The sequence below is a fragment of the Xiphophorus maculatus genome, chromosome 4 (assembly GCF_002775205.1).
Source record: "Xiphophorus maculatus strain JP 163 A chromosome 4, X_maculatus-5.0-male, whole genome shotgun sequence".
In the NCBI taxonomy this organism is placed as follows: Eukaryota; Metazoa; Chordata; class Actinopteri; order Cyprinodontiformes; family Poeciliidae; genus Xiphophorus; species Xiphophorus maculatus.
In genome coordinates, this window is record NC_036446.1 from 6,947,459 (window position 1) to 7,060,586 (window position 113,128).

At 37.8% G+C, this 113,128-nt stretch overlaps 7 protein-coding genes and 1 pseudogene across 19 annotated transcripts; 7 read left to right on the forward strand and 1 right to left on the reverse strand.

The window, feature by feature from the left end:
• Window positions 1–11,395: 11,395 nt before the first annotated feature.
• Window positions 11,396–14,510, forward strand: LOC102230393 (annotated as a pseudogene).
• Window positions 14,511–18,144: 3,634 nt separating this feature from the next.
• LOC102230657 (trans-1,2-dihydrobenzene-1,2-diol dehydrogenase-like) lies at window positions 18,145–27,053 on the forward strand. 2 transcript variants are annotated; one of them, XM_023333007.1, is made up of 14 exons: window positions 18,145–18,311; window positions 18,977–19,088; window positions 19,271–19,434; window positions 19,547–19,784; window positions 20,482–20,606; window positions 20,743–20,893; window positions 22,370–22,475; window positions 22,565–22,661; window positions 23,213–23,324; window positions 23,507–23,670; window positions 23,783–24,035; window positions 24,835–24,959; window positions 25,095–25,245; window positions 26,604–27,053. In XM_023333007.1, the coding sequence occupies exons 1-14, from the start codon at window positions 18,222–18,224 to the stop codon at window positions 26,711–26,713; spliced, it is 1,998 nt and encodes a 665-aa protein (XP_023188775.1). In that variant the 5' UTR covers window positions 18,145–18,221; the 3' UTR covers window positions 26,714–27,053. The 2 variants fall into 2 exon arrangements, with proteins under 2 accessions (XP_023188775.1, XP_023188776.1); XM_023333008.1 differs by having other exon boundaries at window positions 22,568–22,661.
• Window positions 27,054–28,463: 1,410 nt separating this feature from the next.
• Window positions 28,464–29,263, forward strand: LOC111608474 (trans-1,2-dihydrobenzene-1,2-diol dehydrogenase-like). The gene is made up of 2 exons (XM_023333013.1): window positions 28,464–28,636; window positions 29,012–29,263. The coding sequence occupies exons 1-2, from the start codon at window positions 28,498–28,500 to the stop codon at window positions 29,158–29,160; spliced, it is 288 nt and encodes a 95-aa protein (XP_023188781.1). The 5' UTR covers window positions 28,464–28,497; the 3' UTR covers window positions 29,161–29,263.
• A 361-nt stretch (window positions 29,264–29,624) lies between these two features.
• LOC102231180 (trans-1,2-dihydrobenzene-1,2-diol dehydrogenase-like) lies at window positions 29,625–33,813 on the forward strand. The gene is made up of 7 exons (XM_023333012.1): window positions 29,625–29,741; window positions 30,733–30,844; window positions 31,027–31,190; window positions 31,303–31,555; window positions 32,228–32,352; window positions 32,489–32,639; window positions 33,347–33,813. The coding sequence occupies exons 1-7, from the start codon at window positions 29,652–29,654 to the stop codon at window positions 33,454–33,456; spliced, it is 1,005 nt and encodes a 334-aa protein (XP_023188780.1). The 5' UTR covers window positions 29,625–29,651; the 3' UTR covers window positions 33,457–33,813.
• Window positions 33,814–33,968: 155 nt separating this feature from the next.
• Window positions 33,969–39,449, forward strand: LOC102231435 (trans-1,2-dihydrobenzene-1,2-diol dehydrogenase-like). Of its 4 annotated transcripts, XM_023333010.1 has the most exons (9): window positions 33,969–34,419; window positions 34,709–34,858; window positions 35,018–35,094; window positions 36,986–37,097; window positions 37,230–37,393; window positions 37,961–38,213; window positions 38,280–38,404; window positions 38,495–38,645; window positions 38,809–39,449. In XM_023333010.1, exons 2-9 carry the CDS (start codon window positions 34,816–34,818, stop codon window positions 38,916–38,918), a joined length of 1,035 nt encoding a protein of 344 aa, XP_023188778.1. In that variant the 5' UTR covers window positions 33,969–34,419; window positions 34,709–34,815; the 3' UTR covers window positions 38,919–39,449. The 4 variants fall into 4 exon arrangements, with proteins under 4 accessions (XP_023188778.1, XP_023188777.1, XP_023188779.1 ...); XM_023333009.1 differs by having other exon boundaries at window positions 33,969–34,858; XM_023333011.1 differs by lacking the exon at window positions 33,969–34,419 and having other exon boundaries at window positions 34,838–34,858; window positions 35,018–36,429.
• LOC102225638 (pyruvate kinase PKM) lies at window positions 39,161–56,504 on the reverse strand. 2 transcript variants are annotated; one of them, XM_005805548.2, is made up of 11 exons: window positions 56,399–56,504; window positions 50,814–50,992; window positions 50,496–50,587; window positions 47,169–47,300; window positions 46,899–47,085; window positions 46,540–46,810; window positions 46,280–46,430; window positions 45,264–45,416; window positions 42,469–42,635; window positions 40,405–40,586; window positions 39,161–40,296 (listed from the first exon to the last, which is right to left on the reverse strand). In XM_005805548.2, exons 2-11 carry the CDS (start codon window positions 50,962–50,964, stop codon window positions 40,190–40,192), a joined length of 1,593 nt encoding a protein of 530 aa, XP_005805605.1. In that variant the 5' UTR covers window positions 50,965–50,992; window positions 56,399–56,504; the 3' UTR covers window positions 39,161–40,189. The 2 variants fall into 2 exon arrangements, with proteins under 2 accessions (XP_005805605.1, XP_005805604.1); XM_005805547.2 differs by lacking the exon at window positions 42,469–42,635 and adding an exon at window positions 43,006–43,172.
• A 5,257-nt stretch (window positions 56,505–61,761) lies between these two features.
• Window positions 61,762–62,937, forward strand: LOC102231698 (gap junction delta-2 protein-like). The gene is made up of 3 exons (XM_005805569.1): window positions 61,762–62,090; window positions 62,142–62,225; window positions 62,313–62,937. The coding sequence occupies exons 1-3, from the start codon at window positions 61,762–61,764 to the stop codon at window positions 62,935–62,937; spliced, it is 1,038 nt and encodes a 345-aa protein (XP_005805626.1).
• A 1,856-nt stretch (window positions 62,938–64,793) lies between these two features.
• parp6 (poly(ADP-ribose) polymerase family member 6) lies at window positions 64,794–89,627 on the forward strand. 8 transcript variants are annotated; one of them, XM_005805549.3, is made up of 23 exons: window positions 64,794–65,099; window positions 67,977–68,138; window positions 68,588–68,665; window positions 71,624–71,733; window positions 71,946–72,006; window positions 72,196–72,286; window positions 72,468–72,534; window positions 73,208–73,357; window positions 77,196–77,346; window positions 77,587–77,718; window positions 79,314–79,409; window positions 79,625–79,717; window positions 79,906–80,031; window positions 80,223–80,288; window positions 80,430–80,497; window positions 80,771–80,819; window positions 80,934–81,046; window positions 82,478–82,550; window positions 84,457–84,526; window positions 85,210–85,289; window positions 85,507–85,570; window positions 86,035–86,119; window positions 86,523–89,627. In XM_005805549.3, exons 2-23 carry the CDS (start codon window positions 68,136–68,138, stop codon window positions 86,623–86,625), a joined length of 1,929 nt encoding a protein of 642 aa, XP_005805606.1. In that variant the 5' UTR covers window positions 64,794–65,099; window positions 67,977–68,135; the 3' UTR covers window positions 86,626–89,627. The 8 variants fall into 8 exon arrangements, with proteins under 8 accessions (XP_005805606.1, XP_023188439.1, XP_023188438.1 ...); XM_023332671.1 differs by lacking the exon at window positions 64,794–65,099 and adding an exon at window positions 65,112–65,222; XM_023332670.1 differs by lacking the exon at window positions 64,794–65,099 and adding an exon at window positions 65,279–65,410.
• The last annotated feature ends 23,501 nt before the right edge of the window (window positions 89,628–113,128 follow it).

Below are 113,128 nucleotides of genomic sequence, written 5' to 3' on the forward strand. Positions count from 1 at the left end.
TTTGCTTAATGACTCACAGATATTATTTTCCAGAAGAACTATTGTTGAGCTGATTTTCATGGTGGGGAGTACATAAGAGGGGCAGGTAGCCAGCCGATCCTCTGAATTTCACAAAGGCCCAAGAGGCCTCCATGCTTCACATCACCAGAAAATGAATGCCATACCTACCTGTAGAGAGGGAGTGGAAGTAAAAAAAGTCAATGAATTCCAAGACACACAAAAAAAAAAAAATATATATATATACATATATCAAAATAAAAATGTTTTGTGAAACACTAATTGTTTTTTTTTTTTATTAATCAGGTTTTTTGATTTTTTGTATTTTAAAACAAATTAAATTCTGCTTAAAATTAGAACTGGGAGCACCCAAGTCCGCATTTACTAGATTTAATAAACTTGACTAAATGCATAAGGCATTTTTAAAAAAAAAACTGTGACCCAAATTCCATTTTATTCCTGACAACAGACATGTTTTCTGAGAAAATCAAAAGCACAAATAATAGCAATAATTTAATCACAAAAATTAGTCCACTTTGTTTATTTTTGCTAAAATATTGCAAGTTTACTTGTTGAACAGGTAAAAAACAATGTTCAGAAAACAATTCTTCATTTTTATTGAAAAAAAGAACTCATAATTCTGTGACTTATGAACACTTGCAACATGATCATTTTGGCCCATATAACAAACATTTTGGACACCACTGGTTTAGACCATCCCAGACTTTTCCTCTTTAATTAGTGTCAGATAAATAGAAAGCTTTCTTTCACACATTGGCTGCTTTTCACTCATGTTCGGTCCACTTCTTGTATCTAGCAATGACAGCTCGCAATTATCAGCAAAAATATTCACACTTCAATTATGTAGGCAACACAGACAATGTGTGGATAAAAAGAGTTCTTGTTTAAATGAGACCAGAATGGAACTGGTCAATATGTAAAATGTTTTGTATTTTTTTTTAAAAAAAACACTAACACACTATCACCTTAAACACATTATCCCCATGATAGCATAAGGTGTTGGCAACATTATTTTGTGGGGAGACTTTTTTTTAGTTGAAATAGTAGAACTAGAGAGAATGTTGCAAATTTCAGATTTCATTGAAAACCATCTATCCCTTTCCTACCTCTTCACAATTATTGACAACTTTCTTATCAAACTCAATGAAAATTGTTGCTTGACAAAATAAGAAAAGGTTAATAGGGTGGGAGGATAGTTTTGAAAGGCACTGTGTGTATTTAACTAATGGAGGCCAAAAAAAAGACAGGCTCTGAAGTGTGTTTTTTTGTTGTTGTTGTAGTTTCTTTTGTATTTTTCAAAGATTCACCTTGTATAAAGAAACTGTGTCTTTTTGAATGATTGCTAGCAACAAATGGCCTAAAGATCCTGGTTTAGTTTGGTTCTTTTTAAAGGTTCTTCCTATATGTAGATACCACACTGGTTTATTTGTGGAATCAATAATCTTTCTTCCTGAAGGACTCATAGTCTTGATCTTAGTGGCCTACACAACCAATTTAAAGAAAAAAAATGTTTTAAAGTGAAAATGTTCAGGTACTGGACTGGAAATGCAAGAGAAATTTAGAAAAAACCAAGAAAAGTATAGCAACATATGCAGAAATCAGATATTAGTCAGTACTTTTGCACAGTGCTTTACTGAATGACTGAAGATTCACAAATATGTGCCCATATTTTGCATATTCAGATTTGCAAACTTTTTTTCTAGTTCATCCATATAACAGATGGAAAGCACATGGCGAGAGTCAAACCTAGCTCTGCCACATTCCTCCTTATGTCAAGTGGCCTATAATGTTGGGACATTTATCCCAGGAGAGCTACATGTAGCAGCTCAGGGTAAAATCAGAATCAGTCATGACTGTTAGACCTCTGCAATGAAATCCTAAAAGGGCTTCCACAGCATTTTACTATGTAACATACAACTTCTCATTTACCAACCACTTCTACTGTGTTAAGTGTTAGAAACAGGTTTCATCATAAGGCAAGAGGACTGCTGGGCAATCAGCAGCACATTCAAAAAAAAGAGGCACCCAGAGAAGAGGAAGCAAAGAGGAGAATAATGAGCCCTGAGCCAAAAGGGAAACCTTGAGCAAATATAATTAAGTTGAACATAATAACTACATAGTGTAAATTGTAGAATACCTATGTGCTGATTGACATTCTGTACGGACTGCGTTTGGTCTTCCGCTAACTGACGTTTGCGACAAGCACTTTCAAATGATTTCTGTGCTTTTTCCAATATGACTTCACAGAGAATCAAATCACTTTCTGCTTGGGGAGATGCACAAATCACTCAGGCATTTGGTGATTCTCTCCCTCTGCTTGTCAGTTTTGCAACGTTGTACCATTTATGTCAGACTCTTGTCTCTTTCCTGCACTGTATTAAATCAGCACTGGGAAGATGGAGCAGTTTCCGATCCTACATGAGTTTGCTCACTTAAACCATAAAAAGTGACATGTTAGGGTACCAGCAATGGCCGTGATCATTATTATTCTGTCACTTGCAGGCAGTAGAAACAAGTCAAGTTCATCAGTACAATAATAGTGTAACATTTAGATTGTGTGCTAAATTAAATGTGATCGTTTTTATATTTTTAGAAAAACTAAAACACAAAGGCCTAAAAATTGATGTGAGCTACAACATGAGATGAAAAAGAGGTAATAAAGTTAGAGAAAACCCCACTGGGCAACTAAGAAACAGGTTTCATAAAAGCTAAGATAAAAAAATGGTCTCAGCAGAACATAAAGGCAGCACATTGTGCATAAATGAAGGAGAGTTGGTTTGCATTAGGAGGAATGAAACCTTCGGAGTATCTTTGATGTTTTTACCCTAGGTGTTTCAAGGCAAATTGTGTTTATGTGCAAAGTCTGCAAGACTCTTGTTGTATGTAACCGTCTGTGTCAGCAAGTAGTCACGGAGCTCATGGGAGGGAACTCAGTTCCTACAACACACAGTCAACATCTCTAAAGCTAAAAAAAGAGAAAAGATGGCGACTTGAGGAAACTGAGCATGAATTGTGCTTGACAGCATATAGAGCCACATTTCTATCCATTTGAATCACATCAACAAGTTCATTTATATCCAGGCAATTCAGTACAAAAAGTGAAGCCAATATATTTACAAATTCATAACTGACATAGTGAAATGCTTCCTGGTTTGTTTTGGTCAATTTTGCTATAGATATAACTCTAAAATCTGTAATTTTTGTGCCTTTTCTAATGCATGTTTTCCTTCCACTCATCTTTCTGTTAATATGCTTTGGTACTGAAGTCTGCGAGCGGTCAGTTTCATTTGTAGCTTCATTGACCTTTTGTGGCTAGACCTCCTTGTTGTCAGTGACTGCTGGTGGACAACTGTCAAGACTTAATCTTGAGCAAAATGTTATGCATTAGAACATTTTCCAAGAAGCTGAATTTTGGGTTTTTATGAGCCATAATCATTCATCATATAATGAGTCTGAGTTTTATTTAAAATTAGTTCTCTTGAAATAAAAACATTTTTATTTGTGAAGATCCGTTTTGTCCTATTCCACATGGTTTCGTATTGGGTTTACCTTGCAGTAGGAGGGATGAAGGAGCGAACCCTGAACAGAGATGGTTTATAACAGAGGAGGAAAGGAAACCAAAAACGGTGAGGTTTACAGTGATTAATGGAGTGTTTCTGTAAACAGAGCAAGCATACTGTGCCTGTATGCCAAACAGATGAAGAGACAAAAACATGACATTCTTTTTAATATCCACTTATCTGATCACTTCATACTGTATCATTTCAGACTAAGGGAGGCAGGCTAATATTGATGTTTTCATTTTACATGCCATTTAATGATTTCCTCTTTCTATGATAATTACACTGTACAATTGAATGTTGTTTGTTGTCCACTGATCAAAAATTGATCATTTTGTTTGATCTGCTTACTGTTCACTTTATTTGAGTGAGTGCTTGCTATAATGATACTTATTTTCCACTGGAAACACTTTACTCTTCACTACAATGGTAATACATATATGAGCCCTTTCGGCATTGGGAGTAAAACTTAATGTGCCAATTAGCTAACATGTCTCTCACATAAAACCATCTTTGAGCTAAAAATCTACAGTAGGAATAATAAGCAATTGTCCAAATATGGTAAAACTGGTATAACCTACTGTGTTCAAATGTAGTTTGACAAAGTTAAAGGTTATGCAAAACATAATCTAAGGATATAAGTCATATATATATAAATACTGCATTAAAACTTGTAACAATGTATATTATTGAAAATGCAGTCAGGCTTATTTGAGATCAAGAGCATATCATCATTTCATTTCCTGCAATTTCACCACTTACAACCTCCTTCTGCTTTATCAGCTCGACTGAGCTAATTAAATTCAGTCACTGGATAAAATGCAGCTGCAGCTGACTTTGTAAATGATTGAGTTTTAGCTGCCTTGTCTGAAAGCACTGATCTTCTCAGAAGCTTTCAGAAACACCAAAGTCAGTCACAGTTTGGAACCCCAACTATTTTCCTCAATCTCTGCTTCCCCTTTGAGACAGTGTGACTAAATGGCTGTATCCAATCACTGTGCTGAATTACGAGTGAAGGGAGCTGCAAAGTGAATTTTTATAATTCCCCACATAAGACGGAGCTTGGACTGAAAGCGCGATCCCAGCAAGGTGAAATCCACCTTCTAATCCCTTGCCAAAATCTCAGCTGGGAAAATAAGAGAGCTGTTCTTCCCTTGGTTTTATGTTGGTGGGTAGTGTGAAAACTAAAACTGCAATAAGAATCCTCTATTTCTTCAGCTCCCCCACTGATACTTCTTCCCTTTAGCTACTGCCAAACTCCAAATTCGCTCTGGCTGTGGACAAGCATACAGTTAATAAATCTAACCACCAGCAGGGACGAGCTTGCAATATAGTGTGTTGTTTGTAAAAGTATCTCTATGTGTGAAAGGAACCGATAGTGACTAATAAAAGTAGCCATGTAATAGATGAAAACAAAGTCGCCCATAACTGCAAAGCGGTGAAAAATGATATATAGTTTTCAAAATGTTCTACATGTCTATAAAAGATGAATAAAGTTGGTGGCTATGAATAAAGATAAAAATAAAATCGGGTAAAACTAATTGCCCTCAGATGTCTCTTTAGAGACTTGTTTTTGTCAAAACTTCAGTACAAACACAGTTATTCAGTGAACCCCTCAAAGGATTGTGACAAATGGCATTATAACAGAAAAAAAACACAGATCAGGAATAAAGCCAATCCCCCATGTACAATAAGCATGGGGGATTGGTCTAATCAAAGTCTAGACTCAAATCCAATTGAGAATATTTGGCAAAACTTAAAATATGGTGTTTATAAATGCTCTCTAATCAACCTGGCTGAGTTTAAAGTCATTCTGTAAGAAGAATGGTAAAAAGGTTTTGCCTTTCAATGCATGAGTCTGGCTAAGGTGCAAAAGAAAAAAGTGTGAGTCTAACTAATAACATCCCAGTAATTTATACACAAGTTGTTGGTGGTTTTAACATGACAAAACATATGAGGATTCAGTTAATTTCTTACCTCTTTTGTTAAACTGAAACCCTTGCCTTTGAATTTATTCAGTGGACTGAAACATATTTCCACTGTGTGATGAAAAGCAGCAAAAAAAAAGTTTCAAAGTGCAGGGTACATTATTCATTATCACATGACAAACTGATGACGAGGCATCAAAGCCATTCCGTATTTAGGTATGGATGTTCTTTGCCATGTCACGGCTGAAAGGAAGGGTCATATAAATTGATATGCAGGTGCACGGAGGCACAGGGTTCCCTGCAGCATGCAGGCAGCTCTCTTGTCAGAGGTCTACTGAGGCATGACATGTAAAGCCACACACACCCGTGCACGCCCACGAACACACACGCATCTTCCCTCTCGGCAGCCATCTACCGCATGACGACTGATAAAAATATCACAGGCCCTATCAGGCAATTAAACAGGGAGACACAGCAGAGTGTGCTGGCTGCTTAATGGCTTCAACTTCCCCGCAGAGAAGTCACTGTGACTGGCCGTCTGGGGGGATTCAGACTACTGATGGAGTGGGAATCAGAAGGAGGGAGAAGCCCTTCCACTGGTCACAGTGAACAATTTTTCTGTCATGTGCTGGAAGTTTCTTTGGACAGAGGCCTAAACTAAAGGTGGAGTTGTTTTATTCTTTTAGCAATATATAAATGTTGCCCCTCAGTGTTTTATATAATTATAAATGAATTGTTTGAGCATCAATAGCATAAAGAAGGACAAAAAAGTAAAAGTTTGAACTCAATCATAAAAATGTAGATTTTCATCCTATGAGCAAACAATGAAAAATATAAAACAAAAATGTATTTCCAGCATATGAACCATAACTGAAAGTTTGAGACCGGGGGGGAAGAAGTGTGCAAGTTTGAATTGCATTGGTTGGGAATTCCCTTATTAATTCTATTAAAAACTGTAATTGTTGTTGTATCAAACTAAGTTTTATAGATTCAACCAAAGAAATTATATTTTTAAGTACTTAAAATAAAATAATGTATTCTCTTTTTCCACTTCACATTTGTACACTGCTTTCAGTTGGTCTATTACATGATATCTCAATGAAGTAGACTATGGTTTGTGTCTATAATTAAAATAACATTGTGACAAAATTGAAAAAAGAAAAACATTTTGTACCTTTAGCTTATCCTGTAAATGGTAAAGTGCAACATGCTTTTTTCTCAATTAATTCTAGCATTTCTTATGACCTTTTCAATTCAAATACATTGATTTATAATGTTTATATATTTTATACTGACATAAAAATAAGGAAACGTGAATCAGACCAGCTATTGCTGATCAGATTTCAGACACCATCTCCTTTGTTGAGACACCCCCACTCTGATTTTTGGGCTTCGTAATCAATGAACAGCTCAGCTTTGTGTCCCAATCACTACCAAAATTGGTTTCGCTGTGATAAACAACTCTCAATCACCTCCACAACATTCCTGGAAATGTGGAAACATTCTGACTCTGGAAGCCAGCCTGCCTGCACATGTGCAACATCACATAGGTGACATATCTACACTCCATAATGGACATTCTTGGATGCCAAATGGACATTATCAGCAGGCTGAATGAAGTTGGTATCAGCTCCATGTCTCAGCCCTTGCCATGACCACCACTCTCACCTCAGCAGGGATTCTTTGATGAACTCCATATCACCTCACACAATCACAGTGATACAAGGTGGCACCGTCCTGGACATGGACAGAGACATGGCTTTGTGTGGAGTTTGTGTGCAGCCGATACCGTTGTGTACTTGAGAGAGAGAGAAAGAGAGGCAGAAAATAAATCAAATAGATACCACAAGAAAAAAAAACAAGTGAACGTGTGTGTTCAATGTTCCCTTGGTTTGGGCTTCAGCTAATGGACAGAGATAGTATGTTCTCCATTACAGAGCAGCATTGCCAATGACCAAAATGGACACACCATGGAGGCGGAGAGTGTATTGAGGAGGGAATGTTTTGGAAAAACCTCTCAACTGATATATGAGCAATACAGAAACAGTGGAATATTGAACTTGTGAAACCATAAATTCTGACATGGATAAAGCCTTGTGAATTAAACAGGAAGGTTTTCAATCAGAGATGAAAAAATTAAAACATCACAATCCTAAACTAAACTAAAGCTTACCTACAGTTCTTCATATGTTGACTAATCTGAAAAATGAGGAGGTGGATTAGAGGTGAATTTGTATTTATATCCTGGAACATTTTTGCATATTCATTTCATTTATTTTATGTGGATTTCAGGTGAAATTGCAACAAAAAGCAGTACGTAATTGGAAAGTGGAACAAAAACAACATAGTTTGGAAATTAGTAAATGTCATAAACGTGTGACATGCAAATGCTTCCAACTTGCTCTCCTGTAATACCCGTAAATGAAGCTCAATCAGATTCATTACAGCACAAGAAGCAGCAATTTTCAAGACTTGCCACATATTCTCAATGTGATCAGATGAATACCCTTTTATATGCTTAAGAACTTTGATCTGCTGAAAGGTGAACTTCACCCTGATTATTTTTGCAATCTTTAAACAGCCTTTCCAAAAGGTTAATTTTGTACTTATTGCCCTGTCCATGCCTTGTGGCAAACTTTAAAGGCCCTCTTTCTGACTTTCTTTCACCACTGGCTTTCTTCTTGCTATTCTTCCATATATTTGTGATATGTAAAACTAATAGTTTTCCTTTCAACTGCTTAAAAGACCTAAGCTTTGGATCTCCACAGCTGTTTTGAAGTTACTATGTTAAACACTGTCCAGGCGTGGTATGTTTGAAGTTATGCCACACTCTGTCTGTTTTCAAAATATGCATAATTTTTCTTAATGCGACGTATGAAATGCATAGTGTCCGTTGATTGTGTCAAACTTGTCTGGGGCATACTGGGAGATGTCACTTCATCAGTATAGATGTCAATTATAATAAAAGACAGATAAAGGCAAATATAACACACAGAATGAGAATCAAAATGGGGAAAATTCTGTTTACATAATAGTATAGTATCTGCTTTCCTCTAGCAATAACATCTAGAGGAAAAGAGCCGCCAAAGTCAGTTGTGGCCCTGCCTGCGCTTCTTCCACAGCTCAGCCTCCCTGTGTGTGTGTGCTGCAGACAAAGATATGGCTCTCAAAGGGGCCTGTACAGAGCGGCTCAAAGGCTCCCATTTCTGCTTGCTCCTCTCAGTTTCCCTCAATCACATTTTTTGATGGAAAAAAAATCCAGTGTACACATTTCAACATGGTGTAGCACTGACAAAATGACTCATTACGCCTTGCTTTACACTTCCCTCTCCCCCTCCCAGGATTTTTCAAAATGGCTAGCACCTCCTTGTGCTGGTTTTAGTCCGTCACCCTGCCTTTGCAGTGACCTTGAGACGGAAATGAAGGCAGGATGTTGCTCCCGTAACCGCTGCAATACAGTTTCTCTCCCCCATTTGATTAACACCCACAGATCAAAAATGTATCTCATTTACAGTGACAGCCAGGGGGAGGGTGGAAAACACCCTCTTCATAACTACTATCAATCACAATAGGATTAGAATGCCTCTCTCTGGTCCTTTTTATTTCTCATTAACTTAAAGTTGTTAATGAAACAGAGCTGATTCATGACAACAGAGACTTTTTATAGCATCTACCATGATTATTTCAGCAAAGAACAAGTGTATAAAAAAACATATTTTAAAATCTCTAACTCCCCATTATGTTCCCTCTGTTTCATTAAAAAAATAGTAAAATTTTTCATTGTTACAGCGGTACATGGCCATTGCTAATAACAAAGAATGTTTCTGGCAGCAAGATGCTCAGATTAAAGGATGTGACAATGTGTGACACAAAACTGTCTGTTGTGATCAACCACTTCTGATGGCAAAAAGATCCACACCCCCTTGTGAAGAAACTTGACACTGACCATGTGATCCAGAAGGAACGCCATTCTTCCAAGTCTCGGTGGAATGAAGACGCAGACCCAGAAATAAATTAATCAATACATAAATGTGAAGCTGTAAAAGTGGAAGGCAATCGTACTGTCTGAGCTGAATTAATGAGGTGCTTTCTTCCATCCACATCTCAAGGTTTTTAAAGCTCATCAACCATCTTTGCCATCCACTAATATCCTCAGGCTGAGCAGAGGAAGCTGAAGGAAAAAAAAAAAATCAAATGCCAGTCACTTTTTAATAGAAATTAAAATCAGTTGAGCTTAAAGCGCCTTATATTCAGTGGCTACTCGTGGCTCAGCTGAGGATGAGGGTGAAATCAGGGGATCCCAGGGCGGAGAGGTCGGACCCCATCCAAATTCTGTCCCACTCTGACCACCTGAGCCTCTGCTTTCAGTGTTCTCTTTACTGGCACCTGATTCGGGCAGCACAGAACCAATTTGTTGCTTCACACCAATTCAAGGCGCACTTACCCTGCTGGGTAAGTGCTCCTCTCACCTATAGGTTTTGTTTTTGTTGTTGTTGTTTTTTTCAGTACCTGAGGCGATTACACGGAAATACAGCAAAAATAACTTTACAGTTTGCTCAAACTAAAAAAAAAAAACAAAGTACATTGCATAGAGTAATTGGCGATCCCTATGGTTAACAGGACTTGTGGTATAGGCAGCATTATCAGGACAGGCCCAATGCCATTTGCATACAAATTGGCCAGATGGTACCTTGTTGTTATGACAACGGCACACAGCTCTCAGAATTCATTTGGAAGTGAACTATAAAAGGGGAGCAGGCACCAAGAACCACTGTTATTGATGAAATTCCCTTTGCTTTTATATAAAGAAAGATGTTACTGAACCTTTTTACACACCTGAAGCTAGTCACAATACAAGAGTCGATACGTAGATACACTGACCATGATACATTGGCCTCTGTATTAAGTGGTGAACAAACTATTTCAAACCCTCAGAAGACAATATCCGAAACAACAGCCAAGTGTTTGAATATAAAGTTATCCTGCCGTAATGCTCCAATTTCAGGGTTCTTGTTTTATAAATCATTAGTAATTTACATCCAAGAGACTTTTTATAGAGCATTGTCCTCTTTCAGGGTTCCCTTGATTTTGTAAAAATGTGGGCAATTCCTTGCTATGAGTCATGTCAAATCCTGAGAGCCAGGGAGAGAAAGCTAACTCTGCTGACGACACAGTGTCCTCTACTGGCAGAGTGTGGCAGGCAGTTTACACAACTGCTCGCCTGGCTGGACAGATAATATTTAGCTCAAGGGCAAGTGAACTGATGCTTTTCCTAAGTCATTGTGGCTCAGTTTACTGGTCAGGTAAACTGCGTTGCGTTGGACTCCATGAGAATTCTGTTAACCCAGCATATTTATTTATTTCATAAACCCCCACAAGATGTTGGTTTAATCATTGGCCTCAGTGCAACAGTCAATCCATCACAGGAAACTGTTTGTAGCCCACAGAGGAAACAGCTTCTGATTTGTGATGGGTTTTGGTTTGACCCCTCACCTGATGTATGAAACACATGTTACTTTTTCCTCCATGGTGTGTGAAATATGATACTTCAATGACTGTCCTGCTACAGATTGTCAGAGTCAACTGGCTAAACTACCTCAGCCTGGACTGAAACACCTGTATCAGCAGCAATACAACACAGAGGGTGTATTTGTATGTGCATGCATGTATTACATCTCAACCTGTGAGGGTGGGAGCTAAAGGAAGGTGACACATTGTGCCTCTCTAGCATATAAATGGGCCCCTCTGCCCTCTGGTGCAGCGGCATGACAGTTTTGTAAGATTCTCCTCCACAAACGTGCAACATTTCTCAAGGTCACAACTTGCCTGCAGCACGGATTCTTACCAAAGCAGCATCATACTAATTTGTCACTTACCATCCAATTCAACATGGCAATTCGATGGGGACTCTGCGGAACAGGGAAGATAAGCCATGACTTCAGTGTGGCCATGAAGACTCTGTCGGCTGAAGATCATCAGGTAACAGAAGCAAGAAAGCTCATTCTAATGTCAATATTCAGCTGTGTGTTGTACTCAGAATAGAAGCATAAACATGTACTTTGTTCATTTTGCAGATAGCAGCCATTGCATCACAGAGCAGTGACAGTGCCAAGGAGTTTGCAAAGAAGCCCAGAATACCAAAAGTTTATGGAAGTTATGAGGAGCTGGCCAGAGACCCAGATATTGATGAGCTAGAAGTTCAGAACAAGTAAGCTGTGCAGATAGATAATGTTTTTTTGCTGTCAACTTAAGATAAAACATCTGTGTCCTTCGACATTGTCTACCTGGGAGGGCTACACACAGAGCATTTTAAAGTTGGTCTGCTGTTCCTACAGGCTGGGAAGAATGTCCTGTGTGAGAAACCCTTTGCAATGAACTCCAGACAGGTCAGTGACCTGCTGAAGGCTGCCAGGTAAACCAATGTGTTCCTGAGGGAGGTAAGGTAGATTTCTGTCCATCATGAATTTTTGTATAATTTACATTACACCCCTTAACACTATTATGTATCGACCTATCATTTTAACAGTAGAATATCATAAAACAGTAACACTCCCACATTGCCTTCCTTCATTTAACACAGTAGCATACAGTACATTTGATCAATTCAAAAACTAACCAGTAACTGATGTTTTCTAGACAAGTCATGTCATGTCATTTCCAGCTGGTCAATTTATCCTTTTGTAGGAAGAAAAATTAAACAAATTGGTGTTGTCCCCAAAAACTAACTTAACCAGTCATGATACTGCCGAACTTTGAACCTCCAGGTCTCTTTATGCACACAACATTCAGAACAGGCCATGGATCAGATCAGCGACTTGATTTCCCCACCTTTTGAACCAATGCAACATGTTTTTTCAGAAAGTCAGTCTTTATGGGAAGTTAGGAAAAAGTGACATCAGCTTAAAATTCACCATAGAGTTAAAAGATGTATTTTCTGCACAACCTTTTCATAATGACAAGCTGATGTCTATCAAGCAGTTGGAGGTCTTAATTGACTAGACAAATTGCTTTGCACGTAAAACCAGTCTCAACAAGACAGACTATGTTAAGAATTATAGTAGCAATTTGCAACATCAGCAATAGTTGGGTTCTGCTGCTGTAGTGCTGGGTTGACTATTTTGTCCCCTTTCAGGCCACCTGGTCCCGCTGTTTTCCAGTGTATGCCGAGGTGCATAAGCTGTTGGCTGAAGAGGCAGTAGGTGAGGTGAAGCTGGTGAAGGCCTACTTCGGCTCCCCTCAGCTCCACATCCCTCGCTAAGTTGAGAAGGAGCTCGGAGGTGGAGCTCTGCTGGATATTGCCTACAATATCTGCCTACACTTTTACTGATGGTGTTTAACAGCGAGAGGCCAGAGTCTATCCAGGCCTCGGGTGTGCTTCTTGACTCTGGTAATTTTCAGCATGCAGGACTTGCAGGAGGGCGTGGGCTGTACTTTATTATTATTAACCAAAGAGCGTGAATCAGTTAATCGCAAACTGAGCAAGACTGAAGTGGGAGTGAAAAATCCCTGAGTGACACATAAAAGTTACTTACACATAAACTTCAGAGTAAACACCCCAGGGTGTAATTGTTTTAACTGAGAATTCAAGATTTATTATCATTATGAAAATGTCAAACTAATCCAAATGCCCACACGAGAACATTTATACTGTGTATCTGGGAGGAAAGACTTTAGACTTTCTGATTATTAAAAGAAATATTATATTTAACCACAAAAATTTAAGCTGAATTAATTAATGCATCCATATTATTATTATTTTTATTATTCTGTTGTCATTGCTGTTTTCATTTGTATTTCCTCTTTTCTCTTCTAGTCTGTTATTTTCAATCTACTGCTTAAACCAAATATGGTTTGACTTTGTTAAAGTCAACTTTGAACTAGGAGGATTTTCCAATTTCAACCCTTTTTAGAGCTAATCTGCCATTTACATTGATTGCAATCAGTCTCAACATGACAAGAAATTTGAAAATAAATTACAATAATGTGAGAATTGTCCACTGAACGCATTGTAATGCTTTTGTATGTCACTAAAAGTATATACATTTGTTTTTATATTTTTGGCGGGAGTGGATGAGTCTGTGGTTGTGGTTATGAAATTCTCCAGAAAGAGGATGGCTCTCTGTGCCTTTTCAATAGCTGCTCATTTTTCAAATGATGCCGTCATCAGTGGCACCAAGGGTTCTATTAGGGTACGTTTCACCAACACTGGGCAGAGCCATTTAACTTAATTAAGAAATAATGCATATGCAAAGACAAATTCAAAATAACTCTCTTGAAAAATCAAGTAGAAGATTTGAGACAAATATCTGATAACTTAGTTAAGTATGGACTGTTAAAAAAGCACCTTGTCTGTTCCCTTTAGGGGCTTGGGCCAATGCACTGCCCTTCCACACTGGTGCTGAATGACAAGAAGACAGAGTACCCTCTGCCTGAACCGTGCCTTCCTCTGAACTTCACCAACAGCACTGGGCTTCGATACTTGATGGAGGAAGTGAGGCAGTGCCTGTTAAAAGGTAGGTCAGGATGAAAGGGAAGGTGTGCATTTGTCTTCAAAAGATTACAAGGTTTGAACGGCTCAAACCACTGTTTCAAAGAACACTGCAATTCAGTGAAATAGTTGCATTTTTGGTGGCTCCTGAAGAAACTTAAGATGAAAAATCATACACGATGTTATCTATCTTTCTGGATCAGTTTGATTTCTTCTTTCTGTCCTTAGAGTGTCCTCTACAGTATATTATTATTAGATGCTTGTTTTTTATCCCTTCCTCCCATTTGCATAATCTTTTTATCCCTGCTTTACCACACTCTTCGCTTCATTATGAATATGTACATGAATTTTGCTGTGTTTCTGTTACACTTTCTGATCGTCCTGCTTTGCTCGTCTGTTTGTGCAGGACTTAAGGAGAGGGTACGGATGCCTCTGGCTGACTCCATCCTACTGACAGAAATCATGGATGAAATCAGGGAACAGGTGGGAGTTGTCTTCAGCCAGGACAGAAAATGACATCAGTCCATAGAAGTAAATTCTTCCTTTCCTGCAGTGAACCTGTTCAGAAAGGGCAGAGAGAGAGTTGCTTGAGGCAGAGTTTGGATTGTTGAACTAAACAGATCACACATAAGCCTGAACACAGTATTTTTTTTTTAGATTTACTACCACAATCAATAGATGAATAAATGTCTGAATTCTTTATAAATAATTTTGTTGCCTCTGGATTGTCACAAACATTATTTTGGCATGACATATTAGAATATTGACATATTGGAGTATATGTGAACACATGAATGATTTATTAAAACATAGATAAAAGCACATATTTAATCAGGAAAATCCCATCATAAACAAATAGACCAACTGTGTTGAGCTCCAGCATCATTTAATTCATATTTGTGTCCTTTCCAGATAAACAAAGCATTCACTGTAAGATCCCAGATAACACAATATGAGTGAAACAACATTGAAACTATGTCAGGCAGAGACACTGAATCTATGTTAAAGCCTGGCATTGAAACGGAATTGAAAGTGGTCGGTGACTTGCATGCTGAATCAACGTTAGGGTTTCAACCATAACTGACACTATACAAGTGTTGATTCAACCATCATCTGTATATCAATTTGTGTGAATATTTGTGTTGATTTTACATTGAATCAGTGCTGATTCAACCATCATCTGACTGTGTATCTGCGTGCACATATGAGTTTATTTTATATTGAATGAAAGCTAAGGATTTTTGTGCAATTTTGGTCTGATAGGTCTACATCATAACATACCACTAAAAGTTACAGTACTTCACTGGTGTTAAACAGACTATTTTATTGGCAGATGATGGGTATATGTCGTTCAAAATTATCTTACTTTAACATATTTCCTAAAATGTGTGTACAAAATGTTGAAAATGGCAACATGGCATTAATATAACATTTTATTTAAGAAAAAGAGGGATAGATCTTTAAACATATTTGACTCCTTTTTCACTGTCAGACCCACAGTCTATAATCCATGAAAGAACAGCATCCATGAGGTTAAGCTTTGTACTGTATGAACCAGGAAAACGGTACAAGTTGGGGTAACCCAAGTTTGACTCTGGTTGGCGTCACTTTGGTTCCTTGCGATGCCTTCCTCCCGTTCTGACACATAATGAAGCCACTTCTCTACAGTTTCGCTGCAGTCCACAACAGTCAGCTTTAGGTCAAACTGCTGAGAAGTAGCTGAAAAACACAAAAATAAGACTGAGAAAGGCATCGGTCAGAAAGATGATAAACATTTGAAAAGTCTGAAAGACACTGAAATATTAAATAGTGTACTGGTTATAGGTCTGTGAACAAACACAAAGCATACAATTCCCCATGTTCACTCACCGTTAAATGAATAAGGACATGCTAATGAATATTCATTAATATTTATCTTAATGTTAGTTGAAATATACAATTACATTTACCTATCAAGCTGCAGCGTAGTGTAGCATTTATGATTATGCACTCATGTTAAAATGAGGGAATCAATATTTAAAATAAAGGGCTGTTTATCAGAAAACCTAAAGATAAAACTCAGGGAGGATCAGGGTTGATTCAACAGAGACAGAATAGAGCAAAAAGTGATTGTACTGTAGTTGGAAAAAATGTTTACAATTTATACAGGATAAACTTACATCCATCAAGTAACTGGTTCAATCTTCCATTAACCACAAACATTTCCAAATAATTTGATGATTAAATTAATTCAAAAATGTCCATAAGCTGATAAAGACAAGTAGTAATAGTCCAGTTCAGTTTAACCAGTTACCAATCAAGACTGAATCAGTCATTAGCAGCTTTAGATCAGGTGTCTTCTTCTTCTTGAAATTTATTGGCAGTTACCGCCACCACCTGGTAAGGAGTGTTATATCAGTGGTCCACCTGCCTTAGTGTTTTAGGTGTTTCCCTTCTGCCACACCTGGATTGAATCTGTAAACGATCAACAGCCTTCTGCAGTTCTTGATGGCTGCAGATTATGCAGTCATCTAACTTAGTTGTTCTGGCATAGAGGCACATTTAAGCATATCAGTATGCGCATCATAATAAATAATGAAAAACAAGTGATTAGAAATTATTTAAAGCCCACCTGCAGCAGCCAGGCTTACACTTCCTTGTCCACCACAGGCTCTCCCAGACCAAACAATAAGGCCAGCCCTATTTTTAAAAATACAAGTCCCACAAAATCTTGCAGGATTTCATACTTGGGCCTACAGTGGTGGGCAGGATAAAAAAAGGAGACATGACCTCAATTATTAAAAATATCTGGTTTGTCCCAAAATAACCAAGATTACTATAGGCACAAAACAATGCAGTTATTTTTCAATAAACACATTTAAGATAACAGTAATATAACCAAACTTATCATAAAAGTGCTCAGAGTAAAATTCAATTCAGAAGCCAGTAGCAAAGTGGCTGTTAGGTCGGACAAACCACTGGAGTAAAAACGGGGATGCGGACCGATCCACTCCTTGTAGTGACTTGTAGATGTTTTTGGGTCAACATGTTATCCACAGCCAGTAATAAATTGTACAGAAAGGAATCACAATCCACTGTTCTCAACATGTAGTGCTTAATTTGAAACATGATTAACTCCCACCTAGTAATAAAATGTTCTGATCCAGAGCTCAAGAAGGGGGGAGGGACAGGAGGAATAAAGAGGGGAAAGTTGGGGGGTCAGGGGTGAGAGAGGGGGGCATAAATAGGGGAAGGCTGGGAGGACTGGGGGGAGATGAAGAGGAGGTGAGGAGGGGTGCAACAAACAGCATACTTGGATTCAAAACTGATTAGACACTGGTCCTCAAGGCAAGCTGACCTGCATGTTTTCAATTCAGCAAAACCCTGTCAATCAGCCATCAATTAAAATCATGTATGCTGAATTAGGTAAATATCTCAAACTTGCAAGGCAGTATGCAGTATGGACCAGTGTTGAAAAACACTGGATTATACATTGGCATTTCAATCAACAGAGTTTGACCAGAAAACAACTTTGATTCAATGACATATTTTCAACATTAGTTAATTGGCTAGAATTGGATGATTGTTTGATGGTTGGTCCACCAAAAATCAACCATTCTGACTATAAACAACATTGAATTATCATCGTGTGCTATCTGGGATGTGTGACTGATGAATCTAATAAAGAACTGATTGCAAAGGTTTGCTTTCAAATAGCATCATTTGTAGAGAAATATGGAGATATCTCTGTTTTTCAGTGTGTCAACATCAACTGCATTAAAATACATGTACTTCACAAAATTATTTAAAAAAACATCACGTTTGTAATAAAACAATGCATCATGATATAAGTGTTTTTAAGGCCGGAGAAATACTTTTGACACAAGCTCATGTATTATTGTTGTAATTTTTACTTTTTTCTCTTGATTTTAAGACCCTTATACGGACAAACATTGCAAATTAGCGATGGCTATGCTAATGTTTAAACATATTAATTGTTTCTACTTGTCCATATTAAATAAATGAATGGTTTCCAAGCATCCACGCATTCATGATGTTCACATATTAAATGCACGTGCAAGTCAATATTTGAAAATTAGTGTGACGTTACTAGAAAACCGACCACATAAAAGGAAAATTGGAGCTCTCTCGCCACCTGGTGACAGTGAACGCCTACTACCGCGTCCTTCAGTCCTTCAGTCGGCGCTACCTTGTGAGGGCAGCGACAGCTGAGGACCTTGATTCAACATGGCAATCAGGTGGGGAATCTGCAGCGCAGGGAGGATCAGTCATGAGTTTACTGTGGCTCTGAAAACTCGTCCTGCAGAAGAACATCAGGTGGGTTTGTTAAGCTGCAGTGAAAATCACACACACTTCCGGCGCCTTTCGGTGCAAAGCGTTATGTCGGGACCTCTCGGCAATTGTTCTGAGTGAAAGTTCTGCAAAAAAAAAAGAAAAAACACATTCAGTTTCTGCTTCCGAGCTGAACGGATAGGCTTAAAATTTGCATGCACTAGATGTTAGCGAGTTGTAAGTTGCAAATTACAGGCCGTGGTCGACATGTATTTGAACTAACAGTAGGAGCTATTACCCTTTCACAGTAAAGTATGCAATATAGGGGCGTCTAGATGTTTCTCCATTATTTTTAAATATCCACTTCAAAAATCATCTTACGGAAGAAAGTCGTTTGAGGATTATTTTTTGTATTCTAGAGTACACTGTAAAAGAAATGTGCTGTGCATCCACTGCATATTTATGCCCCATGTTGTGTTAATATAGAAATTTTCAATAAAATGGCTCAACATTTATTGTTGTAACATGATAAATTGTGACAGAGGTCAAGTATGCTGTTGCAATGTGCTGTTAAAGTAACAAAAGAACATTTTGTTAGAAAATATTGTCAGTCATGTCAAAATGTCAGATTTCAATGGAACTTAATATTTTTACAATGTGTACTGAGATCCTCAGGAAGGTGGTTGTACTGTAACTGACTGTATTTACAGATTGTGGCTGTTGCAGCTCGTAGATTGGAGGACGCTGAGGAATTTTCCAGAAAACACAACATCTCTAAGGCTTACGGCGGCTACGAGGACTTGGCCGCAGATCCAGACATAGGTCAGTGTCCATCTCCCAGATCTCTTTCAGTTTATCTTTAATTTTGAAACTTTACAATACCTCCTGCTCTATATTAAATGTTTTCTTATATCCAGTTGTTTTAATTTTCTCTATATTTCATACTGTTATTTCTAAAAAAGCTTGGAGAGTATCAGTCAGAGTTGTGTTTGACCTGTGTGTAGATGTTGTGTATGTTGGAGTCATCCACCCGTACCATCTGGAGGCCTGTAAACTTTTCACAAATGCTAAAAAGAACGTTCTGTGTGAGAAGCCGCTGATCATGAACGCCAAGGAAGTGAAAGAGATTCTGGACTCTGCCAAAAAGAATGATGTCCTCCTCATGGAGGTAAGCATGTAGCAAAGCAGGAAGAAAAAAATAATTTCTCTGTATACAGTTTACTATTGCACACTTGAAGACCTTGAAAATTTAAACAGTTTAAAACATGTTTTCTCTCCAGGCTGTGTGGACCCGTTTTTTCCAGGCCTCTGTGGAGATCAGAAGGCTGCTGACTCAGCAGTACATAGGGGCGGTGAAGATGGTCCGTGCGGACTATGGTGTGCCGCTGTTGAACTTGCTGAGGGACCCTGATGGGGCATTATTAGATCTTGGTATCTATTGCCTTCAAGTAATAAATGTGGTGTACAACGGAGAGAAGCCGGAGAGTATCCATGTCAGCGGGGTCTGCATGGAGACGGGTAAGGAGTTAACAGGATGAGGTATTCATGTAACCTCAGAAGCTGTGCCAACTCGGTGACATTATGAGAGATGCACATAATGTCTAATGTTTTTTTTTTTAATTTTGACTTGAGACTCACTGATCAACTTGTCAGAAAATGTTTACTTAATTGTTTCTGATTTGTTTAGTCAAATTCTAAAACATGCATCTCCCTCTTCACCCCCCTACCCTGTTAAATGTTTCAAAAGTAAGAACCAAAATAATAGGAGTTTGGTTTCTAATAGGAAAAGTTGGATTGATGGATCTTCAGCTTTCACACAAACTTTGAGCTTTTTAAAAAAAATTTCAGTCTTTGTTACAGTAAATAATTCCCTACCATATTTGCTTATCTTTACAACTTTCTCTGCTCTGAAATGCCAGAAAACTAACAATGTAAAAAAGTCCTTATTTTAAAGTAAAGAAAATGTAAATTAACCATCACACATTAAAATAAGTACATCAGGTCAAACTTAGAACATGGATCATTTCATACCTTACAAATCTGATATAAAAGAAATGTAATCTAATTAAAATGTTCCCAAAACTATTTTCACCTTCTGATAGATCTTGTAGAAATTGTAAATTGGCTTACAACTCTTTATTTTCAGCTTTTGTGGCTGTAATTTGAGTTTTAGCATCTTTTCTCTACCCTGTGTTGTATGTTCTCATCCTTGTAGGAGTGGATGAGACTGTGACTGTGATTCTTAAGTATTCTAGAAACAGAATGGCGACATTCACCTGCTCTGTTGTGGTCAAGCTGCGCAATGATGCCATTATTGTTGGGACAGAAGGCAAACTCGAGGTAGGTTACCAAGGATGGCATGGCAAGAATTCATAAAGACCATTGAGTATGTTTTGTAGTTTGAGGATTTTATGTAGAAGAAATGTGAAGTGTCTTGAATCACTGGTTTGACATTAATCCGATTCACATGCTCCAGGTCCTTTCACCTATGTGGTGCCCCACAAAAATGCTTGTTCTTAGGAAGATGAGCCAGAATCCGGAACCTGAATGCTTCTATACTATCAACCTTACCCACATCCCAGGGAATCGTTGCGAGGCAGATGAGGTCCGCTACTGTCTGCTCAATGGTAATGAGACATCAGCATTTTGCACTCTGTAGGTCTGGTACCATTAGCTGCCTCTAAGATCCCAGAACCCCCTGCCCTCCAGGACCATCATAGAAGATAATGTTGTGCTTGAAGCTACCGTTTCTGTGTAAACAAAACTGAAGAGTTGTGATTTGTGGGGATGGCTTCAGTCAAAACATTTTCATAAATGTATAAATGCAAGCAGACAAGATTCAGCAGAGTTAATTCACTGTTCAATATGGTGGTGGCTATACAAACACCCAGTGTATCGTACATAAATAGAAACATAACTTATAATGGAAATACTTAATATTTTGCAATGGTTTGGAAGATCTACCAGTCAATTATCAATCAGCATGTTTTTAAATAAAGTAGAGCATGTTTCACCACTTAACCTTGTAAACAATTTTATGCCTAATTTAATATAAAGTGTTTCAAAATATACAGGCATAGAGAGCCTAAGACAGGTGTTTCAAACTCCAGTCCAGAGGCCCGGTGTCCTGCAACTTTTAGATGTGCCTCTGCTGCACCACACCTGAATAGAATAATTAGGTCATTAGCAAGGCTCTGGAGAACTGATCTACACAAGGAGGAGGTAATTAAGCCATTTCTTTCCAGTGTTTTGTACCTGTAGCACATCTAAAAACTGCAGGACAGCGGCCCTCAAGGACTGGAGTTTGAGACCCCTGGCCTAAGGCATGTTGCTTGGTAGCTAATAATTGTTGCAACCCCGACAGCTCATGGCGATACTGTGAATTATTGGTATTTGAGGGGTTTGTGACCCAAACTGGCCACAAATGGCTAAAATCCATGAATTCTTGGGCTCTCATCAAAAATCTAGTATAACTGCCTATTGTAATAGTTCAAACACCAAATCAGTGACGTGCAGACTATTAAAAACCATGGAAATCATGGGAAAATAATAATGCTAAAATCATTTATTTCTATTTTCACCCTGTGGTTTGTTCTTTAAAGTACCTATTTTTCATTTAGATTAACCAATTCTGATTGGATTTTTGCATTTTCCCATTCAAATGCTCAAAAGCAAAGCGGGTGAGGCAGCAGCGAGCTGAGCCTCACCTGGGATTGCGCAACCTTTCTCCAATTGCGCTGGCTGCCATTCTGCTCCTCCTGTCTGTATGTTGCCAATAAAATGGCTATAAAACATTTAATATGAACTGATTTTCCATTTAGCATATGTATGTAATGTACAGCATTTTTTTTGTCACCAACTGTGTGTAACGTGTTTCGTGTGCTGAGGAGCGATCATAAATGGCGAAGAACAAATAAGTGGTGTGGGTGTCTGTGTTAAAAAAGGAAAAATATGAGGTATTGACAAAAAGTTGTACAAGAACATAATTAAAAAGGTGAACAATTAACATCTTGCATCTAAAACTGCATAAGCTCCTCCATCTCTGAACTTCTGTGGAACATTTGTCTGTAGCAGCTGACTCATCAGTATGTTTCTCTTTGCAGGACTGAAGGAGAGTCCAGTCATACCCCTTGCTTACACTCTGCTGCTGGCTGAAATAGAGGAAGAGATCCGCCGACAGTTGGAAGTGGCGTACAGCCAGGACTGCCAGTAAAAGTTCAACTTATTCATGCTGTGATTAAATACAACCGGTTTACAATGGAGACTAACTTACTCTTCTGTTCCTGACAATCATTTTGGAGCAACATGGCAACCAGGTGGGGAATCTGCAGCGTGGGGAAGATCAGTCATGACTTTGCTGTGGCTCTGAAAACTCTTCCTGCAAAAGACCATCAGGTTAGTGTGCCTGCTGCAACAGACAAAAATCCCATGTGTGATTTAAAACGTGCCTCCGTATGTGTCTTAGTAACATTATTCCGGGTACTTGACTGCCTCCTAGTACTTTTTGTAAGATAAATGTTTCATAAATTAAGCGTGCAGGATGTTAAGCAGTGTCTAAATGAAGCAAACAGTCAATGATTTTGTAAAATGTTTCCATTTTGATTAGCTGCTAAACTTTCTACCGTATACCACAGAACAGGACGCATGTAGTTCTTTCTGGAAAATGAGTCTGGCAGTAACGAAGAACTGGAAATGAACAATTAAATTGAACAGTCTCAGTCATGCATTTTTACCAGTCAGGCAAATGTTACTTCCCCAAACTACAAAACAAAGTGAGTTTATATGAACGATCCCCTCTGCTGGATGACAAGTGAGATTGATAAAAAGATGTAAACAGATTACTTGTGCAGGATTTTTTAATCGTATGGAATGGCTGACTTCATTAAAAAATAACAATTTACCTCTAAAGTATTTAGAATTATTGTATATCATCTGTGACTTTACAGGTTGTGGCTGTTGCAGCTCGTAACTTGGAGGACGCTGAGGAGTTTTCCAGAAAATACGACATCGCTAAGGCTTACGGCAGCTGCAAGGAGTTGGCCAGAGATCCAGACATAGGTCAGTGTCCATCTGTCAGAGGGTTTTCAGTTTATTTTTAATTTTGAAACTTTACAATACCTCCTGCTCTATATTAAATGGTTTCTTATATCCAGTTGTTTTAATTTTCTCTATATTTCATACTTTTATTTCTAAAAATGATTGAAGAGTATCAGTCAGAGTTGTGTTTGACCTGTGTGTAGATGTTGTGTATGTTGGAGTCATCCACCCGTTCCATCTGAAGGCCTGTAAACTTTTCACAAGTGCTAAAAAGAACGTTCTGTGTGAGAAGCCGTTGGCCATGAACACCAAGGAAGTGAAAGAGATTCTGGACTCTGCCCAAAAGAATGACGTCTTCCTCATGGAGGTAAGCATGTAGCAAACCAGGAAGAAAGAAAATATTTCTCTGTATACAGTTTACTATTGCACACTTGAAGACCTAGAAAAGTTAAACAGTTTAAAACATGTTTTCTCTCCAGGCTGTGTGGACCCGTTTTTTCCCGGTCTCTGTGGAGATCAGAAAGCTGCTGGCTCAGGAGTACATAGGGGAGGTGAAGATGGTCCGTGCGGACTTTGGTGTGCCGGTGTTGCACGTGCCAAAATCGTTTCAGAAGGAACTCGGTGGAGGAGCATTACTAGATCTTGGTATCCATTGCCTTCAATTCATAAATATGGTGTACAACAGAGAGAAGCCGGAAAGTATCCAAGCCAGCGGGGTCTGCCTGGAGACAGGTAAGGAGTTAACAGGATGAGGTATTCATGTAACCTCAGAAGCTGTGCCAATTCGGTGACATTATGTGAGATGCTACTTTACACTCAAGTGAGTTAAGATTTTTATAATTGTGTGCAGATTCCTCCTGGGATGAATATTGAAAAGAAAAGCTGCTTTTTATTAAATTTTGTCTTGATACTCACTGATCAACTTGTCAAGTATTGAAATCAGAAAATGTTTACTTAATTGTCTCTGATTTGTTTAGTCAAATTCTAAAACATGCGTTTCCCCCCATCCCGTCTTTTAAATGTTTCAAAAGTAAAAACTAAAATACAATTTTTTTTTTTATTTTTTTTTTTAGGAGTTTGGTTTTTAATAGGAAAAGTTGAATTGATGGATATTCAGCTTTCACACAAACTTTGAGCTGTGTATACATTTTTTTTCAGTAATTTAAATTAAAATTCAGTAAATTTTACAGTAAATTCCCTACCATTGTTTATCTTTTACAACTTTCTCTGCTCATAGAAGCTCTGAAATGCCAGAAAACAATGTAAAAGTGCTTCTTATAAAATAAAGAAAATGTAAATTAACCATCACACTGATAAGTACATCAGGTCAGACTTAGAAAATGGATAATTTCATACCTTACAAATCTGATATAAAAGAAATGTAATCTAATTAAAATGTTCCCAAAACTATTTTCACCTCCTGATAGAAATTGTAAATTGGCTTACAACTCTTTATTTTCAGCTTTTGTGGCTGTATTTTGAGTTTTAGCATCTTTTCTCTACCCTGTGTTGTATGTTCTCATCCTTGTAGGAGTGGACGAGACTGTGACTGTGATTCTTAAGTATTCTAGAAACAGAATGGCGACATTCACCTGCTCTGCTCTGGTCCAGCTGCATAATGATGCCATTATTGTTGGGACAAAAGGGATAATCCAGGTAGGCTACCAAGGATGGCATGGCAACAATTCAAAAAGACCATTGAATATGTTTAGTAGTTTGAGGGTTTTATGTAGAAATATTAGAAATGTCTTGAATCACTGGTTTGACATTAATCCGATGCACATGCTCCAGGTCCCACCTCCTATGTGGTGCCCCACATCACTGGTTGTTAATGGGATGGAGACCCAGTATCCGGTACCTGAATCCTACTTGCCTCTCAACTTTACCAACAGCACAGGGATGCGTTACGAAGCAGAGGAGGTCCGTCAATGTCTGCTCAAGGGTAATGAGACATCAGCATTTTGCACTCTGTAGGTCTGGTACCATTAGCTGCCTCTAAGATTCCAGAACCCCCTGCCCTCCAGGACCATCACAGAAGATAATGTCGTGCTTAAAGATACAGTTCCTGTGTAATCAGAACAAACAAAACTGAAGAGTTGTGATTTGTGGGGATGGCTTCAGTCAAAACATTTTCATAAATGCAAGCAGACAAGATTCAGCAGAGTTAAATCACTGTTCAATATGGTGGTGGCTATACAAACACCCAGTGTATCGTACATAAATAGAAACATAATTTATAATGGAAATACTTAATATTTTGCAATGGTCTGGAAGATCTACCAGTCAATTATCAATCAGCATTTTTTTAAAATAAAGTAGAGCATGTTTGTAAACAATTTTATGCCTAATTTAATATAAAATGTTTTGAAATATACAGGCATAGAGAGCCTAAGGCATGTTGCTTGGTAGCTAATAAGTATTGCAACCCAGACAGCTCTTGGCGATATTGTACAATCTTAGTATTTGAGGCGCTTGTGACCCAAACTGTCCACAAATGGCTAAAATCCGCAAATTCCTGGGCTCCCCTCCAAAAGCAAGTATAACTGCCTATTGTAATGGTTTAAACACCAAATATATCTTTATAGAAACTGTGTTGGCACTTGTAACTGAAGCTAACATCTACAGCCTTCCTTATTTTGTTGGGGGTGAACTGGATTGACTGCTTTGTAAACACCAGCTAATGGCAACAAGTATTTCTGCTAATATCTATTGATAAACAATAGAGAAAAAGCAATAATATTTCTGATAATACAGTCAGTTTTTAATGAAGTTGCTAAATCTAAATTCTTGTCATGAGACATTTTTCATGATTATACGATAAATTCCCACTGCTATTACAGAAACATGCTGATGGAGAGCAGCAATTTCCACTGCTTTTCTATTGGAAACTCTAGTGTAAAACTTGTAGTAGCTCCAAGGGTCAGAAGACCCTTAGCTTTGTTGGATTTACCCACATAAATAGTTTTTGTTAATTATTGGATGTCGTAAATAACAACCATGAGTTCAGGTCTTTGTGTGAACCTACTTTATGTTACAAACATCATATAGATGAGGCATTAAAAAAAGCCACTTCAGGAATAGTCATGAAATGTGGGATGCTTGGGGTTCAATGCAGCAGGAGGGTGTATGTCAAAAAAGGAAAAAATGGGAGGTATTGACAAGAACATAACTAAAGAGGTGAACAACTAACATCTTGTAAAACGGGGTTTAAAAGTCAACTGCATTAGCTCCTCCCATCTCTGAACTTCTGTGGCGCATTTGTCTGTAACAGCTGACTCATCAGTATGCTTCTCTTTGCAGGGCTGAAGGAGAGTAAAGTCATGCCCCATGCTGACTCTCTGCTGCTGGCTGAAATAGAGGATGAAATCCGCCGGCAGGTTGGAGTGGTGTACAGCCAGGACAGCCAGTAAAAATTCGACTTATTCATGTTGTGATTAAATACAACCAGTTTACAATGGAGACTAACTTACTGTTTACTTCAAGAATAGTTAATTTCATGTGATTTAATTTATAATTTTGTAGGAAAACACTGCTTGACCTCCAACTATGATTAACTTCTTATTATTTTTTGAAATATAAACCACTCAAGATGACCTCTCAACCACATGTTAGGTTAGGAAGCTGTTGTCTTTTCATATTTACATGTTGTACACCAGCTTTGGATACAGATGTATTGAAACTCACTGAGCACCTTCAACAATGAAATGTAAAATCTTTGACAATCTGTGAAATAAATATTCTAGCCAATTTCTAAAAAAAAAACAAGGCAAATCTGTTTCTTTAACCCAATTTTTTAATAAGTTTGTTCAGCAACATATATATATACAGTTCATATTGAATGCGTTAAAATTTATGTAAAAGTGGAGTATAGAGACTTTTTTGTTTCGTGTGAATTAAATTGACAAGTTATCATTTCTGAAAATTTGCAGTGTTCTTTAACTTGGCAATTAAGATAAAATATAAATAAACCAACCTGGTCTTGTGTTTATAAAAAAAAAAAAAAAAGGTTGTGCCACAGGTGGTTGCAGAACATGACAATGAGTCTTTACATCACTAGACTTTGCAGAGTTAAAGATGTGGCTCTCAAAGGGACCTGCACAGAGCAGCTCAGAGGCTCCCAATTCTGCTTGCTCCTCTCAGGTTCCCTTGATCACATTTGTTGATTGGAAAGAAATCCAGTGTACACATTTCAACATGGTGTAGCACTGACAAAATGACTCATTACGCCTTGCTTTACACTTCCCTCTCCCCCTCCCAGGATTTTTCAAAATGGCTAGCACCTCCTTGTGCTGGTTTTAGTCCGTCACCCTGCCTTTGCAGTGACCTTGAAATGGAAATGAAGGCAGGATGTTGCTCCCGTAACTGCTGCAATACAGTTTCTCCCCCCCATTTGATTAACACCCACAGAACAAAAATGTGTCTCATTTACAGTGACAGCCAGGGGGAGGGTGGAAAACACCCTGTTCATAACTATCAAATACAATAGGATTAAAATGCCTTTCTCTAGTCCTTTTAATTCTCATTAACTTAAAGTTGTTAATGAAACAGAGCTGATTCATGACAACAGAGACTTTTTTATAGCATCTACTGTGATTATTCCAGCAAAGAACAAGTGTATAAAAAAAAACATATTAAAATCTCTAACTCTGCTAACGACACAGTGTCGGCTACTGCCAGACTGTGGCAGGCAGTTTACACAACTACTCACCTGGTTGAACTTATGTTTAACTCAAGGGAAAGTGAACTGATGCTTTTCCTAAGTCACTGTGGCTCATCTTAGTGGTCAGGTGCTTTGCATTGGACTCCATGAGAATGCTGTTAACCCAGCATATTTATTTCATAAACCCCCACAAGAAATTGGTTTAATCATTGGCCTAAATGCAACAGTCAAACTATCAGGGGAAACTGTAGCCCACAGAGGAAGCAGCTTCTGATTTGTGCTGGGTTCTGGTTTGACCCCTCAGCTGATTTATGAAACGCGTTACTTTCAGTGGCATCAAGGGTTCTATTAGGGTACGTTTCACCAACACTGGGCAGAGCCATTTAACTTAAGAAATAATGCATATGCAAAGACAAATTTAAAATGACTTTCTTGAAAAATCAAGTAGAAGATTTGAGACAAATTTCTGATAACTTAGTTAAGTATGGACTGTTAAAAAAGCACCTTGTCTGTTCCCTTTAGGGGCTTGGGCCAATGCACTGCCCTTCCACACTGGTGCTGAATGACAAGAAGACAGAGTACCCTCTGCCTGAACCGTGCCTTCCTCTGAACTTCACCAACAGCACTGGGCTTCGATACGAGATGGAGGAAGTGAGGCAGTGCCTGTTAAAAGGTAGGTCAGGATGAAAGGGAAGGTGTGCATTTGTCTTCAAAAGATTACAAGGTTTGAACGGCTCAAACCACTGTTTCAAAGAACACTGCAATTCAGTGAAATAGTTGCATTTTTGGTGGCTCCTGAAGAAACTTAAGATGAAAAATCATACACGATGTTATCTATCTTTCTGGATCAGTTTGATTTCCTCTTTCTGTCCGTAGAGTGTCCACTACAGTATATTATTAGATGCTTGTTTTTTATCCCTTCTTCCCATTTGCATCTTTTTATCCCTGCTTTACCACACTCTTCGCTTCATGTATGTACATACTGTAAATTTTGCTGTGTTTCTGTCTCGCTTTCTGATCGTCCTGCATTGCTCATCTGTTTGTGCAGGACTTAAGGAGAGGCTACGGATGCCTCTGGCTGACTCCATCCTACTGACAGAAATCATGGATGAAATCAGGAAACAGGTGGGAGTTGTCTTCAGAAAATTCTTCAGACAGAAAATGACATCAGTCCATAGAAGTAAATTCTTCCTCTAATCTTTAAAGTAAGTTTGTTCAGCAACATCTACATATATGTGTATATATATGTGTGTGTGTGTGTGTATATGGTAGTTCATCTCCTTGAATGTGTTGAAATTGGTTTGTGTAAAAGCAGACTATAGAGACTGTTTTGCTTTTGTTTTATATGAATTATATCAGCAGCAAGTTATCATTTCTGAAAAAATTGCAGTTCTCTTTAAATTGGTAATTAAGAGAAAATATCCATATGCAAATAAAATATAAATAAATAAACCAACCTGGTCTTAAGTTTTTTTTTTTTAATGGTCATGCCACAGGTGCTTGCAGAACATGACAATGAGTCTTTACATCACTAGGCTTTGCAGAGTTGTTTCATTAAACCATAATAAAGGTGTAAATCGGTGTGTAATCGTCTAAAATGGCCTCAAATTAAAAATCTTAAATGAGCGCTTTGTCGCCCCCGTGTGGCAGAAAACAGTAAACGTTCCTGACAGTCATTTTGGAACAACATGGCAACCAGGTGGGGAATCTGCAGCGCGGGGAAGATCAGTCATGACTTTACTGTGGCTCTGAAAACTCTTCCTGCAGAAGACCATCAGGTTAGTGTGCCTGCTGCAACAGAGACATAAATCCCACGTGTGATTTAGATGAAACACGCCTCCTTATGTGTCATAGTAACATTCTTCCGGGTACTTAACTCCCTCCTAGTACTTTTTGTAAGATAAATGTTTTATAAATTAAGCACGCATGGTGTTGAGCCGTGTCTAAATGAAGCCGTTGACCGGTGTTATAGATTAACTGGTGGCTAAATTTACTCATCGAAAGTCACGCGCACCGCAGATGTTTCTAAATTGTAGGTGGCTGTGTTGATGCCTGTTGAAAAATGCTACTTGTTTGCAAAACTTTACTATAAATCACATTTGAAGCAAATATGTTTAATGTTGCATGTGAAAAATATGTTTCAAAACAAGTTTCTACAGAGCAGCGTTCAGTGCGCTTCGAAAACACCTCATTTGAGCATGTTTCTAATTAGTTATTCCTGAGATCTTAATGGGTGTCTTATTGAATCAAATTGTATTTTTGCAATTGTTTTTTATTTTTTAAGCTTATCGCATTATTTACTCTTGGTTCGGTAAAGGGGTCCTAAAAAGTCATGCCCACAGAAACATCTGTCTCTCCCAGACGCCGCCACCAGTTAATCTATAACATGTCAATGATTTTGTAAAATGTTTCCATTTTGATTAGCTGCCCAACTTTCTACCGTATACCACAGAATAGGACGCATGTAGTTCTTTCTGGAAAATGAGTCTGGCAGTAACGAAGAACTGGAAATGAACAATTAAATTGAACAGTCTCAGTCATGCATTTTTACCAGTCAGGCAAATGTTACTTTTTTCCAACTACAAAACAAAGTGAGTTTATATGAACAAGCCCCTCTGCTGGATGACAAGTGAGATTGCCAAAAGATGTAAGGCCTAAAAACAGATTACTTGTGCAGGATTTTTAATCAAATGGAATGGAAAAAACAACAAAAAAACAATTTACCTCTAAAGTATTTAGAATTATTGTATACCATCTGTGACTTTACAGGTTGTGGCTGTTGCAGCTCGTAAATTGGAGGACGCTGAGGAATTTTCCAGAAAACACAACATCTCTAAAGCTTACGGCGGCTACGAGGAGTTGGCCAGAGATCCAGACATAGGTCAGTGTCCATCTGTCAGAGGGTTTTCAGTTTATTTTTAATTTTGAAATTTTACAATACCTCCTGTTCTATATTAAATGTTTTCTTATATCCAGTTGTTTTAATTTTCTCTATATTTCATACTGTTATTTCTGAAAAAGCCTGAAGAGCATCAGTCAGAGATGTGTTTGACCTGTGTGTAGATGTTGTGTATGTTGGAGTCATCCACCCGTACCATCTGGAGGCCTGTAAACTTTTCACAAATGCTAAAAAGAACGTTCTGTGTGAGAAGCCGTTGGCCATGAACTCCAAGGAAGTGAAAGAGATTCTGGACTCTGCCCAAAAGAATGACGTCTTCCTCATGGAGGTAAGCATGTAGCAAACCAGGAAGAAAGAAAATATTTCTCTGTATACAGTTTACTATTGCACACTTGAAGACCTAGAAAAGTTAAACGGTTTAAAACATGTTTTCTCTCCAGGCTGTGTGGACCCGTTTTTTCCCGGTCTCTGTGGAGATCAGAAAGCTGCTGGCTCAGGAGTACATAGGGGAGGTGAAGATGGTCCGTGCGGACTTTGGTGTGCCACTGTTGAACGTACCAAGATCGGTTCAGAAGGAACTCGGTGGAGGAGCATTACTAGATCTTGGTATCTATTGCCTTCAATTCATAAATATGGTGTACAACGGAGAGAAGCCGGAGAGTATCCAAGCCAGCGGGATCTGCCTGGAGACAGGTAAGGAGTTAACAGGATGAGGTATTCATGTAACCTCAGAAGCTGTGCCAATTCGGTGACATTATGTGAGATGCTACTTTACACTCAAGTGAATTAAGATTTTTATAATTGTTTGCAGATTCCTCCTGGGATGAATATTGAAAAGAAAAGCTGCTTACTTTTTACTTTTTTTATTTTGACTTGAAACTCACTGATCAACTTGTCAAGTATTGAAATCAGAAAATGTTTACTTAATTGTCTCTGGTTTGATTGGTCAAATTCCAAAACATGCGTTTCCCGCATGTTAAATGTTTCAAAAGTAAGAACCAAACTACCATTTTTGGTAGGAGTTTAGTTTTCAGTAGGAAAAGTCAGATTGGTGCATCTTCAGCTTTCACACAAACCTTGAGCTGTCTATAAACTTTTTGAAAATGTAGATTAACCATCACAAATTAAAATTAATAAGTATGTCAGGTCAGACTTAGAAAATGTATTATCTCATACCTTACAAATCTGATATAAAAGAAATGTAATCTAATTAGAATGTTCCCAAAACTATTTTCACCTCCTGACAGACCTCGAAGAAACTCTAAATCAGCTTACAACTCTTACAACAATTTTCAGCTTTTGCGGCTGTATTTTGAGGTTTAGCATCTTTTCTCTACACTGTGTTGTATATCCTCCTCCTTGTAGGAGTGGATGAGACTGTGGCTGTGAATCTTAAGTATTCTGAAAACAGACTGGCAACATTCACCTGCTCTGCTGGGGTCCAGCTGCATAATGATGCCATTATTGGTGGGACAAAAGGCACAATCCAGGTAGGTTACCAAGGATGGCATGGCAACAATTCAAAAATACCATTGAATATGTTTAGTAGTTTGAAGGTTTTATGTAGAAGAAATTAGAAGTGTCTTCAGTCACTGGTTTGACATTAATCCGATGCACATGCTCCAGGTCCCACCTCCTATGTGGTGCCCCACATCACTGGTTGTTAATGGGATGGAGACCCAGTATCCGGTACCTGAACCCTACTTGCCTCTCAACTTTATCAACAGCACAGGGATGCGTTACGAAGCAGAGGAGGTCCGTCAATGTCTGCTCAAGGGTAATGAGACATCAGCATTTTGCACTCTGTAGGTCTGGTACCATTAGCTGCAGGGCTAAAATCCACTAATTCCTGCTCCCGTCCAAAAGCACTTATAGCTACTGCCTATTTTAATAGTTAAAACACCAAATATATCTGTATAGAAACTGTCTTGGCACTTGTACTGAAGCTAACATCTACAGCCTTCCTTATTTTTGTTGGGGGTGAACAGCTCCAAGAAAAATCAATGAGTTTCCTGGATTAACTGCTTTGTTAACACCAGCTAATAACATCAAGTAGCTCTTATAATATCTATTGATAAACAATAGAGAAAAAAGCAATAATAACATTTCTGATAATACGGTCAGTTTTTTAATGAAGTTGCTAAATCTAAATTCTTATCATGAGACAAATAACAACCATGAGTTCAGGTCTTTGTGTGAACTCATGTACTTTATGTTACAAACATCATATAAATGAGGCATTAAAAAAAGCCACTTCCGGAATAGTCATGAAATGTGGGATGCTTGGGGTTCAATGCAGCAGGAGGGTGTATGTCAAAAAAGGAAAAAATGGGAGGTATTGACAAGAACATAACTAAAGAGGTGAACAACTAACATCTTGTAAAACGGGGTTTAAAAGTCAACTGCATAAGCTCCTCCCATCTCTGAACTTCTGTGGCGCATTTGTCTGTAACAGCTGACTCATCAGTATGCTTCTCTTTGCAGGGCTGAAGGAGAGTAAAGTCATGCCCCATGCTGACTCTCTGCTGCTGGCTGAAATAGAGGATGAAATCCGCCGGCAGGTTGGAGTGGTGTACAGCCAGGACAGCCAGTAAAAGCTTGACTTATTCATGCTGTGATTAAATACAACCAGTTTACAATGGAGACTAACTTACTGTTTACTTCAAGAATAGTTAATTTCATGTGATTTAATTTATAATTTTGTAGGAAAACACTGCTTGACCTCCAACTTTGATTAACTTCTTATTATTTTTTGAAATATAAACCACTCAAGATGACCTCTCAACTACATGAGAGAGGTTAGGAAGCTGTTATCTTTTCATATTTACATGTTACACACCAGCTTTGGATACAGATGTATTGAAACTCACTGAGCACCTTCAACAATGAAATGAAATGTAAAATCTTTGACAATCTGTGAAATAAATATTCTAGCCAATTTCTAAAAAATGGCAAGTCTATTTTTCTTTAACCCATCTTATTTATATATTATATTATCTATATATTATCTTATATATATATATGTACATATATATATATATCTTTTTTTTTATGCTACGAGGTCCTCTCATTGAATGTGTTTATATTTGTGTAAAAGTGGACTATAGAGAATTTTTTTTCTTGCTTTTGTTTTATATGAATTATATCAGCAGCAAGGTATCATTTCTGAAAAATTGCAGTTTTTTTAAAATTTGTAATTAAGAGAAAATATAAATATATGAATAAACCAATGTGGTCGCTGGTCGTACTTTGAAAAAAATGGTCATGCCACAGGTGGTTGCAGAACATGACAATGAGTGTTTACATCACTAGACTTTGCAGAGTTATTTCTTTAAACCATAATAAAGGTTTTTTGATCTTGTGTAATCGTCTAAAATGGCCTCAAATTAAAAATCTTAAATGAGTGCTTTGTCGCCCCCGTGTGGCAGAAATCCGGGAACTGTTCCTGACAGTCATTTTGGAACAACATGGCAACCAGGTGTGGAATCTGCAGCGCGGGGAAGATCAGTCATGACTTTACTGTGGCTCTGAAAACTCTTCCTGCAGAAGACCATCAGGTTGGTGTGTCTGCTGCAACAGAGACATAAATCCCACGTGTGATTTAGATGTGCTCTCACAATTACAAGGGTTGATGTAACTGTAATTGTTACTCTGAAGTTTTCTGAGAATGGCAGTGTTTATTTACTGTTTGAGTATGAAGCTTCCCAATGCTGCCATTATTGTTGGAACCAAGGGCACAATTCAGGTAAATCATCAAGGTCGGGTTAGGTTAAGTCCACAATTAAATGCAATATAAATGGGAGATTTTATGGTATTTTGTGTATTGTCGTTTTTTATATTTTTGAGAACCCTTCCTGGATGTGGTGCCCCACATCTTTAATTGTGAATGGAAAGGAGACCCAGTACCCTTACCAGAACCCTGTTTGCCTCTGAACTTCCACAACGGCACAGGAATGCGTTATGAAGCAGAAGTGGTCCGACAGTGTTTGCTCAAAGGTAAGTAGAAATTTAGTATGTCTACACCAATAAATCTCTCTGCATAATAAAATATTGCAGACTCCTTAGTCCAGGCAGCTAGTGACTAAGAAGTAATGCAAATAATAATTAGTTGACACCTGAAACACAATGTGACTGTGCCTTTATTTGTCCCTGCAGGGCTGAAGGAGAGTCCAGTCATGTCTCACTCTGACTCTCTACTGCTGATTGAACTGGAAGATGAGATCCATAGGCAGGTGGGCGTGGTGCACAGCCAACACTGTCAGTAAATGTTTTACACTCGGTATCCACACTTTGACTGAAGAATACTTTATAACTGAAAATGACTTGATTACTGTGATCCAGCTGCACTTTGTACTCACACACTACAGCAATGTTCCCATTTTTTGATGACCTCACATGTTCTGTGTTAAATAAGAAATACCTCACTCATAGGTGTATGCTAATCCCTCCTTATATTGGCTCAGGATTTTGTGAACTTTGCTACATGTATAAGAATCAACACTATCTGTAAAAGGCACTGAAACAATCAAAACCTCAATGAATGTTCCATGACTATAATCTGAAGCACTTCTGATCATGTCTAAATGAAGACTTCTAATAAACGTTTCTATAATATGACAGTGTAAAATGTTTCACTTGGGATTGATTACGATTTTCACTGTATATCCTTGAAAGAAAATATGGTTTTAATGTTCACAACAAAATTGCACAAATACAACAGAAACAGATATTTGTACTGCTGCTTACTTAATAGAATGCATTGATTATGATTATAGCATTTATGTTGAATGTAATATTGATTTAATTAAAAATACACAGGTGTCTCAGAGTAATATTTTTAAAGATCTAGTTCTGTGATTGCGTTACTCGTATCACAGATTTATAAACTTTTATTGCTGTGAGGTGTTAAGTCTAGATTGCCTTCTGCCTATCTCAAGATTTTATATCTCATATTTCACTTGGCCATGTTCCACAGCTTCTATGTGGGTGTAGGTCTGACTAGTTTGTGGAACAACAAGGTACCGATACTTTTGACAGTATGGGCAGGTCATAGTGCTGCTGGAAAATGACATCAGAATCTCCATAACATTCATCAGCTGAGGGAAGCATGTAGTCCTCTTTCCCTGCAAGGTAACTATGTTGATTTTGTAGTTGCCAAAACACAAAAATAATCAGAAATTGGAAACTTTATCCTGGGCCTCAAGCAACATGCATTCTGTGCTTCACTCTTCATCCAGACCACAATTTCCAAATATATTGCAAAATTTACTTTTATTATGAAAAAGATGTCCAGTCCTTTTTTCTTCCTACACACTTCTGAATCAAATTCATTAGTATTAGTGCCTCATACACAGTTCTGTAATAGCCTGGAGCCATAAGCTGATGATTACAAAATAAAATCTTAAATGAGTGCTTTGTCGCCACCCTTTGGCAGAGAACAGTGAAAGTTTGTTTCTGACAAACAACTTTTGAGCAACATGGCAACCAGGTGGGGAATATGCAGCGCTGGGAAGATCAGTCATGACTTTGCTGTTGCTTTAAAAACTCTTCCTGCTGAAGACCATCAGGTCAGTATGTTTTCTGAAATAGACACTCAAATTCAGCATGTAATTTAAATGCAACTCTCCTTTTGTGTCTTCCTGGGGCTTCTATTTCTGCGTTCTTAACTGCCTCTTACCTGTTTGCTGGATATGTTTTTTAAAAAAAGTCAAGTAAACATGGTGTTGAGAATATGTGTCTAAAAGCAGCACGCTCTGGTCAATGAGCTTGTAATACGTTTACATTTTGACTAAACTGTCAAGTTGCCAAACTATTACCGTAAACCACAGAATAGAAAGGAAATAGTTTTTGGTACAGTCTGGGAATAATGAATTTTAGTTTTAAAAATCAGTCAGTTAGTCATAGAGTCAGTAACAATTAAGGTTCAACATGTTTTTCTTAAGCTATAAAGATGAACCTATGTGAGTGATGACCTCCACAGGATGAGGAATGAAACTGCCAACAGAACAGATTTGTGCAAAAAAAAAATTATAAAAATGAAATGACTTATTAAAAATGTTGCAGAAAAAGGTTGCTTCTCGGAATTAGGGAATTATTGTAGTCATTTTCTGACTGCATTTACAGGTTGTGGCTATTGCAGCTCGTAAGTTGGAGGATGCTGAAGAGTTTGCCAGGAAACAGAGCATCTCTAAGGCTTACGGCAGCTACGAGGAGCTGGCCAGAGATCCAAATGTAGGTCAGTATCCATCTGTCAGAGATTGCTCTGTTTGCTGCTGTACATAATGCACTTCAAAGTGAATGTTATGACAAATTGAATAGTCCATCCTCTAGAATTCTATCTGGCTTTCATCATCAAATGTTTGCATAGATGTGGTGTATGTTGGGAACATCCACCCATACCATCTGAAGGCCTGTCTGCTTTTCATGAACGCCAAGAAGAATGTTCTGTGTGAGAAACCGCTGGCCATAAACACCAAAGAAGTGAAAGAGATTCTGGACTCTACCAAAAGGAATCAAGTCTTCTTCATGGAGGTAAACTAGCAGCCGTTAAGTTGAATAAGGATAAGCTAATATTTTCAGATCAAGATCAGAATCTATCAAATTCCCTTAATCAGCAATCTGTCGCACACCTTAGAAAAAGCCTGGTTTGTGCAGTTCTTTATGGAATTTTGTGTTCTCTCTCTTTTGTATATGTGCCGCTAAGCATGAAAATAATTCCATGAAACAACCTAAAACTTCAAAACAAACATGAGACGATACACAAAAATGCCTAAAATATTTCTAATACCATTTGGTTCATATTTATTTCATCTCAGGTCATTGCAACAGAGCACTATTTGCAAGGCCCAGCAACCACAGAAATTTTCGAGTCTCACGTTGTTTCTCTAATGAACACAATGGATCTTACAGCCACACTGGTCAGCTGCCTTATTGTGGTACAAAAAAAAAAGCATATTTTCACTATTTTAATGTAAAAATACATTACAAAATACATTGAGCATACATGTGAGCTTGAGAAATCAAATTCAAATTCCTTGTTTGTGCACACAAATTTGGCAAATTAAGCCAGTTCTGATTTTGTCTGCTGTTTGTCTCCAGGCCGTGTGGACCCGTTTCTTCCCAGTTTCTGTGGAGGTTAGGAAGATGCTGGCGCAGGGGGAAATAGGAGAGGTGAAAATGGTTCGGTCGAAGTTTGGAGTCCCTGTTTTGCACAACCGAAGAGTAGTAGAGAAGGAGTTGGGAGGAGGAGCGTTGTTGAACATTGGCATGTACTGCCTGCAGTTTGTGTGTATGGTGTACAATGGAGAGAGGCCAGAGAGCATCCAGGCAACCGGGGTCTGCCTGGACACAGGTAGGAGCTAACCAGAGGATGGGTCTATTTTTATGCAAATCATTTTATCTAGTCATTCAATTACAGGGGTGGATGAAACTGTGGTTGTAACTCTGAAGTTTTCAGAGAAGAGAATGGCAGTGTTTACTTACTCTTCCAGTATACAGCTTCCTAATGATGCCATTATTGTTGGAACCAAGGGCACCATCCAGGTATGGTAGTTTAAAAGGCAGATAAGTTAACAGATAAATGCAATGAGGCTGGAGCATTTTGGTAGCGCTTATTTATTTTCAATATTTGAGATCCCTGCCAGAATGTGGTGCCCCACATCGCTAATTGTGAATGGGAAGGAGACCCAGTATCCCTTGCCTGAACCGCATTTCCCTTTGAACTTCCTCAACACCACAGGGATGCGTTATGAAGCAGAGGAAGTCCGACAGTGTTTGATCAAAGGTAACCAAAGGTTTTGTACATCTTAGTTTGTTTCTATATCAATGTCTCTGAAAGTAACAAAAGCATTGATTTGCAGTTAATTATTCAGGCAATTGATGGAAGGAGAAATTCAAATATTAGTTGGCATCAGAAAATGTGCTTATGCTTCCATTTCTCCCCATAGGGCTGAAGGAGAGTCCAGTCATGTCTCACTCAGACTCTCTTCTGCTGGCAGAACTGGAGGATGAAATCCGTAGGCAGGTGGGCGTGGTGTACAGCCAAGACTGCCAGTAAATGTTCTGCAGTCACTACAAAAATGAAACAATTACTCAAAATGGACTATTAAGGAGATCCAGCAGGACTTTGTGTTCCATCACTGCTGCTACTGTGTTATTTCTTCATGTTTTGAGAGGCCTGACAGAGATCATACCTAAAGATCAGTAAAAGTTCTGAATCCAAACTTTGTAAATCTTCCTTTGAGTTTACTTTCAGTTCTGTTCCTATTAAGTTATTCCAAAAACAAAAGGCCAGATAACTTCTGATAGGTGCTCACTTTATTGATAGAACTTCAGTCTTATGAGACATCTCACTACACCAGCTAAACATCATAATCCCCCTTTACATAGTTAGTTCTTAGTCTCTAGCATTACAATCAAAAGCATGTTAGAGGAGCAGGACAGCTACAGTGGATCACCAACAGAGAAGACGATGAGAGAGCTCTGAAACATGAGTTCTGATCTCTTGATCCAAATCAAATGTTTACAATTTTCCCCCTCGGATATTATCTGAATGCAAAGAAATGTAAAGGCTTTGTGACACATCTAACAACACAGAACATTAACTCCTCTGGATTGGACACTCAAAACTTTTTATCTCTCTTGTCAGAAAAAATATAAGCAGAATTGAATGTCCCAAAAACAACAACAAAATAAAGAAGTTTACCTTTCACAAAAGTCAAGTACAATTTAGAATGTAACAGTGTCTGGAGAAGGTAAGGAGTGCAACACTAACAGATACACTGAAACAAAGCTGGTTTATAAGAGAGGACACTTCATACTGAGAGCACTACACAAACGTCTGTTTAGGGGAGTCATGGAGTCGAGACCTTTGTTTGCCATTAGTTTGTTCTTTACAGTTCAACAAGGTGCTCTTTAAGATTAGTCGGCTCCAAACCATCAACACCCAAACAGGAGGCAGACATGCATGCACACACACACACACACCGATGCTTCCACTCATAGGCTTTCATATTTAATATTACAAGTGTCGGAGTGAATAAATATAGCTGTTTTTGCTTGGGGTGTAATAATCTGTAGTCCTGACAACTGGTTTGACAAAAAAAGATAAATCTGTTCAAGGAATGATAACATAATTTGGAATTGTCTGGAAGAAAACTGCTCCCACCCAAGCAGCTGCTCGGTCATAAGGGTCGTCTTCTGATTAATTATTTGCATGAGAACCTAAAAACTAAACATCTGAGTGTTTATAGGGGTGAGGCATTGGGATGGTGAAAATGAAAGACAGAAAAACGTAAAGGGTCAGTGCAGTGCAGCTGCGTTGGCTGCTCAAGCCACCAGGACCACACGCATGGTGTTGGTGTAACCGGAGCCGGGACGCCAGCCAGTCAGGATGATGACAACGTCACCGTCTTTGAAGAATCCTCTGGCCTTGCCTGAAGAAAAAAAAAATTATATCAAAACATTTTTAGTAAAAGAATGGAAACAAATTCAGATATGCTGCTCAATTTAATTAAGTTGGAACATTAAAAGTAGCTGCTCACCCATTTCCATTGCGAAGTTGACGCGCATGTCAACATCCTCTGCCCACACATCGTGAGGGGGGTTGGTGTAGAGGACAGGGAAGATCCCGCGGTACAGATGGGCCTGACGAGCCGTCTGGGCGTTACGGGTCACAGCGAGGATGGGAGCACGAGGCCTGTACCTGGAGAGCAGGTGAGCAGACCTGCAGACACACATGCACACATGGGAAGCTGAGAACTGAGGAAGAAAAAAAACAAACATAATTTACAATAACTGAAGCAGATTTGCACTGATTATGCTAATTTTTCCATACAAAACATCTGATGCAACAAAAAGTTGACCCCCTCGCCTTGGAGAGCCTATGTAAATTGAGTAGTCTGCGCAATTATGAGACCAGATTATGAAACTGAAACTTTACGATACTACATGTTAATAGCAACAACATGGACATAGGATGCAAATTAAATTAAATATTTGGCGCTCATGGAGAAAAAAGTAGGTATGAAACTATTTCAGTTGCCGGATCATCAACTATAAAAGGATGTTGGTAAAAAAAAAAAAAAAAAAAAAACTAATTTTGGCGAAGTTTTGCAACAAAAGGATTTTTTTGCATTACTGCACAATTTGAACGTCAATGAAATCTGTAGTCTGTAGTAGACATTAAGAATTTTGTTTGGCCCATTTGAAGTTTTATTCTAAATGAAAAGGGACAATTAGTCTTGGTCATATATTTGAAGATCTAAATTTAGACCATGTAGGTTTACACACATCTTTGTCAACACACATATTGAACACACAAACACTGCAAATATTAAAAGAAATACTCAATATGTTGAAAACCACAAAGTAAAACAGTGCCATCACCTATTCTGGTAGATTCTGACTCACACAAAGAGCAGACAAAACTACAGTTTTCAATTCAATAAACCTCAGACAATTGGAACATTATAGAATATCATTTTCAACATGCAGTTACAAAATCTCTCAGCAAAAAGTCTGGAAAAGTCAAGGCAGCCAAAATAGGTGATACGTCTGATGCACCATGGGAGTACAAGGGCTCCAGGTCACAATAATTAGTCCAATTGATGTTTACATGTCTTGGTAAAAATACTTTTTACATGTCTTGGTAAAAAGTAAATATACTTCAAAAACAAAAGATTTACATAAAAACTTAATTACGTGCAAAAAAATTCTAGATTAACACTAAGGATCTGAGTGACCCAATCTCCCACGTCTTAGGAATTTCTTCAGGTCATTCACGTTTGCATGAATTTATGCATGAAAAGTACAGTTAGTTTCTCACTACATTTCAATTGGAATGGGTAACATCTCTATGTTTCTTCCATTATGTTGCACGATTTGATTCTGTGCCATTAGTCATTCTGTTTCATGATTTTATTCTAGAAAAGCTTCAGCTAAAAGTAAGGTTTCATATTTCATAACACTTTGACCAAGAGTTGATAGTTGACTCAACGTATATAGCAAGGTGGCATGATTTTTTACAGCCAAAATCAGCCTTCCTCCTTCACAGCAGTTGTATCCAGGTGTTAATGTTGAGTGTTTAAATGTTGACTTTACTCTTAGGGATCTGAAAACACTTATAAACAAGCTGTAAGAATATGTTCTATATAAGAATGGATTGTCCTCACAATGAAATGGTAGACTTATGTTTATAATATTGCTATTTGGGAACCATCTTGTGGAACCTCTGAATATCAAATAGAATTGGTTATATTTGCTTTTTACTATGACACAGAGCTCACATATTGGACATAACATTTTCTAGATAGGCATTTCAGAATTTTATCAAATTTTAGTTTTGCATTCACTTATAAGATTTGGTGAGATGATTAACTTGCATTCTGAGCCAGTACATCCATTTGTGAATGATAAACAGACAAGACCCCTCGATTTGGCTAATGTCATTCCCGCTCTCACTCTTATTCTCTGCCCTTCATACTCGCACATCACCACACACATTCAAAATTAAAGATTTGCAATATTATGTGTTGGAGAATTAGGAGCCTGGGTAATTAGACCTTACCTTCAGGAACATTTTCAGACTGCATCCCTCACTTTCTTACCTTCCAGTGTTAGTGAGAATAATGATGGCACTAGCACAGCATTTGAAGGATGCTTCAACAGCTCCGACTGCTACAGCCTCTGAGGGGTCTCTGGTCAGGCGGGAACTTCTCCTCAGCTCCTCAAACAGCTGTCTGTGGAAGGTGGCTGCTTCTGCCTCTCGTGCTATCTAAGCCCCGAATGGAAGGTTACTCTCAAACACACTCCACTACAAACACATCAAGGCACTCACACCACTGAACGACTGGCAAAAACAGGACTAGACTATGCTGAATAAGGATAGTTGTAGAAAATAAATTAGGGAAGTTTCAAAAAAACATCACAATTTTGGGAAATACATTAAATGTGGGAACATTTAGCTCCTAATAGCAGAACTTTGACATTAAAGTATAGCTGATGAGATAATACACAGTCTAGTTGAGTTTTTGCCAAGTCTCCCAGTTACTTCATCAATGCCTGCCTCTCCCTACTCTCCCTCTCTGTCTGTTCAAGTTTCCATCAGACATCCAGAGGATGTCGGCGCCAGATAACCGGCCTACCTTCCAGAGCCCGTGAGCACAATGATCGCAGAGGCTAAGCTCTTAAAGGCGGCCTCGACAGCACCGATTGCAATGGCCTCAGCGGGGTCGTTGCAGTGCGGCGTAGAACGGCGCAGGTCCTCGAACACCTGCCGGTGGAACATGGCTGCCTCGGCTTCACGAGCAATCTGGCACAAGGGCAAGATGCATCGAGTAAAGGCATTCCCACACCAGTCGCGCAAACAGATGGAAAAAGAAATGAGGGGGGAAAAAAGGGAGATAAGAGATGGGAAACAGATTGACAAGGTTAAGAGGACATAAAAAAGGAGTAGGAATGGACAGAAGAAATCAAGATAGTTAACAAGAGAGTTTAGGGGTGCAGTTAGTGTGGGGGAGGAGACACAGGAACATACTGTTAAAACTGTGTCAGATTATATTAAATGTGATGTTTAAGATCCTCACACAGCTAAAATAGTAGATATAAATGAAAACAATTAAATGTCAAATGACACATTAGTGAATTATTAATTTCTAAAATAGATAGCTTGACACAAAGATCCAAAATAAAACTAAGGCACTTTAAAAATCAACCAGGAAAACATCAGAAGACTTTGACACAGGCATTTAGAGGTTAGTCTAAATTAGTTTGTGTAGCTACTGATAAGGATGGGTGTTTACTCCAGATTCAGAGACATTCAATACACTCTCAGTGCAACGGGGTCTACAACAGGAGCACTGCATCTGCTGAGTCACAAAGACATCTGCACTGTAGCTAGGAATAGCAGCAGCTAGCCAAGAAGGCATCAGGAGTGAAGGACAGGCAAGATGGGATCAATGCTTCGTCACTCGTCACAACTGATAAACTGGAATATTTCGAAATTACCATTGATGGTATGGTATTTGAATCTTCTTTTTTTTATCTCTCCCTAACTGAGAAACAGAAAATGCAACTTTGAAGCAACAACATCAGATAAATTCAGAGTCCTGACACTTATGATCCTTTGACCTTGTGATGCAGTCAGGTACAAGTAATTTTTTTAAGAAAAATCATCAATTTGGAAACTTGACTGCAGAGAAATAAGTAGTACAGAATATAAGGTGCAGTGAATTTGTTAGATAAAGAGGTGCAGCAGCTGCCATTCATTGTGGCTTTGAGGAAAAAAAAAGCCTCCAACATGCTATTTAAGTAATTAATAACCACATGCACATTGTGAAGATCATGCAGCGGTCCATGTGCTTACAGCTCCTAAACACCCTTAAGATTACTGTATAGATTTAAAAAAATATAGAATGTGTAAATTGAAAGTCAATGTTTCAGTAGATGATCACAGAAACTAAAGTTGCAAGTATGTACACTGGCTGCCCCAAAAAATACACACACCATTTCATTGGACATTCTTTAGCCTTGGTTACAGCACTTCTGTAGTTTTCAATATTCTGCAATATCACCTTCATAGGCATCCAGATTTGCATAAACATTTTTTGCCGGTATCTTGTAAAGATGATGGGAGTCTGGCTGCTGCATGATACTCAATAGTGTCATGATCTGGACTTGGTGATGGCCAATCCATGCGAGAACATGATGTATGCTGCTTCAGTGTCCCCAACACAAGCTGAGTCAGAATAATTCTGACAGTCATCTTGGAATATACCCGTGCGATTAAATTTAATTGACAAAATAACCTGGTTATTTGATATATGCAGGTTATAACCTGACATCATTCTTAGAGCAACAACCCCAGATCATAACACTTCCCCAAAAGGTTTAAAGACTTTATGCATCTCTCTTACACTGATGCAACTCTCTTTCTGGAACAGGGTAAATCTGAGTCCAGTCTTTATCCTTCCAAGAAAAATGTAGCTTTTTTTAACTGATGAGCCTGAGTGATTTTCTTAAAGTTGCGCTGCTATTTTGCTCCAATCACTTGAGTTGTTTTTGCATTGTACGTGTTGTAATGTTGCTAGTCGACTTCAATACGGTTGTTTAAGAAATGAGAAGCGACTACAGCAGTTATGGTTAAATAACTTAATAATCAATGCAGTAATTGCCTACTTGTTAAATCCAAGTAGTGTTTTTTTTTGAACAGGCAGTGTACATGCTGACATAAAAAGGCAAAACATACAGACAAAAGTTGATTCTTGGAGAAGCAGCTGATTCGTAGCACTTTTATTTTTAATTAAATTTCACAATTACAAGTTTTGAACGCTTTTGGAATAATTAATGATTATATGCTCATAAGGTTTGAAGATTCTGCTTTTTTAAGTGTAGCTGGACTCACCATGTGCTGTGTGCGCACTGCCTCAATGGGGTAATCTCCCTTGGCAGTCTCTCCGCTCAGCATGATACAATCGGCTCCGTCCAGGACGGCGTTGGCAACGTCGCTGCCCTCAGCGCGGGTCGGTCTAGGCTTCTTGATCATGCTCTCCAACATCTAAATGGTTTAGCGAGATTCAACTCAGCATAGTGCCACACATTTACACCTGAAAATATCTTCCTTAAACCTAGAGGTCAAACCTTTAAATGAAACCTTCTTCGGTTTTTGTTGTATTTTCTTTAAGACAAAAGCTACTCATCCTACCTTTCACACATATATGCCTCTGGTGATTTAAGACAATTTATCAAAGTTCTGTGGAGTTTATCAATTTACAACAAGGACTTAAAATAAAAAATAATTGTAAATTTAAAATCCATCATAATTGTCCATCATACTACAACGGTGATGCAGAAACTGAAGAATGACCTCCTGCCACTATCAAAGCAATCCAGTTTGAAAACCAGATTTATGGTACTCCACAAAGACTGGGAAAGACAAAACATTTATACAATTTTACACAATGAGGACTTGACGAATTAATACTAAGTTTAGCAGTTCTTTATTAAAATATTTTGCTCAAGTCTATAATGAAAAGCTATGAATAACCAGTGTGAGAATATTTTAGCAGTAGAATAGGTCATTCTGTTTTGAATAAGAACAATTACATTATGTCACTTTTTTGAGGAAATACTATGATCTTAAAATATGGGATTTGTACTTGAGGTTAAAATCTGAGAAACTCACACTGACATGTGCCTACATGCAATATTTATTAATACCAGTGGATCAGTGCAAATTTTATGCTGATGTCATTGACCAATATGCAGATAAAATCTGTATGCAAGTGTATTTTAGATCTGTCTTGAGCCGAATATCATTTTGTGAAATCCTGCAATACATTACTGTAGGAATACCCTTGTTGAAGAAATCCATCACCTTCAGTTTTCATAAGAATCAGCCTTCCTGCTCTATAAACTAACCTGAGTTGCGCATGTGATGGGCTTGCCAGCTCTGTTGCAGCGACCGATCATCATCTTTTGAGCTAAAAAGACCTTTTCTGTGGGGATCTCAATACCCAGGTCACCACGTGCAACCATGATGCCATCGCTAGCCTCCATGATCTCATCAAATCTGTAAAAACGTGCAACATATAATCAAAGATCTCAATCAAACATGGAACATGACCAAGCCCATCATCCATAAAAAGAACCTGCAGTTAGCTTGTCAGTACCATACACACCTGCGTACACCCTCATGGTTCTCCAGTTTGCTGATGATCTTGATGTTTTTGCCCCTCTCTCCAAGCACAGCTCTGACAGCATGCACATCATCTGCTTTGCGGATGAACGAGGCAAACACCATGTCGACTCCCTGCTCCACACCAAACTGCAGATCCTTGATGTCTTTCTCTGAAACGGCGGGCAAGTCGACGGCAGCGCCAGGAAGGTTCACCCCCTTCTTGCTGCCCAGAGTGCCTCCGTTTTCAATCTCACACATGAGGTAATCATTGCCTGGAGAATAAAAATGGACATAGCAGCAGTTTTAACTTCCTTAAGAACTCACAAAAGAAACCTTAATGTGTGACACTGGTCTACTCACCAATCTCCTTGACCTGCAGAGAGATGAGCCCATCGTCGATGTAGACCTTGCTGCCAACTTCCACCACTTTGGTGATGTTCTTATAGTCCAGCCAGAGGACCTCATCACTGCAGTTGTCCTGGTAGGCATCGTCTAAGGTAACCTTGATCATGTTGCCCTTCTTCAGCTCAACCTCAGCTGTGCCACTCTGTCACAAAAAATTGCATTTACTTCATATCAAATTGGAGTACAATATAAATGTTATGGTTTGAGGATTAATGCTAAACTCACTCCTTTAATTAGGCCGGTCCTGATCTCAGGGCCCTTGGTGTCCAGGGCAACACCGATGGGTCTGTAATGGATACTGCCTGGCTCGAAGCTCTCGCACGCCTCCCGCACATTCTTGATAGTGCCTGCGTGGTACTATAGCAACAAAAAGCCATTTGTAAATTGTTTGCAGAAAACAAAATAAAAACAACTATCCTACGAACTGTTGCATTTCCCATCCAAACTTTGACCACATTACTCAATATCATCACATCGCTTTCATTTTTAAGTATGGGTGAATTTATATTAATTACATTAACTAAAAACTCAGCTAGGTTTTTTCTCTTAATTCTGATGTTCATTGTGAAAGCTTCAAGACATGAACTGAATTCAATGTTAAATTTATGTATGCAGCACAAAAAAACCCCCGGTAAGACCAAAGTGCTTCACAATTACACTTATAAAAGAAACCATAGAATACAACAGTACCCAAAGTAAAAACTTCAACAAGTTTTAACAATCAATCCAAAACTGAAGTTAAAAAAGGGATTTTATGACTAGATGCATGTTCATACTTCTTTGTAGCAGTAAAAAATATGAGTTGCGGTGCCTTGAACCATTTGTAAACGCTACGTGAATGATTGTTCTAACCCAGCATATAAAGAATTACAATAGGAAACATGAGAGGTAATAAAATCATGAATAACTTTCTCAAGGTCTATGAAAGGGAAGATATGGCTTTCCTTTGACAATGAGTTGTACTTGGAAAAAGCTCAACTTGAGTTGATGTTTCAAGAGCCAGCATACACAGACGTATAAAAGACATTCTTGCTTTAAGGGTCTCCCAAAATTAAGACAAGGTCAGTAGGATCTTGCCCACACTGACAAGAAAAAGCATAGGACAGTTTCTCAGTGGCATAAATTCTCTTCCAGATTCAAATATTTATCACTTATTTGGGAATCCATGTCACAGCATCTGAAGGTAGAGTAGAGAGGCAGACAATCCAAGTTGTTTGAGTAAACTTTGAAAAGTAAGAGTGAGAACTCTATACATTATTTACTATTCAAATTTTCATTTTAGAACTCTTATTTGCTTTGTGTAATTTTTTTGTTTCTTTTAAACAGAAAGCGCAATCAAGACAAATTAACTGAAAAGCATGATATGAATAGAATACTCTATTTAACAAATGGTAATATAATATTTCTTAATGCAGAAGCTATGAGTTTCACTTTAATTAAATTACTGAATAAATTGCCTGAAGATTTTCTAATTTACCTAGATGGACCTGTACTGCTACTAGCTGTCATTTTAACTGATAAAAAAAGCACGCCAGGGCAATTAAAGTACAAGGTGTGTTTGACAACTCACACAACCATAAAGTAACTCAGTAATGGCAGCACTGCAATGATCAGAGTTTTTCTTCATGTGACATAAGAATATTTAAAAACAAACATTCTAGAAACCTTAGCAAAGCACCACAAATATGTGTAATACCTCTGCATTTATTAAATGTTGAAATTGCTGGGTATAAGAAGTTAAATCAAACAGTGAATGTCTTGATCAGCAGCTGTTCTTGACCACAACTGAATTTTATGACATAATTACCATTTTCAGGGCCAGACCTGCTGCCTCGTGTCTTTATTTAGTAGGACATTTGAAGAAGTCTGGCCTTTTGTAAAAAATAATATTCTGAAAATTCACAAATTAGACAGCACATATTCTAGTGGTGTTTTATTTTATTTTAAAAAGACTTTGCAAACAATCCAAAAATCACACTGGTGTATAAAATGTTGTTGCAGTTAGAATAACACCCACTGTGACTCTCAACCAAGCTGTGGGAAAGTGGGAAGGAAAGAGACACGGTAGTTGTGTTTTGCAAACATTAGGGCAGGGGTCTCAAACTCCAGTCCTCGAGGGCCACAGTCCTGCAGTTGCACCACAGGTACAAAACACTGGAATGAAATGGCTTAATTACCTCCTCCTTGTGTAGATCAGTTTTTCAGAGCCTTAATGACCTAATTATTCTGTTCAGGTGTGGTGCAGCAGAGGCACATCTAAAAGTTGCAGGACTGCGGCCCTCGAGGACTGGAGTTTGAGACCCCTGCATTAGGGGGGATTAATTAACAGATAGAATGTTTATGGCTTTAAAGACAGTTGTCTACTGTCTACCTCTGTAACCTGAGCTTTCAGTAACAATGCAACTGGCAAATAATTACATTTGAGATCATTTTTCTTGGTCTTTTCCATTTGAGCTTAAATAACATTTCTTGTGATTACAAATAATGCTGAGCACTACCATAAATGAACTTCCTGCCTAGAGCCTGAAACCATTCTTTAGCTTTATTGGCACAATTTAGTTGCTTTTTGTCATTGCCAATGTGTTCATTAGCTGCATTGAAATAAAATTTTAGATTTATTCAAGAAAACTTTGGCATGAACCATCATTCTCTAAATAAAGTTTAATGTGTACAGACATTTTCCCTTTAAAGCTAATTGAAGTTTGAGACTTTGGTAAAAACTTCATAGCTCAAAACACTAAGTGTGGCCTTGCCTGTTACCACAAGGCCTGTAGTTAGACAAGAGAATTAAAAAGAGGGGGAAAAAGGCCAAAAAAGCAGTTGCTTCAAATAACAAGGAATGTGTGCATAACAAAAGTGTTACTTTTAGTTGGTAAAGAGCAAACAAAGTATTTCATCAATGGTTTAAAAACAGATTAAACATAATGCCTTCTGGGTAAGATTCTTCAAGTACCCTCCGAAGAAAGGGAAATGGGGAGCAAATTGTGTACGAGGTTATGTTTATGTCAACTGACTGTTTTGTTACCAAGAAGAAGCTTGGGGTAATCAGTTCTTCTCTAAATCAATTTGATTCAGGTTTGCTGGTCATGTTTCATCATTATTTGTTGCATCAAGTTAATTTCAAAATGTCTTTGTTCCTGTAATCAAGAAAATTGAAGCCTTTGGTAAGGTCATGTGTCCCTTTGTGTCTAAAATAGAGGCACATAATTCAGCTACAATTTTTGAAATCTCCCCATCACTTAAGACAGACATTTTAAATTATTAATAAAGTATTGAAATAAAAGTGTGGGATTACTTAGCAATAACATAAACTATTTCTTCTGTTCATTAAATAATTTTGTAATTGCTTAGTAGGATCCCAGTCTAGAACAGTTTATTACACAATACGTGCCAATTCACTGTCAGAGAAAGATTTCACAATAGCAGGAAACTACAAATGATGACAAATATTACCTCGAAGCTCTATTTACCAGTTTAGATAAAGCACAGAACTGTGTGTGATTAGATTTATAAAGTAAATTAAGCCACATTTTTTAAAATAAAAGGACCAACCTCATGTGTACCATGGGAAAAGTTCAAACGAGCAATGTTCATTCCTGACTTGATCATCTCCTTTAGCATATCTACAGATCGGGATGCTGGTCCTGCAAAACGAAAATAATTTTTTTACACATTGAACATTTAAAATCTTGAGCTTTATTGCAATTTCTTATCACTGAGTTTTTCAAATTTTATACTTCCATGAGCACATCAGGAAGAAGCCAAACACAGATTTAGTCTATAGCCATTTTGTATCACCATAATATTTTAACAGGAAACAAACTATTAAAATTTGATTTAAGGAAATGCAACTGGAAAGAATCGACTAACCGATGGTGCAGATGATGCCAGTGTTGCGGGCTGTGGTGGGTTCGGAGTCGATGTCCAACAGGCACATGTGTTCCAGGAAGGTGTCGGCCATGGCAGCGTTGAGCTGCTGTGTCTGGATGAAGGCAGAGCCCATGTCTTTTGGCAGAGGCATGGCGATCCCTTTTACAGTTGGACAAGTACTGCATGCAGAAAGGAAAAAAAAAAAGGGAAGAAAGATTTTCAAACATAGCATTGATCATGGTGAGTGTGGTAAAAGGTTACCACGCTTCACCCTTTTTAAACTTTTACAAAGTAGAAAGTTTCTGAGCAAATTACCAGCCACTTATTAGATGGAAAAAAAATCAAAATTTTCTGTGTTCTTGTTAATGTGCTGATGTGCAACTCAACCACTCATGCCATTAATGCAGGTAGAACCTGATTTTCTTGCTGTGTGTTCTACTATTACTTATAGGTCAGGAGAATTTTGGAAACTACCAATTGGCTTATACTTCTTTTATGCACCCAACAAACAGAAAGCAACCATTTCAGGAAAAAATAAAACCTAGACACAATGAAAGTCCTAAACTCCCAAAGAAGCAATTTTATTGTCAATATTCTGTTATCTCAGTCGTGAAAGTTGAAGGAAAAAAAAGTGGAAATTTAAGATTAGACTTATGAAATGCATACAGTGCAATTCTGTGCAAATACATTTTACTGTGAACACAGGTTTTTACGCAAGACTGTTTTTTCTTAAGTTCCTCTTAGTTTTTGGGTTGCACAAGCAGAGAACAAAATGAACAGTAGATAACCTCCCAACTATTTCTGGACTGCTCTGTTGATCTCTGAAATGCCAAAACTAACACCCCAAACATATTCCACATAAAACAGTACACTGGTCCTCTGCACCACATTGTAGAGCTTGTCCACACCCACCCACCAACCCTTCTGAGTCATCTGTGGCAATGAACAAGAGTCAAAAAGCTACAACTGTGGAATTTCCTAGTTTCAAGAATGATACTTAATGCAGCCCAGAAATTAGGTTATATAAAACCCCAAATTGCCCACAACCGCCACCCCCTTCAATCTGTTAGAGACATTCTAATGAGCCTTCTGAATCCATCTCATAAAGACTAATTTCTTCTTTTTTTCATTTAAAGAAAAAAAAAAAGAAAGAGGGAAAAATGAGACAAATTTAAACTAACAGCCAAGGTCTATTTAAGCAGAGTGCAATAGAATTGTATGTGAATGAGGAATGCATTCCCCCTCCACATGTGGTTACATGCTGAACAGCTCACTAGTTCAGATTTGCTTCACTAACCAGCCAGTGTTAGGGTGACAACCATATCATGAATCACTTCACTCACCATGAGGAAGACTTTCCTAAACCAAATGTCATTCTAAAAAAACAAGTATTGTACTTGAGGCCATGTGAATCTGTACTGTGTCATATTTTAGGAAATAAAATAGTTACAATATGCCATTAATTTATATGAAGACTGTCTTATGAAAAGTCAGTGGATTAGAGTAGAAAAATAAAATGAAAATCCAGCATTTGTAAAATTCATTACCTTCTTAAAACAATATTCTCTCTACATAGCTACTTGAATACAACATTTAACAACATAATGGAAATTGTAAAATTTTAGGTATACACATCACCAATATCATCTTTAGTGTGTCCCTGATGCCAATTTTCCCTTCACCCTCTATAGCAGCTAATGGAAAGCTTGAATTTCTTCATTACTAAGTTATGCGTGCAATCCACTCTCAGTTGGTGAACAACAAATAGAAAAACTGATTCTTTAGGCAACAATCCCTTCATTTGGTTTTTAATGGTCCTCATAATCAGAACCTGTTCTTCCATCAGATCAACACCAGATGGTAAGTGGCATCCATCAACATGTGCCACAGAGAGAAAATGGCTTCCTTTTACAATGTCAACCAGTAAAATGAAACTATAAATTAGTTTTACTCAGTAACTTACCTACCTCAACACAACTGTATGCAAAAGTGGTATATAGAACCTAGAAGTCACTTTTTAGGAGGTAGTGCAAAAGCAAACAAAGCCCTAAAATCTTAAACATTAATCAGGCACACCAGAGGTTTAACTCCCTCTTACTCATCACATCCTAACTACAGATGAATCAAGACAGGGGATTCCAGACAGAGGTGCTATACCAACACTACTGGCTTGTGATGTGACATTTCCATCAATGGCTCAGACAAAGGCAGTACGTGAGAGCAGTCACATCCCCCTACAATCCCGGACAACCTCTGTGACTGGGTAAAACCACAACCTCAAAAAGAGGGGGGCAGACATCTGTTAAAAGAAAAAGCAGCACTCCACCATGTGCTTTTTGTGGTAGCCATTTTCATGACCCACTGCAGTTTAGTTTAGCCTACATTTATCAGATATTCACTTGGAGCATTTTAAGTTATTGATCATAGCAAATTTAACTGATCGGTATGAAGTGATAGGAGTTGTCTGGTACATTTTCATGTTTGTGATATAATTTCACTGTTTCATATAATTACAAAGAAAATACAGACAAAATGAGTTCCAATGCTGTATCCCAAAACAACGTAAGCAAGTTTGAGACATCTTGTACACAGTGATCTACGAATTAAACAGCTGCAACATAAAAGCTACAAATTTGATAAAAAAGCTCTCAAACGTGCTCCTCTGAAGCTATGAAATGACTAACCAAAGGTACTAGTCTCCACAGTTTTAGAGAGACACTAATTAATAGATTAGGGATTGACATTTGCCCATTTATCATTGATCAGCTCTGACTGGTGATTACAAAAACAATCTGAAATTTTGTCATATTCAAAACCAAGAAATCCCACTTTTTCTGTCGATAAGTGCATCAATCTACAGCATGTACTTATGCAGTTTCTTTGAGTTTAGTGGAAAGAAAGAAAAAAGCTTAAAATATTGTTACCTCATTTAAAGAACCTTGAACATATGCCTTTGTGAATATCACTCATAACCTTATAGTACCTTGGAAAAAAAATCAATGGAAACCACCCTGATAGTTCTTCCTGTCTAACTCAGCTTACTAATACCAGTTTTGAAAAAAAATAAAAAGGTCTGTGACCCCAGCACAACCTGTAGGCATCACAATAGGCCAGCACTGCAGTAGTAGGACAACTTCAGAAGTTGGCTACCTAATAATCCCTTCCAATCCCTTTCCAACACATCAACCATAAAAATAGTGTCACCATCTCATGCTTTTAAGATAACAAATCTCATATCTTGGTCATTTAGATGTGAAGTATAACTATATAGTAATCAGCAGCAACAGAAGCATGGCTGTCAGTGCGATGTGACATTCCCCATCATTCATTATGGATGTGATGTAACCTGAGGCTAATCCAAGTTAGCTCTCAAGGGCAGCACCGTCTTCAATTGTTCACCCTCCCTAAACCTAGGTAGCGTGTATAGTTTGCACTACATACCCCCTGTAGAGCCTCTGGTATCTCCTGGGGACAACCAAGCCCTTTACAAGCAAGGACCTCCAGAGCTCCCCCAGTGTGCTGGAAAGTCCAATGCCAGTGAGCAAGCCGTGCCTCACAAAAGCAGAGTTGACCGCTGCAGTGTGTGTGCATGCGTGTGACACTTTTAGGAGCTCAGGTTTAAATCCATTCAATGAGGATAAAGAACACGAAGAGCACCTGCTGCAACTGGGCAATCGCCCTAAACTGAACCAGCGGACGGACACGAGAATCCCACCAGAGCACATCAGAACAGTGTCTAACTAATGCTAATGCTACCGTGGGTCATACAGACCCTAGGCTAAAAACAGAATGTGGGCTAATTATAACACACAGCCTAGAAAGCTGGTGTGTGGAAATATTAAACTCCATAGTACATTCACTCTGATGATTGTAAGCTATGCCTGTACCGTCTCTCACCTCTCAGGAATGCTATGGGTTCCATGAACCTGTACCTAAAGTGGATTGCAAAAATAAAAGTTAAGTTCTCTGAAACCTCAGAATGAGAGTGGTCTGAAGAGGTATAGGAATACCCACAAGTTGTAGAGTGAAGTGGTATTGAAGATAAAATGCCTGCACATGGGAGCAGGACCAGCTGTGATATGCCTGACCTTCTACACTGACTGTCAGATCTGCTGCAGCTAAAACATTTTACCAAAACAGTACATCATAAAGACTTTGCTAAAACTATTTTTTTTAATCACTGCAATTCACAAAATCTTCATTCAGTGTTACCTTATTTTGTTGAACTCAAATGTGCAAAGCATATGCTGCTGTTTGAAAACTGTGGGAGTTCATAACTTTAATGTAGTTAATGAAAAGGTGATTTCTGGAAACTACCAGTAATGGTGCATGAATAGTGTTATCTGATGCATCTGTTTTTATGCAATCACTTCTGAAAGAGGTCATGAATTTCTGACAACCCAGACATTTTGACTCACCTTGGCCTTTTGAAAGTAAAGACAACATTTTGTCAACATAATGTTTTAAACAGGACAAAACCTGCTTGTGTTTGCATGCAATATTATTTCTTGCAACATACCAAAACACATGCGAGTAGTTTCTGCCATTTTGGATACATCTGATCAGGGGTCCATATAAATTAAGCTTTAAATTGGGGTTCATATAAATTAAGCTAGTAATTTTGTCTGGTTCTGTCTGGAGCAGATCACATTCTAAGGATGACAGTCCAGGCCTACACAGGCAAGGTGAGACCTGCCCTCACTGATCTGTATTCAATGTCAATAATTCCCTTTTTCACTATTCACTACATAAAGCTACTGCAGCACAATTGCGGCAAAAAAGGCACATTTCATACTATATTTATATGCCAGCATTTTCCCCTATACTAGTTTCATGGTTCTAGACAAGTAGGAAAATTGTCTAAACAAAAGAATAAAGTGTTCAGGGACTAAAACCCTTCAGAACTAAGGACTGATTAAGCTTCATTTTTCTACATTTATATACAGAACACACAGTACCTCAGTGTAAAATGGAGCTTTTGCTAAATTACAGACGATGCGGCAAAGGTCACGTTCTCCCATCCTGCGTCACATTTTCCTGATCTGCAGACATCACTCTAACTGACCAATGGGAGGTGAAGAAACCGGAGAAGCCACGCCCACAGCAGGAGGCAACAGGAAGCGATTCTACCACGGCTAAGACTTGACGCATCACGTTAAATTACTGTTTTAAAAATTTCTATACAAAACTACGGAAGAATATAGCATAAGTTCAAAACATAAAAGAGATAGCAAGTGGCCAAATATAAAGAGCTGCAGAGTATTCGAGGGGGGAAATGCCGTCTTTTTTTTGTCCATACACTGAATTTTAATATTCAATACTGACATAGTTGGACTAAAAACTCGTATCTAATTTGAGATACTGCTTTTATGACTCTTTCAGATGTACTGTATCGCATTACATGAGGCAACAGAGTAAAAATACTGACATCAATTACTGACCTAAACGTGACAAAATTTATCAGCAAGACATATAAAGCTACTGAAAAAAACGAGAAGCTAAATGATTAAAAGAAGCTTTCAAATGTCAAAACTATTTAAAAGACAAGAACTTAAGACAAGACAAGCCCTGCTGAAAGTACCCACCTGAACTCTGGTAGAGGATGTCTGCTGCGATGCGACTGCTGGCAGTCTGAGACCAGCTTCAAGGTGATCTACCCTGCTATTTCCTCACTGCATGGAACTACTTTCTAGGGATGCTCATATCCATCCGACAAACCGTAAATGGAAAAAAAGGAGAAGCAAAAGCGGGCGATCTCTTTAGGGAACCTTACCACCGGCAATCATTAAGGAAACCAAAGCAGAGAAATGCTTATTTATGTAAATACTGACTCTTATGGTAAGATGGGTATTTATAAAACGCAAAGAACGTGGCGGAAGGATATGCTAATACATGATAGGAGTGATTAGTAAAGTTAGAGAGCCAATGGGAAAGCGTGAAAGCATCACAAGAGCATAAAGTAGAGCATGTGACCGCATTCAGGAAGGCAGTCAGACTGTGTCGTTCGGGTTAGTATGCAACGTGGGTGTCCAATGCCTTTAATGGCATTTTCCCTTTAATTATTAGTGCTCAGGATGTACGCAATATCGGTAGGTAAAACCATTAAAAGACATCCAATTTTGACATGCTGCAGTATCCTGTAGCTGTTTTGGAGTTTTCTAACCATTCCCCCTCCTGCATTTAGTTTCTAAACCATGGAAAAAGATATTTACTAATTGTTAACTATAAGTCCCATCTCCTCTGATTCACAATCAGTGAAGAGATGAAGGGGTAAATTACTGGTTGCTTCAATGTGGTGGAGTGTCGCCATCTACCGATGGATAATTATACGACATGACTGGAATTTCACTAATGATTTTGTATTCCAAGTTTGGGTGGAATCTTTTGCTCATTAAATCTTTGATAATTTAGCTGACCAGATTTTGTGCTGAATGGAAAACATTATATACAAGTGCACAAAATAATAATGCTAATATTAAATTCATCATCACTTATCTAATTGTAAACAAATAAAAAAATATGCATATTTCTATTATAAATGTAAAATACTTTTTGTGGCTATATTCCCAGGGTGTTTAATTATCTTGCCTCTTAATCAGCTTTGCTGCCAAATAAATAGATGGCACAATGAAAGTAAATCTCTGCCACATGCCTACCCATTCCATCTATACAAAAATAATCAGCTGAATCAATGTCAAAACTACTTAGCAACGGTGCTTGGCAAATGTCACACTTACCTTCAAATTGATAAAACAGTGAATTTATATTTTCTAAACTGACAAAGTTTAGTAAAGGACCTACTATGTCCCTCTCGATCTATTTGGCTTAGTTCCTACCTGTTAGCAGATGCACTGGTAGTGCTGCTACTCCCGCTGCCCATGTTGTTAACTAACTGCCTGCTGACAGCCTCTGAGTGTATGAACAACACTACAGTGTTGAAGGGAGTGGACACACCTTCACAGGTGAGGGGAAAAAAAAATCTGCAGTCTACTCTGTATGTCCACTGGTGAAGCTCCTGCCTGTCAATCAGCATTTAGTGTTGCTAACTCCTGGGCCACAGGATACAGAGAGACACTCTATAGAGATAAATCTGTTGAGCAGTTAGGATACCCAATGCTTCTAAATTTATTATGGTCTTACTGTACAAGAGCTACTAACGATAAATGAATAAATAAACTGAAACCGCAAAGCCAAATAAAGAAACTGTAACAAAAAGGAACAGAAACACTCAAACAGGCAGGGACACAATAACACTCAAGGAAAATGTAAAATCATAATTTAATACACTTAGGCAGTGGAGTGGACTTCATGTGGTGAAAAACCCATGAGAGCATACAAATTGTACACTGAAAGTCCTCAGTCTAAGTTTGAACTGTGAACCTTTATTCAGGGATAATCACATACCCTATGCATTTTATAAAAAAAAAAAATAAAGGTAAATATATGTTCCCATGAAAACAAATGTTTTAAAGATTTTTCTGTTTAACTTTGATTAGCTAATTCAGTCAAAAATAAAGTTGGGTTTTAAGCTTTGAGTTAAAGGAACTCAGTGTTTGAACTGTTTTACAGTTTTCTTGAAGTTGGTTCCATATTTGTGATGCATAGAAGCTGAATGCTGCTTCTCCATATTTGGTTCTGGGGATCAAAAGCAGACCAGAACCAGAACACCTGTATAGTCTGGAAGGTTGATACAACCTTTGTTGATGTGATACTAAATCGCATATACAAATATCGCTACTTTTTCTTTCTTTTCTTAAATGCAAACTAAGGGAAAGGTTGCTGTTTTGACACTCACATTGTTCTAAACCTGGAAAACAGAAATTTCTTCAGCTGAAAATCAGACAACTTTATTTGTAATGAAATTTGGGTGTCTCTATTGACAGGTACCACTTCTTTTTCAAAAGTACATTTCAGAGAAGCATTTACATTTGACTATACAGTCAAACACACTGAGTGGACAGTTGGCCTAACACCTGTTCATTAATCTGTCAGCTCATAAATAGATACCTAGAGACAATGAGGGTAAAGACTGATTAGCTCAGAAGCTCAGTGACCATCATTTCATACAGGCACACAGTGACACACTGTCATGGATAATATAAAAGAGAGTTTTGCAGCATTATATTAGGTATTTAGTATGTTCATGTTTTCCTCAACTTTCTCCTAGTACTAGTTGTCAGTTATGATTTATCTACAATCATCTGTGACTATAACTTCATGTGCTCTCTGTTTTATGTCTCCATAAAAGTTAATTCAGAGATGCCATTCTTCTTAGCTGTGACACCTTGCTTGAAAGGTAGCATTGACAGAGCTATTGCTGCCAATACCTTCATGTTGTCTTTGTAAGTATGATACACTTGGCTATCTTTCTGTACTTATTGACCTCTCTTTCTTAGACTCCAACTAAAAGTGCTGTTTAGACTAATTTTGTTATGTACACAAATAGCTCTTTGGGGTACAGCCCTGCTGACTCACGGCTTACAACAGTGTTTATCTCCTAGATCAGTGGTGCCCATAGTCAATACTCGAGGGCCGGCATCCTGCATGTTTTAGTTCTCTCCCTGGTTTAACGCACCTGGATCAAATGATGGCTCATTAGAAGGCCTAAGAAAAACACTGACATGCTGAAAAGGTTGTTACTACCTTTTCAGCATGAAAAGGTAGTAAGAGAGTTACTAAGTTACTAAGAGAGTTACTAAGAGTTACTAAGAGAGTTTCATGAGAGAGTTTGTTCTCTCATGAAACTCAAAGGCCCAAAGTCGGCTCTTGAGGACCGACTTTGGGCACCACTGTCCTAGATGAGGCTGCTAAAGAAGTTACTGCTACTACTTACTCTTTACTTCAATATAAAAGCACTCCTAGATTAGTGCTTCTATGTTTTTGCATGTCTGCTCTGTCTTCTCAACCCCTTAGTTGCCCCCTGAAGATGGCAGGGGGCGACTGCCACTGATACAGATTCTGCTGGAGGTGTATTTCTGAAAAAAGGGAGTTGTCCTCTCCTCCGTTTCTATGCATGCTCAGTATTTGGAATTGCTGCAGAGTGAACAACATCATGCAATTGGCTGTATATTGTAAATGCATACCTGAAGTATTTTGTGAGGGTTGCTTTGGAAATATTGGGTATCTGGGTGGCTTTTAAAGGCTATCCAATCCATTTATTCCCAAAGCCAAAGCTTTGTCCGCATTCTCAGCACAAAGTCAAGACTTTTCCCAATGTGCACTGGACTCCGTCATGGCTGTCCCTTGTTAGTCATCCTGTTTCTGGTGTTTATGGAGGCTGTAATCATGGAGGCTAGAGTGTCTGGTTTGGGAACCAGACACTCTAGTCTCATCTTTTCTTTTTACACATGGCGTGGCTATTTAGGCTTCTTCTGGCCACAACTTCCAGTGTGCACAGAAATTGTTTGCTTCTGAGTGTGAAGCAGCCTTAAATAGAGTCAGCTCATCTAAGTCTGAGGTCATGGTCCATGATGGGAAAAAGGTGAAATGTCTGGGTTGAGGCTAGTCTTTGCCCCAAGCAGAGGGTTTTTAGTATATTTGTGTCTTCTTTGCAACCTATAGTTGGATGGAATGGCAGACAGATTGATTGGGGCTTCATCTGCATTAATGGTTGCACTGCTCCTGTTGTGGTGGATAAAGAGCTGAGCAAAAAAGCAAAGCTCTTGATTTACCTTTCCGTCCATGGTCTGACGTTCACTTACAGTCGAAATGAGCTTCTTTGGCACGGTGGCTTGACTCAGCGTAAGAGATAGGATCAGGACCTCCCTCATCTAGGGTACGGTCTATGTAGTGCTACTACTTTTCCAAATCAAAGAGTCAGTTGAGGTAGTTCATACATGTGATTTGGAGGCCCCTTGGGTTTCTTAATTTGGAGGTTTTCTGGGCTTGTCCCACTGGAAGAAGACTTTCAGAAAGACCTAGAACTCACTGGAGGAATCATCTATCCCACCTAGTCTGGCCATGGAATCTGCCACAATGAGCTGGAGGATGTCAATAGGGAGAGAGATGGCAGTGGTTCCCTCTTGGACCTATTACCCCTGTGACACAATCTGGAATCAGCGCAAGACAATAGACATAAATTATGTTATTAATGTAAAAAACACAACACAAACTTAGTCTTGAGACAGTGATATAACTTGCCTGAGTGTTTTTATCTTGGAGCATATTTAGCCAAGCAGATCTTTCAGTTGACTTTTTTTTAAAACACAGATAACAGGACTGGTAAGTGGATTGAAACCTTTCTTAAACAGAAAAGCCTACCAGACACCAATACTATCTCCCATGAGAGCATTTTTTAATCAACCAATTTCTTTCCCTCAGTAGTAGAAGCATATTATTTATGGTTTTTGCCTTTAATTGTCTTGCAAGTGAATACCTATGCTATAAATTGCGCAGATTGAACATTCGTTGGAATGTACATCAATGTATAAGAAGAGCTCCTTTGCTTTTAGAGAACTAATCAGTGAAGAATGCTCTGTTACAGCATTATCAGTAGCTGCTCTTAGAAAGGAATGGGGATGTCACTTGGTTTTAAAATGGATCCTCACTACAAGAGAGATGTGAGTGCGCCAAGTGACTCATGTCAAGTGGATTTTCTTATCTATGAAAGATGGGTGGTTCTAATACAGAGGCTCCACTGTGCACAGGGCAGCCAGGAGGGCTGGCAAACATTAGGGGACAGAAGAGGCTTTCTCCAGACATGAGGTGCTTGAGGTTAGAGGAACTAATCAAGGACTAAACAGATGTAGTTTCTAGAAACAACAAAAGCTAAAAAGATCTACATAAAAGAAAAGCTCCAATAGATTAGGTGGACCAGCGGGGAAAAAATTCTTCCACCAGGAATTTTACATTATCAGCAACTCTAAACGAGAGGTGGAATATTTTAATTTTGACTGCTCTATTCCTGGCAGCTCTTCCTTTACCAAAGCAACTAGCAGTCACAGGAATCATGACAGAGTGGACTTTGCTCAAACGTCTCCTGGATGCTGTCCATCATCACTCCACTATGATCGGACGCCTATGGCTCACAGTCATGGTTATCTTCAGGCTGCTCATTGTTGCTGTTGCTACAGAGGATGTGTATACGGATGAACAAGAAATGTTTGTTTGCAACACATTACAGCCAGGATGTTCAACTGTGTGCTACGACACATTTGCACCCATCTCACAGCCTCGGTTCTGGGTGTTTCACATAATCAGTGTATCCACTCCGTCGCTTTGCTTTATCATTTACACATGGCATAACCTGTCCAAGCAACCACAGAATAGCTCTCAGATGCTGCGAAAACGACCCAGGCATGAAGCCATTGATGTAAAGCAAGAGGGAAGACAAGAGACCTTCGACTGCAGCTGTGACTCGGACAGTTGCTCAATCCATTCCCATAAGCATCTAGGTCACAGCCTAGCAGATGTGCTGGAGGACCTCACTACCCAGAACATTCAGAAAAAGGACCTAAACAATACAGTGAACTTGATCCATCCTCAAACCTGCACCTTCAGAGAGGGCACCGAGGTAGCTCAAGTTGTTTCTCGTGGAGTTCTGTCCAAATGTTACATTTTCCATGTTTGTCTGAGGGCTGTCTTGGAGATTGGCTTTGTCTTGGCCCAGTGGAAGCTGTATGGCTTCCATGTACCTGTCCAATTTCTTTGCACTTCTTCCCCATGCAGGCAACCGGTGGACTGCTACATATCCAGGCCCACAGAGAAGACTATCTTCCTCCTCTTTATGTTCTGTGTAGGAATTTTCTGCATTATGTTGAACCTCCTGGAGTTAAATCATCTGGGTTGGAAAAAGATTCGTCATGCATTGAGGTTAAGAGAGAAAAAGTCTTGGGGTGGCTGTCCAGGTATCCAGGGTGGATATAAACCTTTTCCACCTGATAGCCCTTCACTCAGATCTTCTTTTGGATTTAGGGATGTGACCAGTACTACCTCTCTACCCACTCTGGACCTGGTGGTGGGTCATCAGCCTGATTGGAGCTGTGCACTTAGCCGTGAAGTTGTGGAAGTAGAAGTCAGGCCTGGACAAGTAAAGAGATCTGACTCACATAAATACGAGAGGCAGCTTCTGAAGAGCAAGGAGATTGAAAGGTGCAAACAGAGGAGTGCTGAAGTCTGGATATAGACAAAAATGGTCAAAAATGCCTGCTGCTGTGGAATGTGAGAAAGCTCATTTACAACAGTTAACTTACAGTTAGAATGTACAGTTTATGACACTTGTTATGGTAGCTTTTACAGTTTGAAATGACAACTAAATGACATGGCTCAATGTAATGTGAGGCAAATTTCATTAAGCATAACCTTTCAGTGAAGTGTTTGGTACTAGTGTTTTATGAGTCCTTGTGCTTATAAACCCAGGAGGGACCATCCACAGGTTTTTCAATATTTGTGAGCAGAGGGACTGATAATGATATCCCAACAGCTTTAATGTTGTCTTCTTTTAAGTAGTTGATATCTTAATTTCAGATGAGTTTGGGATCATGTCCTTGTATTTTGAACAACACAACTAATTATATAAAAATATTATAGCCTTGATCATTGGGATTAATATTTGTATTTTCTCTCCATCGGTGTTGTTTTCAGGCTGGAATATTATTTTCCATTTAATAAAATATTTTTTGTGAAACTTAGCATTTCTAGTATTCCTGCAGTCACTATTATTTTTGATGCTTGTTTCTAATTATCAGAGATTTAACTTTGAATTTCCATGTATTTCACAGAGCCATGAAAATATTTTGTTTGTCTTCTGTCTGGAGAAAATTAGAAATATATGATTTGTATAAAAATATCAGAGGGTAATTATTTGTAGCCTAATAATACCTTTAAAAAGTAACCGAGACATTGTCTGAAGTTATACTGCAAGTTTTTAAGTTCATCACACTTACTAGGAACTTCTAGTAGTAAAGAATTACCTTCTGTTCCTCATTTTGTACCCATTTATTTCTTCTTATTTCCTTTACGCTAAATCACGATCTGAATGAAAACATTTTTTGCTCAAAATACTGGAAAAAATTACTCCATACTGTTGTAAAAGTATCCAGTTTTCACAAAAGCTTTTCACAAACCAAGGGGGATGGATACAAGTGGTTAGTTCTAAGGAACATTTTTTCAAATTATTTTTTACATAGAACGAAGTTGGTTTAAAGGACAAAACAGATGTTTTCAATAATTAAAATCAAAATTTAAAAAACAGATTGTATTAAACATTGTGGTGAATTAGAAGCTGCAAATCTTAGTTTAGTGCAGTGTGTTGCCATGTTTTCTTAAGAGTGTATATAGTGTGGGTGACCCATCTACATTGACTTGATGTGGAGTTTGAGGTGCAATTAATAGTCAGCAGTGCATGCCAACCCCACATCTACCCTGGATAGGGATCCACATGGTCCATCTCTGTCCTACACTCTAGAAAAAAAAACTGTAGCGTGAGCTCAAGAAAAAAAGAGTTTAAGGGACCCTTGAAGATCTAGAGGAATTTGAGTATAGAGGACTGGTGAAAAATCAATTTACAGTTTGCCCCAACCTTGTGGAATGCTGTCGAAGTATAAAGTAATGGACTAATGTCAGTAGGGGGCTGAAAGTATAGAAAGCAAATGTATCAACAATTCTAGGACTGATGATAAAGAAGATTCCAGTACTAAATAAATGAGCACAAGCTAAAGGAAGAATTTTGTAAGTATTTGTTGTGAGCGTATGCTTTTTAATCAAGATTAATTCATTTTAAGGCTTTTTACTCCACTGAGTACCCATAAATCTAGTCAACATATCAACTAAAATCTGCACCCAGAGCACCAATTAGCTTTAATAGATACTGGCTTATGCAACTTCACGCATTACTCACACACCACACAAATACAACATCAGAAGCACATACAGATCCAAACATTTTTTCTCTTCAATTTCTCAGCAGCAGTGCAGTCAGCTGCAAGTCACATGACTGGCTTGCCTCGTCTCACTGAGCATGCCCAGACCCCCGTTAGTGTTGTTAGGCAAAATATAAGAGAGCAGTAGGAGAGATCTGCAATAGATAAACACTTGCACACGCACCAGCTGGCGCGCTTGCAGACACGCACAACACGCATTTAGGAACACAGTCCAGAGCTGTGATTGCTGCGTTCTTGTATTTTTTTTTAAATGGTTCTCTTGTCATCTGTCATTTCAGTGGAAAACAGCCACTGACAGAGGGAGAGATAGAGAGAGAGACACACACAGAGAGAAGCAGGTGCGCCCTTAAAGAGGAAAGAAGCATCTGAGGCAAGGACAGCATCCCAGTCTCCATTCTCTGTGGAGGTAAGTGTGGATGGATGTGAGGGGAGTCCGAAGCGTAGGGGGAGGGGGGCAACCCGCCTGAGCGCATCTGTGTTTGGGCTAAACTGCTATCTAAAGAGAAGGAGGAATAGTGGAACGATCGAGGTGAATATATGTGTGTGTATCTTTTTGTACGTGCGCACTGGCAGAGGGTGGGTGGGCTCATTTTTTTCTGTGACTCTATTGGTATGTGAGACGACAGAGGCCAAGGAAATGGCAGGGAGTGCGGGGGTGAGTGGGATCGAGAAGTAAATGCGAGGAGCGGGCTTGAGGACGCAGAAAATGGATAGGAGGTGAGACTGGAGATGAGCAGGGTTCTGCAGGGTTAGAAAGAAAATATCAGATTAGTGCGATCTATCAAAGCAAGAGCATTTAAGCTCTTTTTTGGTCAGTGAAATATTAAGGAACAGAAAAAGGCACCTTCTTGACTGTCATTAAGCTAAATATGTATAGCTTGGCTGTTTTTCTGTGATATGTTAACACCATCATCTGCAGTGCAAATCTGTGTTGCTGTACAGCTTTTGTTATACCGATTTATTGTGCCTTACATTTAATGAACTGAAATGTGTGTTGTGATGCTCCGTGGTTGATTTAAAAGGATATGGGACCCTGGAGTCATGCTAGTTTTGGTGCTATTCCCAAAGAAATATCTAAATTGCAGTAGATTGATAAATAGGTAGACGTCAACTTCAAGCCTTATGGGGCTTGTCTACATGAATATAGAGTATTTCTGAAATTAAATATTATTTCATAGTTTCTACACAATTCCTTTATATATAAACAAGCATCCTTTAGGCTTGCAGCATGTGCTTATACCTTTGTCATTTTATAGGCCTACCCTTGGTTGTTTGGTATCCATCTTATTTGGGTACAAAGTGGAACAGTCTGCCTCAGGTGATTTTGTTTAAATCATGCATCAGAGCATAGCTGATAAAGAGGCATTTCTCACCTGCTTTTGCGACCAACATTTTAAAGTCATTTTCTATGTTCTAATGATAATCTACTGCAGTGGTCCCCAATCCCTGGGCCTGGACCGGTACCGGTCCGTGGACCAATTGGTATATATATATATATATATATATATATATATATATATATATATATATATATATATATAAACCTTTAAATAAATTGACACAAAATAGTTTGATATTTTATGGTATTATTATGATAAAAATGAAAGTGATAATAAAATGATTTACTGAGATTTTCAGGTAACCGTGACTGGATGGTCCTGCAGTTATAGCTCAGTAAGCACAAATCCAGCTCTTGGGAAACATATCCATTTGTAATATGCTTCTTAAGGACTCCAGTCACATTTTGTAGTGTGATTTGTATTACTAAAATTTTAACTTAAACTGCATCTAGTCATGTTTTCAAATTTATTGATATTTATTTATGCACATTTATTGATTCAACAGTGGAAAAAAATAGAACAATCCCAGCTGTATCTGTTGTAGGGATTTGTAAACATTAATTAGAATTTATCATGACAACGGTAAATAGAAATCTTATCATGATAAGAAATGTATCATGCTAAATGATACGATAAATGCCCAACCCTAGTAGGAAGCAACAATATTGCAATGTGTAGGTAAACAAATTGGCCAGGAGCTGGTAGAAGTTTGTGGTTTTTTTATATTCTTGGGGCTAAGAATTGGTTGGGGATGACAACGTCCATTTTTTTAATAGTTCAAGCAGCGAACTGCACAAAAATCCACCTGTCCAAAAATTTATACTTGTTTTTGGCACCTCATAAAATATGTTGTTTGCAAAACATCCATTCATTAAAGTACGGTACATAATTATTTGAGGGACTGAAACTTCAGTTTCCTGGGCTAATGCCCTGCCTGGGTGATGCTTATTATTTGAACCATTAAAGCTAATTATTGTTTACATGTGTTATATGAATGAAATATTAACCTCCAATTTGTATATTGGCATATGGACTTAAAACTTTATCACAATATTTAATGGTATTTATTGCAATTTAAAAAATATTTACAATTGATGTAACTTTAATCCATCACTGTCATGGCCCCACAAAAGCAAGTGCTCTTCTAAAAATAAAACCTCACCTTTTGTTGAATAGTTCAATTTTGTATTACTCCCTGATAAACAGTAACAGTCAATTGTATTTAGTCATATTTTGAAGTGTAAATGCAGAATTTATTGATAAACTTATTGAAGAATATAGTTCAAAATCAAGAAAAATTACAACCCTAGTTTTGTTTTTTTGTAGTTTCCACATAACATAAATTAGAATCTGTTGTTATTAACAGATGACAAATAATTGTTCAGTTAATAACATTTTATTAACCAATGCACATATTTGCCCAACCTCAATAGACAATGTGCTTTTGACATTGTGCATATCATTGATTTTGTTTACAAAAATATTGTAGACATTTTAATATTTTACCAGTATTCATTGATAGATATTCATGCCAAAAAGCCATAGAAACAATGGGTTCTTTTTATGCCATGGTTTTTGTGGTTACATCAGTGCTGTCTTTCTTCTGCACTTCTAAGGAAAAAAATACAGTAACCTCTTGTTCTTTGGTATTAATAGACTAGAATCCTGAAAAAATATCTAAACAAAGAAGTGAAGACATCTAGGGTACTGAACGTACAGCACAAATCTCCCACACACTTTCTCTCAACAGTGATTAATGCCACTCTGAAAAGAGGCAGAGATGGTTGTTGCTAGGATACATGGCAAGGTGAAGTGCAGGCGATTTAAACAAAAAAGGGAGGAGGGCACCGTTGACTAAGAATGGCATCACTAGCAGTAGCCTGTGTTGCATGTTTTCTTCCTCTGCTGATTTTCTTTATTTTATTTTTTTCAATTTTTCCAAGGCTGTGGAATTCAGAGGAGTGTAAAAAGGAACGGACGGTCACACAAAGCTCTTCATTTTTTTTGTGCTCTTGCTCCTTTCACCTGGAGGTAGGCTGCAATGGTTGGCACTAATCAGAGGCCTAAACCTGTTTGAGAGAGCTCTATGAACAGCCGATCCAATGGTAAGACAGCTGGGATCCTATTGGTGTGTGTAATCAGTGAGTTTGATGAAACTGTGTCACATAATTGTTGCTTTATTTAAGATTTAGATAATTGTGAAGGACATTTAATAATGTTACAGGGTCGCATGTAGAATGACTGATATTTTTTTGGCATTCAGATTATTTTAGCTTTATTTAAAAATAAATGTCCTGGTCTGTTGAGCTGAAACTGTCATGCTTTGACATGTCTTTTTTCACATTTTAAAAGTCACCCTTGTCATTCTCAGTTAGGTATTCTTATGAGGGAAGATGTCAGAGGATGTTCTGTGTCTCCTTTTTGAGATGCTATATAAAACCTTGTTTGAAGCCCTTGAACGTGAGGCTAAATAGGGAGATGAAAGGGTGCAACAGAGAGGCTGTATTTTCTTTCCTCTACTATAATGGTGTTTTCACAATGCGTGGGCCCACAGGACATCAAAGGCCAGTGTTGGACCGACGAGGAGTCAGATGGGGAGAACGAATCTGAACAGTTCCTTTATGGAATCCAGGTAGAGAAGACATTATTACTTCACTGTCAAAGCAGTTTTGCTAACATGTTACGCATTTTGTTTTTTCATTAAATTTCTGTCATTGCTATGTAATCAATGTATTTTTTAAATGACATTGAAGTAAAAATTTAAATTACCTCAAAATCTGACTATCCTTCGTGCCACCTTGAGCCAGTTACCTATATGTTTGAAATAATGTTGTCAGTCTTTTACCAGGCTTTCTGTTGGCCTTTCAAAGTTGTTCTTTGAAATTTGGATTCATTATCGATTTTCATTCAGTCTTTGTCCCTGATTATGTAAAAAACAAAAAAAAACAAAAGTAGTGTTTTTTAGTCCTGGGCCAGTATGAGATTCTCACAATTTAAAAACCTTGAGTAAAAGTATAATACTTTCTCTGTACTTGCACCAAAAAACAAAGTGAAAATGCATAACATGGCCTGACAGCTTTAATTAAGAACACAAAAATGACTCTTACTGCTGCTTACATAAAATAAATTATTGATTTGAACAGCTTCATGTTGTATATGGTTGCATACAAGTATTACTATAATTGGTATGGATATCACAGGTTCTGATATTATCCATTATATTAATTGTTATTGTATTTGATACATAGCCTAAGAAGAGATACAGAATAAACACACACCAACTCTAGTTGTTTTAAGTGCTTATTATGCAGAATTTTGCAAAAAATAAACTTTAAAACAAGATATTGGCACTTTATCTCTATCTATCGCACTATGTATAAAAAGCAGTCTATATCCTAAAGAAAGCAGAGAAAAATCTTCATAAAACCAAAAGAAAGACAATAATAGTGTTTATTTAGAAAATAAGTGTGTTTTCCACCTCATATAAACTAAGAAATGTCAATGTTATATGTTGGCAGAACATTTTTTATTATTTTAATTTAAAACCACTGCAGCTCAGTAAAGTAGAATATCATCATAAAAAAATTTGTTTCAGCAATTCTGTTCAAAGGTGAAATTCATATGCTTTCTAAATCAATTCACACAGTAATATATATCAAATGTATTTTCTGCTATTTTTGATGATTATGGATTAAAGCTAACAAAAACAGTAAACTCAGTTTCCAGAAAATCTTAATTTTACATAAGGAGAAAAAAAAAACATTTCAATGCACGTATATTAATATTATGGCCATGTTATGCCCTACACAATCAAGAGGAAGGCTGCTGAATTGTCATTGACACCTTCCACCAGGTGGGCAAGCCACCAATATTCATTCCTAAAGCCGTTAGTTATTCAAACAAGTATTTTCCATCGAAGCATATGTCAAATTTACATATGGAGTCAGGACTTCAGGAGCCACAAGCTCATTACTGTTTTAAACCACTCTTGAACTAAAGAAAAGAGTTCGAAAGTTATATGCGCGTAAATTTAGCATGGTATTTGGAAATAAAGGCTCCATATTTTTATTAGTTAGCAACAATTGCATTCATTGTTTAACAAGCACACAGAACTCCTTTTTGTGACTGTTATTTTAGAAGTGTTAGTTGGGGTAAGCTGCCTCTTTAAATATTTACATATGGTAAATATTTCCATCATAAAGTTCCACTGAGCAGGGAGAAAATTTTAAATAGCTTCCAACATGCTGCTTGATATCTAAAACTTTATATTCTGTTTAATAATAAATTAATGCAAAATCTATTATTTGCAGCATATTTTAGTCACTGGCAAATCAATCTCCAAGACCATCAGGAGATTCATCATCTTTATCTCATAAAGTTGATAGCTCTTCTTCCACCTAAGATTTTAATCTGAGTTATCCCTTTTTTACTGTTATCTTCCAAGTCTTTTGATTGAAATGTAAATCCAGTAAAGCTCATTTCAGCGAAGTCAAAGTACATGAAAGCAGTGCAGCTATGATAAGGATGGAACTGTACTGCACACTGAGCTCAGAAGATAAAAGTTTGACACTAGAGACCAGACACAAGCATGACAGACTTTTTATACCATAAAATGATCAAGAACCAAATCTTCCAGTGGTAACCAGAAATAATAAAAATGACTTATCTAAATACTTTGAAAGAAGTCCAAAAATCAGTATTGAGAAACTTCCTCTAGTAATTGAAATTCAAAAACGTATTTAAAGTAATGCATGCAGTCAGTGTTTAGTAATTTAAGTTTGTAATGTGTGTTACAATATTCAGTTTTACATTAAATAAGCAGTCTGGATCTTGTTGGGTGTTTGAATCTACATTGTTTTTCAAAGCTATTTTTATCCCTTCAACTTTTCATCATTTTGTTCAATTATAATCATTATCAGAAATAAAAATAACATAATAACCAATGTACTTTCCATATATAGTTTTAGGATTTTATGTGATAGAGCAATTTAAATTAATACATCAACACATTATTTTCTACTTTTTGTATGGTGTGCACTTGCATTCAGTCCTCAGATTTGACATTTGTGGAACAATCTTTTTACAGCTGCATAGTGTTTCTACCAGCTTCGCACATTTAGGACCTGACTTGATTTTAAATTTTTGTAAAGTAGATCAAACTCAGTCATGTTGAATGTAGAATAAGTGAACAGCAATTCCCAAGTCCTATAACACCTTTTCTCGCCTGAGGCATATTCTACATGGGCCTCTTTAACAGATAAATGTCCTTTGATCCAAACTATTCTGTATACTTAGGGTGGTTAACCTGCTAAACAATTAACACCCACATCAACCTTATGTCTTTAGCAGCCTCTAAAAATATTTCTTCCAGGATTGTACATCATGTAGCTCCATCCATGTACATGTTTTGTGGATGATGGGAACCCAAGTGCAAACAGAACATTGGCAAAGGCATGAGGCATGTTGCAGTTCAACAAAATGTGAAAAAGCTGAAGGGGTAGGAATAGTGCTGGTACTGTGGGATGTTTGGGTGTGTGTGAAAATAGTCGGTAACCATTGAGAATTCATTCATTGCTATAACTGTGACCAGTGCTGCTTGTTGCAGGGGAGCTGTGCTGCTGACCTGTACCGCCACCCTCAACTAGATGCAGATATTGAAGCTGTGAAAGACATCTACACCGACAGTGCCATCTCTGTCAGGTACAGGACAAAATCATGTCCTAAAATCTTTAAAGGTGTCACGCTAGCTGTAATGAAATAAAAATTCCCTCTTGATTTTTAACCTAAATAAGAAAGGAGAGCATAACCTTAATTCATCTCTCACTGACTGTAATCAGTAGAAATGGTCAGAATCTAATGATTCACATTAGTTTTGACAGATTTACTGTATCTGTTGCTGCATCTCTGCGCAGGGAGTACGGAACCATTGATGATGTGGACATCGATCTTCATATTAACATCAGCTTCTTAGATGTGAGTCAGCACTCTTCTCACTGCAAACACCTCTTCCGACTTTTCCCATTACTATTCTAACGTTGACATTTTGCAAAGTAACACATCATTTATAATGCATCTGGTGCTCATAAGATATTTATGCATTGAGAAATGGCCCTAATTAGGCTGCTAATGGTGTGTATTTGTGTGTGTGTGTGCCTGATTCAGGAGGAGGTTGCAACAGCCTGGAAAGTTATAAGAACAGAGCCCATTATTCTGAGACTGCGCTTTTCGCTTTCTCAGTACCTTGATGGACCCGGTGAGTAAAGATGCAATGTGTGTGTGTGTTGGTTTTCTAGAAGGGACATTAGGTATTTATGCCCCTCACTGAGTGTGGGAAGTGAGTACAACATGTGTCACACACGTGGGAGACTGGAAAAAAAAACTTGAGTGTCTTTCTGTCGACTCTGTAATGATGTTAGTCATCTTTATTTATTCAGAGCCGTCAGTAGATGTGTTTCAGCCTTCGAATAAAGAAGGCTTCAGTCTGGGCCTGCAACTCAAAAAGTAAGTGAGGCGATCATTTATAATGTATCTGTGAAAGTATTTATGTCCCTTGAAGTTTTTCACATTTTGTCACATTACAACCAAAAACTGCAATGAATGTAATATATATTTTATCTCATAGTTTTAAAAAAGTGGAGAATAATTATGAAGTGGAAAGAAGGAAAGATGTATGGGCAACAGTATTAACATCTGAAAAGTGTGATATGAACTTGTATTCATTTTTTAGAACCAATTTTCACCTCAATAATGAATGCAAGTCTTTTGGGTGATGTCTCTAGATTTGAACATCTATACTAAAAGTTTTGCGCATCTTTCTTTGTAAGTAGCTCAAGCTCACCTGAGTGAGCTTGAGCTACTCAGATGCAGAGCTTAAGCCTTTCTGTGCCCTAGGCAAGATTATGGTTTCACTCCTAAATTAGTTAAAATTATTATTAAATCACGACCTATGTGGTATATCCCGTAGACTTTATGATGGTGTTTGTTCACTAATGCTTTTTAACAAACAAATGCCTACATGTTAGATTATGGTTGTAACATGACAAAATGCAAAAAGGTTAAAGCTTATGAATGATTAAGAATGTCATTTTTTAAACTGATTTTCCTTTACAGCTTACATTAGATGTATGATTCAGCACAGCCCAGATTCACTCTAGTGATGTTTTTAATGTGGCAGGATCCTGAGCACATTCACCTCACAGCAGTGGAAGCATCTCAGCAATGAGTTCCTCAAGGCCCAACAGGAAAAGAGGCATAGCTGGTTCAAAGCTGGAGGGACCATCAAGAAATTCCGTGCTGGGCTCAGCATTTTCTCCCCAATTCCCAAGTAGGTAGAGCTATTTATCATCTGACAAAGCAATGAACAACTGAGCTATTGAACAAATGTTCTCTTTTTTTTATTCTTATCTGATAATGTAAAATTTCTCTAAAGTTTTATAATTCGGTCACCACAAATATGCAGTATAACGTCTATAAAATAATAATATTTTTTACATATTTGTTAAAACTGTCACTGTGTCGTGACAGATAATCTGTGAAAAGATTGAGCTCCTCTCTCCCTGAGCTACTATTGCTGTCTGAAAACATGCATCACTCCCACTCAAAAACAGTCAGTCTAACAACTAACTGTAGCAAATATGACAAGAGGGAGAAGAAAAAGCCAACACAGCATCTTGAACCCCGACTTAAATTCAAAAGCTGACAAAAGTTCCTGAGGGATGGAAGCACTCCTCTCACTACCTCTCTAAGTTTGACAGGTATGAGTGCACAGGGATTGAATACTGACCCACTTGATGGTGGCCAACTCCACTAACTAGACTGCCCTGACATTCTAATGACTGGATAGCAGTCTCATGTCAAGGGGCTACTTGGATAAGGTACTGAGAGCAATGGCAGACATTAACACTGGTCCTTGTATCTAACAGTTAGTAACTAGAGTTACTGTCTAAACCGATTTCAGTTGGCTGTCTTGTGTCTACTTTTAGTGTAGACTGAGAGACAAGAGCAGAAAAATGCCTCCAGAAACCCACCAAGAACATAGTTGAGTTATTTTATAGGAAAAGTCAAGTACCTTCAAACCTGCAAACTTTCTGCTCTAAATCTAAACCCTTCTAGTACACCTTAGAATATCATCACAAAGTGAATGTATTTCAGTGATTTAATTTAAAAATTGAATCCAGTCTATTGTATACAGTAGCTTCACTATACACAAAATAATTATATTGCACATACTTACTGTATTTCTGTACATTTTGACAATTGTGGCTTAAAGAAAATAAAAATTTTAATTTTAGTTTCTCAGAAAATTTGTCATTAACATAAGTTATTATTGACACTGCATAAGATAAATACAAAGGATTTTCTTAAACATAGAAATGTTATATGCTGCAAAGGAATTTAGCCTGGGGAGGCAATGACTTATTTTGGGGGGATACAGTAAAATGGCTTTTTTAAATATGTATATATGAATAAACCCATATGTATATTCATCATGCAACATTTCAAATGCAATACCTATGTTGTTAATTAATACAAAATAAATAATTATAACATTAGCAGTGACATGTACAAAAAGCTGAGCAATTATGCTCAGAATAGCATAAACATTAGCTTGTATAGCTGAAATCTAAGAAACTAATCTAATCCACTCTCTGAAGTTTATTTCTTTATATGCTGAATCAGAAAATGATGTGTGAGAAAAAATCTTTCTGGAACAGAAACAGTACACTGCATTTGCTAGTTACAATACAGACATTAATAGTTTGGAGTGTGAGTGAGTGATTCAGTAATATCAGTAAAAAGCCTGTCCTGATACCTCTGTGGTTTCTCCCTGTAGCAGATATCTTTTCCTCAGCTAGTTATAATCTCTCCTTATCTGCGAAGATCCTGCATCATCGTCCATGGTGCTGGCCTCTGATCTAATGTCTCCTCCCTGACTTTTCTATTATGACAATAAAGATTTATTTTAAACATGTGAAAAACAATAGTGAGTACGTCTGCACAGAAATGAAAGAGGATTGGGATTATTCCTAGAAAAATAACCAGCAAGGGATATAACATAGGCAGAGATGGGTACAGTAGCAAGTAAAAAGTAAAAGTAGCACTACTTCAACATAGTTTTGCTCAAGTAAAAGTAGAAAGTGTCCATCCAAAAAATTACTCATAAGACAAAAAAAAAATTGATAAAAAGGCTTCTCAAATACTGAGTAACTGATCATAAAATACAATTTAATATTTTAAAATGAAGTGTTCAGACAGACGAAATAAAAGTCAATATAATGGACCTTACCAAGCTCCGCCCACAACCAACCCACGTGACTGCAAGTTAATTACTAGCTGTACTTGGTGCTAGAGCGGCTAACACGAGTAACAGTTTAGTCCAAAGCCTTTTCTGCTCAAATAAAATCGTTAGTGTATGTCAGATACAGTACACATTGCATATTGATCTGTTTAGCTAACGTAAGACTGTGTAGCAGACAGGCTTCAAGGTGTAGAAGTTGTATCAGTTCTGCCATTATGCTGTACTTAGCTAACGGGAAGCTAAGTGTGTTTGTGAGACAGCCGCGCACGTGACCACGTAGAATGGGCATCAGCCAATGAAAAGCGGCCCCTCTGGTAAGGTCCATACATTTTACTTACTGTATTGAATTACTCAAATAAATACATTTTTAATAGTATTCTAGTTTATTAAATATCACTGTTCTTTTTCAATTGAAGTTACTTGTGGTGGATAGATATGCTAGAGTATCCAGAAATTTTACTCAAGTCAGAGTAGCAAAGTTCAAAATATTACAACAGTCAAAGTAGAAGGCACAGTGCAGTAAAACTACTCCTAGCACATTGCTTTCCAAAAAGTTACTTAAGTAACTCGTTACTACCCATCTGAACTTTAAAGTTTAACATGATATATTTTTCATGGACAAACTAGTCATAATTTAGCTAACATTATCTGCAACAATCAGCATTACTCTACTTAACCCAGTTTGTCTGGGGAAAGAATTGCACAAGGTTCTCTGCCTTTTACTGATTTGCTGTGTGTGCAGCTCTGCCCAGTAGCATTTCTACTGTCGCTGATCCACAGGTGAAAAAACTGGCGCTAGCATATTAAAATATGTTAACGACGGATTAAACAATTGTAAGAGCTGAAAGAATGCGGGAGACACGGGGCGTAGATATTGGAGGCGCGGGAGGTCCTACTTTATCAAATCGAGATAGGAATAAAAACTTAGCCACTCCGAAGTAAAGCAATAAATAAATGAAGAAGAAATAGACAGCTTCCAGTCCAGGTCAGGAACGGCAGACTTTGTGGGTGGGCACTGCCTCCCAATGCCCGCTCATGCCGCAGAGTCTGAGCTAGTATCTGCTAGTTGGGCAAAATTCAGTCATTTGGACGCTTTTCTTCGTACAGAGGTGTGAAGCGAGATTTGAATCGAACGGAATAGCAAAGGCAATGTCCAGGTTAAGTGCCTACACAATCATGAAGCAGACGCTTCACAGTTGGCCAGCAGACAGTCATTGATAGACACCACTAAGGGTAAGGAGAAAAAGGCTTAACTGCAGCATTTCCAAAAACAGTGAATTGGTGCAGCGCACCAGTGAATGGATTCCCCATGTAAATCTTTTGACCTGCCCCATTGGCTGCACTAGATTTATTTTATTTTTGAAGAGACAAAAGAAGGAACTTTCATGAGTTACAATATTTGTTTGTTTGTGATTTGCAACACACCTAAAACTCGTCCCTCTGTCTCTGGTTTTGCTGTGCCATTCCAGGATTAGTGGCCCCCATTGGCCACTATTTACAAAATATTTTGGAAGCACCCCTTGGTCAAAGTTCTTTGCAAAATACTGTAAACCTTGCATTTTATTAATAGAAATCAAATATTTGTCACATTTAGTCTAATTTTCTGAGAAACTGAATTTTCGATTAGTTTTAAGACGTAGCCATCACACTTGAACGAAGTAGACACTTGAACTATCACTCCATTTGTAGTTATTCTATATAATATAAATTTAACTTATTGAATTTAATTAATAAGTAACATAACTCTGATATTGTAACTTAATGAGATGCACCTGTATGTGTGAGAGACACACATAGCATTTAGACTAAACCATTAGTCATTAGCAGGATGGTTTAGTCTAAATAATCTTTTTGATCTTTTCAGGTCTCCAAGTTTCCCTCTGATCCAAGACACAGTTCTAAAAGGGAAGCTGAGTGTCCCTGAGCTGAGAGTGACCCGCCTGATGAACCGCTCTATCTCCTGTACAATGAAGAACCCTAAAGGGGAACTCTTTAGCTATCCACCAAACAGCCAGGTTAGGGTCATTTTGGTCCTTTCACCTCCCAGACTTCTGTTATTGTGAAATTTACTTTTCAGTTAATTTAAGTTTTACTGTGTGGTGTTATTGCTCCATTTATTCTTTTCAGTTTAAACTACACCCTTGTCTTTGTCCACCTGTCACCTGCATTGTTTCACCTGAGCCTTCCCTCACTCTTACCAAAACATAGCTGGTGTGCCCTTTCCCATAATGCTTTGTCTTCACTTCACCCATCAGACTGTAGCTGTCCCGGCGGCCAGGGCCCCAGCGCAGATTACCACGAGGCAGCTGATTGAATTGTTTTTTTCATCCCAGGCGGGCGGCCACTGCAAGAACATCCCTACTTTGGAGTACGGCTTCTTAGTGCAGGTTAGATCCTAAGAAAATATATCCTCACAGTCAAAAACATTTGTACTCCCTGTTTCAGTTGTTATGTATTGTTTAGAACACAAGCCTGTGGAGCTTGGTTAGTTTCTAACCCAACATGAGTTTTCAGCTAAATAATGCAGACAGTATAATTCTATTTGATTTTATCTGATAGACCAATATGTGGTAATAAATAATTGTTAAATAGAAAGAAAGAAGGTCGATTGTTTTCTTTTTTTTTATCTTAAAACTGTGGCATATGTATTGGCTCCCCCTTAGTTAGTACCTTGTACAACCACCTTTTGTTGCAATTGCAAAGTCTTTTAGTGTTTGTCTCTACAAGCTTTGCACAACAGAAGACTGAATTTTTCACTTTGCAAAACAGCTTAAGCTCATTAAGACTGAATGAGGAGTGTCTGTGAAAAGAAATTTTCAAACCTTGCTGTTACTATTAATAATGAGTTAGATTATTAGTAGGTCTTAGTTTTGATTGACCAATTTGAAAAATGATTTGAAAACATTCGGTTGTAGCTCTGGCTGTATGTTTATGGTTGTGCTGCTGAAAGGTGAAACAGAGCAACAGTTTCAGCTTTAAAACCTCTATGAGATTTTATTCCAGTATTGTCCTGCATCTAACTCCATCTATATTCCAATCAACTCCAACTGATGAATACCAACCAGTAAAATGATGCAGCTTTCCTTGCTGGAAAAGTTGCGTCGCGATGTTGCCAACATAAGTGGAGTTCACTTTTTGAGAACTTTGAAATAATCGAGCTGTTTTTGCACAGTGAACTTGAAGTGGTTGGATCTCATCCTGACATCATTTAGCAGTGCTTTATTCAAGATTGAGTTATGCTGTTATTCAAGGACAAACTCTGAATATTTTATGCAAAAAGGAGCTGCAACATTTTCCCTGAAAATGAGGTTGACGTGTCTAAAAATGGTTCATGTAGCTTTTAAACATAAGTATGTTAACTGAAGTCTCATAACCTAACCACCAAAACTAATTAATTAAATGAAAGTATTTTGCACACTATTTAATTGTTTGTGAGAAGGAGAAACAATACAGACTATCTGAAAATTCTGCAGCTCACTCTGACACACTTCTTACGATTCTCTCAAATGGGGCAGATTTATCTAAAATAGCACAGATGATTTTGGTTTAAATGTTGAAGATTTTGTCTACAAACATACTGTAACAGTATTATGTATTTGATTTGTTTTAGCTGCCATATAACCATAATTTGAAATTTTCTTCATCAGAAATGTGCATGAGTTAATGTTTCTTTCCCTTGACGTTTTCGATTGTGCATTGACATTTTAAAGGACAAAGAAGAAATCTTTCACAACAAATCTGGTTGGCAGTGATTGTATAAGTGGGTTAAAAGCAATGCACTGTATGTAGAGGACCACAAATCTGCTGTCTCACTTTGGTGTGTTTCTAAAACCCTATTGCAGATTAAACCACATAAAGTTGCAGTGACAAATTGTCCTTCCGAATTGATTCCTTCTGTCTACACAGCCTTTATTCATGTAAACATCAATGCTGCAGGTGGGAGTTATAATTGGCAACTGCATTATGCTTTTTCTTGTAACAGATAATGAAGTACTCAGAGCAGAGGATCCCCACTCTTAATGAGTACTGCGTGGTTTGTGACGAACAGCATGTCTTTCAGAATGGGTCCATGCTGAAGGTATCAAGAAAAGAGACACACTCCTGTATTAATATTTGATTTAGTTTCTTATTTTCTACATATTTTAAATACACAATGCATAAACAAAATCTACCTGTGTATATTATTCTACACATTTATTTTTCTTTTCCTAGTAACTGAGAGAAGAGCATATTAATCATGTTTTATTCTAACGGTTTTATGTGTTTTTTATCGATTTTACTGTGTCTATGCAGCCTGCTGTGTGTACCAGAGAGTTGTGTGTGTTCTCCTTCTACACTCTGGGTGTGATGTCTGGAGCTGCAGAAGAAGTGGCAACAGGAGCAGAGGTAACAACAAACATATATATGCAGTGTTTTGGGGGTCAAAATCTTGACAGTCATATAGAGAAAAAAAAAGTCACAAAAAACTTATCCAGACAATTATGAGATTTTTCCCTAATTAGTTGTACTTTTATTGTTATGTATACTGAGAGATATCAAACTAATTGGTATTAACCTTTTCTAACCCTTACCAGGTTGTGGACCTGCTTGTGGCTATGTGTAGAGCTGCACTTGAGTCCCCACGCAAGAGCATTATCTTTGAGCCCTACCCATCGGTTGTGGATCCAAATGATCCCAAAACTCTTGCATTCAACCCAAAGGTTTGCATTCCCACTCCTTAATGCATTATTCCAAGTAATTTAAGAATTGATTTAAGAAATGTGCAGTCTGTTTTATTTGATAAACTACTGTCACAAGATTTTGTTTTATATTTATTTTCTTGTATAAAGTTTTTTTTTCATAATAATTCTTTCCTTCTCCTCTGCATTTGTTTGCTTTCACCTGGACACAGAAGAAGAATTATGAAAGACTGCAGAAAGCACTGGACAGTGTCATGTCCATTCGTGAAATGACCCAGGTACTATAAGGACGCAGGAAGGACAAATCTCTATCAAGAGGAGAAAGTCCTTTTGTCTGTATAATAATTAGCATTTTCCAAGTACTTATTTGATTTTTGGCAGATGGACGTAAACAGCAGATGCTTCTCTGTTGTTTTCAGGGTTCATATCTGGAGATCAAGAAGCAGATGGACAAACTGGACCCTTTGGCCCACCCTCTGTTGCAATGGTGAGAATACATTCCAAAAATGTGTTTACACTCATTCTTTAAAAAGCATTTTATACTGGAAATATCCCACATATCCACACACATACTACTACACCACTGCAATTAATAAAAATACAAATTGTAAAATGAAAAATATGCTTTGTTATTATTATTATTATTATTATTATTATTATTATTATTATTATTATTAATATTATTATTATTATTATTATTATTATTATTATTATTATTATTATTATTATTATTATTATTATTAATTCTGTTTCTTTGTAGGATCATCTCCAGTAATAGGTCTCATATTGTCAAGCTGCCTCTCAGCAGGGTATGAATTCAAGATATTATTCCTTTTGTCTCCAGAAACAAAGACAAGCTTTCATTATGCTTTTTTAAACATACTCTTTCTCTCTCTCTCTGGTTTCTGATTGCATTTTTACAGCAACTGAAATTCATGCACACGTCCCACCAGTTCCTGTTGCTCAGCAGCCCCCCAGCCAAGGAGGCTCGCTTTCGCACCGCCAAGAAGCTGTATGGCAGCACCTTTGCCTTTCAGTGAGTTGACCCTAGCTGATGGAATTTCCTGTTACTGTCTATAAAAATTGTTTACAAAGCGCTGGGAAAACCTATGCCTTATTTTTTTTAAATTTGTAAAGTAACTTTTTTTTTTTTTACATTAAAACCTACCTTTGGCATCAAAATATTTGAGAAAATATAGCAAGATAATTTCTCCAGCAACCACTATAATTTATTATTAGAGCATGACACCCTATTTATAATGGATATGCCTGAGTATAATTTTAATGAAGCCACTACAAACAAAAGGACAAAGCAGTGACTGCTCTCTTGGACTGAGAGGACACCTTTCTACGCCAGCACATGGAGCCAATGATATTTATGTGAGCGAGACAGAGATTTGTCCTGTAGCAGATGGGGCTCTGCTGAATATTTTAGATACACTCGACCCATCTGGGCAGTGCCAAACTAAAGCACACACAGTGCTGACACACAGTTCTCCCTTTTGCTGCTGGTTAATGCTTTAGATTTATTAATTCCAAATAAACATGTCTAATATTTAACTGAAGCTGAGTGTCATCACTCTATTTTTACCTCAACAGAAATTATGCAAAACAGAAATGTCTTTGCTTTTAAAATTTAGAAGACATGCCAAATAAAGGTAAATGATAAGTTTAATTACTTCAGGAAAAATACGTTTTCTCAAGTCCAGCAGCCATGTAGCAATCTTGGCTCTTTTCAAGAGAGATTAAATACCTATACTGGGAAATCCAGTCAGTAGTCATACATATTTTAAAATCTAATTTATAAATAATAAATGACAGCTGAAGATTATCCTGCATTTTTAAACGGTCCTGCATAATTCGTATAAATTGCACTACAGTTGAGACTTAGATCAAATCAAACACTAAACATGAAAAAACACTTCACACTTCTTTATAGTTTATCTTCAGTGCCTGGTCAAAAAGGAAATTATCAACACATTAAAAAAAATACAGGCAAAAAGAATACATTTAGAACAAAAACATTACAATAGAAAAAATTATTTTAGTTTAGCTTAACTTTGACTGAGTCCATCAAATTAAATTTTAGTTCAATTCAGTTGAACTCTGTTTAATTCAGATTATTTAAGTTACATTAACTTCTAGTAAATTCACAGCAAATGCCATCTTCAAGAGAAAGAGGTGCAATTAATACCCAATTATATTGTAATGTATAAACAATCCAGTCCTCTACAATCATATAATGATTTAAATTTAATTCAGTTCGGTTAATTCATTTCACATCAATTCAGTTCAGTTTAATTCAGATAATTTTAAATCTGTTTTTTTTTCATAGCAACAATTGACAACAAATTAACTCTTAAGATTGTTTACAGTAGACAAGGGTCAAATTCATGTCCAACTCTTATGTAATACACAGATCCAAGTTGTCATACTTTGCCTTTTCTTTTTTTTCTCTTTACTCCAGTGGATCCCATATAGAGAATTGGCACTCTGTTCTTAGAAATGGACTGGTCAACGCCTCTTACACCAAGCTGCAGGTAGGTTACTTCAGTTCGGATTTATGAAGCTTCTTCCCACAGACAGTAAACCTGCCTTTTACAATGTAGGCTTTCCATCAGGCTGATCCATATTTGCTATCAATAAATGTCTCCTCTTGTCAATTTTTCTTGAGAACAGGCCACAGTGGCAGATGTTTCTGGTCAATATCAGCGACTTTCAGCTGATACCATATTCCAGCTTGGAGCACTAGGAGTAGGCTGTGGTTTCAGCTGCCATGTCAGGAGGCCGCCTGTGTGCCCTGTGGGGGTCGGTCACACCCTAAATACAAAAGAAAACTTTAATAGTTGTGAGTAAAGTCTTTTTAGGACGAAGAGACGCTTCTTCTAAATTAGAACTTTCACAAAAATAATTGATTCAAACCTGAAGTAAACAGGACGGATACGATTTAAAAACCAAAATGACAGAAATTAGCCTAAATAAACTTTCTCTAAAAATATCAGAGTGCTAACCCAGCACAAGAGAGAGCACAGCATTGCCTCATTTTCAGAATACAGCCTATAGTGGCTGCTTAGAGACACTTGCATATTCTGAAAATAGATTAAACAGAATTCAATCAAAAATCTTGAGCTCATTGAATCATTCTTGTCAGCTGTGATTGCTCTGTCACGCTGATATGTCTCATTTATGCCTCCTTTGTTCTCCCGAGTTTTTGAACTCTCCATCTTGGATCTTGGCTCGGTGCTTTTTGCCTCCTCCTCTTTGTCTCAGCTGGAGCATCCGCACCCTTCCTTTGTCACCGTCTTTCACAGAACAAAGGAGACTGAGTCAGTCTCCACCTTCAGTTAACACACAAACCTCACGTTCTTCTGTTTATTCATTTTCTGTAAATGTGTCGGGGTGTGTGCGGGGGTGTTCTCCCTCGTAATTATGTCTGTTTTCTTCCACTTATACCAATAGCATTAGTATAGATCACATAAGTGCATGTCTGGCAAATGTATTTATAAAAATTTTAATTCAAAGTTAAACCTTTGTCAAAATTTAAACACAAACATCAACTGTGAATACGTTACAGACAAGCACAAAATAATATATTTGTGACATGGAAGATAGAGGATGCTGGGTTTTTAAAAAATCTTTTTTGACAACTAAACATATTAACCATGTTGCATCTGTAATCAGCCTCTACCTCTTTTATATTCTGTGTAATCTTCTCTCTGAGCTGTGGATGCAGAGATTCACAGCTCAGCTTATAGACTCTGCCGACAGGATAACTTCCTGTTGTAGTCAGATGAGACCAAAATTAAATTTAACTTTGTGGTCTGCATGCATGTTGGTAAACAAAGCAAAAAGGACATGTCCAAAACCTGGTGGTGGCAGCATCATGCTGTGGGGATGAATGTGTAATCATCACTTTGTTTTAGATTTTCATTTGTAAACAAAATGTAAGTGCAATTCCAAACCATGTGTTCTTTTTTCCCCCCTGCTGAGACAGGGATAGATCTGCACAATTGTGGAATATTTTGTGTTGGTCTATCACATAACATCCAAATGAACATTGAAACATTGAAGTTTATGGTTGTAAAGTGACACAATTAAAATGTTTAGAGGATCTGCACACTATATGTGTCACTGTAAATCTTCATTTTTTATCCGAATGTTACCTGAATACCTAAATGTTATTCATTAGAATTTCATTAACAAAATTCAACCACAACACATTCCTTCTCCTTTTTGTTATCCACTTTCAACTATTTGGATTCTCTTGTGTGAACGTTTTTTGAAGAAAAGCTGTGTGAAACGTTTCACACAATTTTCTTTTGGTGAAAAAAATCCGTTTTTTTCACCAAAGCTGGTTAGGAAGAAATTGGGCTGTATTTGCGTGCCTTACTTGTAAATGTAAAGCTCAGTTACCCATCCCTCCTTCCTGCTCTTTTCAATCCCAAGCTGCACGGCGCAGCATATGGAAAGGGCATCTATCTGAGCCCCATCTCCAGTATATCTTTTGGATACTCAGGTAGGACTATGTTATTTTCGCCATTAAGACCTGCTATCCCCGCCTCTGATCAGTGTCTTCCTGATGTGGCTTGATCATCACGATGGAGCACGCCATTTTTTTTTGTCTTACAGCTGTCAATATGTTGTGCTGCTGTTTTGTAGTGTCATGTCTGTTCATTTGTAAAAGCTGAGCCTTGTGTACAACCTGCCTTTCCATACTTTATGTTGTGGTTGTTTTGGTTTTGGGTTTGCAACATCAATATTTGTTTTTTTTTTTCCCCTTTTCTCTTCTATTGTGCTGTAATTTTGTAGTGTTTGTAGAGAGAATATGTCAGAAGGTTGCGAATTTCCTGCTTGTTGACCAAGAGTCCAAGCAAATGATCAGAACTTATGTTAAAGTCCAGTGCATTCTGTAAAACTTGTAAAGAGTTTCCCAATATTTAAAAAAAACTACAGTTTCCAATTGTTTTGTAGGCATATTTTTTTTATCTATGCATGCAAACATTCTATACACACTCATAAAAACACTGAAATTGAATTAGTCAGTGAGCATGTTATGTATTCCTATTCAGGCAAACCAAAACCTTCAAAATAAAGTAATTTTCTTGAAAATGACAAAAAATAAAGTTTACACAACCTGAGTGACTCAAAGTAGCATTTTCTAAGACAGTTTTATTGGCCTTGCTGTGCTGTCTTGTGTAGGAATGGGGAAAGGACAACATCGCATGCCCACCAAAGATGAGCTGGTACAACGTTACAACCGTATGAACACCATACCGCAGGTGAGGGGCACGTTGCACTCTTATTTGTGTTAAAATGATGAATTTTAAATTAAACATTTTCTTTAATTATGTGTTTTGCCACCGTATTGTGGCAGTTTTTGTTTTTTTGTCTTATCGCAATACAGACTTTCATTGCCTACAAAAAAAAATTGTCCTTTGAACACATCAGTTAGATCTTAATCTAAACTGCAACCCATGACTCTATCTTTCACTGTAGAGCCGCCCAATACAATCAAGGTTTCTGCAAAGTCGAAACTTGAACTGCATTGCTCTTTGTGAAGGTAATACCTGTGCTAAAGGTGAAGTACATGTTTGTGTTTGATAAGTATACTTTTGAAAATCTCTTCGTTGATAAATACATATTTAATGCAGAAGATGTGATATTAATTTAAAACCTGCACTCTGTTTGGACCATGCACAATATGTTCTGCAAAATGTAATTTACTAATAAAAATAAATATTTTATTATTTATTTATTCACCAAATAAGTGCACATAGCACAAACATTACAGACTAACAAACTGAGATACTGATCTAAAAAATAACAAATTATATAGAAATAGAAATAACTAGTTGTTTTTATTAGGTTTGTAGAGTTATAATAATTATAAATGATAAGTTCTAAAGTATCTCACCTATTTTAATGTAGGTCAAATAAAAATGGTGTCTGGATTTAAATGAGGAGTCATGCAAACATGACAAAAATATTGAATACAAACTGTTTTTTTGTGTTTCTCTTCCCCAGTGATCACATCTAAAGATCTCCAGAAACACGGCAACATATGGGTGTGTCCCGTCTCCGACCATGTCTGTACCCGCTTCTTTTTTGTGTGAGTAATCCCGTCACTTTGACGAAAACCACCATTGCCCTTTGATGGAAAATAGGTAAAATGAGTTGTCTTTTTTCCAACAACCACCATTTTTAGGTTTTGACATAAAGGAAAATATAATTTATTTATTCATCAAAACACTTATATCTACATTTAAAACATTAGTTCTTTTTTTTATGTTTTTAGCCAAACTTAGTAGGAGCCATTGCGCAAGATCCAAATAGCCACTTCCGGCTCCGTAGCCGCAGGATGCAGACCCCTGGTCTATCACTTAAAATGTTCTGTATGTTACAATAACGTTTGTTTATGCAATGTAGTCAAAAGCTGCTAAGATTAGCAAATACTCCAGTGTGAATACCTTTACAACCCGATGTTTATAATTGTTTTTTCTGAATAATTGTAGGTATGAGGATGGCCAAGTAGGAGATGCCAACATCAACACTCAGGAGCCTAAGGTGCAAAAGGAGATCATGCGTGTGATTGGGACCCAAATCTACTCAAGCTAATGGAGGGTCCGCAGCAGATCTATCCCTGTCTCAGCAGGGGGGAAGCAGACAAGACAGACAATTGAAGCAAACGTTTTGAGTGAGCTGTCCTTAGGCCAGATGCTGAGGGATGATAAGCTCCTGAGCACATCATTACCGACATGGTTTAACTCTAGTGTTCTTGTTTTGTCTTCTTTCTCTTGTGTTTCACCTTCTCCACATTGTTACGACTTACATGTTCACCTGACCCTCAGTTAGGTTGCACCTGGTTTAAATCAGCTTTCCCCCGGTTTTTACTGCTGTCTACACAAATGCACACATTTTTCTGGGACTGCCGAGGCTATATTCTTGTTGCTGTGTGTTTACTTTAACTGATTCAGTTTTTTATTCTTCTTTGTGAATATGTAGTAAAACAAATATTCATTCCAAATGATTATTGACCTTTTAATGGTAAATATTGGAGAGAATTATGCACATATAGAAGTTAGTTTTTTTTATGTGTTTTGGAAAGTTATTATCTATCATTATTTTTTGCAGTATTTTCTGACTGAAGACATGGACTGAGGCCGTGATTAGCAGAGGGACATACACCACTTGTCCACTGATACTTCTAGGCTGCCAAAAGTAATTTTTGAAATTCAAACTTAATATCAATATATGTACTTTGTTTTGCATAAAAATATCTACCGTAGCTAATCTGTTCATGATAATTGTTGTTTTAGAAACAGAAAACCGGAAATTTCTATTGACCATGAAAATTTCCATTTTTGGCCTTTTGAGATTTTAGTTTGTTTTTATTTACTATTTTAACAAATACAACACATAAAAGATGAAAAATTATGCAGGTTTTCAGATTGCAATAATACATTTGAATTAAACAAAATAAGATCAAATCATCTTAACACTAAACAGAGTACATAAGTGTCATAGTGATGAATTAACCTACTGAAAATTGAGTTTTTAAGCTGCCAATTAACAATTAAACCCATTTACTTATAAAGTAGAAAATAGGCTGAAAAATGGGACCCATATGTGTCTTAGATATGTTACCCAAAACAGACCGATTTCCATTTCAGACCCAGCTTAGAAAGAAATGTGGGTTTCGTTTAATTAACCTAATCGGGTTACAGGAAGCACATTGTAAACCATAAAAACTCCTTAACCTGAAAAATAAATGATAAAAAAAGACCTTTGCCCCACCCTAAACATTTCAAGAAATGATGGCATGGAATGTAGGATTTGTTGTATTTATCAGCTTCAACTTTGTTTTCTTATTTATTTGGTATTCAGTCATTTAGTGGGTACAGAAGACAAAGAGAGAATTACAATGGATGAAACATCAGAATATAACTGTAGCTACAGTGATGCAAATTTGTACAGTTAAAACCAGATATTTACACAATATTCTGGAAAAAATAAGACACAATCATACCTGCTTTTTTCACTGTTTGAAATTGAACAAAGAGAGAGCGAGGATATTTTATGACTTTCTTCAACTTAGAAGTTTACATAACTTCACTCACTGTTTGACAGAATAATATTTTACCCATATGACTTGGGTCATACATTACAGGTTTCCTTCTAGAAGCTTCTCAGTTTGACACAATTTTGACCAGTTCTTTATAACTAGTTTTCCAGTATACTTTGGTCATTCTCCGTTTGCAAAACCCATTTGTGCTCAAACATTAACTTCTTGGTTAATGCTTCAATATTTCAAGTTTCTTAAAAATGTTTACTTTTGACCCTTTAAGCATTTACAAACTCTGTCTCTTTTGATTTCCTTCTAGAGTTCTGTCTTTTTCCTTAATCAGTTATCTTTCAGGCCATGTTGATACAGGACCAGTTACTGTAGGAATACTTACCCTTTCTTACTATCTTGGCTGATTTCTTTAGATTTGGACATCACGCAAGAAATTATCTCAGATGTTGGAAATAATCAGTTGCTTACAAAATAATGACATCATTGTCAGGGCTTTCTCAAACTGTTTAAATGCATAGTAGTCGCAGTCCAAAGTTCTGAATTTGAGGAGAGGAAGAAAAAAAATATCTGGAGTATTATTCCACTAAAAATAGGGAGCAGCTTCTTCAAACCAGCACCAATGGATGGTTGGATTCTCTCTTTCATTTTGGGTGCATTTGGCAAATTAAAAAATAAAACTCCTGGCGTAAAACATTTAAACATTAGTCTGATTTAATATCAAGGTCATGTGTTTTTTTTTTATGTATTAAAATATATAAGTATCTGGTTTCAACTGTACGTTGGAGTGCTGGGACTATCATGTGACTCAGTAGGGAAAAAAGTATTTAATTTGTGATCATATTACTGTGATAGCCTTTTAACCTTTTGTGCATCATCGTTTTTTATGAGTCATCTCTACATAAAATGAATAATTTGCCGTGCTCATTTTCAAACAACCATCTGTGTGTATGAGCAACGCTTTCCACCGGAATTCTACAATTGGAAAATGTGGACTTTCCCAAAGCCCAAAAACCTTTCTGGCAGCATTCAGTCCAGGTGAGCTCTGTATTTTCTTGATATTATACCACGCATTACACATATTCAGCATTTGCCTAAAATGGGGACAGTGACTGTCATCAGACCTGCAGTAGACAGGAAGTAGAATACAAAAGGTGAGAATCAAACAAGCTGAAATATAGAACATGTTGGCTATGGTATGTCTCCACAAAAATGAACTTTCAAATGTTATCGGAACTGGAATTCTAACCACTAAGTGGACTTAAAGACTCTGGAAAGAAAGCAAATTGTATATGTGTATATATGGATGATGGTCATGATGGACATGTGACGTTGACCCAGTGCAGTGCCAGACTCTGCGAACAGCTGATAACTGTTTCTGCCAAGATGTGGGAGCGATGAGTCTCTTTAGGGAGCTTATTGTCTCACCGTCTGTCTCTGCTTTGTGATGTCTCAGAGATTATGACGACAGCAATGATGGTGATTATGGAGCTGGTGAAAGGCAGTCGTGCTGGAGAAAAATAATAAAACTTGATTTTGCACAGTTTTTACAAACAGCCTTATTTGCTTTGATGTCTGTTGAAAATGTGTGACAATCAACCATAGACATTGTCTATTGTTGATTAGGTTTTCTGCTGGTGTTTCAACCAGAAGGGGGCAGTATTACTCCACGGCCTTTCAAGCAGACTGACAGCTCAGTTTGCAGATGAAAGAAGATAAAATCAAACCTTTTTTTTTTTTTGCCTTTTCACAATTCTCACATGTATAATTTTTTGTAATCAGGCATATTTGATGGTGACGTAAAGGAATTATTTATGATCTGCTCTCTTATTCACAAAGCCATCATGTCGGCTGTCCTTATCATGACTAGGTTTCTTATCTGTGAGTGCTGAATAAAACATAAACTGACACAAGACCGCTTTATTTACCGTAACTACAACAATATAAATATATATATATTTTTTTCATATACAACTATGATTGTAGAAGAGAAGAAATTAGCAATTCCATCAACACAATGACATGCACTACAAGCCGTCTCCGTCTGGCCCCACTCGGTTTCTGTTGCTCTCTCCGACCACAGAAAGCTCTCCTATTTCAAACCTCCACAGCAGTCCGATCTGATTGCTGTTTTGGCACACGGGTCCCTGTATGTGTACAAGCCTTGACTGTGTTGAGAGCAGACTTGATCATAGGGGAGCCAAAGCACTCACAGGCTCTTCAGAAGCACTTTACGATTGTATGGGTAGCTGGTAATTGCCTCGTTTTGTAAGCTGACCTATTTGACATGGCACGTGGTTTGGCCATTGTGCTTATAAATGCATATAATGTATATATGTTTGTGACTACCAGATGATGTGTATAGTTTGCAAATTACTATGATCTCTGTTACCAGGGCCTCATGTTGGACATGGTCCCCCGGTTTGGCTTTGTCGCCCAATACCAAAGCCAGCTGGCTGGTTGCTTGCAACTGCAAATCGCTTCGATCCAAATGATGTTTCATGCATAGTTATATCTTTGACCACAGAGGGGAGCTCTTGTGTTATTCTGCTGCTCCTTTGTTTCAGTAGCTTTCTTTGCATACTTTACATACACTCCTGCAAACCCACACACACCTGCTGGTAAACAAATACACACACTCAAACACTCCACTGTGGTTGTTTGGTCAGATAAAGGAGTAGTGACGGGAGGGCAGAGGGTCACTAAGGGTTGTCTGGCCCTCATCGGATGCGGCTGCTCCCAGCCTTGTGGTTTCCTGCCTTTGTAATAAGTGTGACCGCTTGATTCCTGCACAAAAGGAGCAATTACTGGGAGTTGTTTAATCACCCACATTTTTATTGAGCACTGGGTCTTTTAGCTTGCAGCTCAGGCCCTCGTCTGCGGCGGCAGCCGGTGACAGGAGTGACAGAGAAGGTCAGTGGTTTAACGGGGCGCGAAGGGGTTTCGTTTGAATTAAGACTTTGTGGACTACTGTGCGCACTGCGAAGGCCCTTGAGACAGAGACAAAGAGCTGGACGAGACCAGGGGCAGATTTGCTGGCCGAAGCAGAGAGATGGATGGACTTAAGAGAGAGACTACAGAGCAGAGTGCAGATCCTGGTAGACACGTCATACTTAGATCATTTTATTTGCCAGAGATAAATCTGCAGAAGTTCTTGTTATCGGGGCGCAGTGCATATTTATGCAGTGACACAAGACAGAGAACTTGGTGTTGTATTTTAGAAGTTGTGATAATAATGTCTGAAAATAAATACTTTAAATAAGCTGCAAAATAAACAAATGCTGAACACATTGAAACCTTGCAAACAGTACAAGTACATCTGGGTATATTACAATAAATTTGCTTAAATAATTCAATTCAATTAGTGGAAGTCATTTGTTTGAAAGTTGCTTACATGCAGTGAGATATTTTAACTCTATTTCTGATAATACTGCTAATATTTTTTTCAGAAATTCAGAATATGACACTAGACCAATTAAAAACAACAAGAAAAAAAGATTTCTAAGAGAAATGTTGGCCTGCAGTAAGACATTACTATGGCATATTTACACTTCACATGGCTGGGACTGTTTTTGGGATGCAGAAATGCAGCAAGCTTGGAGGCGACCAGCTTTTGGCATTGCTGAGGTGTTATGGATAGTGGCCTTTTGCTTGTCTGCATTGTTTGGCCTGGCGTCTCTCACAAGGGGTTTAGGTCAAGCAAATTTGCTGACCAATCACGCACAGTAATACCATGGTCATAAATGGTGTTAGTACTTTTTTTGCCATGTGGGCAGGTGCCAGTTGATGCTGGAAAATCAAGTCAGCATCTCCATAAAGCTTGCCAGCAAGGGGAAGCATTAAGTGCTCCAGTGTTACACACTGATGCACTGACCTTGGACTGGATGAAACAACTTGTACCAACACAGGCAGAGGACATGGCTCCACAAAGGAACGTGGGTTATTTGCCTCTTCCCTGTTCCTTTAAACTCCTTGATTTCAGAGTGAATGGGAAAATTTATTTTCATCTAAAGTACAATTTCCGGGACTTTGAACATATTCTAAAATAATTCAGTCACCTTCTTCTTAGCCTAGCTTATGAATAAACCAGTAACAACAAGCTACTGGTTGAACTGCCTTTTTGCTGAAATGTGCTGTACAAATAAAATAATTCAAGGAGTGCAACAGTTGTCTGAAATTTAAACTTTGTGAATCTCCTCAAAACTTTTTTTAGCATGCTTTTTCTTCCACCAAACCATCAACTAAATTGCTTATGGCCAGCTTCTTCAGCAGACATCCTCTGCTGCTTAATTTTCTTGTGAACAGTATCAATAAATGACTGCAGAACAATTGTCACCAGTTTCCTTTATGATGGTGTAGGCCATAACATTAAATTTCTATATCAGAGTAAAACTTTAATGGGCTTCAAATTCAAATTTTCAGAAATTAATTTTGGATTTTTATTAGCTGTAAGGCGGAACCGTCAAATGTAAGTCAAATAAACATTTAAAATATATAATATATTTTTTAATTGAATTACAGAAATAAACAAACTTTTTGATGATATTCTATTTAATTTTATCTGTATAGAATGTATGAATTTGTATGGTTGCAGTAATGACAGAAATACAAACATGTTTTTTTTTTAGAGGAAAAAGGAAGCTTAGAAAACCAAAAAAAGAAAAGGAAGCCTGGACTCCTATTCAAAGCACTATTCACTGTCAGCATGAGTGCTTTTTATTGAATTTTCATGCTAGGTGTTACTTTGTATTTTTGGTGTACATGCAGAGCCTCTCCCACTCCTCCTCCACTTCTTGCCAGGATATGAATGATGGAGTACCAGTGGTCTTCTCTTCCCTTGGAGATAACAAGGATGGTGGTGTGAGGTGAAGAAGGAGAATGGGATTGTGATGGACTGAATAGCTAATGTTGATGGTGGTGGTGTTGAGGTGGCACAAAATGCCAAAGAATCACACAGCAAGGGAAGAGTGGTGCATGGTGGTGGTGGTGGAAAGAGATAAAGCGTTGATGAGGATGAGAGGGAGAAGGAGGAAGGAAGGAAGGGAGTACACCATTGCTTGCTCATAAAGCCAACAGCTGTGTGGGTAATGTTTTGTGACACCGAGCCTCTCCGAGCCCTTCTGTTTCCCAGAGAGCAGGGGGGGACGCCATATTCCGTCGTCACAAATGGCTCTGTCATTCACCCCCTAAGTCTTAATTATCGCTCGCAGTTTTTTTGGCCACATCTCGCTCTGCCGTATGGATCCATCTGCACGTTGTATAATTCCACTCCGCAATTTACAAGTGGCATTTATTACAATGGCCTCCGCAGCATCTCCTCTTTAACACCAGCAGCCCTTTCCCGGAGAGATGTGGTGGGGTGGAGGGTGGTGGTCGGGGGAGGGGGGACAAAAGAGCAGTAGCCTACAATCTGGCAGAAACAGTGCCCACCCTCAGTTCATTTAAATGTTTTTGTCCATCTGCATTCTTTTTCCCTGCACAACTATCTCCCTTCCACCCCCGTATTACTAAAAATTTCAGCTTCTATTTGTGTGTGGTATGTTTTTTCTTTGTTATTAATTTAATTTTTATGGGATTCACTGTACGCACACAAACCGCCCCTATCTGCCTTGAAGCAGAGCAAAAGGAAATAGCTGATGTTGATTTTTTTTTTCTTCCCTCCTCTCCCCCCTTCATAATTCATTTTGGATTAATTCCCCTGTCTTCAGAGACAATCCTAATTCTTTATTATTTCCACTTCACAGGCTTGATGACATGCCCGTATCCACATATCATATCCAGGGGAAACTTTACACCCAGCAGACCTTATTGTTTTCTCCCCTCTTTTCCTCCCTCTCTCCTCCTTTTGTCACTTCCAGCCTCTCCTAATTTTCTCTCCCCAGTCCCCTATGGTGCTTTCACGTTCCCTCTTCTCTCTTTGTATCCTTTATTTCCATGCCCTCCCCTACTCTGCCATTCTCACAGGAGTAAAGATGTTTTTTAGTTTCCAGAGACTGGGCTAGTTTCTATAGAAAGAGGCTGCTGGTAACTTCTGGTGGGATCCTCTCATGTAGCCTTTCCTGCCTCGTTCAGTCAATATCATAATGTGTGTTTTGTGCCTGTCATGTCTACTTCCCTCTTGCTATTCATGTGGGAATAAACCAATGCTAAGTGTTCTTTGCCATTAAAGTGCCACTGGGAAAAAACAAACTACATTCATTTGTCACCTGTCCTCATCTCTTGAAACCATGATATATATATAGGCGTGCATGCGCGTGTGTGTGCACTAATCCTTAACCCCTATACAACATATGTCAGTTTTTCCTATCAGAGATGGTCAAGTCATATTTCCCTTTTTTCTCCATTATTATCTTGTGACTTTCGTCTCCACCAAGCACCTTTTGTACTCACAAACACACACATCCACATCCACTTAAATGCAATGTCCAATCTCCAGTGTGCTGCTGTTTGAATCCTGTATTGGGTTCTGTCGAGGTGGAGAGGTGCCCCTGGAGTCTGGCTTTGCATGTGTTGTGAGTTCAGTTACCCCTCTGTAATCTGGCAGGCTCTTCGTAACTGTGATGATCGCTAGTCTGTGTGGCCTTTCCAACATGCTTGCATGTGTTTCTGTCTACTGTTATATCCATCTAACAGTGTTCAGCTGCATGCCGGAGCAAATGTTTTTCACTGTGTTTCTTGCATTTTCTTTCTCTTGCTTGTGTCATATCTCTGATATAAAGTAGTCTTTGTATCACTGAAGTCACTTGACATCCTGCTGAACCCAAAGAAACACATAGGCATAGAATAAAAGAGCCTTAGTGCTGTCCACCCCCCACAGAAGAAGAAACAAACAAACCAAAAGAAAAAAAAAATCATATTTTGTTCATTTTGTCTTTTTGTTCTGCCCTGCATTTTACATCTTGTTTTTTATTAGCTTTCCCTACATAACTTAATTTCACTGTTGCTTCCCACATTACTTTATCATGCTTTTCTAATCACTGTTCTTGTGTTATGTCTTTTTATCTTCATTTCGCCTCTCCAGCTCCCCCCTCCCCTTTTTGTGTGTGCGCGGCGGGCTGGCTCTCGGTGTTGACCTGAGAAGGACTGACATTCAGAGGCCGGTCCCCTGCCTGCAGCACTGACATTTCTGCCAGACTTTGATGGCGCCTTTGAACAGAGATGTGTGGAGGGAAGAGCTGCCTGTCTCTCCGCCTTCCAGCAGCTCCAGCTCTGCCTCTCCACCACTCGGAGTGAGATGTACTGCAGCTGGTTGCTCTCTCATCATGCATTAACCATACACATGTGCGCTTATATACACTGCAAAAAAAAAAAAAAAGAAGAGGCAAAAATACCTAAATTAATTTACTTTTTCTGAAATTTTTGTTCAAAGTTTTCAAGTTTCAGTAAGCTTTTACATTTCTGTGGATAAAGCTTTGCATATGCATCTAACTACACAGGCACACATAATCACACAGCTCCTGCTGGAATGCCTTCAAAGACCCTCATTGCCCCCCTTGGATAAAATTGGCACAGAGAGAGAGGGGGAGGCAGAAGAGGAGGGCTTTGGATGGAGCAGTTATCTCTTCCACCTCTCGCCTATCTAGGCCCTCCAGTACCCCCCAGCTCCCTATCCAAGCACCAACACCACCCCCACAGCGGTGCCTTCAAAGACACCCATGTCAGTCAACACTTTGGCTTCCCTCCTCGATCATCCTTTTCGTCTTTTCCTTCCAATCTTCTCTAACTTCTTCTCCCTGGAAGACACTCCCCTTGCTAACAAAAACACACATGGAAGAATGAAAGATAGAAAAATCTGATTACAATCCATTTAACGGGTATAGCGTCTCTGTCAAGAAGTTTTAATGCAAGTATGGTGATGTGTATCACTACTTATTGCTAAAGTCGGCTTTGTGCCAAGCTGCCTGGTTTGGCAGACCCGCCACCGGCCCCCCTGCTCCCCTGTGCTGTCACTTCAGGGAATGAGATTCTTTAAAAAAATTTTTTTTTTTTTATCTTTCCCATGTGTAATGTGTAGCAAAGCATGTGGTGTTGTGAGTCTAATTAAAATGACTTGGCTATTTTGTCCTGCAATGGTGTCTCTGAGAGGCAGATGAAAACTGGATCACTTAATTTAGCTTCACTTGGTTCCTTTTCTCTCTGTGAAGTTGGACCGGGCCAATCGTTGATGAGCCAACATCTAAATAAATACCTGTTTATGTTTATGTTTGCATGTGAGTGTGTTTACTGTAAAAATGCCTACGTCACTTAAGTGGTAGTTATAAATTTTATTTATAAATAATTTTGTGTTCAATGCAGAAGCATTAAAATATTCTGACCATAAAGTATAGGAATTAAATTTCTCAACCAGTTTATCAGCTGAACTTGATTTCTTCTTCTGGAAAAAGCAATAGACTGAAATCTTAGCAATCCAACAATTAAAGAAGAGGTCTTAGAATAATAGTGTTTCAAGAATAAAACACTACTATGAAGTGTTTTATTCCTAAAACACTTCATAATAGTTTGAACATAGATGAATATATTTGATGTGTATTTGCTTGATGATTTTGATAATGGCATTTGACAGATTGTAATGTTTATTGCTCGATTTATAATTGGTTATTCCATTATGTTTTATGGTGTAACATATGTTGAACTGCCCTGTTGCTGAAATGTGCTCTAGTTGACTTGATTTGACACTGAATGGAGTCTAGGTCAAGGATTTCCTTTCAGAAGTTTCCTAATTAGTAAATAGAGTCCAGCTATGTGTAACGTAATCTCAGAATGCCTACAACTGTTTTGTGTAGCTCTCAAAGGTTTGTTAAAGACCATCAATGAACAAATAGCATCACGAAGACCAAATGACATACGAGTATGAAAGTGTTGACACAAGTGAAATTGAAGAGTGTAACGAGGCTGCAAACCTAGCAAAGCATCACCTTTCAGGACCTGAAGTGGGAAGTGGAGCAAGCAGAGAAATAGTTGTAGAGAGAACCAGTGGGATAAACTGTGAACAGGACAAATATTAACAGTTCTCTCTTACAAGAATCTACCAAATGGCCTAAAAAGTTAATTGATTGATCGATTAAAGGCAATTGCTAAAGGAAAGACATAAGCGCATTCTTCAGTTAGCCAAAAGGCATGTATGCAGAAAATGTGTCAACCAAGGTCAAATTGTGACCAGACCTAGATCCACTAAAGGATTTTAGTCAAGTATTGAGATTACTGATACTGATTCATGAAATATGACACTTTTTTAAGTAAAGTTGTAGTGTATGTGCAGAGCTTGTAGGGACATAAAGTTGAATGAACAGTACAAAGAATAGTATTTCCCTCTTTGTAAAAATGTAAAATTTCTTAACCCTGGAAAACATTCTGAGAAAAAAAAAAATCTACACAGCTTGTGCCCAAAGCAGAGTTTTACTCATAAACTAACTTGCAAATTATGTGTTAGTATTTCTAGATTTAAATTTGAACACTAAATTTGCAGGACAAAGTTCTCCTTATGCATTTCTTACTCTCTGTGTGTTTGTGAATATGTGTGCAGAAAGAGAAAAAGTGACAGGTCCCACCCATTCAAACAGGCCTGTGGCCCAGCAGCATGGCATGTTTCCATACAAGCCTTTCTTGCCAGCTACCCTCCCCTACAGCCTCTCCTCCTTCTCTTCTTTCCTCCCTCCAAGCTGGGGCCCCAGGGTGCTTGCAGCTTTCCTGTACTGGACTATTGATTGGGAACAGGGCTGCAGCTCACCTGCTAATTGAAAGCCGATTGGGGCCCTGGGGCTGAGCTGTAAAACAGGCCCCACGTGGCATTAAAAGCTGAAGGCTGACGGGCCACTCTAAATCCAGAGCTGCTAATAGTCAAGGTGTATATCCATCTGTGCTGAAGCTGGATGAGCATGTGTGTATATGTGCATATGCTCTATAATGTATACATGTGCATTTACAGCATGTGTAACTTTAGTATTTTAGGTATCACAATAGTGCATATGCTACACACAAACACCCCCCACACTTTCCTCTTCCTCCCTACACTCATGCACAGGTGGTTCATGGTGACAGGCTGGTTTCCCATGGCATCAGAACAGTTGCGTCTGTAATGGACATATCCTTCCTCTTTCTTCAATCCTCTTGTCAAAAGCAGCAAGAGCACTCCATCCCTGTCCTCCCCCTCCTCGTCTGTCTCTCTCTGACTCTTTCCTCCTCAAGCTTTCTCCTCTTCCTCTGTCACACCTGTGATTCTCCACTGAGACATCAGCTCTTAAGTTAAGTCTAATTTTTCTCTCTCTCTCTCTAATATTTTCCTGAATTGTTTTTTTCTTACCCTTCACTTGGGGGGTTCAGGTTTGAGTATTGCTAGTACGCATGCATGTATTGTTCTCACAGCTGCTACTTCAGTTTATTCCCAGCTGTGTTCCATGGAGCTGATCAGCAGACATGCTTCCCTAAGCTGCTCCCATCACATCAAAAATATTGTTGAATGTTGCAAGATTCTGGTCGCTCCCCAAAGGGAACTGGCTCAGCCTAAACAATAAAACACCTCCTGACCAACAGTATATGGTTGGGGAGGTCTTCCACCATAGTTCAATCATTCATCTTCCTTACTTTTCCGCTGCACTTCGCTCTTCTTCCATTAAATCTCACTTTGCTTCCCACTCTCTATCTCTCTCAACAAAGTGATTGAGTAGGGACGCTGCTGGCCGTCCTGCAGTGTGGCGCATGGAAACAGAGGTTAATTGGATTGTAATTAGAGCGGAGGTGATTAATTGATAGCATCTGTAAATTTGGATGTTTCCATTGTAAATGTGACAAATGAGAGCGTAGCCGGCCGGTGGAGGAAGGACAGAGGAAGAAAGAGAGAAGAGGAGAATAACGATAAACATGAGTAGACAGAGAAAAGGAAGACAAACAGAGTGGATCTGAGCATGATGAAGACATGTTTATTTGTGGTTTCTGTTGTGCTCCACGATGGTATGAATGGTGAGGCAGATGAATGAGTGGGTGAGCAACTAAGCGGCAACTATTTGGCACCTGAAATCTGTTCTAACTTTTTATGGCTCACATCTAGAGAGCAGGCTGGATCTTCATTCTTTGCCACAGAGTTTGTAGTTAGTTCATGGCTTAGTTCAAAACAGATTCCTTCTACGGTGTCTTAAAAATCTAAACATTCTGACAACTATTTGAAATCTAAAGCAGAATGTTGCCATGTTGTTGCATCCTGTCCAGTGGTTTTGTTTTGTTAGTGCTGAGTGAGCCCAGTGTTACCATGACTAAAAAGCTTTGGAAGACAACATGAAGTTCTGCATGCTGATGCTGAAGCAAGCATGTATGTACATGTCTGTTTACACCAAATAAACAAACTTAAACACTCTTCTCACTGTCTGAAGTTAAATCAGACCAAACGTCTCATGTTTTAGGCCAGTTAGAATGATCAATATGATTTCTATTTGCTAAACACTATAAAACTTAGAGAGAACATTGTTCAGGGACAATGGCCCGTGTTCAATATTAAGAAGTACAATCTTATTTTAAAAAATGTATGCAACATATCTGGAAATAGAGTTGCAATTTTTGTCTAACACGAACAAAAATTCGTTTTGTGAGACATAGAAGTTAATGTGGGATAATTCTTTAAATTTAAATATGTAGTTACCTGTAATGTCTGTAACTGAATTCAGTTAAAATCTTAGAAGTAGCACCTGGAACAATAATTGTGGTTTTAAGTAGGTCTGTAATGTGGTAAAATATTAAACGTGTTTAATTAATCAAAAATTGAGCCGCTCTAATATAATCTGTAGATTCAGTGCTCAATCATCAGATGTCTATGAACAAAATATTTCTTTACCCTGAATGTCAGTGATGTGTTAAGCTCTATCAGTATATACTAGAAGCTCATGTCTGTGTATTGCGTAAATTGACATCAACACATTGTTCATGTTACAGTCACCACATTGTTGCTAGAGGCATTTCTTTTGAATCAGGCTGTCCAGGTCTATTTGGTATTGTTTCTCTTTCAATTATTTTATAAAAAGACCACTGCTGTCTTTATCATCTTTACCTTTGCTAATTCTTTTTGTCTTATTTTTTGAATCAGAATCAACATGTGGCCAACCAGCCAGGCGAGTGATGAAATTATTACATCAGGTCATACCAGCTTAAATCATAAAAAAGGACAGAATGGCTTTCATCCTTTATATTGTTTGTTCTTTTGTAATGAGTCAAAATGTGTTATAAAAATGCAGAGCAGTGTTAGAACCCTACTCTTATTTGTGCTGATTATCTCTTTAAATCATAGCCAAAATTTTTGTTGGCACACAAACTTTTTGGCAGCTACTTTTAGATGAATAATGCAGAATGCAATTGTATAGAAGTAATTTTTGGTTATTTAATTTTCCCTGCTTATTTGTGACAGGTAAACAAGCCAAAAACTCAATTTCCAATTCAGTGTCTGATATTATGACAGGATTGCAGCAAAAATACATCCTTCTAGCATCCCTCTCAATTATGATGATATGTTTAGCAGCAGAAGTCTGCCCAATTATTACTTTGTAATAGGAACAAGGTAATTCTACTCTTCACTTCACTGCTAATGAGATAGTGGATAAAAAAACAGTCCTCAGTAACCATCTCAACTTTTCTAATAGTTGTTGTAAATTACTATTTTGGCATTCGCGTTCATGCATGTGGATATAATATTCATCCTGGACAGTCTGGATCATATTTCATTCATTATCTGAACAGCAAGCTGCAGACTATCATTATTAATGTGGCCCCCGCTGCCCGCTCTAATAATTTGTATGCAATATGCAGTACTGCAATTATCATACCACTGAATACCTCCACCACTACACACAGGTATAGTATTCCAAGGTTTCAAACATTGCTCAAGTATCACTGTTTCATAATAGTTGTCATCCATTAAAATGAATGTAGGATAAATTGCAATTTGCTTATATGTTTCATTTGAACAGTGTTGGCTTTATTAGTAAAACACGTTAAAGTTCTTTAATCATAAATCACTGAGTTGCAGACACGATGCCAGGCATTTTGTTGCATAAAAAATAGGCAAAGAATTTGTTCAATCAATAAAATTTTATTTGTATAGCACCTTTCAGCAACAAAGCATTTCAAAGTGCTTTATGTCATAAAAACACAAAAATACAAAGTCATAGAACACACAGTCAACAACATTACATTTTGCATATCAGATTATTGATTATTGTTTCATGATTAGATTTCAAAAGCAACTCTAAACAGCTGAGTTTGGAGTCTAGATTTAAAGGAACTCAGTGTTTCAGCTGTTTTGCAGTGTTCTGGAAGGTTGTTCCAGATTTGTGGTGCATAGAAGCTGAATGCTGCTTCTCCATGTTTGGCTCTGGTTCTGGGGCTGCAGAGCAGACCAGAACCAGAAGACCTGAGAGGCCTGGAGGATTTATGCAACATTGTTAAAAGTTTATTAAGAAATGAATCCAAAAGAGGTTGAAATGAACCAAAGACATGTTTCATTTTATTTTTATTCAGTTCATGCATCAAAACCAAAAATTTTAGTGAGTAAAAAAATCATTAAAAATAATAACCAACAGCATTATTATTGGTTATCATGTGAACAGATCTTCACAAAATTGTTGTCTCCATTTTTGTACTAAAAATTGAAAAACATAAATCATGTGATTCACTGAATTTATGTTGGTTGTAAAATTACTATCACTATTAATTAGAGACCCAGTTTAAAAAAAATAAATAAAATGGGTAAACTGAAATGGACAATTCAGGCCATTCAGGTAATAAATTAGGAATTATTACCCAGGAAAAGTCTGATTAGTACAGCTTTCATTTATTTTTCTCTTATTATATTTATTATTACATTTTATTCTGTATGTTCTTTTCATATAAGACTTTTCAATAATCATTAATACCACCATAGCAAATATCAATGTGGCACAATTAAACTGAACTTTTCTTGAAGTTTAAGTTTCTTTTGGAGGTTCGTTTTCATCCTTCCTGCTAAGTGCTAGTTCTGTTGGGGTATTTTGTTGTTTACTATTCTTCCAGTTTTATTCACAAATGTCATGTTTTGTTTTCAATAGGAATAATTTAAAGGCCTTCGCAAATCTGCAGCCTTTTTTTTGTCGTAGTCCATGTTGGATTTTGAAAGTGCGTTTAGGACCATTAATCTGTTTTGGAAACAATCCTTTCTCCATCTTCATCTTTTGGTGCAGATGGCCCAATGTTTGCTTTCACTATTTGCTGGTATTTCACTGGAAACATTTTTCTTTCCCAACCAATGAAGCTGTCGCATGGGCAATGTGGACAGCATGCCTGCATTCAGGAGGAACAAGAGTGAGTATCACTGTTGCCAAAGTATCACAGTTTGAAGCTGTTTCAGCTCATAATAATACTCATCCTTTAATAGGAATATGGCAGCAACTGTCATGTGCTTACATGTTTGCTTTTTAACAATGCTGGCTTCACCGTGGAACACATTGAAACTATTTAATCACAAACTAGTTTAAATTGAGATGCATTAGTTTAGCCGGACTTTGTTTTGGATTCCAACACATTTTGAAAAGACAAATGGATAATGAATAAAATATTTTTGAGGTGCATCACCTTTTTGGCCAGACGCAAGAATTGGGCAATTTTCCCTTAATTGACTCTGATCATTAATTAGCAGATCTGAAAATGTATTTGTTTTACTATTCAGTTTATGCATCCAAATGAAAAACAATAATACTCATAAGCTGGTTCAGATTTCTGTAGGTAAATAGCTAGACTCAGGTTTCTTTCCTATGCTTGACTTTTACTCTATTGACATGTAAAAATTTGTGGGGGAATTAGAAATATGAATATAGTGCTAAAGATGAACTACATAAGTTATATAATGTAATTCCTGAAAGCAATACTTCACCCAAAGTGAGAAACTTTTGAGGCCTCAACTATCAAACCAGACAACACTCATTAAGATCAAATGCCATTGATCTTAATACAGTACAGCCTGCATGTCTGCAATTAGGAGAAACAAGACTGACTGTGGGCCCCTAAGAAAATACAAAAACTGCTCCAATCATAATATTAAGACATAATATAAGCAGAGAGAAGTTAACAGGGATGCTTTGCATCATCTGAGACCAGAAAAACTAATAGAGCCCTACTTTTTACAGTCAAATGTTTTGCAATGTAATTTCTTGAACAGGCATCTGAAGCATAAAAAGGCACTTTATTGAAGGCATGAGTAGATCATGATTGCTTGTGTGGCTCATTGCTCAGTGGAAAAAATTGTTCATTAACTGTGGGACTAATACTTAAACAAATATGTCTCTGGAACACTGATGCGGTGTTCCACATGCGGACAGATTTACTCTAATAAAATAAGCCTCCAGTCATGTCCTATCAGAAAGCTCCAGATTGTAGCAAATGAGTCCAGGTCTCAAAATGCACATTTCATTTTTCTCAAGGGACAGGAAAGGTCCCACCTCCCTCGCATCTTCACCACCAATCTGTATGTGGCTTCAAGAGGTAAAAGATGAGGGGGAAAAAAACTGGCTCCTAGCTGTGCTTAGAATCTGCTGAACATTTTCTGGAACTGCAGTGGCACACTTCCGATGAATGAGGGAGAGAAAATATAGAGAATGACAGCAGGGAAAATATTTGCTGTTGTGGATGGAGCGCCTCATAGATCCCAAGAATGAAGGCCGGGCATATTTGCTCAGCTGTCCTTCTCCCAAGTGCTGATTCTGTGCCCGCTGGAGTCTATTTGTTCGTCAAAGTCACTATGTCTGAGATCTGTAAGTTGTTTGTGCCTTTGGTTGTGTGTTGCTCTTTATATGTGCACAAGTGTATGCATGTAATATGCATGGGTGTGAGTGTATGTGGGTTGTGATCGAGGATGTATCCGGGGAAAAGCAAATCCATCTGTTTTCCTCGGATAAAGATGCCAGAAACAAGGAAGAAGGAGGGATTCTGCTCCAAGAGAGGCCGGGGAACGAGGAAGAGCCAAACACATGCAGCCATAACTCCTAACTTGTCTTCTTGTTGCCTTTTCTGCTTCCAGATGTTCAGAAACTAGTTGTCTCCATTTTTATGTGGAGTTCTGGCCTACAGTCTCAAGAGGAAATTTATGCACCCGATGCAAATGTGTTATTTTCCAACCATATTTCAAAGTTCTATTCCCTGTAGCAAGAAGAAAGTTAAATGATTGGAATGCACAGATGCGGCGATAAACACAACGGCACCAATAACAGGAGAAAAACACAGACAACTTATTGTCTCATATTTCCAAAAGGAATAAATGTACCCAATTAAACGCCCTTGTGAATTATTTGATGCACAGTAATCATCATTAGTGTGCATTTATTAGTGTTTATAGTAATAAACATAAAAAAACATTTTTGTATCATGGTGATTGTGCTAGGCTGTAATAGCAGCCAGCTGCAACTAAAGTATGTGTGCTTTCCCTGCAAACATCTTAGTTTCTGTTTGGATTGATTTTCTTCATGTAAATATTGATTTGTACAGGCTCCCAACTGGACAGCAAGGTTTTGTGCCTCTAAAATTTTCATGTTGGTAACTTGATGACCTGTAACTCAAGGAATATGAAACTGTGCCAGAATCAGCTGCTATTTGATCATCACATGTCTTGCATAAGGATGCATGCTGTAAACTATGCATCGAGTGAATTCAGAGAGAAAAGGAAATAATTGCAAAACACAAACTGAATATATAATTATTTAAACTAATTGTGTTGCTATTTAGTTGTCTTTTTTTTTCTACGCATAGTTTAGCTGTTATAGATGTGGTTTCTGAATTTATTGGTCCATCTAAGTTTTGACTTTCAGCTGTGTTCATGAAATGTGGCTCAGGACAGAAATAATGACATCCCTGGTACCAGCAGCTGGCATCCTTCATAGGCTGTCTGGGGTTAGCCTCAAAGAACTTTGGTTATGTCATTTTGGAGGAATCTCAGAGTAGAGCTGCTGTTCCTCTGCATTGAAAGGAGTCTTTTGAGGCTGTCCATACTGTATATCTGCTTAAAATGCTTTGGGCATCATCCCTTGGTGCTTTCCCAGATTCCACTCGGATAAATACCAGGGACAGACCCAGAACTCACTGGATGGAGTATATATATTCTTTTTGGCATATGAATGCTTGGATCCCTCAGAATACTTTTGATGGTGTCGCTCAGAAGAGGGATGACTTGGTTTTCCCTCCTGGACTTGTTACGCACTTTAGAATGCATCTTTTAAAGCTATATTTGCCTTTTAACTTGCACCACAATGCATCTTGGCATTAAATATAGACATGCAAATAAATCTGAATGACAAATGATTACTAGAAACACTTCTAGACAGTTTGAAGTACAGGGTTGGAGGATTCTTTGTACCCTAATGTCATTATGATTGTCTGTTTTGTATTAAAAATACATGTTCATGCTATGGATCACAACTTTTAATTCAACTTGTCTGTCTGTTTTTTTACCTATCTGAACTAACCATGTGACATTGCAGCTTCTATGCTGAGTTTTAAAACTGGTGAATTAAGTTTTCTGCTTTTAATTTATATTTTAAGCTGAGAGATGGAATTGCAATTGCAAGCTTGTTTACATTTCCACTCTATTCTATTGAAGCAGAGATGAATATATCCGCCAATGGAATGGACTGCTTTGATGCTGAACTTCCAGCCAGTTTTTCCCTTTCACCATTGAAGACAACGACGAAGAGAAAAAATTTCATGTTCAACCAAAAGCATCAATGATGAAGACACGGTGGTGGATTAAATCATCAGTGCTACAGTGGAGGGCTGAGTCGTGTATGATTATTGTTCATTTCTTGCAGTTTTCTCCACTCGGAGTATGATTAGCTTCAATTATTAAAACAACCCTGATAAATTTAGACTGCTATTAAAAAAAAGCGTTGACTTTGCTGATAAGGAGGAAGAGGCGAGCAACAGATAAAGAGGGTTGAGATTAACGATAGTCTCACAGTTTTGAAAGCTTAGTCTAGTTCAAGCATAACAACAGTTTCTAGGTCTGCCCAGCACACCAGAGGGAGCCGTTTGAAAGCCTGTTTGCACATTTGGGAAGAGTCACATCAAAGGATATTGATCAGATCAACAGAAGAAACAATGGCTTGCAGTAAGTGGTGTACAGCTAAACAACTTTAAGTTTGAGACATTGTCACAGGGCAGTGTGGGCTCAAATGTTAAGCTTAAATCCCTCCACAGATACAGTTGTAGTGACAGTCACGTGAGGCTTGGTTAGTCACGAGCTAAGGACAGGGAACAAAAAAAATTACAAGGACTCCGATGAGTCCAAATATTTGCTTCACCTTAGAAATTTAGTAAAATACCTGAGTCAACTTCTTGTTTCTTTAATCAGGTTACTATAAGCTTGATGAGGGAACATCAGTTTTTCAGCATTTTGACATTTACTAAATTGTTCGGAACAATGTCGTCTCCCAGAGAGGGTTTATTTTGAAATGTTTTGTTGCTTTATCAATAGACCCCATAAGCTTAAAGTGGAGGTGGAAAAATGGTTTTGATGTGTTTATAACATTTAAAAACATCTTAATTGCTCTCTTTAATACAACGCCAGGCCTCAATCTGTACCAAAGATGTAAACCTTTTTCAACAGACTGTCACTTCCATGACCATGGTATGTGCCTTTTGACATTGTGGGGTCAGGCCATGTATAATGCTTTATTCCTCTAAAGCTCTAGAAGGCATATGCTCTTCATTTCAGTAGGACACGTCTGAAAAAAAGAAGACAAACAGTGTCAAAGGAGACAATTACAGTACTATGTAGCATCACTAATTGCATACACGGACAGACTTTGTGCTTGCATCATTAACTGCATGCGTTTCTCAGTTCATTACATCTGAGGACAAGACACATTCAAATGACATGCACATAGCCATTATATAGCAGTTGTAAATATTTACCTCAGAATAAATGGACACACCCCATTAAACAATTCTGAACTTAGAGGGCAAAAGACGAATGGGCATTCATATCAATAATACTATAACTCTGTATCTCGCCATTGACATTCTGTGTTTCTTTATTGATATTTTGCTGTGTTAACTATAATGACAATCGGCAAATGTAGAGATGAATGGGATTATGTCGTTTTGTGAACTAAAATAAGCATTATTGGATAGTAATTTGGTTCTGACGTGATTTGCAAATTTTCTTTCCTGCTTTATTAAGATGATGCAATGTTTCTCAAAACAGAGATTCTATCCCCTATGGTGAACTCTAGTTGAATGCAAAAACATTCACACACTCACTCATAAATAGAATTCCTAATTTCTTCTCTGTTGAAAATATATTTTATTTACACAGTTAAAATAGCTTGTCAAATACACACATCCAAGCCTCTTATCTAATACTCAATGTGTTTGTAGTGCCGTCTGCTACTGTCATCAATCACATGTAATACTCTCCCATTTGTCTGTTTGCATTCGTTTGCTTATTGCCTATGCTATTATCGCTGCCACAGTTTTATACATTCTCTGACAGCCCTTGTTTGCATTATAAGTCATCGATTAGTGCAAAGAAATATAATTACTGTGACAAGGCGCCTAATGCAGGCCAGAGATGAGGAATGGGTTTTGACGGTTGGTGCTTGGAGCTGTCACGTGAAGTGGCAAATTTTCACAGATGCTCTTTTATTGCAGCTCTCTGAAAAGGCCCGACTGATTGTAGAATCCATATTTTAAGCTTGTATCACATTTTTTAGCTTACACACGTATGTACCTGATTTTGTGATTTATAGTAGAACAACATGAAATGAATGTTTCACCCCAGAATAAATTTGACTACAAATATAATTGCAACTATTATGCTTTTTTGCTTCCTTCCTTGGTCCATTGAGATTTTAATCTTCTTCATTTAAAAAAATAAAAAATATATCTACAGTAAATTAATCAATTCTACATTAGACACTTTTAAAACATCCATGATCGATTTTGCTACATTGTAGGTGTTGATGAATACTTTTACAAATTCTGGTACTTTTACAAAATAGTAATGCATATATGGCCACTTGCCCTTAGCAAAAATGTTCTCGTCAACTCTTTAGCTCATTGTTATTAAACAAATATTAAATATTGGATGCATGCATAATAAAACAGCACTTAAGTTCCACAGTGATCCAGATGTATCAAAATATTTAAAGCACTACCATTTTATGGCTCACCTATATAGTTTATAATTTTTGCATGTTGTAGCTCTGGAATGCCAATCATCTCATCCCCCTCACCATTATCTCCACCATCCCAACCACTCTCTGTCAACTATAAGTGACAAATCCTTGCTTGACTGACATGACTATGTTGGGCTATTGCATGGGTGCTGTTGTTGATGGATTTTTTTTAGCAATTGCTAAAAGTAAAATTCAGAAATGTCACAGTTAGTTTTAAAGGTGAATTGTTAATTATTCTGTGTAAATGCAAAATAAACAAAATAATTTTTTACAACTTAAAAAAATTCTCATTTAAGTTGTAAAATTGTTTGCTTTGCTTTGAGTAATGGAAGTAATAGTCATCTAGTAAATTAGCTCTGGTCTCGTCAGTGCCCACTGAAAATTAGGTCAGCACAGTACACATGCAGTTTGGGGCAAGTTGTCACACATACAGCTAAACATAGACACATACCCTGTGCTTAGACACAGTTCTTTGCAAAAGTATTTTTAAATTGTAAAATGCTACAGTTATAATTCTCAATGGACCTCTTGGGGATATCTTATGTGATAAGTCATAGTTTTCCATTTTTTTTGCAGACAAAAATCTGGCAAGTTTGGAGTGCATGTTTAGTCAATACGTTGTAAAACTACAACTTACTGCAATTGCAGCCAGTAGCCAAGGGTCAGCAAACTTCTTAGGTATAAGAGACACTTTAGTTTCTACTGCTACAAAATAAAATTTGTCAACAAGTTCAAAATAGAAAAGATTTAAAAAGATGATATTCTGAATTCAATTTTTTATTTTAAAAATGACATAAAGTAAACTAAAGCTTAACTAAATGAATTACCTAATAATTATAAAAAGACAATTGTAGACAAACTGTATGCCAGCTCCATAAATATGGAAAAGAAAGAAACATGGGTAACCCACTCAAAAACATAGAGCACATAGCTTGTAGCAAAAAAACAACAGACATTTAAAAACCATGTATGATTGGTGCCATTCTGTTGTAGATATTCTGTAGATATATTCCATAGAAACATGCAGAATAACTACGGAAACCATCTTTTCTTATTGCCATTTCATTTTCCAGAGTTACCATGGGTCTCTTATTTTTCTGAATAATTGTTGGAGATGTTGTGTTTTTGAGGTTTGTTTATTGTCATCTTCCTCTCTTTCTTTGATCAGATCAGTCTTGTTTCTGTTTTATTTTAGTTGTCCTTCCTTAACGATTCTAGTTTGTAATGTTTATTTCTTGTGTCTAGAAGAAATCTAGAGGAAAATTTAATTATGTCTCTTAGGTCTAGTTATTTTTAATTTTAGATTCATTTCCTTAGTTTCTCTGTTGGGTACTCTCTCGCCCCCTGTGGCACCTTCTGTCTTTCTCCTCCTCAGCCTGCTTTCTGCTCTCTCTCCCCTCACACCTGCAATCAGTTAGCCAATCAGGCCAGGTCCGTTGCTCCCAGTACTTAAACACTTCTGCTACTTTTTGCTGGTTCCTCCTGTTATTTCACCATTGGTTCTCTGCTGTCATTATTCCATGTATTCCTGTTTTTGGTTTGCTCTGGATCCTTGTGAATTTTGTAAGTTTTGTGAATCATTTATACTAAGCATTTTTCATCTACTTTCTGCCTCTGCAAAAAACAAGGCTGTTTTTTGTCAAAGAATACAGCACAGTATGAAACTAGGATATGAACAAATGTAACACTGGATGTTTAGTAGATCAAGGCAATCATGGGAGAATAAGTGACAATTATTAATGTTTTAAAGCATGAAGGAAATCCGACACAAAATGATTTTGGTTTTTTTCCCAACTCTGTTTCCCCTTCTGCGTAATTTGTGTTTGCAGATTCAACAAAAGAGCCCATGGGGTTTTGTCTTCTAGACCTTTGTGTAGCGTCAGATCCCGATAGAACAGAGAGATTGTTGATCGTGTTTAGAGTTTCTATTCTGATTCTGAATGTTCTTTATTGGTCCAGAGTGTAAATGCCAAACAATTAACCTGGGAGGTTTTCACATTGATGAGCAACCTGGCAGATAGTGTTTAATTCTCTACAGCTTTGTTTTAATATGATCTGAGGATATAATGAAAACCAAATATTATTCTAGGACTCATTTGTCCAATTTGCAGTGACATTTATACCATTGTGACATATTGATCTTGGGTGACAACATCTCCTGCTTTCTCTTAATGAATTGGCCGGTTGGTTAAGTTGCTTTAGCTAAATGGGGCTTAAAACATTTTCCAAGTCAGCTACCACTTTAATGAGTGAAGAAAACTTTCTGCCAGAGCTTGAACTTGGCCATTTTTAGTGTTTTTTTTTTTTTTTTTTTTTTTTTGCTAAATCTAGGACAGAGTTTATGCTTACCTTATAACACATGCAACTTTTTCAACACAATTTTTGAGACATTTTTGATTTGACACCAGGTCTTCCCCTTTCTGTCAAATGCTCTGACCAGGGTAAGACTGACTTGTCCGATTAAATAGTTCTGTGACCAAATTCACATCATCCTTTCCCTCTAATGTATCATCCTGCAACTATCTCTTTTTATCCCCCTTGCTTAGCTCTGTCCTCTCTAGTTTCATCTTGCCTTATCCTGCCAATCTCATGTCCTTGTTCTCCCTCCCTCTCTCCCACTGCAGAGTCCCACCTTCTCTCTCTCCTCCCCCTGTTGATCTCTCCCTTCTTCTCTCTGCTGTGGAGGTCAGCCATAATGCAGAACCAGAGAGCTTGCCTGTGTTTAATTACATTAATAAAACACCCTGTGAGGTAGAATGACCTCGGACCCAACAACCCGCTCAACCCAGCCCCTCTCCCCTGTTGTTCTGAAGGCTCAGGTCTGCTAAGGCTCCCTGCAGGCCCAGTCCAATTGGTGCCAGGTTGCATTTCATGGCTGATTGCGAGGCGTGTGTTTCTCTCTCTCCAATATTGGTTCCACCCTCCATCTCCAGCGGTTCCTGACATGCTTGCTTCACTGGAGGTCATGTCAGAGACTTTTCCCTCTCCCTATCCAGCCTTCTGTAGGTGGAGGACGCTGAGGAGAGCATGCTGGCAAAATGAGAACTCCTTCCAAACAGCCGTAATGAGGGACTTGCCCTTCTGGATGAGCTCTTCAGAGGTGTAAACAGTCCCAATCACTCTGATTCAGTCTTTGTTCACAGGCAGGGTCTATTTGGCTGATGTGATCATCCCTGTGCTTCTTGCTGAGTCCACCAAAACATGCATTTAGAATGGAAATAAAAGAGTTTTACTCGATTCTGATAGAAGTTCCCTGTTCGCTTTTAGAACCACACAGAATTTGCTCTGGGCTAGAGTAAAATGTCCATGCACACAAGAATTATGGCAGGAAAGGGCTGGCAAATGACAAGCAGTAACTTACTATTAATGCCTGCAACCAATGCAGTGAATTCCCATTGCAGCCCACAGGTTGGAACAATGTAATAATCCTTGGATTCATGCAAATGAGAAATGCCTAAATCATGTGTCAGACATATTGTGGGATCTGAGTAAAAATTCTGTATTTCCAATAATCAGTCTTGTTTCCATTCGTCCTCATTGTGGTTTATTACTTGTGTAGGCCTTGGGTCGAGACAGCTGGCACCTCCTATTAAGAACAACATAAAAATGCTCAGCTCAGGTAGAAACATGAAAATTACCAGCTGGACTTATGATAGGTCTGTGGAGCAGCTGGAATCTTAACTCCTAAAGCCTGTCGTCATGATTTCCATAAATTAGCAATAGCCTTGCAATAAAAGGGGAAACATTCTGTCCAAGATCATTACAGCTTAATGTGGACACATAACTTGAATTTACTCAGAGGAGGGGATTACTAATCTTGTGCAAAGGGCTGTAATCTGTTGGTCATCCATTTTATCTACAAGACTTACTGATGGTGTGTGTGGCATGCCTTTGAATTTGACAGAGCCTTGCAAAAGAATTTTATTTTTCTAAACATTTCCTTGTTTTCAGTCAGTCATTTTTCATGTTCCAGCCACAAACTTCAGTGTATTTTGTTGGGAATATACACGATAAACACAAAGTACTGCATAACTGTGAAGGTAAAGTATAGATGACGCGTGGTTTTCCAAATGTCTTCAAATAAAAGTGTGAAAGGTGTAATGTGCATCTGTATTCAGCCTCTTATAGTCTTTCCTACATAAAATCAAGTTTCATTCAGAAGCTATTTAAGTAGTAAAAAAAAGCTTCCACCTGTGTGTAATTTCATCTCTGTGTAAGTCCAGCTGTTCTATGAAGACAAAGCATTATGATCTAAAGCCTTAATTACAGATGCACTCTAGGAGCTTGATTATTTCAGAGATAATGGTTTTAGTTTAAAACAGTTTTTTATGTCATGGGACTCATATCTACTTAGTTTCTGCAAAAATTTTAATCAAAGCATGGAAACCAAGAGCAAAACATGTTTGTGTTTAATTGAATGAATGCAAATATCTCTGTGACTTTCTAGAGAATAAAATTTCACATTGGATCCTTATATCAGCTGACCATCTTTTGTTGGGTGTACAAAAATCTAGATGGAGGCTGAGTGGAGAAATTACTTTTTCTTTTGCAGTTTAAATGTTCTCTTTAGTACTGTTTGGGACTTTGGTTAAAATAACCAAATTGTAAATGTGCTTCATAAATAAAATGAAGTTCAATTTGGTAAAAACTCATTCTCAGACAAAATGTGAATATTCCATGTCCTTCTAGGTCAGATTAAAATCTTTCGATAACATAACCAAGAGGCTATTTGGATTCTTTGATTTTTGCTAACATTATACTGTAAACATTTATATTCATTTATAACATTCTTTTAAAACAAAGGTGACATATTTTAACATTACTTCTTACGGCTTTTAATTGTTGTTGTCTTAGTTCTTCTGAAACAGCT

Coding starts and splice junctions, on each gene's coding strand:
- LOC102230657 (XM_023333007.1), top strand. CDS start 18,222: ATGGCAATCAGGTGGGGAATCTGCAGCGCAGGGAGGATCAGTCATGAG. Junction 24,036..24,834: donor CGGGGTCTGCCTGGAGACAG/GTAAGGAGTTAA, acceptor TCATCCTTGTAG/GAGTGGACGAGACTGTGACT. Junction 24,960..25,094: donor GGACAAAAGGGATAATCCAG/GTAGGCTACCAA, acceptor CACATGCTCCAG/GTCCCACCTCCTATGTGGTG.
- LOC111608474 (XM_023333013.1), top strand. CDS start 28,498: ATGCACTGCCCTTCCACACTGGTGCTGAATGACAAGAAGACAGAGTAC. Junction 28,637..29,011: donor GAGGCAGTGCCTGTTAAAAG/GTAGGTCAGGAT, acceptor CTGTTTGTGCAG/GACTTAAGGAGAGGCTACGG.
- LOC102231180 (XM_023333012.1), top strand. CDS start 29,652: ATGGCAACCAGGTGGGGAATCTGCAGCGCGGGGAAGATCAGTCATGAC. Junction 30,845..31,026: donor GGCCAGAGATCCAGACATAG/GTCAGTGTCCAT, acceptor ACCTGTGTGTAG/ATGTTGTGTATGTTGGAGTC. Junction 31,191..31,302: donor ATGACGTCTTCCTCATGGAG/GTAAGCATGTAG, acceptor TTTTCTCTCCAG/GCTGTGTGGACCCGTTTTTT.
- LOC102231435 (XM_023333009.1), top strand. CDS start 34,816: ATGCGTTATGAAGCAGAAGTGGTCCGACAGTGTTTGCTCAAAG. Junction 34,859..35,017: donor CCGACAGTGTTTGCTCAAAG/GTAAGTAGAAAT, acceptor TTGTCCCTGCAG/GGCTGAAGGAGAGTCCAGTC. Junction 35,095..36,985: donor AAGATGAGATCCATAGGCAG/GTGGGCGTGGTG, acceptor CTGCATTTACAG/GTTGTGGCTATTGCAGCTCG.
- LOC102225638 (XM_005805548.2), bottom strand. CDS start 50,964: ATGCCTCTGCCAAAAGACATGGGCTCTGCCTTCATCCAGACACAGCAG. Junction 50,588..50,813: donor TGGCATCATCTGCACCATCG/GTTAGTCGATTC, acceptor TTCGTTTTGCAG/GACCAGCATCCCGATCTGTA. Junction 46,431..46,539: donor AACCATGAGGGTGTACGCAG/GTGTGTATGGTA, acceptor ACGTTTTTACAG/ATTTGATGAGATCATGGAGG.
- LOC102231698 (XM_005805569.1), top strand. CDS start 61,762: ATGACAGAGTGGACTTTGCTCAAACGTCTCCTGGATGCTGTCCATCAT. Junction 62,091..62,141: donor CCACAGAATAGCTCTCAGAT/GCTGCGAAAACG, acceptor GCAAGAGGGAAG/ACAAGAGACCTTCGACTGCA. Junction 62,226..62,312: donor GGTCACAGCCTAGCAGATGT/GCTGGAGGACCT, acceptor CTGCACCTTCAG/AGAGGGCACCGAGGTAGCTC.
- parp6 (XM_023332667.1), top strand. CDS start 68,558: ATGGTGTTTTCACAATGCGTGGGCCCACAGGACATCAAAGGCCAGTGT. Junction 72,007..72,195: donor TTAACATCAGCTTCTTAGAT/GTGAGTCAGCAC, acceptor TGCCTGATTCAG/GAGGAGGTTGCAACAGCCTG. Junction 80,820..80,933: donor TCAAGCTGCCTCTCAGCAGG/GTATGAATTCAA, acceptor GCATTTTTACAG/CAACTGAAATTCATGCACAC.